The sequence below is a fragment of the Tenrec ecaudatus genome, chromosome 5 (genome assembly GCF_050624435.1).
Source record: "Tenrec ecaudatus isolate mTenEca1 chromosome 5, mTenEca1.hap1, whole genome shotgun sequence".
In the NCBI taxonomy this organism is placed as follows: domain Eukaryota; kingdom Metazoa; phylum Chordata; class Mammalia; order Afrosoricida; family Tenrecidae; genus Tenrec; species Tenrec ecaudatus.
In genome coordinates this window covers 119,245,305-119,389,483 of record NC_134534.1, presented here as the reverse complement: position 1 = coordinate 119,389,483, position 144,179 = coordinate 119,245,305, and positions in this window count along the sequence as shown.

Below are 144,179 nucleotides of genomic sequence, written 5' to 3'. Positions count from 1 at the left end.
AATTGGCCTTCTTCTATTCCATAAGTCCATCTACCCTAGGGTCCTTGTTGTTCCCTACAGTGGAGCATATTGTTCTTTAGGAGCCAGCTCAAATATTATCAGACCATCCAGTCTAAACCAGTCAGATATTCCAAAGGATATTCTCATTCTAATCCCTGTACCATGTTTACATTCTTCAAGTACTTGTCAACATTTGATATCACCGTAGTCATTTATGGATATATTTCTGTATTCTCCCACTAAGATACACATTCCAAGAGAGTAGGAATCTCGTTTGTCTTATTCACAAGTACTTGTATTCACACCTTCTAAAAGGGTGTTTCCAAACCAAAAACCAAACTCACTGCCACCTAGTCATTGCTGACTCACAGTGATCCTCCTTTAAGTTTCAGAGACTGCAACTGTTTACAGGAGTGGAAAGCCCAATCTACCCCCTCAGAGTGACTGGTGGTTTCAAATTGAGGGTCGTGAGGATCTATTTCACCCTGATCAGCATATTAAGAATCTTGTTTTCTGGAATCTTCTATTTTGATTAATTAAATAGTCTCAGTTATGGGGGTTATCATAGCTATTATGTGACAGACAATAGTTGTGATACTATAAAACAGTGATATGCTTGCTCTTCTAACCATAGTTTTTGTAACACCCACCAAATGACTTTTTGTCTGATGGGACTGGATAAGAGAAAGTGGGGGAATATGCTGATAGGATTATATGATTCACTTCTGAGTGAATGTTAACAATGTCAATTGTTTTTGTAAAATTTCAGAACCGTAATGAGGGAATGTTAGTTTGCTATCTGCTGAGTTTTAAATGAGCCATCTCACAAGCAGGAAAGGGGTGAGGGTATGTGACTACCATTAAGTAAAGAGATCCACAAGTGGAACACATCCTTTAGACACTGGGGTTCCTTCACATTGGACCTTCTCAATGCAGGAGACAGCTGTCAGTCCAGAGGAGCATCAATAGAGTCAGTAGGCAAAAGACATAGCTATGTGCTTCCTAGCCCTCCGGTGGAGTAAAGTTGAGTGTCTTTGTTCAGGAGGCTTGCTTGTAGACTGGGTGCCTCCAGACACTCTATCAAGGAAGCCAGGCTAGCTGATGCACAACACTAAAGTAAAACATCGTTGGGAAGAGACTCGTGGTAGAGTGTCCTTGTGGCATTGTTAAGCAGTGTTGAAAGAGCTCTGACACACTGGCTGAATGGCCAAGGATGAGGGAGGTGTGCCATAGGCACAGCTGAGAAGCTGTCCTGACTGGGAGAACTGGGTCTTCATCATTTCTTAGCCTAATGTGTATCCTGTTAACTTCCCTAATGACCCCTACCATTGTGATTAATAATCATGAGTTCTATGGGAAACATTGAATTTAACAAAAAAGAAAGTGCCTTGAGGCTGGGTGTGAAGTTGGTGTCAGAACTAGTAAGGAAAGTTGGAAGGTGGAGGCATATCTGACCTTAGCCTCATACAAATTGACCTTGAGATGGTGTTGAGTTTCTCTTTCCACATGTTAAGAGGAGATCAGATGTCACCCTTTCAACCATTTTAATGTTGTACCTTAAGGTACCCATTCATTCACCGATTCATTCATTTCACAGATGCTTGCTGATCCCTTCTATGCACTGTTGTCTTGAGTTGTTGTTGGGAATTACCTGGCTGGCAGTGGACTCTTTTCACTTGTTTTATTTTGTTCTTGGTGCTCCCACAGTTGAAGTCACTGCCTACTTCTTTCATTGAGTCAACATGTTTGCACAGGAAATAGGAGCCCCAGTTCTCCCACAGCATGAAATGTGAAGTTTCTTGCCTCCATGGATATTCAGAGTTACTTCTCTCCCAGAAGCTGCACCCATCTCACTGAATTCTATAGCCACAAAATGTGCTCATATCAGCAATGTGTCAAAAATCCCCGCATTCCAGTAAACTGTGACTTTGCGTCAATTGATGTATGCAGGTATTATGTTCACAGCCAAAGGTGTCCCTATCATCCAAGACTCAGGTGGAAGAAAAAGATGCGAATTATTCATATGTTACACATTGCCTGCCAAGTTACACATCTAACATATTTGGGGCACACAATTATGTTTTCTTTGAAGCATAGAATTTTTAGAAATGCAACATCCCAAAAATATGAGGACAATCACAAGGCAAAAACAAACAGTATTTTTGCTACCTGCTCACTTTTTGCCCTTCATAAGAACTAACCCCCTGGGAGCTGACAAATAAAGATAAATTACCAGTCCAGAGCCTTCGCACTAACCAAGACAATGAAGTCACTTAAATGAATCTCACGACCCAAATTTTGCTTTGCTAGCTAAAATTTCTAGTTCTTTCCCCTTCCATTGTTTTCTACTATGTGACCTCAAATTGCATAATATAGAGCAAGGTTATAAAAAGCCGAGTCGTTTATCATGTTGACCTTCCTTTGGGGCTTGATCATAACCCTTGACTAGGGAAGGAATGGCTTCCTGGCTAGGAGTTTGTGATGTAAATCATGCCTTTGATACCTTACAAATACAAACCCTGATTTTTCATATATTGAAAAAGATCCCAGATTTCAATTGATCCCAGACAACAGTATAACATGACCAAGCTAAATGACCTCCAAATTATTTTGACAAATACACATATTGTTTGATTCAAAAATTTATTTTTAATGAAAACAATTACAATGTAATCTAATTATGTGCTTGGGACTGTTCGATGTGCTTAATAGGCAAGATTCCATTTAATCTTCGCAGGAATCCTACAAGGTAGGTATTGTAATGCTTGGTGATAAAGAACAAAGAGATCTCCAGGCAGACCACCCTAATTGTGAGGCTTAGTAATTACTTACCCAGTAGGGTTTTTATGACAAGTAAATGAATATATATATATATATATATATATATATATATATATATATATATATATATAAAACCAAACTGTTCATAAGATTTTCAAGGCTATGACCCTTCAGAAGCAGATCACACAGCCCTTCTGTAGTCGCCCTGGGTGAGCTTGAACATCAATGTTTCAGTTAGCAGTTGAGTACAAGCTGTTTCTTCCACCTCAACAATGGTCAGCCTCACTGCAGAGAACATTAGTCCTGAATGTCTCCACCCCAGTCATTCTTATATCATGTGCAGGTGTTTGGCCATAAATCTGGATATAAATTTATTGCTAATTAATTAGCATTGCCACTACTTCATATTACCTTTAAAATAAATTCATTCCCCCACCCCTCAATAGTCTCACTGTAATCCACAGCACAGATAATCAAAGGGCTAGTCATATACTTTTTGATACACATTAAGATAAATGAATGACTTAAGATTTAAATGTGTACCTGAATGACAATCAAAATATTAGTCACCACTTAATTATTTAAAGATTTAAGTATGCTAAATGAATCATTTTCCAAGAAATCAATATCCTTTCATTGATTATATCTTAACTTCATTCTGTATAAGGTGAATCCTATATTGAAAACTATGAGGAACTGTCCGAATTACATTGTACCCTCCTCTCATTTTATAGATTAGGAAACTGAGACCCAGCACAATGACGTGATTTCTTGGAAGTCCACACAGTTCTAATTCAATTTCAGTCTTTTCCCTCCTTGATTACTTAGTAGACAATTTTTAGGGTTGCAGGAAATTGTGTTGAAAGTATAGCGCTCACATATACCTTCCTCTCCTGTCCATTGTGTCTCCTATCATTAAAACCTTGTGTTCCTGTGGTACATTAGTTAAAATGAATGAGCCAATATCGATACCTCATTATGGACTAAAGTGCATAGTAGATATCAGATTTCACTTTTTGTACTACTTAGTGCTATGGGTTCTGGCAAATATCTAATGGCATATGTCACCTTCAAAGTAGAGTGCAGGATGGTTTTGTTGTCCTAAAAATACCTTGAACCCTACCAATCACATTTTTAGCTTCTCTGTGGGCTTTTTCTACCACCTTCAACTGCTCCATCACTAGTACAGAACTACTGAGCCTCATGGATAACAACATCTTCAGAGGGGTGAATATAAGGGAGAGATTAAAGGAGACCAGACAAACTTCATTTTGTATTAAATGCCAATGACATAGTAAGAAAGGGTAAAACATGCAGTACTGAAAGGAGAAGTCAGGTTGACCAGTTTTCTGAACCTTGTAACCACACCAAATTTGTGGGTTGGGTATGTGGTTACCTGTGAATTTTCTGCCATCCTGACTGGATTCCTACTTCATCTCCGGTATGAAGTGGCCATTTTTGTGTGATATCTTCATCCCAGTCTGGAGGCTTGGAGAAATCTGTTTATTGCTCTGTTCATTGACTTCTATATTGTTATTAGGTGTTCTCAAGTCAACGCTGCCTTATAGCAAACCCACGCACAGGAAAAGGAAATATGGCATGGATCTACACCATCCTCGCAATTGTTATGCTTGAGCCGATTGTTGGAGCCATTGTGTCACTCTATCTCACTGAAGGTCTCCCTCTTTCTCACTGCCCATCGACTTTACTGAGCATGATGATCTTTCTCAGAAACAGGACTCTCCTGATAACATGTCTCAACATGTGAGACAAAGCCTCACCATGCTCACTTCTAAGGAGCATTCTGGCTGTCCATCTTCCAACTCTGATTTGTTTGTTCTTCCCACGGTCCACAGTATTTTCAGTACTCTTGATAACCCCATAATTTCAATGCTCAATTCTTGTTCAGTATTCCTTATTCAATGTTCAATCTTCACATGCATATAAAGGATTTTTTAAAAACATGGCTTGAGTCAATAGGAGTCTTGGGGAAAAACAATATGTGAGTCACTATGGAGATGGAACTGAAAAATAATTATCATTAAGGACTTGTACAAATAAAATGGACTAACTTCTTATCAACTTTTGTCAAGCTTGGAAAGCAATGCCACTCTGTATAGTTACGTGGTTTTATCATCTGCCTGATGTGAACGATAAAGTGAGGGCAGAGATGAGTGTCTATTTGTCAAAATTAAGCATTGATTTTTTTTGCCTCCCTTGTCTAAATATCCATACACAATTACAGCCAATGGTTTTTAAAATACATTTTAAGCTCCATATGCACATTAAACAGGCTAATGAACCTCTAATAAACATGCAGGGGTATAGATCTTTCCCTTTGACGAAGCTTTCTGCCACTGAAACAAAATGTGTTTTCGGAATCCATCACACATAATCTCTTGAACGTTTTTCCCCCTTTGGCAAATCCCTACCTCCCACAGTGTTCCTTCGCACAATCTCTCCATACCACCCGGCCTCACCTCTCCTTCTGCCAGCACACTAGAGCAGGCTGTCTTCATTTTTTTCTAGGATAACTGAAATGAATTCTGAGCCGGCTTACCCGAATCTGGCGTGTATTCTTCACAGAGCATGTTCTTTCCCAGCCTACTTCCACGAGGTCCTGTCCCTTGTGAGACATGGCAGTGTGTAAAACTCTGGTTCCTATGGTGAAGAGCCTAACTTTGGGTAAGTGAACTCACCTTTGTGAGCCACAGTCTGCTCCTCCATAAAAGGAAGATAAACTACACATCCCAAAGGATGGCTACGAGGATTAAACTATACAAACGATGTAAAATGCTTAGCACAGTGATTGTCATATTGTAAATAACCAACAAATTACCACAATAGGAATGTGTGTTATCCATTGGAGTTCCCTAACTGGGTTGCAGAGCCCGCTAAAATCTCTATCTAAGCAATACACCTTGCTTTTCAAGATTTGGACTACTTACTTCTTACACAATGTGACCAATGCATGACTCAGTCTAATCCTGGAAACCTTCAATCCCCAAGAACTGTGCCCCTATTGACAGATCCAGGCAATGCACTTTGATTCACCAATTTATTAATTTCCACCTAGTGGAAATTAGGGCAGGTAAAAACCTAATTACTGGGGAAAGGGTACCACCACTCATTACCCTAAATTAAGTTGCCTGTTAAACATCTTAGTAGAAGCATAGCCCCTATAGCTTAATCCCTGTTCCTACAATACAAAAGTAAACCCAAGTTTATCAGAGGTTTGAATTCTTGCCCTGACCAACTAGACCTTAAGCATGCTCAGTGGCCTGTGTTCCACTCTGTTGATCCTGTCTCCCAGGTTAACTGCGAGTACTTGAGAAAGCCTTTTGTACATTCATTTTCATCTGCAGGCACAAAATTCACTTTCCACAGGCTATAGCACTGTTGTTATTGCTCGTTCTGCTCTGTTTTGTTTTAAGGTCTGACACCATAGGCCAGGAATGGCTTCCTTCTCTAGTCATTTGAAAAAGTAAGTAGAAAGATATGGCTTCTTTCTTCTGCAGGGTGTTTTCCAATTGAAATGATAAGAATCTGATTCAATTGAATGGAAGCAAAAAAAAAGCGGGGAGGGTGCTCTGGTGCACTAATTACACTTTTGATAATGATGCTGAATCCAAGCAAGTCTAAATCTTAGTTGTCTAATGAAGCCATTACGGGTTGTTTCTGCCTATCCCCTTTATCTGATGTTCACTGTGTTGGTCTCATCTCCTTACTCGGTCTCTAGCAATTTTAATCTTACTTTCTATCCCATATGTGTTAGTCTTGGTAGAGTAGAGAAACAAATTCATAGACACTCATATATGTACATAACAAATATACAACAGCAATTGAATATTGAGAAACATACCAGCCCAGTCCAGATCAAGTCCATAAGTTCAATATTAGCCCATATGTCCAATGCCAATCTATAAATTCTTCTTCAGACTCATGCAACATGTGCGATGACACCGAATGCAGAAAGATCACAGGCCAGTGGGTGGAAAGTCTTGTGGATCCGGTGGCTGTGTAAGCATCCATGGCTCTAGCGTAGCTCCACGCATCTTCTTAACAGGAATGTCTGGCAGGGAGTGTGTGTGTGTGTCCTGACTCCAGTGAGCTATTTATCTCCTTAGCGCCTCCAAATGAGGTCCTCAAGCTGCAACCTGACTGACAGGATAAACTCCACCCCTTCACTCTCCAGTCTCAAATTGACAACAGATTATGTAACTACAAACGCCATACTCACTAGTAAAATAGGAGCTTCTTCTACCAAACTAATGCGCACTGGCTTTGATTGGCCTGACACCTGCAGTCCACAGTACTAATTGCTGTAGCCGGAGGAAGGAAGAATCCTTGATGAATCGTCTCCTCAAAACTGGATGTAGCAGGGTTAGAGGCGTGGAGCAGTTCTATTCTGTGCAGATGAGGTCTCCACGAGCCAGAATCAACTCGAAGACAGCCAACAGCTACTGCAACTGAGCAAAGACAACACTGATTCTCCACTAATCCACCTCAGATCTGCTGAGAATATGAACAAACAAAAACAAAATAAAACAGAATGACTGTCACAGGGTTGACAGAATAATACATATCTAGATACAGCATATAGAGCATTGATGTAGCAAAACCATATTTGTTCAGCTATTTCTTTACATTAAGTTATAACCTATATTGAAGGTTTCTACCTTGATCTTCATCAGTAAGCGCTTCAAGTCTTCCTCACTTTCAGCAAGCAAGATTTTGTCATCTGCTATACCAAAGGTTGTTAATAAGCCTTCCCCCAATCTTGCTGCCACATTCTTCTTCATATAATATTCTACTTTCTCAGCATGCAGATTGAATAAGTATAGGAAAAGGATGTAAGCCTGATGCATACCTTCCTTCATTTTAAACTAAGCAGTCTTCCCTTCCCTTGTCTGTCCCCACAACTGCCTCTTTGTAGATGTACAGTGTCCACATGAGCACAGTTAGGTGTCCTGGAAGTCCCTTTCTTCTCAAGGCTATCAAGAGTGTGTTATAATTCACACAAGCAACTTTGCATAGTCAATAAAACACAAGGAAACATCCTCCTGGTATCCTTTACTTGCAATCAAGATCCATCTATCCGCAGCAATGATATCGTCTGTTTCGTGTCCCCTTCTGAAGCAGACCTCAACTTTTCCCTGTCAAGGTTGTGCTGATCACTGTTCAATGATCAGTCAGCAAAATTTCACTTACTATTTTTGTTATTTAGAATTTAAGCATTCTGTTGTGTCACCTTTGGTACAAATATGGATTTCTTCCAGACAATTTGCCAGGTAAGTGTCTTCCAAATTTCTCGGCATAGATGTGTGATTTCAATGCTTTATCAACTTGTTGAAACATTTCAATTGGCATTCTATCAATTCCTGGAGCCTTGGTTTTTCAGTACACCTTGAACTTCTTCCTTCAATACTATTGACTCTTGATTACATGGAACCTGTTGCAATGTTGGATGTTAACTAGTACTTTTTGGTACAGTGGCTGTATATTCTTCCCAGCTTCTTTTTGATGCTTCCTACATCATTCAGTATTTTACCAATAGATTTTTAATAGTGAAACTAGATACTGATTTTTTTCTTGAGTTCTTTCAGTTTCACATATAATAAGCATATTCTTTTTATTTGGTTTTCTAACTACAAATCTTTTCACATTTCATTATAATATTTGACTTTGTAATCTTGAGCTTCCCTTTGAAATTTTCTGTTCAGTTGACTTCATTTCCTTCATTTGCCTTAGCTATCCTAAAATTAAAAGTAAGGTTCAGAATCTCTCCTGACATCCACTTTGAACTTCTCTTTCTTGGCTGTATTTTTAATAACTTTTTGCTTTCTTCATGCATGATATTCTTGATGTTCTCCCACAGGTTTTCATGTCACTAATGCCCAGTGCAGAAAATCTATTCTTAACGATATTCTTGAAATTCAAGTGGGATAGACTAAAGGTCACATTTTGGCTCTTGAGAATTTGTTTTAGTTTTCTTCAACTTCAACCTGAACTTACATATGAGCAATTGATGATCTGTTCCCCAGTCAGTCCCTGGCCTTGATTTAGCTGCTAATAGTGAGCTCCACTGTCTCTTCTCATACATGTAGTTGGTTTTATTTCTCTGTATTTCATCTTGAGCAGCCTCTTTATATAGTCACCACTTGCGTTGTTGACAGAAGTTATTTGTGACTGAAGTTCTTCATTTAAAAATTCTATTGTGTGATATTCAGATTTGTTCCTATCACCAGGTCACATTTCCCAAATACAATTCCTTCCTCTTTTCCCAATCATTAATTATTATCAATGCATCTTGATAAATTTCAGACTGAAGTCCTTAATAAAATTATTGAATTTCTTCATCACTAGCTTTTGTGGTTGCTGTATAAATTTGAGTAACAATTGTATTGACTGTATTTCTTTGTATTAGGATAGAGATTATCCCACCACAAAGAGCATTATATTTCAAAATCAATCTTGAAATATTCTTTTGGATGGTGAATGCGATGCCATTACTCTTAAATGGCATAGTAAGCCTTATACTGTCTGCTTCAAAATAACCAATATCAGTCCATTTCAGCTCAGCAATGCCTAGAATATTGTTCTTTATGCATTACATTTCATTGTTGACAACTTTAAATTATCCTAGATTCATACCTCATGCATTCCAAGTTACTATTATATGTGGAGTCAGGTTACAGTCTAATTAACACTATTCCTCTTTCGGTAAGATGATCTTCTCTACATTGCAAGGCTTCCCTCTAAGTCTCTGTAGCAGTTTTCTGTGCGTTCTCAGGTCTGTGAAGAGATGACCTATATAGGGTGTTTTCCACAAGATTCTGATTCTACGTGGTTTAGGGCCAATTGGAATTCTATGTGCACAGTACCTATTTTGGGTTTGATTTGTAGCACAGTCAAGTAAAAATGTTCTTTCCATATCTTAGTCAATCTGTGGATAGCCTCATCAATTGCCACGTATTAATTTTCTGTATGAGTCTGCTGTAGCACTAGGCACAGTTGTTGCAGAATTTGAAGTCTAACTTACGTTTGGGGGAAGCTTATTGTCTAGTGAGTTTGGTGATATGATAGTACATAATCAGCGCTATTCAGATGGCGAGTACAAGGTATCAGGAATGGAAGAAGAAGCATTGGTGCAGATGTGATGTAAACAATGCTTCTAAGAGAAAACAATAAGCTTTTCTAAGAGAAAAGAATAAGACAGAGTTGGGGAAAATATTGGTATTATATAGTGAGGGGGTTGAATGTGAAACCCTGGAACAGGATTGGCATGTTCTAAAATCTATACATGTTTTACTCTGGTGATAAAGACGGTGGACAGAATGCATGTGATAAGAGAAGAAGCTGGCGGGGAGAGGTGTGGTAGATGTGGAGATGGGCTGCCTAGGCCGTCTTCAAAAGTAGTGAGATTTACATGTTGCTTCCAGCTGTCAAAAATTTCAGGCTTATCTTCAGCTACAGAAATTGCTTTATCCAGTGCTTTGAGCTTCCTGGAGCAGCCTTTGGAGATTAGTGGAATCACTGGGTAGAGTGATCATTAATACCTCTAGCTGCTAGTCAAAAGATAAAAGGTTCAAGCTTAACCAGGGGCATCTCAAAATAAGGCCTAGTTATCTACTTTTAAAATTCAGCTACTTAAAAAAAAATCTATTGATCACAGTGATACCCTGACATACATGAGTTTACTGGGAGTCATACTTGTCTCAATAGAGTCAATCCTGGCACACAGTAGCTCGCTAGGAGAGGGTGGAACTGTTCCACATGATTTCTGAAATTATAAATCTTTATAGAAATAGACTGCCACATTATTCTCCTGCAGAATAGTTGATGACTTTATATCTAAGGCTTTTCAGCTTGTAGCTGATAGCTTTAACCATTGAGCCACCAGGCCTTCTGCAGGACATATTTGGCCCTATGGGAAATTCTGATGATCATCTTACCTCCAAGCTTCCTGAGAGACAGGATGACGTGAACTATCAGCCTGTAACACAGTTCTATAGCTTTTGTCACTACTGCTTCCTTCCCTTTCTTTTCACTAGTATTGGTTTCTAAACAGTATCTTGGACCACCGTTTCCACCTCACATCTGTTTCTGGAAAAGGCAACCTGAGAGCCCTCTGTGGCTCAAGCCAGAAGTGGCTTTGTAAGGAAGCCAAAGCATGTTTCCTCATCCAGGTCTCTCAAAGGGAAACCAACACATGAACAGTCGTCTGATAATCCTGCCCTTTCACTCAAACTCGGAAACAAATCTCCTGTCCTGCTCTGAAGCGAGGATATCTAGGCCCAGATCAGAAGGCAAAAGGAAAGCTAAGCAAAGAATACATGAGGCTCTAATGCATTCAGTGGACAAGTTTTCTCAGCAGCACTGGACCCTATCTGAGGCACTGTAGACATGAAGCTTAAGAAGATGTGGGGGAAGACCCTCAGGGAAAGCTCTTTCCACGAAGGAGGAACTGCATAGCACCCATTCAATTCTAGAATACTTTCTTCTTCCTTGTACTTGTTATTCATGTAATTATTTTTATCATGCAATTATTATTTTTGTTGCATTCAATTGTGGCAAAATATATACCAAAAATCTTCAGTTTAACCACTTCTACATGCATAGCTCAGTGCCACTGATTATCCTCTTCATGTTGTACAACCATTATTGATACGTTTTTCCCAATTACTCTACCACCTAATCTCAATGCCCCCTAAGCAACAGCTTTTCTCCTTCACCCCTGGTAACAATTGGTCAATCTTTCTTTGTTTCTATTTTTTCAGTGGATTTCTTGATATAGTATTCACATTTCATGCACTTAAAAAGAGCTGTATATATGTTATATATATATGTTATATATATGTTATATATATATGTTATCACAAACAGTTCTGATGCTCCCTCTCCCCTCATGCATTAATTGTTTACTCCGCAAATCTCCTCACCTTCCCGCCCCCTCTCCATCCCCGCCATCCTCTCCACATCCCTGAGAAACCACTGCATCAGTGATTATCTCTATGAATCCACTTCTCTGTGCTTCACAACTGGGAAGCCCCACAGAAACAATAAAAAAGGCTAGAAGAAAATAATAATAATATTAAGATGAAAATAAAAATAAAAAGAAAGAAAGGCCACCATCAATATTTTAAAGGCCAGAGAAAAAAAATTTCTGTCATAGAACACGGGAGAAATACTTGAATGTAAGGCAAATTCAGATTGGGTCAAGAGGGAGCACAACCATATATCTATATATACATATTTAAACTTTTTATTTATATTTTATTGGAAGTTCTTACAGATACTATAACAATCCATAGTTCAATTAGACCAAGCATAACTGTATGATTGCTGCCACCATCATTCTCAAAACATTTTCTTTCTACTTAAACTCTGATATCAACTCCCCTTTATCCACCCTACTGCCTAGAAACACTTATATAAATTATATTGTCATATTATGTTTATCATATCATATTATATATAGCCAGTCTATCTTACAGCATCCAATGCATCTGCTCACCTACCATTCTGTTATTCGTTCCCCTCACATAGGGTTATATAATCACTGTTGCTAGCAATTCCCCTTTGCCTCCCTTCCACCCACTCTTTTTCTATACTCTCTGGAAAACACTACTCCCAGTACTATTTCTGGATTTTATGCATTAAAAAATCTTATTTATACACATGAACATACACAAATGTAACAAGATTAATGGGGTAAAACTAAGACCATAATAGTAAGAGGAGGTAATATTAAAGAACTAGAAGATAATTATACGTTTTATCAGGGCTATACTGCACTCTAGATATATCATCCCTTCCACGTAGCCCTTCTGTCAGAGACTGTCCAATTATCTTACAACTGGGTTGTGGGTCTCCACTTTGCCTATACTCTTTCCCATTCATTTGATTGGCTGTTTTTGAATTTCTGATACCTATTGCCATGGACGCCTCAGGATCACACAGGCTATATAAGACCCCCCCCAAAAAACACTATGTCTTCTAATAGATGGGCACCATCAGTTTTCTTCACCACGTTTGCTTATAAGTAATAAGCATTTTATCTTCAGTGATCATGTCAGACAGGTGAGCATCACAAAATGCCAGGTTATTAAAGTAGAGTTATTGCATTGAGGGAGGCCTTGAGTAGAGTTCCAATGTCCACCTGTTACCTTAATACTTAATATGTAAATATATGTACACAGACCAATATCCCTATAAGTATATATTAATATATTTGCATAAATACATGCCTCTATAAATGTCTTTTGCTTATTATTATTTATGCATCCTTGTGTTTAGTCTGGCTCCTGCCACAATATCTGGTCCTCAGCCCAGGAAGGTGCGATATGTACATTTTCCTCTATGCCTATTCTGTTGTTTGAACTTATTTCAGGGGACTCATTGTACTTGTCCTTTTGTGCTTGGCTAACTTCATTCAGCAATATCCTCCCACTCTTTCCATGAGACAAGGTGCCTTATCATTTCATCACTGTTTTATAGGGATCCATCATGTGTATATACCAGAGTTTTTTAATCCATCCGTCTATTGATGTAAATTTGGGCTGTTTCCAACTCTTTGGGATTGTGAACAGCACAGCGATGAACACTGGAATGCAGTTGTCTGCTTGTGGCCTGTTTCTTATTTCTTCTGGGTATAATCGAGTTGCTGGCTCGTAAGGTAACTCGATTTCCATCTCTTTTAGGTATTGCCAAATCGCTTTCTATAAGACCACCAGCAGTGAATGAGAGTTCCTATCGCACCAACCCCCTCTGTCATGTGTTCTTTTCTGTTTTGCTTTTTAAAAATTTTGCTATCCTAGTGGCTGTTAGGTGGCATCTCATGGTTGTTTTGATTTGCCTTTCCCAGATGGATGGCTAATGATCAGGAACATTTTCTCATATGTTAATTAGCCATTTAGGTCTCCTCCTTTATGAATCTTCTGTTCAAGTCTTTTGCCCACCTCCTCAGTGGACTATGCATTTTATTCTTGTTGTACAGTTGCAGGGTTCTATAGATTTCAGCAATAAGACCTTTGTCTGGTATATCATTACTAAATAACTTTGCCCAATCTATGGGCTCTCCAATTACTCTCTTGACGCAGTCTTTTAATGCTCGCACGTGTGTTATCTTTCGCATGTCCACGGCTCTATTTCATCTTCCGCTGGGTGCGTATCCTTTATGATTACTGGTAGCCCGTTCATTCCTTGTGTCAAAGTTCTTGGCTTAGTCCCAATACTTTCATCAATGATCCTGAGAGTTTTGGTTTTCCCTTGAGGTCTGTGATGGATTGGAAACTTGTCCTGTGTCTGGGGCGAGATAAGGCTCTTGAGTCATTCTTCTGCAGGTTCATATCCAGTTTTTCCAGCACCACTTGTTAAAGAGGGCCTGTGCTTCCCGCTTGATTTTTTTTTGGGGGGGGGGCTGCTTTTCAGAGATCAGTTGTAGGTGTTCTGCTGTTTTTATTTCTGGATTTTCCGTTCTAATTCATTGGTCCAAGTATCTATCAATGTATCAGTACCATACTGTTTGACGTCTGTGGCTGTCTAACAGGTGTTAAAGTCAGGGATGGTAAGCCTACCCACTCATTCTTCTTGAGGCAGTCTTTGCCCATTCTGAGCTTCTGCCCTTTCCATTTTTCCATTTGTTTGAAAAATTATGCTGGTCTTTGTATTGGGATTGCATTGAACCTATATAGTGCCAAGTATACTATACCGTGGCTCCATCCATCACAATCCAGTTTACAGTCATCTCTGTTTGATAGTAATACTGTTGGCATCCCTTTCCTGTGGCAATAGGGGATCAGCCAGAACCATACTCTGACTGGACACTCTGCAGGTGGAATTTGGACTCCCGCTGCTCACTACAGCCATCTACAATTATCCATTCATCATATTTGAGTCACACAGGATGGCATGCTTCTTCTGGATGGACTTAGTTGACACCTCACTTGCATGGCTGCTTGTTGGAATATAAGTCTTTATTTAAGATCTTCAGTAACATTTCATGAAGGGAGTATCAAGCAGGGCCATGCTGCGAGAATTAACGTTCTTGCACTGGAGCTAGAATTCAGTGGGAGTGCAGAACCATCTGCTTGTCCGTGGGTTATGAACGACTCTGGTGGCCATATTATGACCAAAACAAAACCCCACAACAACAAATAAAAGACAAGGTAAAAAACCTCTAAAGAAATAAAAAAGGAAAACATTGCCTGCCATCCCTCTGAAGTATAAGGCGATTGCGTTTATAATACCAATAATTTTTCCACTGACAGAATTTTGAATATTGTCGATATAAGGAGTTTATGAGAGTATAATCCACGAACTTTATTCAGATTAATTTCTTAAGCAATTGATCTCTGTTTGCAGTGAGCATGGAAATGGTGCTAAGACAAAATCTCCTGTATCACTTCTTACAAGTGCAGGTCCTTTCCTATCAGATTAAATATGATATGTTATTTCAAGGGAAACATTCAGGTATTAAATAATGGTGGTTCTGGGTGCCTTGTCATTGAACTCCCACTAAGCCAGGGGTCCCACCAAAGGACCAATGACCACCACTTTCACAGTTTGGGGATGGCCCTCCTTTGCTCCCTCTTACATCAGAGTATTGCAGTCCTAAATCCAAGGGTAAACATTGTTCTGAGGTAGGGCTCAGTTCATTCACTCAGGGTTCTACGATGAGCTCCCATGGTATGGTCCTCAAGGGATGCTATGTTGCCTGTAAGGCCATCATGGTGCTTAGTCCTTGGTGTGATTCACTGAGGATTGGGTAGCTGCATATTCAAAGTGTTTACCCAAGAATGTAAGATTGGTGCATTGTCCCCTTAGGTTCCCTACAATTATTGTTTAGCATCACTTTCTGATGTGAGGTTGCTCCTCCCCATTTTCCCACCATACCCACCAACAGAAATATCATTGTCTCCTCTAAGATGTTGACGCTCCCCTCCCCTGGTCTTAATTAGATTTCCCAATAAGGTTCTCTTCTCATTCCCATGGAGGGCCCATTGACTTGTCCCCGCCTTGTCTCAGTGTTGAATAGCATCAAGAGGATGATCTCCCTTTCCCCCCTTTTTGAAGGAGTAGCCCCAGCCAATGTGTGGTCTCTTCTTTTGAAGTAGTTCTTATGAAGTGCACATCAGGGCTCATCAGGCCCCCTTCATCTGAGATGTCTCTAAATAGATTTGTACATTAACTAGCAATGGCACACATTGAAGATTTCACTATGCAGAAGCCATGTCTTTAGGGTTATTGGAGTTACACAGACAAATGTGAAAATGAAGTCCCAAAATGCAAGGTTTCAGCATGGACTCCAAGAAAAATGCCATTGTCTTAGGAAGACAATAATCATTTGTTCGAAGACTAATTTTGGAGTCAGATAGCGCAATACTGGGGTAGTGAGTTCCCACTGTGTGACACTGAACAAGATACTTAACCTCTCTAAGTGGACGTCTCCTCCTGCATAAAGTCAGAATGATGCAAGCATGAGTTCACTGAGATGCTCCACCCTCACCCCACGGCTATCACATTCCAGCAAAGTGAGTGTGTAGACACAGCAGAGAGGTAGCTAGCATCCAGCTCCTGGCTGTCTCCCTCACCAATGGCTATCCCTCAAGGCTTGTGTTGAGCTGACAGCAACCTGAGTGATAATGATGAGCAGAGGCTCTGTCTTTGAAAATGTGATGTGGTAAAGAAATACCTCTGGGGTGGGGGTGAGGCTATGGGGGGCTGTCCACTTAGTTGGTAGTGGGACCAGAGGACAGCACTGAAGCTATAGCTCAAGGAGAGGGATGTGTCTGAGCAGAGCACACAGGAACCAATGAGGGAGAAGGGAAAAAGAGTGAAGCACATCCTGGCCCACCAAGCCCTGGGGACAATATTTCTGCTCAGAGCAGCCAGTGCACAGAGAGGACCATGGGGCCAGCCCCACCATGAGACAAGACGTTCCTCATTGACCCATAGCACCGTGGGGGACAACACTGGAGATACACAGCGGGAATTATGCCAGCCCTGAGCCCACCACATGGAAGCGAGACACTGGGGTCTTGCAACGGGGCAGCAAAGGGAGCAGAACAATGAAGTCCCCAGGGAACACAGACCAACAATAGACTGTGGGGCCAGGAAGTGGTGCTCCATCAGACTCCACTGGAAAACACTTGTAAAGGACAACAAATAGACCTTGAACTATCTATAGGCTTTTTGTTTCTTTTGTTGTTGTTGTAGCTATTGTTTTATTTTCTATTGTTGCTTTGTTGTGCTTGGTCTTGTGTTTGTACATACTGTTGTCCCTGTGTGTCTATCTGGATGGGGTAGGCAAGAGAGAACAATGGGACAACAGTTCCTGGGGGACATGGGAGAGGTGGTGGCAGGGGAAAGGAAGTGGGTGTTAACAGACCCAGGGACAAGAGAACAAAAAGTGAACAAGGGTCCATGGTGAGGAGGATGGAGGTGGTATGGTGGGACTTGATCAAGGGCAATGTAACCAAGAGGAATTCCTGAAACCCAAATGAAGGCTGAACATGATAGTGGGACAAGAGAGAAATAAAAGGAAATAGAGGAAAGAACTAGGAGACAATGGGCATTTATAGAGATCTAAATACAGATATGTACATATATAACTATATTTATATATGATGGGGAGATAGATCTATGTATATATATTTATAGGTTTAGTATTAAGGAAGCAGATGAACATTGGGCTTCTACTCAAGTACTCCCTCAACACAAGAACATTTTGAGATGCTCACTCTGAGATGCTCACCTTCCCAACATGATCGCTAAAGACAAATGAGTGCATAAGCAAATGTGGTAAAGAAAGCTGATGGTGCCCAGATATCAAACGATGTGGTATCTGGGGTCTTAAAGGCTTGACGATAAACAAGAGGCCATCTAGGTGAGAAACAACAAAATGTACATGGAAGAAGTTCACCAGTCTGTGTGATCATGAGATATTGATGAGATCCAGTATTAGGCATCAAAAACCCAGAGCAAAATATCATAATGTATATGAGGGGGGTACTGTGGAGTGGAGACCCAAAGCCAATCTGTAAGCAATTGGACAGCACCTTACAGAAGGGTTTGGGGAGAAGATGGGCCAGAAAGGGTGCAGTGTAGCACCGATGACACATACAACTTTTCTGTTTTTTGGTGCTTCCGCCTTTCTCGTATCATGACCCTAATTCTACCTTACAGATCTGGCTAGACCAAAGCATGTACATGGGTACAGATAAGAACTGGAAACACAGGGAATATAGGACAGATGAACTCCTCAGGAGAGTAGTCATACCAGGAGGGGAAGGGGAAGGTGGGGGTGGGTGGGAAGGAGAACCAATGGTAATAACCTACCTATAACACCCTCCCAGGGTGATGGACAACAGACAAGGGGGTGGGGGGAGACATTGGACAGTGCAAGACATGAAAAAATAATAATTTGTAAATCATCAAGTGTTCATGAGGGAGGCAGGGGGAAATATGAGAAGCTGGTACCAAGGGCTCAAGTGGGGAGAAAATGGTTTGAAAACGATGATGACAACATATGTACAAGTGTACTTGAGACAATGGATGGATGCATGGATTGTGTTAAGAGTTGTACAAGCCCCAATTAAATGATTTTAAAAAAAGAAAAGAAATACCTCTGTTCCATTAAGCCCTTGAGATTTGGGGGGTGATATGTTAGTATAACAGACCCTACCCTATCCTGACTAAAAAGGAGACCTGATAGCACAAGGACTAAGTGTTCAGCTGCTAACTGAAAGATTGGTTGTTCAAATTACCAGCTACTTTGAGGTGATCTGCTCCCATAAAGATTAGAGCCTCGGAAACCCCACAGAGAAGGTCTACTCTGCCATCTAGGTTCGTGTTATTTAGACTTCACTTGACCCTACAGAACAGCATTCTGGCTGACTACACAGTGTTGAATATACAAGCCGGTCATGAGACATAATGAAAACAGCACATTGCATGCTCAGCCCAGGACTTCGCATACGCCTGCTGCCCCTGAGTCAGTTTGGATTCACTGCAGCCCTATGGGACAGAGGAGGGCGGCCACATAGTGTTTCTCAGGCTACAAATTTGCACAGAAGCAGACTGCCCTGTTCCAGGAACGATTGCAAGCACTCAACCGCTGTGCCACCAGGGTTCCTGGCCTGGCACAAAGGAGGCCTCAATAAATACTTTGCTGATCATGCTTACTGGAGCAGATTTGTTGTAGTATTTATATGGCGAAAATTCTGTAAAATCCATCCTTATTCTAAATCATTAGCAAACAAGACACACAGACAAACAAAATACACTTAAATTCTGTCCACATTAGTAGAACCAGTTGAATGTTGACTACAGATCGGGTATTTCTCTAGTTGTTCTACATGATATTCATTTAATCCTCACTATTAAGTAGAAGCATTAGTGGCGTAATGGGTTAATATGTTGGCCTACTAACCTCAAGGTCAGCAGTTTAAATCCACTAGCCACTCGCTCCCTGGGAGAACGATGACCTCATCTCCCCCCATAAAGATTTACAGTATCAGGAACCCTAGGGCACGGGTCTACTCTGTCATATGGGATCAGCGTGAGTGGAAATAGATTCCACAGCAGTGGGGTTTTTGGCCACTACCCTAGGGGCAAAGAGAGGTGAAGTAACTTATCCAAAGTCATGAAAGTCAAATGATGGCAAAGCCAGGACTAACCCCATGTCACCTGGCCCATCTTGACTCCCATTCTTACATAAACAAGTACACTCCACAGAACACACTTGAGAACTTTCCAGAATTATCTGGGAAGGGACACAGCAGAAGAGGGAGAAGCATCTTTCCCTGGAGAGGCTCTGGGGCCAAATTACCCATTATCCCAGGGGAGTGATAAAATGCTTTTAGGCCTCATCTGCTAAACTTAGACAGGATGAATATGAAACCTTTGTGAACTAGAAATGTGTTATAAGCACACATTTGGTGTTGGAGCCAGACATTTAGAAACAAGCGGGGCCTGAGGCTGAACACACACAGGAGTGACAGAGGCTGCCCACAGACGAGGCTGGACTGGCTCTCAAAGACTGCAGGGGCTGAGGAGGGGACTGAGTACTTCTCAGAAACCTTGAAGTGATCAGTTTATGACAGCTCTTCTCATATCGCTACCTGAGATGTGGGTTTGGCCCTTGTCTTCATTCTCCAAGAAAAGTCTTGTAATGGCCCGTAATGAAAGAACAAAGCCTTCTCCTGAGCCACATTTTATTTGAAGGAATTAGCCCAGGAGCTTGGAGTTAGTATGCCAGGTGTGTATTTTATGTTCAATGGTTTTTCAGAGAAAAAACACTTAGAATAATGGTCGAGTCATTATAGAAATTGTAAATCTCTAGCTTAAAAAAATCCACAACTTCTTAGGTAAGGGTCAGAATTCCAAATGGTCTAGATGGGATATTATTAGTCTTTACATTTAGCAGCTATGTTTTAAAGTTTCTTTTTTTGTCCCAGAAGTTCTCCTCCTCCAATAACTTAAAACTGAAAAATCAGACCCAGAGGTTTTGATTTCATCTCTGCTCATAGTAACTGTATAGAACAGTGTTCCTGCTAGATCGAGCTGCCAAGGCTGTCACCCTGTGGGAGCAGACTGTCACTTCTTTCTCCTGCAAAGCAGTTGGTAGAGTCCAACCCACGACTGAAGGGTTAGCAGCCTAAACCTTAGCCCACCACACCACCAGGGACCCTCATTCACACAAGGGCAAATGAGTGGAAAGGTCAAAGAATTTCATGAAGGTGTCTCTTTGATCTGAACCAAGAAATGATTGGCCTTCCTGAGCCAGTACCCGCGTATTTCTGAGCAGCACTTCACAGTTAGCATTCCCTTACCGATCAGTGAGCTCACTCTCTCTTCATACTAGGGCCCCTTTGAGGTAGCAAAGCTTGACATGCTGGCCTGCTAACAGAAGCTTGGTGGCTCTGGTCTAATCAGAGTGCGTCAGAAGATCGTTCTCACTCACGGTCTATTTCCAAAACAGAAACCACTGGAAACCCTATGGGGCACAGTTCTGCTCTGACACACAAAGTGCACTGTGAGACTGACTCAACTCCTCTGCAACGATGTCTTCCTACCAGTCCAGTGCAGGAGCAAGGACTCATATTCCAAGGCACTGAGCAGGAAGCTGGAGCTTTGGGAAAGTGAACTGCCAGAAATCACACGTTGCAATAGATGGTGTGGAAGTGGTCATCTCTGATCTTTCTGGCTAACCAAGTGCCAGATACACCATAATTCCTCATCCATATTTTCCAATTCGAACACCCACTGCTCCTCCCATGGCACTCTAGATCGATGCTGGGTTCCAGAAGGCATTGCAATGGCTTTGGTACCTACAATGAAAGGGGATTATTCAGAAAGTTAATAGCTTACCACAAGTCAAGATAGGCAAACCATAAGGACTTTTGGCAGTCCATTTTCTCTAAGCCCAAACTTCCTGGTATGAAAGTATCAGAATTCATTCATTGAAGTTCATTGTGAAGACATTTTAAGAAAATTGAAAACTATATTGGTGAAAGGCCATAAAAGTTTCACCACAGAAATGTTACCATCACAACGGTCCATTCTTCAAGGGTAGCAAAGACTGTTCTTGTCCATGTGAAAACTTACTCAAACCAGTCCCCTAATCCTGCCACTGTAGATTTCTCTTTGGTCCCCAAACTCAAAGAAGATTTAAAAGGAACACGCTTTGTGCCCTTCAAGTATTTCAAGACTTCTATTTTGACATGGTGTCATTTGAATAATGCAGAATTCTTGAGAGAGGAGGAGAGAGACAGGAGTGCTGCCTTCAGAAGTGCACAGGCCTAGATACAGGTTATGTTGAGAAACAATTGCTTCATTTTTGATACTTTTATTTAATAAATGTTTGTATGATTTTGTAGCAATACTCTTTTGGCTAATGAAGCATTGGAAACAAAATGTCTATACCGAGAAACTTCAAAGACAGCTACTTGGCCAACTGATTGGAAGAGATCCTTATGTGAACCAACATTGATATCACACGGAAGAAAAAGTTGGCTGAGGATCATTCAAAACGAATGCAGTGGTACGTTAATGGGGAGCCACCAAAGGGATAAGGTAGATTCAGAGAGGTGTGAAAGAAAAGATATCATTGCTAACAGCAGATGGATCTTGGCTATAAGAAGAGCATACCAGAAAGATGTTTCCTTGTTTTATTGATTATACCAAGACAGTTGATATTGTGGATCATAACAAACTATGGATATCCTTGAGAAGAATGGGAATTACAAAACATTTCATTGTGCTCCGGTGAAACCTGTACATAATCAAAAGGCAGTTGTAGTTTAAAATCAAGAAAGGTGTGCATCAGGGTTGTATCCTCTCACCGTACTTAGCCAATCTGCATGCTGAGCAAATAATCAGAGAAGATGGATTATATGATGGTGAATATGGCATCAGGATTGGAAGGTTTATTAGCAATCTACAATATGCAGATAATACCAACTTGCTAGCTGAAAGAGAGGAGGACTTGAAACACTTGCTGATGAAGGTCAAGGATTGCAGCCATCTGTATGATTACAAATCAATGTAAAGATGAAAAACCAACACAAGTGGACCAATAGGTGAGATCACGATAACTGGAGAAACCATGGAAATTGTCAAGGATTATATCTTGTCTGGATTCATAATCAGTGCTAAAGGAAGTTGTAGTCAAGAGATCAAACAACACATTGAATTGAAAAACAAGGCTGTTACTTTGAGGTCTAAGATTAGCCCGACCCAAGTAATGGTATTTTCAATTACTTCATATGCATGTGAAAATTGGACACTGAATAAGAAAGACTAAATAAGAATCAATACATTTGAATTGTGATGCTAGAGAAGAATATTGAAAGTCCCATGGACTGCCAAAAGAACAAATATATCTGTCTTGGAAGAAGTATAGCCAGTATGTTCCTAGAGTCAAGGATGGCATGACTTTGTCTCAAAGACTTTGGACAGGTTGGCAGGAGACGCCAGTCCCTGGAGAAGGCCATCATGTCTGGAAAAGTAGAGGGGCAGTGAAAAAGAGGAAGGCCTTCGACGAAATAGATGAACACAATGGCTGCAACAATGGGCTCAAACACAGCCACGCTGTGAGGATGATGTGGGACAGGGCAGCTTTGTTTTGTTCTACACAGGCTCACTATGAGTCAGAACCAAATTGATTGTACCTAACAACAAATGTGGGGGCTTAAGCTCTCATTAGCAAAGATTATACTAAAATAGAAACTCTGTATGGATTGTGATGAGTTGTATGAGCCCCCAATAAAATGATTTTTAAAAAAGAAACCGTGTGTTAATTTCCTAGGATTGCTATGACAAAGTGCCACAAAGTGGGCAGCTTTAATCACCAGAAATTTGTAGACTCAAATAATTTATTTTCTCAAATTATTGCTATGCCTAGCATTATTTCTGAGTGCTCTGTCATCTCTACTCGTTTCACAGTTAGGGGGTCTATGTCTTATTTGGGTGCCTTCAAAAATGTTGAAACAGTGGTTCCTGATGAGATCTGTTGGGCCAGTTAAATTCAAGGCAGAGATGCCAGATCAAAAGGTTGTGGTAACTATTTTGCGGGGACCCCAGAGTGTTTGGGGAATCCATGGGTCTGAATTTAGGATTTGCATAATGCCATATTTTCTCCTAAGGCTCTAGGGTAAAATATTTTGATATTTTTTAATTTCTAGTCATGCAAATCATTTTTAAAAACATTTTATTAGGGGCACATACAACTCTTATCACAATCAATACATATAGATACATCGATTGTATAAAGCACATCTGCACATTCCCTGCCCCAATCATTCTCAAAGCATTTGCTCTCCACTTAAGCCCTTTGCATCAGGTCCTTTTTTTTCCCCTCCCTCCCCGCTCTCCCCTCCCTCATGTGCCCTTGGTAATTTATACATTGTTATTTTGTCATATCTTGTGGATCCACATGTGACCTCCTCCCTGGGAGATGGACGGCAGAGAAGGGGGGAAGGGAGACTCCAGATAGGGCAAATCATTTCTTACGCAGAAGAATAATTCCACTCCTGCCTCTTTTTCTTCAGGTAAATTTTTCCACCATCATGTTTCTGAGTCTTGTCTCCTTTTAGAAGGACGTCACTCAGATTAGGTAAGAGCCCACCATACTTCAGCATGACCCCTTTATAACTTAAGTGGTAGCATATTGAAGTCATTTCTTTCCAAAAAAAAAAGTCACGTTCACATGTGCCAGGGGTTCATATTTTAAAGTATCCTTTTGGAGGCCATACTCAATGTATAACATTTTATGCATATATGAAGGGGCTTCAAAAATTCTATGGAAAATTCCATTAACTTTAAATTCTATTTTCCAAGAACTTTTCAAAGCCCCCTCATATATGCATTCATACTTATAAGAAAAATGTATACTCATAAGAATTAAAGTTTTTGATACACCGTGTAGTTGTCAGTCCATAACAATATTAGACAGAGCCTACAGAATTGGTGAGATGGCAATGAATTTTCCCATCAGAGGAGACTCAACTCACTGCTGTTGAGTTGATGCTGAACTCAGAGCAACCATATAGGACAGGGTCAACCGAACCTGGGTTTACAAGGCTGGAACTCTTTAAGGGATATGGAGGTCTTTTCCCTTTAGAGTGGCTAGTGGCTTTGTACTGCTGAGTTTGGAGTTAGCAGCCCAACTCATAACCACTCCGCTAAAATACAAAATAGATCATTTTGGTATTCTTTGGAATTCCACTTCTATACTTTTTTGAAGACATTCCTCCTCATTTCTGACAATTATCTAACATCAATGCTTGATATATGGCCTCTGAGTTAGTTAGTGAATAATTATTCTGCTAGCATTTGCACTAAACCTTAAAACAGGCAAAACAAAATAGAATTGATAAATGGAGGAAGTAGAATAAGAAACAAGTTTGAATGCGGCATAGAAGGACTCTCCTAAAGCTGAAGTGAATAAACCTTGGGGAAGTTAACTCCAATATTTACTGTCTGATGATGTAGGCAAATCACTTCTCTGTTTCTTTAGCTATAATATGAAGCTAAATTATAAGCAGACAAACAACAATATACTCATTCCTAATGCCCAGCATATACTAGGTGCTTAAAGAATGACCGCTAAGTGTTTGGTTTTTAGACATTGAAACACTAAATGGTGTAAGACGTAGTTAGCAAATATTTCAGTGTGTGAGCCATGATGGAGTTAATGAAAACATCAAGCAGCAAGCACTTCACAACTGTGCGCCTGTAAGGTATTTTTATTAGTCCAAAGGAACACATTGAGTTTTCCCCTTAGAAGACAGACACTTTCTAAACACTGCTTATCTTCCTGTCTGCTTCAATAAAATGGCAGTCATGGCAATTTCAGCACTGGGTTATGGGACTAGAGTTTGGGAACTAGGCTTCATGCCCAAAAGCCCAAAGTGGTAAGACAGGGAAGTGAATCCATGACTCAGCAAAGGGCAGTTGGATCAGCTATAATTGAGAAGACCAAGCTGTTCTGATTCTCAAAGGCAGCCCTGCAGGCAAACATGGCTACAGGAGACCCCCTCATTCCCCAGTCCCTGGGAAAGACAGTGTCAGGAAGACACAGGGGAAACATATGGTGGGAGAAACAGCATTCTGGCAGCTGGAGCCCGGTTTTATAATGATACATAAAAGTAACAGTTATGCTAGTTAAAACTGGAGTACTCTTAGAAAAAAAACCCCAAAACAGGAGTACTTTAAAAGATGCATACATATATATACACGCAGAGAGAGAGAGACATGCCTTGCAAACTTGGATGAAGAGGCTGTCTGAAGAAGCAGATGGGATCAGATGGAGAGTCAGGAGTTTGTAAGCTCTTGGCCACCATGCTGACTTCCAACAATGTAGAAAAATGGGAGGTGATCAAGGCTTACCCCTCCCCCTTCCTAGGGTCTTCGACCAGGGCGAATGAATGCAAAGAAGTGATGCAATATGCCAGCTGTACGCGTGGTTAGACAAACATCAATGGCCCCCCAATGCAAGACTTTGCTTGCCTTTTGGGTAAATGAGCATTTTTTTACAAGTTCTAATGGAGTAGTAGTTGAAATTTGGGCTGTTAGCAGTTCAAAACCACCAGTTTCTCCATGACAAAAAAAATATGAGGCTTTCTTTTATTCCCATCATCAGCTGCTATCTCAGAATCCTACAGATGCAAGTCTACCTGGTCTTACAAGTGCTGCCATGGGTCCACATTGATTCCATGGGTGAGTCTCTATTCTCAACGATATCATTTCTTAATTTCTCCGTGCACTTAGAGCTTGGGTTCAACCTCCCCAATGTTATTTGAATCTGCAGGTACTCTCATCCAGCTCGCTGAATGGAAAATGTAGGTCTGATGCACAAATCAGCCACAGTACGGTGCAGGCTACAAGCAGGAAGCAGATGGTCTGTGGCTGCCTTCTTCAGTCTGTCTTCCTGTCCCCTGGAGAATGTGGCTCAATGGATGCCACCAAAAAAAATTAATAATTTATCCCTCTATATCAGTCTCTACTAAATGACAGTGAGTTTGATTTTGGTTCATCAAAAGAAGGAGTAGGTCATTAGTAAGTGTGGAGGGTGGATGTAGACAGAAGTTCCCTTTCAATGGTGGATGAATTAGGAGGAACTTGACTCTTTTTCTGAAAAAAATATAATTTGCATGAAGTCTTTACTTGTTTTCTATCTAAATGATAGACTTAAAGGAGCCCCATGTAAATAATATATGAAAGTTGCTGGCTTGCAGCAACTTCATTAGGTATTTTGCATTTAGTGTGATCATAAAAGAAGTTGGCTAGTGCCTACATATAGGTGCGATGTCAAACAACTAGGTTCACAATAATAAACATAGTCCTGTGCCAAGGAGTACATTTGTCACTGTGGCACAAGAAAGGAAGATCATTTAACTGGGACCTCCTAGGCTTTGCTTCCGTGCACAAATTAACATACTCCTAATGTAGACTACCAGAAAGATGTTTTCTTGACTATACATAAGTATTATATGTGTGGGTAATAAAAAAACTATGGATGCATTGAGAAGAATTGGAAGCCCAGAACACTTCATTGTGCTCATGTAGAATACGGACATGAAAGAAGAGGCAGTTATAAAAACAAAACAAGGGTTGACTGCATGGTCTAAAATCAGGAAAGATGTGCAATCCAGCTGTATCCTTTCACCATACATATTCAACCTACATGTTGAACAAATAAGTCAACAATCTTGACAATAAGGAGAAGAGCACTACATCAGGATTGGAGGAAGGATTATTAACACTGTGATATACAGATGAAGCAGCCCTGCTTGCTGCAAGTGAGGACTTGAAGCACTTGCTGATGGAGACCAAAGACCACAACTTTCAGTTTGGGTAACATCTCAATGTCAACAAAACCCAAATCCTCACGGCTGTACCAAGGTATCACGATCAAAAGAGAAAAATTTGAAGAGCTCAAGGATATCATTTTACTTAGAACCATAGTCAATATTCATGGAAACTGTTGTGAAGAAAATAAAGTATCGCATCGAATGAAACTACTGCATAAGATTTCATTATTTTAAGAGTGAGGACATGGTATCGAGAGACCAGTCCCTGGAAAAGGATATCATGCTTGGTAAAATAGAAAAATGGAACAAAAGAAAACCCTAAAAATCACTGCTATCAAGTGGATTTCAACTCATAACAACCCTATATGACAGAGCTGCTCATGTTTGTTTCTAAGACTGTGATTCTTTTTTATAAATCATTTTATTGGGGGCTCATACAGCTCTTATCACAATCCATACATCCATCCATTGTGTCAAGCACATTTGTTCATATGTTGCCATCATCATGCTCAAACATTTGCTTTCTACTTGAGCCCTTGGCATCAGATCCTCATTCCCCCCCTGCCTCCCCGCTTCAAAAGAAAGCCTCAGTTTTCTCCCCTGATGAAACTGCCTGTTCCAGGCTGCTGAGCTTGTGGTGAACAGCCCGATGCATAAGCAGCACTATGTGTCCAGGGCTCCTTTGTGAAGTAGAAAGCCAGTGAAAAAGAGGGCGGGCATGAAAGAGATAGATTGACACAGTGACGGCAACGCCGGCTTCAAACTTAACAACTGTGAGGATGGCAAGGGCTCAGGCAGGGCTGTGCTATATTGTTCCTACGGTCACTATGGACCAAGATGAATGCGCCTACTGGAGGCTAACAACAATTCATACGCTCTGATATATGTTATTCATTGGGTTTTCCAAGCTAGAAGATCATGTTTAGAACAGAATCTTCCCAATATTAAGTTCAAGTAATAAATAAATCATTTTGGAGTATCTTTTAGAGCAGTCGCCAAAGAGAAATTAATAGCAAAACATGCCTAGCTTCAAAAAAGGAGAAAGATCTTAAATAGTCTAACTCTACAACATATGGAACTAGAAATCGAACAGCAAACTAAACCTAAAACTACTAGAAGAAAGAAATAACAAAGATTAGAGTAGAAATAGAGAATAGAAAGAAAATAGAATAAACAAAACAAAGCAGAAGATTATAAAAAGATTAATAGAGAACCATTAGGAATTGGAGAATAACTGAAGTACCAAATTCCATAAACTATCTAGAGCTTAGAGCCTAAGAAGCGTGTGTCCATTGAAAAAATACGATCGCCCCGTTTTCTAGATGAGAACATTGAGGCTCTGAGAAGTGAGAAGAGTCCCCAATGTTCCCCGGAAGCAGAACCAGGACCAGATCTTCCAATGAGACCGAGAACTTTTTCTCCTGCACAGTGGTATGACCTCTCCCTGGCTTCACTTATGGCACATTTTTCTTAGATATAAAATAAATCCTTAGATCTGTATTGAGGTGGTTAGTTTATTGTGCCAATCTGGCCATAAACACATGTGAGATTAATTGAAGGGCAGAGAGAGGAATGGCTCTACAAGCCTCGTCTTTCTTGTCTCTTGGTCTTTGTTCATCGGACCAGTGTGCAGCTACCTGGCTTGTTCTTTGCCTCAATCTGAGAGCTACACTACCTGTGGGACACCTAACCCATAGACTGTGTCGCTGTAATTTGAGGTTCAAGACCTGCTTCGCCACACAATTGGAATTTAAATCTCTTGAGCTGGGGACTGTTGGACCCTGTCATCTGGCTGACTGTTGGTGACCTGCCTTGCTGTTTGCTGCCTGTGCCAGGATAGCCTGAATTGCTCTACAGAGGACTATCCAGAAGCCATAAAGACTTGAAGGACTGCCAGTGTCTCACAACTGTCTCACGGGAGTGAGTTGCACTGAGCCATTTGTACTGCTTTATAATTTAATTAACTGTTTATGTCTTAATATTATATATCTCTCTGTATAAATATATATATAATTATTAGTACTCAGATTTTGTTTCTCTAGATAACCCTGTATAACCCAGTATTAAGCTGCATTCTACTGGCCTATATTTAATGACAAACTTTTTTGTGAAATTACATGTCTCACTAAGACTTATGAAATTCAGAGTTTCAGCAATGCCGGCTAGTCTTCCTTTGGCATTTAAGCTTATTGTTGATGTTGTTTTGTGTTGCTTCATTCTGTTACATTTGTTCTGTTTTTCTGCTAGAATATAATACTTCCTGAATAAATATTTTAAAGATAATGGCTCTTATTACTTATCACCAATCAATACCTCTGAGAGTTACAGACAGAATTTTCAGCTCTATGACATTTCAGAAGCACGTTGCCAGGTCTTTTTTATGAGGTATTCGCGGATGGGTTTGAACTGTGAACCTTTTCATGAGTAGTTCAGCATGCCACATCTGTGCCACCTAAGGACTCCTGATCTTACTATGACTTGTTTGTAAAATATTGGATTGTTCCGGAGAAAAGTCTATATTTGTTTAGAATCTCAGAAAAGAGTTTACACATGATCAATATGATCAGTGGTGCCTATCATGCCCACATCATATGGAACTTTAATGGGGAAAGAAGCGACATAAAGAAGACACATAATAACTTCATTTTGGGTAGCACATGCTAAATTGACTTATGTCGATTCATACTATCTGCCCACCAATAATCCGTTCTTGGAGATAGGAAGGGAAAGTTAGCCTTATATATAACAGAGGGTCCAGCTTGAACTTTTATCCCACTCTTTTCCAGATAGTCTGCTCCTGTGCTGTTACGTTGGTTACCTTGTTTCCCATCCACACTTTTCACTGTCTCTTTTATGTATGCCTAGAAATACATGTGTAGCAGAAAATCATTGTGTTTTTCTCAGAGCTCAGCAGTGCTTCTTACCTTATTTTTTTATTTACTCCAACCCTTTCTGTCTTTTTTAATGTATCTATCAGCTTTTTAATTTAGTAGCCCTATGACCAAAGGCAAATCAGTCTGATCATTTCACAACTCTGACCCTCATTTCCTGAGCAGTAACTGAAAGATCACATTAGTAAAAAGAGATGTAATTTTCCCATGCATCACAAAAATATGCAAGTGTTCACTTGGCACTGGCAAGTGATGGTCTATGATTCTATTTTTATTTCCACTAGAGATACTTCAATAACAGCAGGGGCAGTTCACCAGCACTATGTTAACTGGAACTATCATGTCTAAATCATTCAAGTAATGTTTTAAGGTCTCCTGTGGACCAATGCCTAAGGGAACTACCCTGTTGAACTGCCCTTTATTTAGCTCTGAGAATAGAACCAGAGGAAAGTTGTATGTTTCAATGGTGCTTTAGTGCACCCTAACTGGCTCATCTGCTCCTGCTGACCCTTTTGTAAGAGGATGTCCAGTGGCCTACAGATGGGCTTTGGGTCTCTACTCTGCTCTCCCCCTCATTCACAATGATATGATTTTTTATTTTTTAATGTCTGATACCTGATCCTTTCGACACCTCATGATCATACAAGCTGTTGTGCTTCTTCCATGTCGACCTAATTGCTTCTCAACTAGATGGCCGCTTGTTTATCTTTAAGCCTTTAAGACCGTAGATGCTATATCTTTTGATAGCTGAGCACCATCATCTGTCTTCACTGCATTTGCTATGCACCTGCTTTGTCTTCAGCTATCATGTCTAGAAGGTGTGCATCATGGAATGCCAGTTTAATAGAACGAAGTGTTCTTGCATTGAGGGAGTACTTGAGTAAAGGCCCAATGCCCATCTGCTACCTTAATACTAAAACTATAAATATATGCATATAGATCTATTTCTCCATCATCATATATAAATATATTTGCATATGTGCATTCCTGTATTTAGAGCTCTATAAATGTCCTTTGCCTCCTAGTTCGCTCCTCTATTTTCTTTTACTTTCCTTTTGTCCCACTGTCATGTTCAGCCTTCATTTGGGTTTCAGTAATTCCTCTTGGTTGCATTACCCTTGATCCAGTCCTACCAGGCCTCCTACACCCTCTGTGCCATTGAGTTTGAATTACTTGTTCCCTAGTCCCTAGGTTTAACACCCACTTCCTTTTCTCTTCGTTTCCCTCTCCCATTGGCCCCGTCAACTATCGGTCTAATTGTTTTCTTCCCCCGATTTTTTATCCCACCTATCCTATCTAGATAGACCTGCAAAGATATGCACAAAAAAACAAGACAGCAAATCAAAGCAACAAACAATAACAGCAAAAAACAAATCGACAAAAAATAAAAAAGAAAAGCCTGTAAATAGTTCAAGGTCTGTTTGTTGACCTTTGGGAGTATTTTTCCGGTCAAGACAATGGGGTGCCATGCCCTGAGCCCAATGTCTATTTTTGGTATTATCTGGGGACCTCTTTGCTCTGTTCCTCTTGCTATTGTGTTGCACAAACTTAGTGCTTCTCCTCAGTATGATGGGGTCAGATTGGGCCCAATTCCCACTCTGGGTCTCCATAGAGCCATGGGTCAGTGAGGGATGTCGTGTCTAGTAGTGGGGCTGGCACTATGGTCCTCTCTGTGCTTTGCTGCTCTGAGCAGGATAATCATCCTCAGGGCTTGGTGGACGAGGATGTGTTCCACTCTCCCTTTCTCTTGTTTCATTTGTTCTTGTGTGCTCTGATCAGACATGTCCCTCTCCCTCAGCTGTAAAGTCAGTACTGTCCTCAGAAGTAAATTCTTCTGGGGTGAGGGGCAGCTGTCCACTTAGTTGGGATTGGAGCTGACACCTTAGATCTTTTGACTGAGTCCCTGCTTCATGCTGGTATGTTGCATTCACGTCTTGGAGCACCAGGTTGAAGTCTGGTTCATCTTTCCCTGTGGAGTTATAAACCATACCCTCCCCTTGAGTGGGTTAGTGCCCAGTTTCCCTGCTATCCATGTCTTTCCCCCTTTCCTTGTTAGTTGGCTACCATATAAATCCCTGAATTTGGTCTGGCCCCTAACATACTACCTGGTTCTCACTCCAGGAATGTTTGTATACAGTAGCTTTTTCCCTATGCCTCTTTTGCATTTTTTTAACTTTACCTCAGTGGACTCATGTTTTACTTGTCCTTTTATGTTTGACTTACTTCAGTTAGCATAATTTCCTCCAGTTCTTCCCATGCGGTAATGTGGTTCATGTGTTCATCACTGTTTTTTAGGGATGCGTAGTACTGTATTGTATGTATGTACCAGTTTTTAATCCACTCATCTGTTGATAAACCATCTTCTTTATATTGTGTGCATTACTGATTTCTCAATGAAATGTAAATTTAATGACAATAAAATCACAGTTTATTTATCTATAGATGTTTAGATGACCACTAAGCTGAAATGTGGTCATGTTGTAGCAATTGATCAACATATTTCACTAAGCAAGGTGTTCACATGTTTAGGATTCCCTGGGTGAGGCAAAATTGGCTACTCACCTATAGATTGGAGGTTCAAATTCACCCCCAAGGTACCTCAGAAGGAAGGTAATATACTTCTGAATCCCGGATCACACATTGAAATCTCTGTAGCTCAGGCTACCCTGATGTACATGAGCCTGTCATGATTTGAGGTCAACTTGAGAGCACTTGATCCTTGTTACACATCCACTCAATACACGTTCTTGAATAGGGAAAGGGTGTTCATCACAAATTATCTATTTTTTTGCTTGGTGTGAGTTACTATTTTGAAAGACAAATATGATATAATATTTTCAGATAAATATATAAAACAATCCAAATATTTCCTCAAGTAGTTCTTTTAAGTCTAGAGGAGGGTTCCAGACCAAAATTCTTTTTCTTTTTCTTTTTTTTCCATTTCTTTTTTTATTATTTTTTAAACATTTTATTAGGAGCTCATACAACTCTTATCACAATCCATACATATACATACATCAATTGTATAAAGCACATCCATACATTCCCTGCCCCAATCATTCTCAAAGCATTTGCTCTCCACTTAAGCCCTTTGCATCAGGTCCTCCTTTTTTTCCCCTCGCTCCCCGATCCCTCCTCCCTCATGTGCCCTTGGTAATTTATACATCGTTATTTTGTCATATCTTGCCCTATCCGGAGTCTCCCTTCCCCCCCTTCCCTGCCGTCCCTCTCCCAGGAAGGAGGTCACATGTGGGGCCTTGTAATCAGTTCCCCCTTTCTAACCCACTCGCCCTCCACTCTCCCAGCATCGCCCCTCACACCCTTGGTCCTGAAGGTATCGTCCACCCTAGATTCCCTGTGCCTCCAGCCCTCATTTGTACCAGTGTACAACCTCTGCCCTATCCAGCCCTGCAAGGTAGAATTCGGATGATGGTAGTTGGGGGGAGGAAGCATCCAGGATCTGGGGGAAAGCTGTGTCCTTCATCGGTACTACCTCCCACCCTAATTGACCCATCTCCTCTCCTGAACCCCTCTATGAGGGGATCTCCATTGGCTGACACTTGGGCCTTGGGTCTCCACTCTGTACTTCCCCCTTCATTCAATATGGTATATATATATACACACATACATATACACATATATACATTATACGCACACACACATATATATATACATATACACATATATCTTTTTTTTTTTGCATGATGCCTTATAGCTGGTCCCTTTGGCACCGCGTGATCGCACTGGCCGGTATCCTTCTTCCATGTGGGCTTTTTTGCTTCTGAGCTAGATGGCTGCTTGTTCACCTTCAAGCCTTTAAGACCCCAGACACTATCTCTTTTGATAGCCGGGCACCATCAGCTTTCTTCACCACATCTGCTTATGCACCCATTTGTCTTCAGCGATCCTATCATGGAGGTGTGCAGTCAATGATATGATTTTTTTGTTCTTTGATGCCTGATAACGAATCCCTTCGGGACCACTCGATCACACAGGCTGGTGTGTTCTTCCATGTGGACTTTGTTGCTTCTGAGCTAGATGGCCGCTTGTTTATCTTCAAGCCTTTAAGACCCCAGTCACTATCTCTTTTGATAGCTGGGCACCATCAGCTTTCTTCACCACATTTACTTGTTCACCCACTTTGGCTCCAGCCGTTGTGTCGGGAGAGTGAGCATCATAGAGTTCCAATTTAATAAAAGAAGGTATTCATGCATTGAGGGAGTGTTTGAGTAGAGGCCCAAGGTCCTTCCGTCACCTTAATGCTTAACCTATAAATATAGACACATCTATCTATTTCCCCATCCTCCTATATATATTTGCATGTACATGTCTTTGTCTAGACCTTCATAAATGCCCTTTGACTCCTAGCTCTTTCCTCCATCTCCCTTGACTTTCCTCCTGCCCTACTACCATGCTTCGTCGCCACCTGGACTAGAGTATACCTCTTCTCTACGCAACCTTACCCATGATCATTCCCCACCAGGCCTGCCATTCCCCCCTCTCTACCATTTGGAGTCCCATGTTGTTCACTTGTCCCTGTGTTTGTTAACCCCACTTCCTTACCCCCCATACCCCCCCACCCAAAGTCCCCCCCAAACTGTCTGTCCCATTGTTTTTCCTCCAGATAGTTCATCCACCCTGTCCTATTCAGACAGCCCTGTGGAGACACTAACATGCACAAAAAGAAGACAGAGGATAACAAAGCAACAGTATATAACCAGACAACAAAACAACAAAAACAAACCACTGACAAATGACAAAACAGAACACTTCACAGGAGAAAATCTTGTAGTTTGTTCAGGGATTGTTTGCTGGCCCTTAGGAGAGTTTTCCAGTCCAGTCTGTTGGGGCACCACGCCCTGGCCCCAAAGTCCACTTTCAGCATTCCCTGGGAACCTAGCCGCTCCATTCCCTTGCTGTTCTGCTGCTCTCCCCCAGTGCTTCGCCTCAGTGTGGTGGGATCAGGTCTGGTGCAGTTCCCACACTGTGTCTCCAGTGCTGTCCTCTGTATCGCCCTTAATCACTGAGTGGCATCATTTCTCATAGTGGGGCCAGCCATGTTGTTCTCTCTGTGTACTGGCTGCTCTACTCAGGAACATCATCCTCACGGCCTGGTGGGCCAGGCTGTGCTCCACTCTCTCCTCCTGCCCCTTCATCTGCTCCTGTGTGCTCTGATCAGATATGTTCATCTCCCGGAGCTGCAGAGTCAATGTCGTCCTTTGGAACAAATTCTTTTGGGGGGACACTCGTTGAGGGCTCCCTTTGTTGATGGTAGCGTGCTCTTGAGTCAGCCACAGCATTCCAGATGGAGTTGACATGAGTCTCCCATCCAAATTCTGTGTAGAGGACCTCAGCTCAGAATACCCTTTTCTAAAAGGTGCCTCCAAAACAACATTCCTCCAAGGACTCAGGACTAGCTGCCATACAAAACCAAAATTTCATAATAAAGTCCACCTGCACCCTGCCTCTCGCTCACCTGGGACTCTGATACAGCTACATGGTCTCTTCTCTCAAGTCTTCTGGGTAGCAGACCCTGAGAGCATGCCTGCCATCAATCAGGAAGTGAAACTCTCTCATTTGTTGATAACTCCCAGAAACTCCCTCAGCTACCTTGAAGGATTGCTTCCAGAAGTTGTGCTTGTGAGGAAGGTCCCATGAATGGAGCCCCAGGTATTTAAACCCTTATAATGTTTGTCTTACTTTATCCTGTCTTGGCATATTGGTGGAATGGAAATGAGCCGGCTTGCATACAGCTGATATTTTCTTGTAGAACGTCACACTACTATCATCATTCCTATATTGTGACCACCAGTGGCCAACAGTTGTTTAGGTTGAAATGGGTTATTCTGTTTTGTTAGTGGCCCAGAGCTAACTAGTTCAAACTGTTTAGTTCAGTGGTTCTCAACCTTCCTAATGCTGTGACCCTTTAATATAGCTCCTCATGTTGGGTGACCCCCAACCATAAAATTATTTTTGCTGCTGCTTCATAACTGTAATTTTCATACTTTTATTAATTGGGTGACCCCTTGAAAGGGTTTTTTGACCCCCAAAGGGGTCGTGACCCAAAATTTGAGAACCACTGGATTACTTCATCATTCATTTTTTAGAAAATAACTTACTAAAGGTAACTACTGAGAGCTGAATATGGTGCCCAAGAATAGGGATAAGAGAATGAGCCAAAGAAACTTTATTCGTGCCTTCAGATGACACATTAGATACTCGAGGGCCTTCTTCCAGCTGGAAGTGGAGGGGGCTGGGAGGGAAGGTCTCTGAGTTCTTTTTGAATGACTCTTGTGTCAATTGCAGGCCAGAGTTTTGCTCACAGCAGATGCTCAATAAAGAGCTAATGAGTCACAAGCCTGGTGTTAGGGGCTGGCTTTGTTGCCTGTACAGCTTTTTATTTAAGGCTCCATCTGCTCGCCCTCTCTAACCTTCCACCCTGGGGCCACATGCTTATTCCGCTGCGTCTATTCCTCCATTTCATAGAGCACATAATGTTCTCATCTCTCCAAGGATCCCAACCAGCCCTGCCTGGGGAAGTTGGAAGAATTGGTGGAGGTTTCCTATTCTGCCCACACAAACTGCCAGACAGACCGACTGGGATGTTTCTCCCGAGGACACACAAAAGTTAAAACTGTTCCCTTGTCAAGAATGAAGCTGTTTATTATAAGGCATGCTAATGCAAGACAATATTCTAATTAAGAGAAATTAAGGATGCTAGCACCCATCATCAGTCATCCTGACCAATATAACACGAAGTCTATCGCTTCTGAAAGAGAACTATTTATACCTAGTGCTCTACTGAATATTTAAAAGTTGCAAGATCACTGTATGTCTAGGGGGAAATGGCTGTGGAAACATGCAGAAGCAAATCCAGAAAGATTTCTTATACGTTTTAATGTTTCTGACTTTACATAAAACAAGGAAAATGGACCATAGCAAATAAAAGTTAGATGCATTTCATAAAGCCATCCCCCTAATTAACTGTCATTGCTAGCTACTACTCAGCCCGTAGGATGATGACAAATGTCATAGTTAGTGAATGCTGTAAACATGGCGGTGAATTGAAATGTGAGGAATTATTTTCTCACAACACATGGGGCTTACACATTACTTTGATCAGTCGTTCTCCCCATGCTCAGCAGCCATTTATCTAGCACCCCAGCTCTTCACAACACTAGAGAAAGACTACCGAAATAGAGCTCTTATAAAGCCACTTCAAAACCCAGTGAGGCACTTAATTTTTAAAATATGTGTCTTATTGAAGAAAATTCCAAGTTATACAAAAGTCAAGAACATGGTACAATGATCACATTTACTCACCAACTCTGTGAATAAGAATCAACTCACAGCCAATTGGATTCCATCTTTCCCCATATTTCCCCACTGAACTTGATTATTTGGGGCCATATTTAAGATATAATATTTTATTACTAAATGTTTCAGTGTGTGCCTCTACGTGAAAAGGGCTCTCTATAAAAACCTATTATAGTAATGCCTAAAATATTGGTATTATGACCTTAGTGACAAATACCCTTATTTCAAAAGGGACAAAATTCTTGAACTTATTTATGTGCCTTTCTTTCATTCTATAGATATGGGACAGAAAATTAGAATGGGGCATTATATATATAGTGCTTCTTACATGCTGAAAATATTAGGCGTTGTGGATTGAATTTTGTCTCACATCCACCCACTCCTAACAAATGCTTTGCAAATCCTAACCTCTGTGCCTGTGCCTATCGTTCCATTTGGAAAGGGTTGTCCCTATTAGCTTAATGAGGAAGGATTAATGTGGGGTGTGTCTTGATTCAATCACTTTTGAAATATGGGAGTAAACAAGATTGAAATCAGCTAGGTAGCCTAGAACCAGAAGCCCAGAAGACACAAGGATCTTGCCCCAAAAATAACCCAGAGAGAAAGCCTTCCCCTGAGCCAGTGCCCCAACTTCAACTTCTAGCCTCTTAAACTGTGAGAGAATCTATTGATGTTCATTGAAGTCATCTACTGTGGCATTTCTATTATAGCAACACTGCATATATAAGACATTAGCAAAGTCATTTGCTTTCCCCAAGCTTCAGTTGTCTCAAAAAGTTAACGGTTTTATAATCTAGTGGTGTCAGAAGCTATTTAACTTTAGGAGTGGAAATAAGAATCAAGATAAACTCACAGCTGATTTCTAGGATGGAAGTCTGGCAGATCTCCAGTCTCCAACTATTTTACCAATTCTGACACCAACCATTCTCCCCATGGCACTACCTCATTCTCTGCCAAGTTCAGTGATTCATTGCAATGGTTCCACAGAACTCACAGATCATGCTAACAAGTCACAACTCAGGATCATGGTCATGATCAGGACCAACTTGGAAGTAAGAGGAACAAGTCAGGAGTCAGGAGACAGTTTTTCAATCAGTACAGCATCAACAAGAACATCTCTCAGTTTCCTGTCAGCCACATTTGCAGAAAGGCTTTGTTTTCACCCTGTCCCTCATTGTCGGGGCAATCTAGACCAGGCTAGCAGGCCTTTCTCTCAGCCTCTTCTCTGCTTGCGAAAGTGGTACATCTCATTAACTGTGCTGCCAAGTACCTGAAGACACCCTCCTTCCTTTTGCTTCATCTCTCAATTCGTGGACCAGCAAGCTTAGCATAGCCACCTTGCTTCATGGGCCAGGAAGCTCTCTACAGTTATCTCGTGTCGTGTTATTCTGGGTAGACTAAAGAAACAAGTCCATAGAAACTTATATGTGCATAAGAGAAAGTTTTATATAAAGGGTAATTGAACATTAAGAAAGCATCCCAATCCAGTTCATTACAAGCTCGGAAGTCCAATATTAGTCCATATGTCTAATACCAGTTTATAAAGTCCTCTTCAGACTCATGAAACACATTCAACGATGCCAAATGCAGGATGATCACAGACCAGTAGGTAGAAAATCTTTGGATCCTGTGGTGTTGTAAGCATTTTAGCGCTGCCAGGGGTCTCCATGTGGTGTCCCCAGTCCCCAAAGGTCTGGTTGCATCAGGGCAGGTCCATGTGCCTTCTCCAGTTCTCAGGGTGCAGCACCATGTGTCTTGTCAGCAGAACATCTCCAAGGGAGTGTGCCAAGAGAGAGAAGTGTCTCCGTCTGCAAGGAGGAAAAAAAACATGATTTCCCAGGATTCTCAGAAGAAGGTCATGCCCACACAGAGGCCTCGTTGGTTATATCTTTATTGACAGGACAGACTTTACCCCTTCACTTGTAATCCTCTCAAATTGACACCAGATTATGTCACAACCACACATGTCAATCTCCTGGTGCCTATTGTTCATGTTATTCCCAATGTACTCTCAGAACCCATCACCTTACTGCACTGTCTAGCACCATCTCCACTGTTACAGCTGTCTTTGTGTCCTGGTCCAGGTGCACCTTAGTGTAGGGACACTGGTTTCAATGGACAAAGGACACACTCTGATCCAGGTTCTTCTTCTTATGGTATTGGAGCTCCCCCCTTACCCTCCCTAGGATATATATGCCCTTTTTCAGTCTACTACTCCCACCAAGACCATGAAATGACCAATCCACATGGTAGGTCACAGGTACATACTTTGCTCAGTAATAGACCAATCCCCTAAAGGATTAGATGTGCCTCATTAGTATAGTAGACTAACCCTTGTCGAACTACAAACAAAGTGGTACAAAAGCAAAAATGGTGAAGAAAGCTGATGGTGCCTGGCTATCAAAAGACATAGAGTCTGGGTCTGAAAGGCTTGAAGATAAATGGGCTGCCATCTAGCCGAGAAGCAACAAAGCCCACATGGGAGAAGCACACCAGCCAGTGTGATCGTGAGATGTCGAAGGGATCAGGTACCAGGCATCAAAGAACAGAAAATCATATCACTGTGAATGAGGGGGAGTGCAGAGTGGGTACCCAAAGCCCATTTGTAGGCAACTGGACATCCCCTTGCAGAATGGCTGCTGGGAGAAGATGAGCCAGTCAGGCTGCAGTATAGCAATGATGAAATATATAACTTTCCTCTAGATCTTGAATGTTTCCTTCCCCCCACTATCATAATCCCAATTCTACCTTACAAATCTGGTTGGACCAGAGGATGTAAACTGGTACAGATAGGAACTGGAAACACAGGTAATCCAGGAAAGATGATCCCTCCAGGAGCAGTGGTGAGAGTGGCGATACCGGGAGGATGGAGGGAAGGTGGGGTAGAAACGGGGAAATGATTACAAGGATCTGCATATAACCACCTCCCTGGGGGACGGACAACAGAACAGTGGGTGAAGGGAGATGTCGGACATTGCAAGATATGACAAAATAATAATAATTTATAAATTTTCAAGGGTCCACGAGGGAGGAGAGAATGGGGAGTGAGGGGAAAAATGAGGAGTGGATGTCAGGGACTCACGTGTTTTGAGAATGATGAAGGAAACAGGTGTACAGGAGTGCTTGACAGAATGGATGTATGTGTGGATGGTGATAAGAGTGTACAAGGCCCCAATAAAATGATTTAATAAAAAATTACTTAAACCAGGGGCTCACAAACACAAAAGCTTTTTCCTGTAATATCTATAATCACCAGCATATGAAAACAATCTGAGGTAAATCAGTGATAAGTTAATAAAAATGTAATTACTTTGCATGAAATTTAACATTCTTCAGCTATCAAAAGAAATAAATTTCTGAACCATGCTGAAAAAACAAAAGAGAGCGTGAGAAACATTGCACAGGAGGCTGCTAACATTCCCTGCCGTCGCCTCAGTTCTGATTCACAGGGACCCTCTGGGCAGAGCAGGACTGCCCTTTGGGTTACAAGACTATACATTTTTACAGGGGCAGAAAGGCTCATCTTTCACTCATGGCGGCTTCTAGCTTCAAACTCATAGCCCACTAGCCGGCAAGGGTGCTAGAACGGTTAAACTGTTTCGATGTGGCCCTTACAACTCCTGGCAGCATCTGCTCCTGGGTCGAGCTGCTTCTCAGAGTTTTCTGTACAGATGCATAGCACCAGGTCTTTTCTTTGGCAGAACTGCTGCGGGGGTTTGAAATGCCAACCTTTCAGTTACCAGTTAAATGTAACCCATTGCACAACCCAAGGGCATTATTGTTAATTTATCAATTAGGTAATATATGAAGGGACTTCATATAATTTGTTGAAAAATACTTTTTTTTCCATTTCATTTGTCCACAAATATTCTGAATACCCCTCATAAATGATGACTCCAATATAATACCCTCTATGTTAAATGTGCAATGCCAGCTGCAATAAATACGAGAATGAAATCACTTATCCCACAATTCACTGAGCTGAATTATCAGCAATCATCATGCTTCTAAATCAATAAAGATCATTTTTGAACTCCTGTTACCTCTCAATAGCTTTTGATATTGCTATTGGCCATTACAGACTCAGAAATTGTCTCTTCTTTTGGTTTCCATGATACCAAGAAAATCTCTTGCACATTATCTCCAGTGAGGTCACCTCCTCATTCCATACCCATTTAATGCTCGATTCTTCAAAACCAGGTCCTCACTCCATGTTGCTTAAAATTTTTTTCACTGTAAATTAAAACTCAGTGGTTTTGTTCACTGTGTTAAATAGATCATTTATATGTTTATATATATTCTTACTACTATCATGTCAATACTAACTCATAACAACCCCCTGTGGGTTTCTGATACCGTAACTTTACCAGAGCGGAAAGGCCAATCTTTCTCCTGCCTTAAATATACTAGTCATTCCAAAATGTACAGCTCTAGCCCAGATCTCACTTCTGAGCTCTAAATATGGATAACCAATGACCTAACAGTCATCTAGACTTGAATTTTCCACAGCATCTCAGACTGTGCATGCCTGCGTTAGGCAGGGTTCTCTAACGAAACAAAACCAAGACACATACAGCGAGAACGAATATAACAGCTAATTAGTCCACATAACAGTAAAGAGGGTTCAGTCCAACTCGCTTTTGTGGAACAGGTAATAATACTGAAAGTCCTTCAACTCTTGGAGAGGGCTTTGGTCCAAGGTCAAGGAGGCAGTCAGGGGAGTCTTCCCTCAGGCAAAACAGGCAGTCTGCCTTCAGGCAGCAGACAGCAGGGTGGGTCAGCAATAGTCAGTAACACGGGAGCTTAGCAAATCAGGCCTGGATCAAATATCAAACTCAAGTAATGCAAGGGGACAGGATCTACCAGCCTCAAGTTCAAGCTATGTACACACCAGAAGCATGGTGAAGCAGGTATCAAAGAAACCTCAAGCTCTAGCAACATGATCCCAGGTTGGCTTGACCCACAGGTAGTGTAGCATGCAGGTTGAGGCAGAGAACTAGCTAAAGCTCACTGGTTTGTTCACCAGAGAGCAATAGAGGCAGGGGTGGATGGACCTTGCAGAGCCATTTATCTTTTTGCCCTCCAATCAAACTGCAACCTGATTAATCTTTGCCCATATGTTCCTGTTGTCCAGGTTGACACATGAACCTAACTATCACAAAAGCCCAAATTGAATTCCTAAAAATTTCTATCTTAGTTGTCTAATGCCACATAATAACCCCCATCCACACCCCAAACTTAGTGATTTGAAGCAAGCACCTATTTCTCATGATTCTATAGGTCATCTGGATTCTTCTACCTCGTGTGTAAAGCAGGGTGCTCAGATGGCTGGAAGCTGGTACTGACTTCAGCAGGAGATCTGCGGGGGCTGTCCCTAGTTATCCTCCAGGCATCTGTGTGGGCTTCTGCACAACAGCAAGGAACATTCCCAGAAATGTAGGAAGAAGCTGCAATTCTCTACAGTTCCTTTTTTCAGAGGTCACAGCACAGCATTTCCACCGTGATGTTCACAAAGCAGGTCAGAAGACCTGGTGCAAGAGAAGAAGAAATAAATCCTACCTCTTAAAGGGGGAGTAGGTAGGTCACCCTTACACTTGCAAGTGTACAAGAAAGAAGATGTTATAGCAATCTTTAGAAACACATTGATTGTGATGAGTTGTATGAGTCCCTAATAAAATGTTTTAAAAAAAGAAACACAAATTCATGTTTTCTTTCATTGTGTGCCTCCTACAAAGCTCCCTTTCACATTAATGTCATTGTCATCGGCCCAGATGTCCCTATCCTGATTATGCTCAGCCCCTTTCCTTTATTCTCTACACCCCTACAATCACTGGATGTTTACTGCCTAAATCTGCTATGGATCTTTCTCTTTCTCTCATCATCCACTGTCACAACCTGACCCAAGCAATTGAACCTGCTTTTAGTGCTGTAACAAACTCTAACAGCATCCCATAGTGATGTGCTTGTCTTTAATGCATTCTTAATAGAGCAGAAGAAATTAAGAAGCCCTCCAGGTAATCTTATCTTTTCATTCTCTTCCAACAACACTCAAATCTTTCACCCAGACCATTGGTCTCACCTAACTCTCCCCAGTCCACCTCCTTAGATCCATTTTTTCACCTCTCTCCCCACTACGTGTGACCTCCTGTCACAGTGGCCTTTTGATCACTACTCAAGTTAACCCCACTGTTTTATTTTGTATCAGGATCTTGTCCACATTGTTCCCTCTATCTGACACACTCTTCTCCCCACTCACAACCTCACTAATTACTGTATCACCCTTGGGTCACAGCTAAATCCTCACTACCATGAGGAAGTTTTCACAAGCCTCTTGGTGCTTTCAGGTATTGTCAAGTAGGTCCCAACTCCCCGTGAGCCCAACAGGACAAGGTCGCCCCTCCCATGGGGTTTTCTTGGCTGTGCTTTTCACAGAAGTCGATTTGCCAGGTATTTCTCTTGAAGATCCAGTGGGTAAGTTTGAACCACTAAACTTTTCGTTAGCAGGAAATTTAACTTTTATGCCACCCAAACAAAACAAACCCATTGCCATCAATTAGATGCTGACTCCTAGGACAAAGCAGAACTGTGCCTCTGTGTTTCTGAAACTTTATGGAAGCAGACAGCCTTATATGGTGGATCTGAACCCCTACCTTGTGGTTAGCAGCTCAGTGCTCAATCCACTGCACCAACAGGGATCCTTCAAATTAGGTGAATTCTCCTTATCATACAGTTTCATAGTAGGGCTGCTATTAATTTGTAGTACTTCTCATACTGTCCCTGGAGACGGAAATCACGGTGGACAGGGGGGAAGGGAAGAGGAAGAAATCCCTCAAAGAGAGAGACTGACACAGCAGCTACAGCAATGGGCAGTAGCATAGGGAGAATTGTAAGGATGGCGCAGGACCAGGTGGTATCTCATTTTATTGGGCATACGGTGGCTATCGGTTGGAACTGACTTGATGACACCTAGCAACAATAAAAACTTATAAGCAATTATGGAGTCATTAATTTAATTTCTAGTTTAATGAATTATTTATTTGCTTCTTTAGAGTAGGAAGCTCATCTTATTCAATGGGAAGATATCAAAATGTGAGAGAACTTAGCTCCAGGGTAGAATTGAGTGTGGTATCTGACAATTCGAAATGCAGGTCCAAAAGGCAAAATCAGTCTTGAAATTGTTCCAGGCAGGGAATAGGTCTCATGAAAGGTTAAGGGATTAAGTGAATAAATGATTTGATCAGTAAAAGTATAACTGGCTAAGGAAGCAGACACAGACATGATCAAATTTAATTAGTTAGATACAATGGCACTGACCAATGTGGCAGGTAAGTCTTAAAAGCTAGTAGTGGGTGGCAGTATAAAACCAGTGGCCATTCAATTCTGACTCATGGTGACCCAATATGTGTAAAGCTCTGTGCTCCACAGAATTTTTAGTACCTGATTCATTGAAAGTAGATTTCTAGGTCTTTTTTTCTGAGGTGCCTCTCGGTAGATTCCCACCTCCAACCTTCGGAACACACTTGATAACACATTTCTTAACCTTCCTAACCATTTGCACTGTCTAAGGGTGCTTGATAACAGATGAGAAACACATTCAGGTGTTAGTCTGGGTAGACTAGAGAAACAAATCCAGGGAGACTCATATGTGTATAAGAAAGAGGTTTATATACAAGAGCAATTGAATATTGAGAAAACATCCCAGCTCAGCCCAGTTCAAGTCCATAAGTCTGATGTTATCCCATATGTCTGCTACCAATCTACACATGCAATGACACCAAATACAGGAAAATCCCAGGCAGGTGGGTGGAACGTCTTGTGGATCCAGTGGCAGTGGAAGCATCTCAGTGCTAGCAGGGGTCCCCACGCAGCTGCTTCAGCTCCAGGGCTATCACGTAGCTCCCTGTGTCGTCTCAACAGGAATGTCTCACAGGGCGTGTGTCAGCGTCTCACCTCCAGTGAACTATTTATTTCCTTAGCGCCTCCAAATGAGGTCATCAAGCTGAGACTTGATTGGCAGGCAAAACTCCACCCCTACACGCTTAGTTTCAAATTGACTACAATTGTTGTGTAACTACAACAATTAATAACAGAAATACAGAGCGTGTTCTTTGTGAGTTATTTGTGTATGACTAAGGCCCTGGGAAAAGATGCTGGCAAGAATTAAAGAAAGTTCAAAGCCTCAACTGAATATAATAAGCAAATGGGGGCTCATTAAAGGAGAGGCTGGAAAGCAATGTCATAGTTGTACATCCTGTGTATGGGAGGGGTATGCTAGGCTTAGTGGATATACACCCAGTGGTGTCACGAAAGTTGGTGTCAACCAGTACTGTCATGGTGTTACTCTCCCTTCCCATAGTTCTCCTCTAGTTCCAGGTCATACATGTTCCTTTCCCTCCAAACTCCAAACTTACTGCCATAGAGTCCACTGTGACTTACAGGGACCCTGAGACGGCAACTCCTTACACCAGTTGAAGGTCTCATCTCTCTCCCTCAGTACACGGTGGTAGTTTTGAATTGCTGACCTTGTGGTTAACAGCCCACGCATAACCAATATGGCTCCTTCCACACAGTTTCCTTAATAATGTTTATTATAAATTTTAATCGTAGACTAGTAAACATCAAATATAGCTATAAATTACATAATGTAATAATTGTTACATATATGAACAATAACACCAAAATGTTTTTATAAAACCTTTCTATATTGAATTGCATTATTAGCTATAATATTATTAGTAATTGAGTGGAATCCTTTGCTAATTTTTCCCCATTTCCTTGCATTATTGCTTCATTCCCCCAAAATGTATTGGTAAAATAGTATGGAGAATTAATCTAATAGATACAGTAGAGATTTTGTCAAGGCCTAGGTAGGCTCAGCCTGCTGTGGGACTCATGGGACCCTGCAGGTAAATGGGCTGATAGACCAACAGCCTATTTTGATATATTCCAGTTAGGGTCTTGAATATTCTTCAAATCTTGCTAGTTCCTTCTCCCAGGGGCTGAAATGGAGGATTAATAGGATAGATTACTAAAAGATTGACTTTGAAAGGTTTAAAATATGCATTCATTTAACCCAGGATTGACTGAGCATCCATTAAGTGCAAAGAATAGGGGATGTGGAATCAAAGAAGACCATTGCAAGATGCACATGTCCTTCCTACACAAAGTTATCTTCCTAAGAAGATCCTATCTAGGTGAATGGCAACAGGGATCTTCAATGATGAGAAGCAGCCATCTAAGATGCAGTGATTGGTCTCTCTCCAACAAGAGTTAAGAAGAGTGATGAAAATTGAAAGTCATATGGAAATAATTAGTCCAACAACTAGGACTAATGGACTATACAAACATCAGCTTCTACAGCTCTGAAACTGGAAGAATTGACTTAGTTACCCTTCATGTTTGGAATTAACCCACATCTGCGGAGATATATATATATATATAATATATATTATATATTACATACACACAAACAGAATCTGAACAAGGTCAAAATTCAGAGGGTTAGGAAAGAAGGAAGTATAGAAACAGACAAAGCAGAGTGAGGGATGGGTTGAAAGAAAATGAGTTGTTTAATGTAAAACTAATGATCTGCACTGTAAAGTTTGAACTAATTCAAAATAAAATGTTTTTTAAAATGTAGATGTCCTTAATTTAGAATGTGAAACTGAGGCCTAGGACAGGGGTGGGAGCGGGTAGGGCACAATTCATTCCATGACAACATTCACAGGTCTACAGCACATAATGCCATTTTAAGGGACCTTAATGGTCTTTGAGAATTAAGAAACAAATGGGCAAACACACAAATGAAAATGTCTTGGATTTGGGCTTAATCAATATAAGATACTTTTCCTTTATAAAATGCTTCCTGGAGTTCCATTTGCAGGCATATGCACAATACAATCTGCACATGTCATGAACTAGGTTACATAGGTAAGCATCGCATAACTGTAATGTTTGCCAGCACCAACACCTAGGCAGTCTCAAAGACGATCACTGAAGACACCATGCTTATGCTAATTTTCTCTCTCTTATATCAGTCTGAAAGTCTGGCCTCACACATGCTGATTTTCTCCTTAAAATAACTCTCCCTTGCAGGTCCTGGGAGGCGCTAACAAGATTGAAGAAGATTCAAGGCCCCAACTAGTATACAGGCCATTGATCTCTTTCTTATTAAAGAGAAAACTCAGATCACAGAAAAGTCTGTGCATTATGTTCAACATAATAAGCTGAACTCTTTCAGGAGTTCTTTTGTTCCTTCATTAAAATAATACCATTTACTTGTCTGTCATTTTGTCACATTGCGGTGGCTTGTGTGCTGCTGTAATGTTGGAAGCTATGTCACTGGTTTTTCAAATGTCAGCAGGATCGCCCAAGGGAGCAAGCTTCAGTGAAGCCTCCAGACTAAGATCAAGCAGCTGAGGACTAAGCTCCCACTTCAAAGTAGGGAGGTAATGGAAATCGTATGTGTGGCTGGGAAACATTGTCAGATACTGAAGGCTAATGAATGGAAGCAGAACATTGTGAAAGGTACTGTCGGAGGATATTCCCTTCAGGTCTGAGGGCACTGGAAATGTGGTTAGGGAGGAGTGAGTTTCCTGGAGTAGAATCTACTATGGTGCTATGAGCCAGTGAAAGCCTATAGTAGGGGATCCTTTGGGCTCTTCATTTGCTGATGGGACATGGCTCAAAGTAAGGAGAAATAGCTGGAAAATCTGCTAATGATCAGAACTCGTGATGTGTAAGAATGAATCTAGGAAAATTGGATGTCATCAAAAATTAATAGGAACACATACAGATCCACATCCTAAGCAAATGGACTGGTATTGGCCTGTGAATCAGAAAATCATATGCTTTACTATGCTGGGAGTAACACATCAAGAGGAATGTCTTGCCATTTATTATCACAAAGGACATTTCAGGATCTATTCTGAAGTTCAGTGCTGTCTTTCATAGGATTAAATTTATGGTATCTTCCTTCAAGGAAATTCAATAAATACAGCTATAATTCAAATTTATGCACCAACCAAAAAAAGTTAGTAGTAAAGAATTTTTACAACGACTTCAGTTTAAGATTGTTCAAGCATGTTATCATGATGTATTGATGTTATTGAAGATTGGAATGCAAAAGTTGGAAACAAAGAGGAAGGAACTGTAGTTGGAAAGTATGGCCTTGAAGAAAGGAACAAAGCTAGAGATCACATGGTAAATTTTTCAAAACCAACAACTTGTTCATAGCAAATACCTTTTTTAACAAAATAAAGGCAATTATACACATGTACTTTTCCAGATGGATTACACAAAAATCAAATTGATTACATCTGTGGGGAAAGACCACAGGAAAACTTAATATAAGCATTTAAAACCAGGCCAAGGGCTGACCGTGGAACAAACCATTAATTGCTCATATGTAAGTTCAGGAGAAAGCTGAAAGAAGTGGAAATAAGTCCACAAAAGCCAAAATATGACCTGAGTCGATCCCACCTGAATTTCAAGACCATTTCAAGAATATATTTGACACCCTGAACACTAATGACAGAAGTCTTGGTGAGCTGTGGGAAGACACTGAGAAAAACGGTCTTAGAGAATGCAAAAGGACACTAGAAGTCAGGAAAGAAAGAAAAGAACGAAGTGAATGTCAGAAGAGACCTCTAAAGCATGCTGTTAACCATGAAGCAGCTAGAGCAAAGGGAAGAAAGGAAGACGTGAAGAAGCTGAATAGAAATTTTCAAAGGGCAGCTAGAGAAGACAAAGCTAAATATTATAGCAAAATGTGCAAGAACCTAGAATTAGAAAACCAAAAGTGAAGAACACGCTCGGCATATGTGAAACTGAAAGAATTCAAGAAAGAAAAAAATCCAAGCCTTGAATTGCAATTTTGAAAGATTCGATAGGTAAAATATTGAATGATGTTGGAAGCATCAAGAGAAGATGGGAAGAATACCAGAATCACTGCTCCAAAAAGAACTAGTCGACTATTTCAGGACGTATGTCTGAGCAAGAACCAATGGTGCTGAAGGAAGAGGTTCAAGCTGCACTGAATGTGTTATCCCAAAGCAAGATTCCAGGAATTGATGAAATACAAATGGAAATCTTTCGACAAGCTGATGGGGTATTGGAAACACTTACTGGTCTATGCAAGGAAAATTGGGAGACAGCTACTTGGCTAACAGACAGGACAAGATCCATATTTGTACCCCTTCCAAAGAAAGGTGACTCCACAAAATTCTTAAAGTATAGAATCATATCACTGATATCACATGCTAGGAAAATTTTTCTAACAACCATTGCAGTAGTACCCTGACAGGGAACTGCCAGAGGTTCAGACTGGATTCAGAAGAGGAAGTGGGAAAGAGGATATCATCGCTGATGTAGCTCAAAGTAGAGAATACCAGAAAGATGTTTACTTGTGTTTTATTGACTATGCTGAGGCATTCAACTGTATTGATCACAACAAGCTATGCATAACCTTGAGAAGAATGGGAATTCCAAGACACTTCATTGTGCCCATGGACATGGATCAAGAGGTAGTTATGCTAACAGAACAGGGAAAACTACCTGGTTTAAAATAGAAGTATGTGTCAGTGTTGCATCTTCTCACCATACTTATTCGATCTGTATTCTGAGGAAATCATCAAAGAGCAAGAATGCTGCTAAGGTGCACCTGGCCGAACCCATGGTATTCTCCATTGCCTCAAATGCATGTAAAAGTTGGACACTGAATACAGAAGACCAAAGAAGAATCGATGCATTTGAATTGAAGTACCATGGAATGCAAAATAAGACAAACCGATCATTGGAGGAAAGGATGGTGAGACTTGATCTTACATAGTTTAGACATGTTGTCCAGAGAGACAAGTCCCTGGAGAAGGAAATTATGTTTAGGAAGGCACTCAAGAAGCTGGATTGACACAGTAACTGCAATAATGAGCTCAAGTCCGGGAAAAATTTTGAGGATGACACAGGACCATGCAATGCTTTGTACATAAGGTTGCTATGAGTGAGAACTGACTAGAAGACGCTCAGCAACAATTTACTTGGAGCCCTTTGGTATTTGGAGACAAGTTATGGCTACCAAAAAATCATATCATTGTGTGCTCACCTCCCTGACATGATCGCTGAAGACAAACGTGTGCATAAGCAAATGTGGCGAAGAAAGCTGATGGTGCCCGACTACCAAAAGATTTAGCGTCTGGAGTTTTAAAGGCTTGAAGATAAACAAGCGGCCATCTAACTCAGAAGCAACAAAGCCACATGGAAGTAGCACATCAGCCTGTGTGATCACGGGGTGTTGAAGGGATGAGGTATCAGGCATCATCAAACAAAAAATGTACCATAGTGAATGAGGGGGGAGTGCAGAGTGGAGACCCAAAGCCCATTTGTAGGCCACTGGACATCCCCTTACAGAAGGGTCTCGGGGAAGGGATGAACCAGTCAGGGTGTGATGTAGCAATGATGAAACATACAACTTTCCTCTAGTTCCTAAATGCTACCTCCCCCCACCCCCACTATCATGATCCAAATTCTACCTTGCAAGTCTGGCTAAACCAGAGGATGTACACTGGTACAGATAGGAACTGAAAACAGGGAATCCAGGGTGGATAATCCCTTCAAGACCAGTGGTGTGAGTGATGATACTGGGAGCATAGAGGGTGGGTAGGTTGGAAAGGGGGAACCGATTACAAGGATCTACATGTGACCTCCTCCCTGGGGAACGGGCAACAGAAAAGTGGATGAAGGGAGACATCAGACAGGGCAAGATATGACAAAATAATAATTTAAAATTTTTCAAGTGTTCATGAGGGAGGGGGAGCAGTAAGGGAGGGGGAAGCGGTGAGGGAGGGGAAAATGAGGACTTGATGCCAGGGGCTTAAGTAAAGAGCAAATGTTTTGAGTGATAAGGGCAATGAATGTACAAATGTGCTTTCCACAACTGATGTATGTATGAATTGTGATAAGTGTTGTATAAGCCCCTTATAGAATGATTAAAAAAAAAGAAAAGAAATTTGAACCGTAGTGTTCAAGGACAAGAAAAAGTATTATGGCTTCATTAAGGTCTTATGCCTAATGTAAAACCTAAACAAAACCCAAACACACAATGCAAAGCCCCCTTGCTCATACACTGTCGTCTGCCTCTACAAAGATTTACGGCCTTGGAAGCCCCTTGGCGAAGTTCTACCATGTCCTTTGGGCTCATTATGAGTTGTAGTTGACTTGGGAAATGTTTGTTATTTTATGGTAGTAACCTCTATCAATGGCTGACAGAAACTGGTGTATAAATAACCCTTGCTCTTCGGAAAGCATAACTCTGAAATGTGTAGCACTTTCCAAACAGAAACAACTTCCAGTTTATGAAGGGGCAGCCGCTAAGCTGCCTCTTCACTGTCTCACATTTCCAACTCTTACTGGGTTTTTTGGGTTTTTGTTGTGTTTTTTTGGCGTCGGGGGAGGGGGTCACTTTACAGATTTCTTTCTTTTTTTTAAAATCATTTTACTGGGGGCTCATACAGCTCATCACAAACTAAACATCCAACCATGTGTCCAGCACATTTGTTGCCATTATCATTCTCAAAACATTTCCATTCTACTTGAGCACTTGGTATCAGCTCCTCATTTCCCCCCCTCCCTCCCTCCCCGCTTCCCCTCCCTCATGAACCCTTGATAATTTATAAATTATTATTTTGTCATATCTTACACTATCCGACATCTCCCTTGAACTACTGTTTTGTTGTCCATCCCCCCAGGAAGGGGGTTATATGCAGATCCTTGTAATCGTTTCCCCCTTCATACCCCACCTTCCCTCCACCCTCCCGGTATTGCCACTCTCATCACTGGTCCTGAAGGGATCATCTGCCCTGGATTCCCTGTGTTTCCAGTTCCTAAATATACCAGTGTACATCCTCTGGTCTAGCTGGATTTGTAAGGTAGAATTGGGATCATGATAGTGGGGAGGGGGGGGACATTTAAGAACTAGAGAAAAGTTGTATGTTTCATCATTGCTACCCTTCACCCTGATTGGCTTGTCTCCTCCATGAGACCCTTCTGTAGGGGGGTGTCCAGTTAAACCACAAACCATCTACTTTTGTCAAAACCTTATGCTTCTGGGCAAACACAAACTAAGGCAGTAGGTCCCATCAGCAACGTGTACTGGTAGCACGCACCAAATGTGGCACTGTCAGGTCTGTTCTAGCAAGGCAGGAACATCGAAGAATCAATATAGAGTGTTCAATGACAGTGATGCTCCAAAGATGCAAGGGAAAAATGCCAGTGGGAGAGCAGGGTTCCATCACAGGAAATTAGAGAGCAGGAAAGGAAAGAGTGGTAAAGGGAAGTCACAAGGCTGCTGAGAATGAGAAATGTTCAGCATAAGTCTTGTAAAATACCATAATATTAAATTATCAAATCCTCAGAGCACTTGAAAAATAAAATTTTCAGAAAGAACAAACATGGAGTTCAAGTTTAGAAAGGGCAAGAAGATCTATTGAAAAGTTATAATTAGCATTTTTCCCTAGGTGGCATTATAGAGGAAAAATTAAGTTGTAAATTTGAGTGAAATGTATGCCAATGTTGATTAATCCCCACATACGTTTACTCACCTCGAATAATACTACTGTCTTATTAAATGGGCCACCATTCTGTTACTGGTAATTAGGTTCAGAGTTTGTATCACAGTTGTAATGGGTTATTGATTACTTCTTAAAGAACTTCATAGCTCCTCTGGCTGAGAATCCATTAATGAATGCTAGAGCTGATAAATTTGAGTTTAATTGCATGCTGTGTATCATATTAGACATTAAACTTGCATTTATTTTATTAATTTTACTATACTTTTCCTGTTTTACTCAGCAAATATTTTATTTTACACCTTTACAAAATAAATATCCTTCTTAGCCACACTTGATTCTTCAGAAAGCCATGAACATCAATGAGAACTTAATTTGGAAAAAAAAAACTTAGCCCATTCTTCTTTATGATTTATTATGCTAATCAGTAGTCTACGTACCTGACTTGGGATTTTGTAAGGAGATCTGTAACCTAATCAGCAATTTCCATCATGAGATAGGTTTCATCTTTATTCTCCATATACTCTGTCCCACATCTAGGCTGATGGCTTTCTTTAGTGTATCCTCCTGGCCAGAGACTGACCTCTGAATGGCACAGTGGCCAGGCCAGTGCACAGAGGTGGACTTGGCTTTGGCGGAAATGGAAGAGCAAAGCCTTTCTTGCCAGGTTACTACTTTTAACCAATCTTAGGCTGGGATATTCCTGCGTGAAGGATATTCGGGATGCCTCCTTTAGGGTGGGCTCCAGGTGAGACCTCAAGTAGTTGCTGAGGACACGTTTGAGAAGGAAAACAACACCATGCCTTATTACTATTACTTATCCCTTAAGTGAAAAAGCAGAGTCAAGAAAGTCTGAACTGTTTACCACGGAATCAGTTCATATGGTCCCACATGCGTCAAGAGTAGAACGGTGCTACCCAGAACATTTCAATGGCTACTTCTTCAGGAGTAGAATTTCAGAGCTTTCTTCCAAGGAACTCATGGGCTTCTGGATGAAGTCAAACTGCAAACCTTCCCATTAGCAGACACTGCACCACTCGAGCACTTTCATCCTGATGATAACAAGTTTACAAGGAAAAATGTCTCTACTGTGAGCTTCTAAATTTCAAAACTCGCACCACCAAGTCTCTGTCACTATTAAGCATTGCTGTACCACATGAAAATCTCACCCCGGAAGTGAAAATGTATGGTTAGCTTCCTTATCTCTCGCTTATATATTTGGAAATGAACATTGTATTATGGCACATACTGCAAGTCTTGTACCACTTCTAAAGCCTTCAGCTTTGCTTGTTTCTTAGTATTTCCCCAGTAAAAAAATTGCAGGAGCCCTAGCACTGAAGTGTGTTACAAGTTGGGCTGCTCACTACAAGATCAATTGTTCAAACCCACCAGCCCCTTCCCAGGTGAAAGATGTGACTTTCTCCACCTGTAAAGGTGTCAAACCTTGGAGATCGACCGGAGCAATTCTATACTGTCCTGCAGGGGTGCTATGAATTGAGATTAACTCCATTACAGTGAGAAATGGACTGCAAGCTTCTTAGAGACTAGAATGCCTTTGATTTCTAAGCTTATCACTGGGTTTGGCTCATTGTTCTGTATTAGCACTTAGATTCTGAGCGTTAGGTTTTCTGAGAGCTAAAGTGTCATGGGGGTGCTAAATCCATCTTTGAGACTCCATATTGAGTCCTTGCTGATGGCCTTTGCCTTCAGGTAGAGCGTATTTAAAGGTAGCTGATTACCACACCCCCAGACAGCTCAGGGACTTTCCTGGGTGTACCCTTGATGTAAATTGGGGTAACCGGGTTTATAGTGATGAATCCTACTCTATCTGTCTTGGTTGGAGGGCTCGGAACCAATATTATTTATTTATTTTTTATTTTATTTTATTGGGGGCTCATACAACTCTTATCACAGTCCATGCATCCATCCATTGCATCAAGCACATCTGTACATTCGTACCTTTCTCTGTGGGAGTGGATGCATCCCAACTTAGTCCTTTTCCTGCTGCTATAAATCCACCTGGAACTAGAATGAACTTAGATATACCAGTCACAGTATTGCCACTGTTTTCTTTGTTCTCCATATTCTATTTAAGTGGCTTCATTTTTGTGAACCCTTGGATACCATTATGGATTATGCTCATGTTCTCCCTCATCCAGATGATTCGCCTTTGTCTTTGTCCTGTTAAAAACTTATTAAATCAATCTCTCTCTCTCTCTCTCTCTCTCTCTCTCTCTCTCTCTCTATATATATATATATATATATATATATATATATATATATATATATATATATATATATATATATATATATATATATATATAAATTACAGGTCCCTTTTCTTCCCAAGATAGTTCGATACAGGTATTTGTATCCTTCTAAGGGATCTTCACTGTATTCTGAAGGTCTAGGGAGGCACTGAAATTTTAATTTATTTGGAGCAAAGCAGACAGTGCAGGGAGGGGAGAAACACTTTTAAAGAGAGCTTAGTCTAAAGCCCAGGGGAATCTCACAACTTCTGGTTTAAGATTCTTCTAGAAACCAACTCTTGTTGCAGGCTATTTGCCAGAACACACACACACACACACAGGGGTGTGGGGGTGTGTGAAATCTAATCGAAGATCAACTACAAAAGAAAACTGGAGCTTAATCAATGGTATTAGCATATCTGAAGAAAGAACTGTCAATAGAAATGGGGGATAATGCCCATGCAATGTGAAAGAGGGAAGTTGAAAGAGAAAGACTGCAGTATTCATCCAGCCCTGGGGAGATGCATTGCCCTTCATCATTCTGTTCTGATAGAGGCTGCTGAAGTCAGGCAGGTCAGCCTGTAAGATTATTTCATCTTCTTAAGCAAGGTAAGATAATAATCATGTGTCCCAATTTCACAGAGAGAAAAATAAATGTGTGCAATGGTTAAGACCATGCGAAAGAAATTAGAACTATATGAAATCAGATATGTAAATGTAATATGTAAATTATCAAGTTTCTACTTGAAGTTCAAAAGAAGAAAATTTTCAAAAATTATAATTAAAAGCAAGTAAACAAAGCCATTTTGATCATCACAGTGGATATACAGTTCTAGGAAATATCATGTCTATACATTATGATCAACCTCATGTCTCCGTATTTGGAGTTTGGGTCAAAAGCAATTTAGGCATTGCAAATTGTCTCCTGGACTTGAGCATCCTTGTAGATGTAGCATATTTAAGGTGCTTCTCCTAGCTCTTCAGACTTCATGAAATTTAAATTCTTCCAGTAGCCACGCTTCCCGTGATTACTAACTATATTGGTCCTTACCACACTCAGTGTACAAGATCACACATTTATAGTCTTGCCTATCCCATAATCTTTATGATCAGGGATACTTTGTAAGGTGCCCAACCACCCTTTGCTGAGGCTAAGGGTACTGCAAGGACCCTGGCCATTCAGTGCTACATCCAGGAAAGTTCTGGCAAAACAGAGACAAAATAGTTCACCTTATTGCGCAATGCTGTTTTAAGACCCTTATCACAATTCCCGGAGAACACATTTGAGAATGTGTTTTATCGCCAAAGGATGAATGAATAAAGGTGGGGTGAAGGGCAATATATCATTATTTTCTCATTATAACACTAAACTATATAACCCAAGTTTAAAGTGCGTACAACAATAGTTACTATGGTTTCATGGTAGAGTCATGTTTTTTAATTGAGGGAGGAGGGATGCATAGAAATTATTTTTATGATCATTAAGTTGATTTAATGTTTCTTTGGAATTTCAATGCATATTTGCTTCCTTCCTGAAACCTTCCTGGAACTTTCTAGAACGAAATATTGTGCCCTCTCTGAATTTCTTTACAATCATTGCCCATGGCACTCATCTATCATACCCCATTAGGATGACTTTTAGTTCTTTATCCCTGTGCCTTTTCACTAACTGCCTTTGAAGGATAGACTCAACATTGCTGGAAAAAAGATATTGTGTTTCTAGTACTTAGGGGACTCTTTTGATACCTTAAAACTTCCCTCCAAAGTTGCCCCTGCCCACTTCCTGCCACAGCTGACTGGGGACCTCTGCGCTCCTTTATCCTAGAAGGTGTGATCCTGTCATCCTGTGAAACTCGACCCTCTCTGGCGTACAGCCAATACTCATGGAAATAGCAAGGCAATTTCTTCTCCTAAATCCTCTCCTTTAAAAACCTGTATTGGCCCCGGGACAGCCATCCAGAGCAGAGACTGTAAATCAGTCAGCAGAGAGGGCCTGCTACAGAGGTTGAACACCAGCCTACCGCAGTTCACTTAAGCTGTGCTGCCAAGAAGCAACAAGCACTTTGCCTTTCCAGGCCCGGAGGGAGACAAACAGGATGCAGTCTGAGAAAAAGCAGCAGGTGTTTTCTGAGGTGAGAGGAAATCAGCTTGAAGAAACATACTGCCATGTCTAAGTTAACATCACTTATAAGATTAGACTGATAATGTTCTAGAATTTAACCGGAGGCTTCAAAAGATGGAACCAAAGATGTTTCAAGGAACTTTGAGAGCATCTGTTTTCCATGATGACATGTAAATTTTATAGATAGGAAATACTGGCTTCAAGAAGGATGTCTCCTCTGCCTGCTACACAATAGTGTCTCTTCCTCTGGGAAGCATAATGTCTTTAGAAACCAGGATGTTAGATTTAGTGACAAAGGGGGGTAATCTTCCTTCTAATAATGTGCATACTTCAAGTCACAGGGAAAAGAGTCCAGGGAGGAACCCCAGGGCTGCAGTGGCTTACACACTGGGCTGCTAATCTCACTGTCAGCAGTTTGAATCTAGAAGCCCTTCCTCAGGATAAAGGTAGGGCCTTCTGCTCCAGTAAACATTTGACACCTGGAAAACCCAAAGGAGCAGTTAAGTTTTGCCTTGTAAGATTGTTATGAGTCATAATGGAATCAGTAGCAGTGGTGTGTGTGTGTGTGTGTGTGTGTGTGTGTGTGTGTGTGTGTGTGTGGTGTCACTAGGGGTGTGTGGCTTCCATGTATGGCACCAGGTATTGCTCATAGAGGACTGTTGTGGTCGTTATAGAATTGTCAATTTAAGGATTAAGCGTGTAGGGGTAGAGTCTAGGCTGTCAATCAGGTCATAGCCAATGAGGCTTCTGTGTGGGCAAAGCCTTCCCCTAAGGATTCTGGGAATTCTGAGATCTCCTCCTTGGAGGTGGGGGACTCTCTGCTCACACCCTGAGTGACACAGCAGCTGACAAGACACGTGGACCCACCCTGATGCATCCCTGGGTGCTGGAGAAGCCATGCAGGGACCCCTGCCAGCAATGAGATATTTCCAATGCCACTGGATCCAAAGACTTTCTACCCACTGGCCTGTGATTTACATTCAGCATCATTTCATGTGTTTCATGAGTCTGAAGATGAATTTATAGATTGGTATCAGACATGTGGACTAATATCAGACTTACGGACTTGATCTGGACTAGGCTGGGGTGTTTTCTCAATGAGCAAATGCTCTTGTATATAAATCTCTTTCTTATATACATATATGTGTCCATGGACTTCTTTCTCTAGCCTACCCAGACTAACACAGGTGTCAACTAAATCATGGTCTATACACTTTCTGCACAGTTTTTCAGCAGCATACATTTATGATAGAAATATGTCCTTGTAGTTAGTTACAATAACAAAAATATATGCTGCAAGTCCAGCTCAATTAAACCACCATAGCCACAAGGCTAAAACTCTAGGGTAATTTGCTCTTTGAACATTCTAATCCCGTCCAATGTGTAGCCCATAGGTTCACCAAAGGTCCAATTTAACTTGATGGCAGTGCGTGTGTGTGTGTTGTGCGTGCGGGGTTTTGGTTTATTTCAATCACAGAGAGTCTTGGTGATAAATGTAGGACTCCTAACTATGAAACTGTCAGTTCAAACCTAGTAGCTATTCCTTGGGAGAAAGATGTAGTTACCTGCTCCTGTAAAGATTTATAGACTTGGGGATTCTATATAGGGTCACTATAAATTGAGAATTCAGTCAGAGGTGCCATTATTACCCAATTAAAATGATAACTTCTGATCATGAGGCTGAGCTGCTAATCAGGAGGTCGGCAATATGAATCCACCAGCCAATGCCCTGCAGAAGGATGAGGCTGTCTGCCCTATATTTGCAGTCTCAGAAACCCAGCGTCTTAAAATTGACTCATTGGCAATAGGTTCAATTTGATTTGATGTTTCATAGACACAGATTTTCTCTAATTTTTTTGACATTTTAGCTATAAGACTGGGGTAATTCATATTTGTGAACCTCCATCAACACCTTGGTAAGGAATTAACTAACAAATGAAAAGGAGACACATTTTAAAAAGATGTCCAGAGTTACCAATAATGCTATAACTAATCATGTAATTCACTCTCTAAAATCTTACAATTCGTTGTTAATATTCATATGATCTAAGGAGCTCTGGTTGCGCTGCGGGATGGGCACTGAGCAATTAACTGCAAGATCAGCAGTTCTAAACCTCAAGGGGAAGATAAGGCTGTCTGCTCCAGTAAAGAATTGCAGTCTGAGAAATTTTATATAAAGTTGTTAAGTCAAAATCAATTAGATGGCAATGGATTTGGTTTTCAATTCATATAATCTAAGAACTATTACATTTAAGCAACACATTAAATCACATAGAATCTATGATAAATGTTGATAGTAAACATTACTAAGCATCTCTACTGTTTGGTACAAGAAGTACACAGAACAGGTGACACCAATCCTTTGAGACATCATTGAGGGAGCCTAGGACAGACTAAGGTGAAGCTTTTTAACCCCAAAGCAGAGATACATTTAATGGTGGTACCTAGAGAGAACTCGCACAAGGTCTGCCTTTTGCTCGTTCTGAGCCCAAAGAGGGAAAGTCCCTCCTTCAAACTAGTCAACACAGTGCTGTACTCATGTCCACTTCGGGGGAATCAAAGCATGAGCCCAGGGGGTCCTGTGCAAAACACTTTGCAGAAAACCCTTTGGAAATGGACAGATATGGTGGCTTTACAACACTGTGATTGCCACCGATCTACTAACTTTCAAATCGTTTTATGTTCTGGAAATTTCACCTTGATAAATTTCATTTTTCCCCCAAATAGAATGTTACACACTTTAACCTCTCCTTCTCTCTTTTATTTATTTTTACATTTCTTTTCTTTCTTAATGCCTAAATATGCTCTCTTGTTCTTTGCCAAAACTCACCCCAGCACTACAAAATCCATTTATCACACTGGAGACTGAGAACAAATCGAGTATATTGACTCTGCGGCCTGGACAACGCTCTTCATTTGCTCGGTCATCTCACCCTTCATTCTGACACCCTTCATTCTGTACAACTGTTCCATTCCTAACCCTCATGACCCTACATCACTACTTCACAACACTACGTAATTGATACTCTAAACCTGGTCTCTCTTCACTACCCTGCTTTGTAATTTACTAAAAAGCTTCTAGTTTATTCTCCAAATTGCACTGAATTAATATCATCTAAGAGCAAAGCCACAGAGGGAAGACAAAAACAATGAATGATAATGTACTCATGTATAAGAGGGAAGGGAATTATGTCCTATGATATTACTGGATGCTATTCCTAAAGAGACAACATTAATGTCGTGCTAAAAACCCGAACCCAAATCTTTTATAACACTGCATAAGCAATGCAATTTAGTACTCTCCGTAAATTAAATTGTGCTTTATTCCAACATGGTTGAGATATTTAGCATCTATATCTTGATTTTCCTGGTAATGGAAGATAATAAGTAAGATACAGTAGTCAGAGCACGTCCTATGTGGAATGGCCATGAAACCTTGCAGGATCAATATCCCACAGTTAACTCTCTCGAAACTATCTTTAGTGCTCTTAAAAACAACTACTGTTCTCCTAAAGGTAATGGAGGTAAATACGGTTATACTCACAATCCTGCGATTACAGAGATCTAAGAGTAGGTGCATGGGTAGACATGCACACTGAACAGGTATGTGAGGGAGATTGGGAGGAATCCCACAATTACATGCAAGTTTGATTGAAGAGATTTACTCACGGGTATTTACCTTAAATAAAAATATAGTTATGAATCTGGCAGAGTAGACAGTGGCCAAAGTTATTAAAGTTTCTTAGGTATAGCCAGACACCTTGTGGGAGTGAATCACTGGGCCTAGAGACTCAGTGTCACATTCTCAGGGGACATCAAGGTCAACTGGCATAAAATAATCCACAAAGGCAATGTTCTGTGTCCTAATTTGGTGAGTAGTGACTCATGCCCTAAAAGCTTGGGATTGGCTGTAACTGTCCAATGGACTAATAGACTACTCCAATATCAGTCTTCGTGACCATGAGCCCCAAAACTAGATGATGCCCAGCTACCACTGCCTGTGCTCTGAAACAAACAAACAAAAACATTAGAAGGTCCTGAATCGAGTTGGTGAAAACTGTGGAACAAAATTGGAAATAATAATAATAAACCAGGTTTATTGGTTTAATGGTAGAACTCTTTGGACTATGCTTTTTAGTAACCTTGATTTTTAGCCAAACAATATACATACCTACATCTTAGAAAAATCAACTACTTAAGATAAAAATAGTTGCGTTTATCTGAGGACAATTTTCAGAAGTATTAGAAAAGGAAGGGACACGGGAAGTCAGAGAAGAGTGATAAGTGAGGTTACGTTGTGGGGATGTTAATAATGACATGAAACAAAATGTATATATTAATTTTATTGAATGAAAAACATATCTGGTCTATAAGACTTCACCTAATTCATATTACAAAATTTAAACAGTCAAGCAAAACATCAAACATTATCCATCAAGTCTAGATGTATGTCAGAGTAGAACTGTGCTCCATACAGCTTCCAAGTGGCTATATTTTCAGAAGTAGATCACTTCAGTGGGACCTAAAAATGTAAACCCTAACCACCAAACTTTCATTTAGCTGCCAAAAGAATACATCATTTGAACAGCCCAGGGACTCCTTCCTAGAACTGCAAGAGACTGACTGATTTTGTGTATCATTTATTTAATCCGTGCTGTATTAGACTGGGTTCTACAGATATATAAAATCAGTGGCTATATCTTTATATAAAAAATTATATAAAAAAATACCTCAAGTCTGGTTCAAGTGTGTGAGTCAGATGTTAAACTGGAAGCTAGTCCTGAGTTGTGTAGCTGCTGGGGTGGATGAACTAGGAAGCAGCAAGACAAAACTAGAAGGAGAAAGGTCGTAGACTGGTGGAAGCAAAGGCAAATGAATCCAAAGTCATCCAATCAGGCCTGTGAATGAATCCAAAGTCAGAACCATTAACTTGAGTTCAAAGAATTGGAAGAAAAAGAGATAGATATAGGATCCAGGTCAGCAAGAACAGAAAAGGGCTTCCCACAAAGCGTGCTTAACTAGGAGTAGTCTACAACCTCTGCCTTTCAATTGCAGGAGGTGAGTATCCTAAGAGAGGTTTCACTCTTCCCTAATCCTCTTACAATTGCTTTGCTGCTCACAGAAGATTCTATCATTGAGTTGGTTACACCACATTTGGTCACACCATGGGGGACACCTCAACTGCTAAACTACTGCAAATCCTGGCTCAGCCAATTGACACAAAACCTAGCTATCACACATGCCTTGTAATTATTTTACATAATTATTTTGTAATATTACCATGTCATGTCTCTGAGTTCATACCATATATTGCCTCATGCTTTCACAAACAGGAATTCAAGGATCCAATAACAAATTGTTGGAATTATTCTTCCATTTGGTTTCCATGGGTCTTTATTATTTCTATTACCCACTTCCCTCCCCACAAAAATTGACAGTTTCTCATCTTTCCTTGGGTAAATCCTACACATAATATAATATTCATGCTAAGTACACCTTCTTACCCAATAACCAAATCTAAATTCCTAAAATCTCAAGTGCACCTACATTTGGTGTCTGCCACATTTCCTATCTCCTATTTGTACATCTCTCTTCTTTCTCCATCCAAACTGCACATTCCTTGGGAACAGAGATAGTAACCTGTTCATATATCTTCTCATGTATCATTTATTTAATTTATGTTGAGCTGGATTGAACTTTGGAATCGGTAATGTTTCTGCTGTATAACACATGACCCCCCCCCCCCGCAATTCAGTACTTCAAACAGCAATCATGTAGGTAGCTCATAATGGTAGGCTCAGCCCTGTGAGCTAGGAGCAGCAGAGCGCGTCTGTAGAGCCTTCAGGTCTCACACAAGCACCTGGGGTTGACTGCAGTCAGGTAAGCAGCAGTGCCTCTAGAGGTGGCATCCTGTTAGTGAAGCACTGTGGGCCACAAGGCCATGTTTTCACTCTTTTTCTAGAAAGCGAACTAGAAAGGGTTAATGACATGCCAGCTGGCACAAGTGTCAGACAGAAAGTGGAAGTGGGCAAGGCCTGTGGAAGCCTAAGCTTAGATTTCCATACCATCATTCGCTTAACCAAAGAGAGCCAAAAGGTCAGCCCAGATTCATCAACTAGGGAAGGAAACCTCAATTGCAAAGCCAAATTGCTGCCGTGCGTAGAGCGAGGTATGGGAAATTATAACCCCTTTTGAAGTTGCGGATATCTGCTCTTGTAAAGACTTACAGTCTTGGAAAGCCTACATAGGGGTTCTATTGGTCAAATCAACAGAACAGCAGTGTTGTTCTGTAGTCTTCTGCAGTCTATCACTAACCACCAAGCCTCTCCCTTTCCCAAGTCCAAAATAACTGAAAATATACATTTGCCTCTCTCAAGCACCACCTTCATGGTCTCTTCTTTCATGATGCACCAGGTCATACACGTTTACCAAAGACAGAGCTGAGAATCAGTATGTGTACCAGTATTTGAGGACACGCGAGAAGGAGGGAGTCATTGTAGTCAAATACAGACTACAGCATAGGCTTGACACATCTAATTCACCTCTCTCTTTGTTTTGTTCCATAATTGTGGACTTAAATCAGGGAATAATAAACATTCAAGTCTAGGGGAAAACTTGAAGGTCATCTAGTGCTGGGTTCGTAAACAAAAAAGACTACAATAATCAGACATGTCAGAAAAATGAGTGGGAAGCCATTTTAAGCCAAGGTGGAGGGAAGAGGCTGAGATCTGAAGGAAAATGTCAAACTGAAGAAATAAAAAAAAAACTAGCTTTAAAAAGAAAGGGACGCTGCCCTGAATAAAATATCAACCCCCCAAGGCCAAACACACGGCCCTGGAGTCAATTTTGACTCAAAGCGGCCCTACAGAACCGAGTAGAACTTGTTCCCTAGAGTTTCCAAGGCCGTAAGCTTCAGCGAGCGGGCCCTGATGACCCAGGAGGCTAAGCAGCTTTGGGGGCTAACAGCAGGGTGGTGGCCCAAATCTATCAGCCACTCAGGAAAGGTGAGCCTAACAGTTCCCATAAAGATTTCCAGTGTTGGAAACCCTGTGGAGAAGTTGCTGATTGACTTGATAGCAGTATGCTTGTTTATTTATTTGTTTGTCTATTGGTTACCTTTAACAGAAGCAGATTGCTGTGCCTTTCTCCTGAGAATCAGGTGGTGAGTTCAAGTAACTGACCGTTAGTTAGCTTCCCACCACTTAACCCATGGTGGCTTTAGGGAGCTCCTTCAGATCCAAAGTCTCTATCCAGTCATTTCTGATTCGAAACCAACTCTCACTTCACAGTTGGGAAAAAAGCAACGTCCAAAGAAGTTAGGGCATTTTCGTCAAGCTGGCCCAGCAGGCCGGTGGCAGAGGAGCTGGCCTCCACGTACCCTGCTGTGAGAATCATCTTGAACATGTTCTTCCACGCGAGAAGGCTAGATTCCATCTAGCCTCTTCACAGATGTTTTCTCATGGGTTTTGTCAAAATAGCAAAATCTCTCCTGGAATATGGCCATCTCTGACAGGGACTACTTGGGTCACGTTTATGAAGGCAATGACGACTTGATTTGTGGCAGTCACCAGTGAGAGGGGTAGGTAGATGGAGATGACGGCGTCAGGGCTCTGTGGATAGAATCCTGCCTGGGCACCATTGTGTTTGCAGAAGGCCCAGGAGACCAGGCCAGGTGGAAGAGGAAATGGCAGAGCAGGGCAAAGACGGGGAATGATCTAATAAGGCTCCAATCAGATGGGACTAGAAATGGGACGGGGGGGTGGGCACCTGTCCTTCCCTAGTGGTCTGCTTATTGTCCGGTTTTTAAAATGTCCTGGTTTTCTCATTTCTGGGCCCAATGGTACAGTACTGTTTGGTTTAGGGAAGAAGAAAAGAAGGCCGTGTATAAAGAATCAAGAAGGATTTCAAAATCAAAAGGAAATGTTTAAGACACAAAACCACAGCCCATGTTTATCTAGAAGTGTAAGCAACCACTTTGCCTGCTCCCTGGCTTCACAAAAACCTATGGTTTTGCTGTCACCCTCCTGGGAGGACTGCCCCAGGGATTTGTCTGTCGGCTCACAGCACAGATGCCCTTGGTGTGATCGTGATCATCCCTGAAAGCCGGCATCTCACTGCTCTTACCCATGCAGGGCTCTCAAGGGAATTTTGATAATAGAACTGGTGGATGAATTAAGAAAGTGCTTGATTCCTAACTGTTGTCTAGCTTTAATAATAAAAAAATTGGCTGAACTACATGGAAGTAGTCATCAAAAAATTGGACAGTGGGTGTGTAAAAGTAAAGAAATGGGAACTGTAAGTGAGTCCATTGAAAGCTTATTTTTACACGTGTCGAACTGTTTTTAAAAATCGAAGTAAACGTGTGCTTTATGAAAAGAAGAATAAAAACAAAGATATGTTTTGAGAGGTTGCAGCCTTGCTAAACCCACATGTTAAGGCAAAGATTTGGAAGCCAAAACCAGAAGTAGAGGAAGCTTCTGAGTCTCACTGAATTATATCACATTGATAACCCATATACACTAGTTGAAACTAATATGATCAATGGTTTCTTTCCCTTGCATACAGTACAAGGGAATTCAATGAACCATTGGCTTAACACCTACCCTGATACTGTATCATTATTTGCTAGGAAGTTTAAAAACATCACAATGTGACTTAAGGGCATCTTTCCCAGGGCGCTAAGGGGGAGCCAGTTCCTTGTAACAAGCCTTCAACAGTCCAGTATCTTTGTTCCAACCTCAATAAAGAAATAGGTATTATCCCCAATGATCAAGGTGTAGATTTCAAATTCTTGGATCACATTTTTTTTCAGTGACTTTTAAAAGTTCAACTTCCATTGCAGTCCAGATAAATGGTCAACTTCTTTTAGCTCAGACCAATACAACCAGGCTGCTTGATGGAATTTCCAAGCCTGTTCATTCTAATAAAGCTCTATAATCATTTTCAATAATAATTAAAGCACTTGTTTGAGATGTCTTTCGTCCATCTGATCTGAAAGATTAAAAAGACCCTAAGAGGAGCTATGCTGACCCCCTCCCCAGAAGAATATAATACAGAGGACAGCACTGAAGATACAGCCTGGGGAGAGGGGCCGATCTGTCCAGACTATACCAGTGCGAACTAAGAGGGAAAGAGATAGAGAGAGTGGACCTCATCATGGCCCACCAAGCCCTGGGGACAACCTCCCTGCCAGGAGCAGTCAATGCACAGAGAGGGCCGTAGTGTCAGCTCCACTACGAGACACAACATTCCCTCACTGAACCATAGTGGACTAGCACTGGAGACACTGTGTGGCAGTATGTCGGGTTTGACCCACGCACAATGGGGTGAAGAGTGAAGGGAGTGCAACAGGGCAGCAAGGGGAACAAAGTAACAAAGTGCCCAAGGAATCTTGAATTTAGACTTCTGACTTGGGGGGCAGTGCTTGGCACTTCATCGGACCAGATTGGAAAACACTCACACAGGTTAGAAGACAGACTTGGAACTAGCTATCAGTTTTGTTTTGTTTTGTTTTTCTTTCATCCTATGTCTATTTATATAAGATAGCAGGACAAACAATTCCACGGAGACAATAAGGGCACCAATGGTCTTAGAGGACATGCGAGAGGAGGGCTAAGGGAAGGGGAGTGGAACCCGACAAACTCAAGGATAAGGGAAAAAACACAAGATCTAAAACTGATGGTGAGGAGGGGGGTATAATGCCTGGTGGGGGTTGATCAAGTGCAACATATCCAAGAGGAATTACTGAGAGCAGAATGGTGGGTGAGCATGATAGTGGGACAGGAAGAAGGTGAAAGGGAAATAGAGGAAAGAAGTAGTAGGCAAAAGCTATTTATAGAAGGTTAGCTATAGGCAGTATATATGTAAATATATTAATTTAAAATGAAAGGGATGGAGTCCAATGTACATATATTTATATGTTAAGTATTAAGAGAGCAGACAGACTTTGGGCCTCTACTGAAGGCTTCCTAAACAAAAGAACACTATGTTCTAATAACCTGAAACTCTTTGATACTTACCTTCCTGACATGATTGCAGAAGACAAAATGGGTGTACAAGCAATTGTGGTGAAGAAAGTGGATGGTTCCCAGCTATCAAAAGATATCATTTCTGGGATCTTAAAGGCTCAAGGTTAAACAAGCAGTGATTTAGCAGGGAAGACAATCAGCCCACATGGAAAAGCAGACCAGCCTGTGTGATCATGAAGTGTTGACTGAATCAGCTTCTTTTTTTTTTTTTTAAACAGGATCAGCTTTTAGGCATCAAAAGATCCAAAACAAACAATTATATTGATGAGAAAGAGCGGGGTTGGAGTGGAGACCCAAAGCCCATCTGAAGACAATTGGACATCCCCCCACAGAAGGATTACAAGATAAACACATATCATTCCTCTAGTTTCTGAATGCTCCCCTGCCCCCCACTACCATGACCCAGTTCTCCCTTATAAATCCAACTAGACTAGAGTACACACACACCTTGGTACAGATAAGAGCTTTTGGCACATGGAATACAGGATAGATAAAACCCTCAGGAACAGTAGTAGGAGTACTGATATCATGAGTTTAGAGGGATGGTGGGGGGCAGGAAAGGAAGAAAGGGGGAACAAGGTTGGATATATGGCCCACCCTCCAGGGAGACAAATAACAGAAATGTGGGTGAAGGGAGACACCAGACAGTGTAAGACACAAAATAACAACAATAATATATCATTTGTCAAGGATTCATGAAGGTGGAGGAGAACCAGAGGGAGGGGAAAAAAGAGGAGCTGATACCAAGGGCTCAAGTAGAAAGAAAATGTTTTGGAAATGTTGATGCCAACATATACACAAATGTCCTTAATACAATTGAATGATGGATTTTGATAAGATATATAAGAGCCCCCAATAAGATGATTAACAAATTTAAGAAACAAATAAAGAAAAGAAAAATAAATAAATGGAGAATTTCTCAAAAAAAAATAAGGCAATTCATTTTAGGTATTGCCTCTAGGGACTTTCAGAAGTATAGACACCTAGTGTATTATTAGTTCCAACTACTACCCTGTGGTTACACATCATCAAAGTGCTTCGTGTTAAAATGTGACATTTTCATGCACATCAAATGAAAAACAGCAATGTGCTTACAGGTGATCAGAAAGTTCATACTCTCTTTTGGAAGTGTGAAGAACTGAATATATGAACTCTGAGGTTTTGGGTTTCCTCATCAGTAAACTAAGAGATGTGATTTTTTTAAATAAAAATATGAAAATCCCCTCTAGCTTCACAGATACTTTCTTTGATTTTGACACTGTGTTCATTAAGTCACTCATCCATTCATTCAACAAATTGTATTAAGCTGTATGCCCAGTGTTTGTTATCGTTGTTAGCTACTAAGGAGTCTGTTCCTGAGCCAGGACAATCCCATACACACGGACTAAGCACTCTCTGATCCTGCACCATCCCCAGGAGCAGCTGAGGATCAGGCCATTGTGAGCCACAGAGTTTTCATTGGCTGCTTTTCAAAAATAGTTTTGCAAGTCTTTCTTCCCAATCTATCTTGGTTTTGAAGCCCGATTGTAGCAAGCCTCTGCTGGCAAATGGGTAATGGTAGTGCATGAAGTATATCACCTGGGGTATCAAAATTAGTCTTCCATTCACATGAAATGTGAGAATTCTGCTACTGACCACTATTGCTTCCTATTTTACTGGTAACTAAGTATAAAGGCGTGAGCAAGAGAAACAGGCCAGCATGTATGGCCTACCCATCCTAGACCATTTGATAGATGATAAGACACCAAATAAGGAAGAGAGCTAATAGATTTTCTTGAATGGGCAGGGATAATAGGGCAGGGAATAAAGAGGATGATGTGTTAGAGAGTAGTTGGAAATTGGGATGGGTGGGCACTATCAAAAGACCCTAAATCCAAAAAGTCCCTGCCATCACATTGATTCTGACTCGTTGAGACACTATAGGACAGAATATAATGGCCCACTTTGTATTTCCAAGACTGTAAATCTTTATAGGAGCATATAGTCTCATCTTTCTCCTGCAGAACAACTGCTGGGTTTGAACTGTTGACCTTGCAGTTAGTAATCCAACACATAACCCAATATGCTACAAGAGCTCTTCAACAGATCTCATCTGAACCAAATAATAAATATGTGACTTTTGCCTGTTCTATTTCCCTCTCTGTGTTTAAATCCCACTCCTTTTCTGCTATAATAAATTTTCCCAAATTTAGTAACATAAAACAACTTGTACAGTGCTTTGTTTTATAGTGCTTTGGATCAAAAATATAACTCAGACCTCCTTGTACTAAAATCAAGGTGTCAGTGACTGATTCTTCATGGAAGCTCTAGAAACTAATCCATTTCTTTGCTCATTCAGATTGTTGGCCGAATTCAATCCCCTGCCATTATTGGGTCAAGATTCCTGTGTTTTACATGTCACTGTCTCCTTTGCCTTGTGGCTCCTTCCATCTTAAAATCCAACAAAGTAGGCCCTGGGTTCTTCTCCTATTGCATCTCTTTGACCTACTCATTTGCTTTCCACTTCTATTTTTAAAAATCCATGTGATTGCATCAGGCCTACTCAGACGATCCAGGATTGTCTCTCCATATCAGAGACCTAAAATTAGTCCCATTGAAAAGTTGCTTTTGCTTTGTAAGGCACCATATCCACAGACTCTAAGGATTAGGGTCTGGACATCTTGGAACCCATTTTTTTCTGCCTATCACTGTATTCCAGTTTCCTTTTCTGAAAATTAAGGCACTAGATGTAAGCTCTTCCCAATGCCCAACAAGAAGCAGGACTTCATTTCCATAATCATTTACGAATGCATTTGCTGACAGAGAAAAACAGAAACTCTTATATTCTCTTCATCAAGGACCAATGATAGAGAATAAGCGACAAAGTTGTGGCTATATAATATTTAGGCACACTCAGAGATGAAGCTAGCCTGACCACTAAAGCTAGATGTTATTGGGGACTTCCTGAATGTGAGTCTCATGTAGCCAATCAAATCAGAGTAATTTCTGTCACACTCCATTTTTTCCCAAACAAGGAAATCCATGTGGTGTACTATTTCAAGATATAGCTTCAGAAGAAATACGTAACAAGCTTCCCCAAATATTCGTCTGAGCAGGTATCCCAAGCGTGGGAAGCCATTCCCATCTTCCCATGTCCTGAGGTGTGAAGAAACATCACAGACTTTCCACACACACACACACACACACACACACACACACACACACTGAGGTAAACACAATTCCACACTATGTTTCAAGGCTCTGGCCCAAGAAGTCTTAACTGCTTAAAAAACAAACAAACTCACTGCCATGAAGTAGATATAGACACACAGCAGCTTTATGTGGCAGGATAGAACTGCCCCTGTGAGTTTCCCAGACTGTAATTGTTTATGGGAATTGAAAGCCCGTCTTTCTCCTGTGGAAATGGGCTCCTGCGGAGTGTACTGCAACCTTGCTGCTTGCAGCCCAAGGCTTAAGCCTTTCAAATACTTTCTACCATTTTTGTTTGGTTTTGTTTTCTTGTCTTTGAACACTGAAATTGGTGATGAGGTGATTCCAACAGGAACTCTGGTACACAGATTAGAACATGAAGAAGCTAGCAAAGACTACATCAGTCAAAAAACCTTACTAATGTTGTATTTCAGCCTTGTGCCTGACCTGGGCTTTCAGTACGTTTTCCCAGGAGCAGAGAGGAATCTTGAAAAACAGGGCAATTATCTCAGCAGCCATCCTTGATATCCACAACTGTCCTCTGGGGCTGAGATTAGGGCCGTGGCCTGAGGTTGAAGGACTGAGTAAAATCAACTGGTCTGCCCAGGGATGGAAGGATAGTGCATGAACACAAAAGTAAGATCCTAATGCAAGTCCTTTTCAAAGCTTCTAGAACACTTTGACAGTTTCTTTTTTTATTTTATTCTTTTAAACATTTTGTATATTATTAGAAAGAATATAGAGCCTGAAGTCCTTTAATGAGATTACTAAATGTCCCTAAGCTAACAATTTAACTTTTCACGTTCTTCACCAGAATTTACAATACCAATTTGTCACCACCATTATGAACTTCAAATAAAACAGTGGAAGTACAAGAACTCAGAAGGAGGCAAACAACTTATAAATAGTAGTTGCTAATATGATTATCCTTCACATGTCTTAGAGAAAGGGTAAAATGAGGGAGTTCATTAGTTTTGGTTGCTGTCACAGTTCATAATTAAATATTGATGTAACTGTTGGGTAACTGTTTGCCTCTTTCCCAACATTCTGCGAGCTTCCTGAGAGCTGGGACTGCGTCTCTTTTGATCGTTACTGTCTTCTCTACTCTGGCACTGAGTTCATAGACCAAATATTCAAAGAGTGAGTGAGTTAAAGAAAGAAAGGGAATTTCCGTGGAAGGGGAAGAAAGGTACGGAGGAGGAAAGGAAAACAGAGGAAAAGCAATGGAGGGAATTTTGGTAAAAAGTGACTAAATAATAGAGTTAACAGTAGCCTGATGTTACTTATAGCCTAATGCTATATGTTCTAAAAGAGTTTTGAAAATGATAATAAGTATTGTGTACTTATTATTTTTGTGCGCCATCTACTTGATCTCAACTCAAAATGAGCCTCCAGAATAGAACTGCCTCCCAAGGGTTCCTAGGCTGTCATCTTTCCAGAAGCAAACCACCAGGGATTTCTTCCTGCAGTGCAGCTGCTGCCCTTGTGGTTCATGGCCAAGCACTTAAGCCATTGCACCAACAGAACTCTTATGGTGGCCTTACTATGCACCATTAATTGTAATAATTAATTCTTGAAACAGTGGAAACTGAGTGTTGTTGAGTGAAAATCTCACTTAGATGCCATCGTATTCCATGCTAAATTTCATTATTTATATTTTGCCCCAAAACTACCCAGAGAAAATCCACAATAAAGAAAAAGTACTATTTTGTGGGTAATTATATTGACTTTCTAGATTGCTTTGATAGTATTGATGCCAACTCAAAATGAAAGAAAGAAAAAATTACTGGAGACTACAGTATAAAGAAATATAAGGAGATGTATGTAAAACAATGGAAATTGATCTAGTATGGATATTTTTTTAAAAGGACGCATATGGAATTCTTCCTAAGGAGCACATCTCAGGAAATAAAATAGCAAGAAGTAAAGTGTAAGGTCAATGGACAGGAACTATTGTAATATGCACCAGGCTGTTTTCATATAAATTCTATAAATAAATTATTTTGTAAATATTCGATAAAAAAGCAGGTGCTATTTAAAAACATGGCCAGGTAATATGATAAATGGCACACTATTTCAACTGCTCTCAGACATGCAAGTTTTAGCTGAATAAACATAAAGCAAATCAGTCCACATGGTGCAGAGGTGGAAAGAATGAAATAAATAAATGCCTACGATCTATGTCAGCAATAACAAAAGGCATCTACTGGTCTGAAACAGCCAGCTCATTGAAAAGGGATACCCAGACCAGAGAGAAGTGCATGATGGGATTAGCAGGAGTCTCCTCCAGTTAGTTCTGAGCCATCAACATTCGACCAAGGGTTTGTTCTCTGGGGGAGGAAGGGGGTGGCAAGGGGAATGGTTCATAAAAATGAAGGCATAAGATAAAGTGAAAACAGAATCCCTGAAAAAATTAACTCTTTGGTTTTGCTCTTTTGTCATCAGCCCCAATTCCATATTCCAGCACGTTTTCAAATATCACTTATCTCTCTACAATTCCAGGGAGCAACATTTACATCTTAGTGTTAATGCATTGGAGACCGTCACTACAAATTTCATAAGTAAAAATTGATAGACACATTTGGAGGATAATCAGGGGTCATTCCAGAAGTAATCAAATTGATAATTTCAAACTTTTCTCCATCATCTCCAACATTTCCTAATCATAGTTTGGGCATGTGGCAAAAACAGTGAATGCTAGTATCTTGAAGAACGTCTAGTTTAAAGGTTACAAAATTATAACCAATGGCCCAAACCTGTTCAAAAAGTAGACTTGCTTGAGTTGTATGGTAGGCTTTTAAAATTAGTGTATTTTGAGTTAGTTGCTCAATTTAAAAACTGAAAATTTCCAAAACATGGAAAACTAGATTCTTCAGAAATATGTGAAAGAGTAGGTTATAGCAGATGGCATCCTTGCATGGAAATGATCTTCCAGAGCTGTGAAGAATAGGTCCTATCATGTAGGTACTGATCTCTTAGATTGGCACAATTCTATCAACTTTTATTAGGGTACATCCATTCTACTTCATCCATCTACATTACCTGTCTGATTCCTGCCAGTTAGCCATTCCATTTTACAAATGAAACTTGAAGAACCTAAATGGTTTGATCAGGGTCATAGAAATAGTTAATGTTAGGGTTGAATGTAGAACCCAAGGAATTTGAGCTCAGTGTGTTAGCATCAACTTGGTGGACTTTTGTGATGACTCAAAGCATCCGATCTGGCATTGTTTTACATATCTCACTTTGTATTAGAGCTATGTATATATGCTCTTTCAGTTCCATATTCATTTATTTACTTGGTACTTATTTATCAGATGCTGTCCATATGCAAGACATTGTGCAAGGACCTTTGAATAGAGCAATGAACAAAGTAGACATAATTTTACACTCTGATGGAAATATGCCTTTGTATAGACACAGAGAGAAATAAATAATTAGCTCCTGTTGCCTAAAAGACTTGAAGAGAAAGACTCAATCCAATTTACTTTTGAGCTAACACTCAACACAACAGTAGTCATATAAATGTGTCCAATAAATTGTATATAATGGTATTTTTCCCATTTGTTCTTTACAGCAACTCTTGAAAAGGAAGGTTTGTTGAAATTGTCCTCACTTGCTGTTACGGTTGGGGTCCGTCATGTCATAGCGACCCTGTGCATAGCAGAAGGAAACACTGCAGACACTGTAGCAATCCATGTCCTTGAGGGCCATCCTGTTTTTCACTGACCCTCCACTGCACTGAGCATGGTGTCCTTTTTCAGGGTCTGGTCTCTTCCGATATTGTGTCCAGCGTACTCCTGACAGTCCACGGTCCTTGCAATATTCCTCGAGAGCACTATCATTCTAATGCATCTATTTTTCTTTGATCTTCCTTATTCATCATCCAGCTCTGCTCTCGTGTTCGTATGGGCCAACTGAAAACACCATGGCTTGATAAAGCACACCTTAGTCCTCAAAGTGATATCTTGTCTCTTAAAACTGTAAAGAAGTCTTGTGCAGTACAACACGTCACATGATTTCTTGACAGCTGCTTCTATGAGCTTGACTGCAGATCCAAGTAAAATTAAATCCTTGAAATTTCAAATGTTCTCCATTTATGATGATGTTGTCTATTGGTCCAATGTGATGACTTTGGTTTCCTTAACATTGACTTGCTATCCATATCCAAAGTCTTTGCTCTTCATCAGCAAGTGCCTCAAAGCCATTGAGCAAGGAAGGTTGTGTCATCTGCATAACAGCTTGATGCAAAATTTTTCTTCTTCTTATAACCTAGCTTCATATACGTGCTCAGTGTGCACAGCAAACAAGTGTGGTCAAAGGATACTAACACTGGCAAACACCTTTCTTGGTATTCAAGCATCTGTTTTTCCTTTTACTGTTTCAATAGTTGCCTTTTGCTCTGTATCCAGGTTCCACAAAAGCACAATCAGTGTTCAGAAATTTCCATTCTTCACAATTTTACTCATAGTTGCTTATGATACACAAAGTCAAATGCCTTTGCACAGTTCATAAAACACAAGTAACATCATCCTGATGGTCTCTGCTTTCATTCAAGATCTATCTGATGTCGGCAATGATATCCCTCATCCCAAGTCCTCTTCTGAATCAGGCTTGATTTTCTGGCAACTCTCTCTGGATGTGTTCCTGCAATCATTGTTGAATTCCCTGCAGCAATGCTTCATTTGCCTGTGTTACTAATGATATTGCTTTCTGATTTTCTCATTGTGTTGGGTCACCTTTCCTTGCACTGGGCACAAGTATAGATCTCTTCCAGTCAATTAGTTGTCCAGGTAGCTGTCTTCCAAATTTCTTGGCATAGACTAGTGGGTGTTTCCAGCATTGCATCAGCTTGTCGAATCATTTCAATTGGTATTTTACTAATTCCTAAAGCTTGGTTCTTTTTGCTAATTCCTTCAACGTGGCAAGGGCTTCTTCCTTCCATGCCACTGTCATCAGTTCTTGATCATATACTACCTTTTGAAATGGTCAGCATATTATTTTAAATACAGTGTCTCTGTGTATAGCATCCATCTTCTTGCACCATAGATTATTCAATAGTTTTCCCAAAGAATCCTTCAATATCGTGAATAAAATTATATATCTTCATTTATCAACTATAAAACTATGGCACTCATGTGTATCAACTTGGCATAGCTGGCAAAGGGAAGCACTTGTCCATTCACCCCTAATTAAAACAAAGAGCACACATTCCAAAAAGAAGTCCCCTCTGCAAGTCAAACAGCAGCAGTACTTTGTGAAGAACATTATTCTCCGCTATCGATCATCACTTTTAGTCCCAGGTCACATGCTACTTAGATGTGTGATCTTGGATATATCATTTAACTTACTGATGTTCAATTTTATCAAAAGTTTGAGCAAACTGAAAGAGTGTTTCGCTTGAGTAAATGCTGTAATCTTTTGGATACAAAGACAGAACTTGCTCTATTTATCACATTTTATTTCTTTCTCATTCCATTTATGTTCTCAATCAGATTTTTCTAGAAATTAGTTAAGCTGTGCCCTGACAGCCTAAATGAACTAGCTAATGTGGCTTTATAATCAGATGATGATACATTTTGACAAAAACACTCAAGACTATTTCATTTTTTTCAAGGACTAATGATGAATCCAATGTGGTGACCCACTTCATAAGAACATCTTTGAAATGAAGATAGCAGTGTCTGATAGTACTGATTTAACTATCTTAATTACACTGACTTATAACTAAAATGAGAAACCATACATTACCAAGTTCTTTTTCAATTAGTTTAATGTGTATATAACATAACTTGGAGCTCTTCGATGGATTTGTTTGATATGATGCCAGTTTATTGAATCCCAGTTCTGTCGTTCTAATAACCGCCCAGCTCCTTTGATATATGGAATGCATTATATGCTCCTTGTTAAAAATTCATTCCATTTCCCTATTTCTATAGGAATTTACATTTTGGGATTTGACCAGGGGGATTTCATTCAAAACAAACATTCGTGAAAGTTCCCAGTCCCACCACCACTGCCCCAGTTACAACTAGGTATCTAGCATAGTAGATTGGCACTGTGATTACTTGTCTTTTCCCCTCAGCTCATACTCAGCCAGAAACAAAGAGTCAACTAATTACCTGCCCATGCTTGGAAACTTTGAAGAGTATGCTTTTCTGGAGGGCGGTGGGGGGAAGAAAACTAGACTAGGAAAAAAAAACAAACCTAGACTAGGAAATGGGAGGAGGAATAGGGAAGATCATAAACAGCAGAAAGAATGGGGAAACTGGTATACTTGAAGCGAGGGGGATGAAAAATTACAAAGGACACCCTAGAAAGAAAACTGACTGGGGGCGGACTGCGTGAGGACACGATGGCCCGGCCTATTGACATTGGGTAGGCAGTCTCTGAATGCAACTAGCTAAACACAAATGCATTTTGAACCCCACATTTCAGGGTATACCCATACTGTATTGTGTGACCTCACTGCAGTCTCAGTGAACTTATAACATGTGCTTGTAGACAAAAAGCTATCCCCAGAATTAGATGGTGTGCTCTGCAATACGATCAAAATCATTAACTTCTTTAAAATTCATGTTTGATTTGTATACTTGGGTCTTTTATATACCTATGCACCTGAGACCGCAGGAAAATGTCAGGGTAAAAAATGCCCTGCTTATGGATCAGAATTGACTTAAGAGGAAATGCAGGTGGAAATGAAAATTAGTGATTTATATCTAAAGCGTAGAGTTTGGGACTGAGTTTCTGACAGAAAAAGGTGTGGTGACTGTGAGCACGTGCTGTACATTCAGAAGCAGGGCTGAAGCGAGCCACTCTATGAAACGCTTGAAAGTACAGCTGGGGACACTTCCAATTATTCATGCGCGTGATTCTGAGTTATGTTTTGGTCCTTCCGTGCTCAGAAATGTTTTCCTGTTGCCAAACCTGTCACTACACCCCCATTCACTGAAGCTCTGGACTAGACAACAACTGATTTTCAGATTACTGCACTAAAGGACTTTTGGTCTTTCTTAACTGTTATACTTTATTGAGACTTGATTTTACCTCCCAGCATAATTTGGTATCTAAGCAGAGCAATAGGGTAATTTTTTTCCAATGATTTAGTCATTTCCCAATTAAAAGTTCTCCTATAGAATGAGCTTAACCGAACCCCCAAATCAAAGTAATTACAAATGGGGCAGTTTCTAAAAAGGAATAATCTTTTTTGAAAATTTGGTTAATATATAGAATAATTTCCAGCTTTTATATCATATAAATGTAGCTATTTGTTCATGAACAAAAGTGGACTCACTAATGGAAGCTCTCAGGGGCTTATTCTTGTACAAAAATTGGATATTCAGTAATAACTAGGAGCTAGATCTAGTGCCACGGAATAGCCCAATTCCGTCTCATCTCCGTGCTGACGTTATAGTGTAAGCATGACTTTCAAAATTAAGGCAACTCAGGTAAAATATGGGACTGATTCTGTGCTCAGTGACTGTTAGCAAAACCATCCTCAGCAATTACTCACTCAAAAGCCACTCTTTCAGGCTCAGTCCCTTGCTGTGCTGAGTTCCTAGTCCTTGGAATGGCATAATAGCTCCCAAGAGGGGGGTCTAAATTCCAGTGATTGAAATTCCACTACACCATTCTGCCTCTCTGCCACTTCATAAAACAGATATTAAAAATGGCAGGCAACGGTAAATGGGCACATTATCCCATTTTAGTGGGCCTAAATGATTTTATGTGCCTTTCAAACAAGCAGCTAATGTGCCCCATAAATAAAACAGTCAAAGTGTGCTGCCTCCGGCTTATTCTGTCACCACACCATTCACTCAAACTTCACAGCCAGGCTAGAAGTCTGACATCAGATGTCCTGATTAATCCCACAGAACCCATGATGCTGTTCTTCACCATCTTGCAGAGTGATGAGAATTCAGAGCTACTACAGATTTTGTCTGGAAATCACTCAAAAATATTTGAAACACAGTACCTCAGATTTAAATCTTGATATTACTTATCTAGGTGAAAAAAAATGTATACCCTGAAACAATGGCCTTCACCAGGGGCAATTCTGGCTTATAGGGGACAGTTGGGAAATCTGCACACACTTTTAATTATCACTAAGAGGAGAGATAAGGTGGAACTGCTATCGGTATCCACAGGGGATGCTACTAAACACCACATGCCCCAAAATTGATTTGAGATTCAAGACTGATGACACCACCCATATACCAAGTGGGCAAGAAAAGGTTTATTGCTTACATAATGAAGCTTTCTTCATCATGAGCTACAGGCATGGAAATCCTTTGAAGAAAGGAAGTTCAGTGATTTGATTTGAAGTGAGGTTTCCCTCCTGTGTACCTGGATTTGACTGACTTGAACTTCACTGCAGGAGCCAATTGAATCCCTAAATAGTGCAATGGTCAATATACTTGACTGCTAACTGAAAGACAGCAGGTTCAAAGGCTATCCAGAGATACCTCAGAAGAAAGGACTGGAAATCTACTCCCAAAATATTAGTCCTTGAAAATTCCCTGGATCATGGGTTTGACACACTGTGGATCACCACAAGTAGAAAGCAACTCACTGGATGTTAGTTGGTTTACTAGAGCTAAAGTTGGGGGGCTTCCCTATATTTCTTACATACTTGCTTATAGGGGTCAACTAGAAAGAAGGAATGGTAGCCTTGAAAACTGTCAGCAAACAACAAAGTAACTTACCCAACCTGAATATCAACTGAGGCACCTAATGTACCAAAAAAAAAAAAACTCCATTAAAAATGTGCTGAAAGACTTGGTTTATACACGAGTATATATGGTAATTCTTAATTACAGGCTGAGGTCCAGGCACTCCGGCAGAGAGAGGTCAGACCAAACCCAAGCATACATATATGATCCCAATAAAAAAGGAAAATAAATAAAGATACCACTGGGGCTTAAAGGCATCCTTCCCACGTCTCTCATGCCTTTAAAAACCACAGAGGGGGAGGGAAGGAGAAAAAAAAAACATTACGGCATTGGGGCCATGGGTAATATTGTTTATGTTTCCTAAGCAAAGAGAGCAGACCTCATTCTGGTGTGCCAAACTTTTAGGGCAACATACCTGCACAGAGTAGCTTATTAACAGAGAGGGCAGTGGGGCTGGTCCCAATCTGAGCTATGCTGACCCTCTCCCTAGAAGAATGTGCTACAGGGGACAGCACTGAAGTTACAGGCTGGGGAGAGTAGCCAGGCTGCTCCATCCACATGGGAACAAACTAACAGGAGACAAAGACAGAGGGGGGGGGGGGGAGAGAGAGAGAGAGAGAGAGAGAGAGAGAGAGAGAGAGAGAGAGACTAGACCTCACCCTGGAACATCAAGCCTTGAGGGCAACATTCCTGCTTTGAAGCAGGCAATGCACTGAGAGGATTGTAGTGCTGACCCCAACTCAAGACATGACATCCCCTCACTGGATCACAGCGCTATAGAGGACCACACTGGAGACAGAATGTGGGGAGTGAGTCTGGTCTGACCCACCCACATTGGGGCAAATCAGGAAAGCTGCATAAACGATCAGCAACAGGAGCAAAGTCAAAAAATGCCTGATTCCCAAAAATAGACTTCTGACTGGGGGGGGGGGCAATACTCTTGGCACCCCACCAAATCTGGTTGGGGATATTCATAAATGTCAGAAGATTGACCTGGAAATATTTATAGACTGTTTTTTCAATGTTTTTGTTTTGTTATGTCTATCTATACAAGATACACGTGATAAACAATCCTGAGAGGAATGTAACGAGACTGACAGGGGGTGGGGCAGTGAGGGGCCATGGGAGAGGAAGTGGTGGGAAGGGAGTGATGAGTCAATAATATCAAGGACAGGGGAACAACAATTGATCTAAAATCGACAGTGAAAAGGGTGTAGAGTTCCTGGTGGTGTTTGATCAGTTGGAACCTAGCCAAGAGGAATTATGGAGAGACAAATGAGGGGTGAGCATGACAGTGGGGCAGGAGGAAGGTTAAAAGAGATAGAGGAAAGAATTAGGGAGTAAAACCTGTACATAAAGGTATAAATATGTATATGTAAATGTACTGATACATAAAACTAGGGGTATCAACCTATGTACATATATTAATAAATATACCACATATATTTATGATAATAAATTAAGATGGCAGATGGACTTTGGGCCTCTACTTAACTCTTTCCTCAACACAAGAACACTTTGTTCTAATAATGTGGCACTGGGCAATGCCTACCTTCCTGACACAATCCCTGAAGACAACCTGGGTAGAAAAAGTGATGATGAAAGTTTATGGTGCCACGCTATTAAAATATATAGTGTCTGGGATCTTCAAGATTTGAAATCAAACAAGCGACTCTGTAGCATGGGAACAACTAAGATCAGATGGAGGAAGCACCTCAGCCTGTGTGATCATGAGGTGTCAATGGGAACAGGTATCAGAAGTTGAAAAACAAACAAAAAAATCACATGGATTTGCAGGAGAGGGGTGAGATGGAGACTCAAAGCTGATCTGTTGAAAATTGGACATTCCCTCACAGAAGGGCCAAACTGAAGGGACAATTCATCCAGGGTGCAGTACAACACTGATGAAACACACTACATTCCTCAAGTACTTTAATCCTTTCTCCTCCCACTATTATTACCTAATTGCTACCTCACAAATCCTGCTAGACTAGTGTATGTACATTGGTGCAGATAAGAGCCTTCCATACAGAAAATCCAGGATAGACAAGCCCCTTAGAAACAGTAACGAGAATAATGATTCCATGAGGGTGTGGGACGAAAGGGTGGGGAGGAGGAACTGATAGCAATGGTGGCGGTATAAACCACCTCCCCCACATTGAAGGGAATGAAAATCAGAATTGTAAGTGAAGGGTTATATCAGATGGTGTAAAATATGTAAAATAATAATATATAATATATTAAGGGTTCACAAGGGTGGTAGGGTGGTGAGGGAGGGAATAAAGAGGAGCTGATATTAAAGGGCTCAAGAAGAAAAAAAGTGTTTTGAAATTGATTTATGGGTTGCTATAATATATCTAAGAGTTCCCAATAAAATGATTTATTATTAACTTAAAAAATGGAGTTAGACTTTTTATTACAACCTTCAACAAATAGATCAGCCCAACCTCCACACATCAATGAATATGTATGCAGTTCAAAAGTGTAATAAAGCCAAGATTGAGAACCCCTGTCCTGGAAAAAAGCAAGCCAGACATGGCTAACTAGTGGTGGTGCAGCTGCTGCGGTGGGGATTGGGTGGGGGGTTCCCCAGCTATCAGCTCAGCACTTGGTCTTTAGCCTAGAAGGCTGCTGTCAATGTAACATCTCTCTGCTGAAAGACCTGTCCCATGAAGAAAGCTCATTACCTAGGCTACTTTCATCACAGCAGGTATCTGCTTGGGGAAGTACAGATACCCTGCCCTTTTGGCTCAATTTAGGAGTCTGAAGTTCCACCCCAGGCCCCAGATTCCCACAGGGATACACGGAGGTGTTTTGTTTGTTTGGCTTTTTGCTGCCATTCCAAAGCAAATCACCTTCTTCTTCTAACCAGTCCAGCTCCACCTGCCTTTTCCAGGTGCTGGTCCTTTACTGCCCTTCTCATAAAACAGCTGTATAAAAATGCCCCTCCCAAAATCTATGAGTACTTCTCAGGAAATCTGACATTTTCTGGACAAGAGTTATTGTTCGGTGTCATCAGGTTGATTTTTTTACTCATAGTCACATCATGTAACAAAACTGTCCCATTGAGTCTCCTAGGCTATAACTTTTATAAGAGCAGATCACTAGCTCTTCCTCCTAACACGAGGTAAGTTCAAACTACCTCTCCTTTGGTTAGCCACTGAGTTCTTAACCATGTGTCTTCAGTGCTACTTGGAACAGACTTAAGGGGAGAAAACACTTTACATTGTGTCTAGGTACACATATACAGACATATGTGTCCTCTTTATGTAAACAAGTTTCCACAAACCAACACTAACACTTTTTCTCATATATTCTGATATTATCTATGTTAGTCTATTTTATGCAAGCAAGCAAACAAAACTACTTTGTTATTATCCAATGCATAGGTCTCACTGTCTGAAAATGGGCCTAGATTTATAGATGAAAAGGTGTTTCCTTAGATGTACAGGCTGATTAATTATTTTGACAGACTATATATGTAAAAATATAACTAATTGCATTTTCCCTCTTGACTCAATTTGATATTTCAACTCGTATCCAAAGACCTGCAGAAAAACATTGAATAGTAGGGCTTCTGACACAACTAAAATGCCTAGTGAAAACCTGGACCAAATATCTTATTATCATAAGCAACTCCAATTTGAGTCTTTCAAGACAGCTTCTATTACACAGTGCAGCATAACACCTCTGTAAAAAATTTTTTTCATTATACCTTTGACTTAGATACAAGCAGTACTACAGAAATATATGGTGTTGCCACCTTGTTTCAAGTTTGTGATTAGCGATGAAATTAAGAAATTACTCAACGTGTACATGTTTTAGACATGGTGTCGAACATGTGATGTTAATAACTAAGTTATTCATTTAGACACCCCTAAAGAAATACCTCTCTAATGACTTCCTTTTCCCCAATACGCTACACATTGGAATAAATGCATTCTACAATGTTCTGGAGAATTCAGATTTCACCATATTTTATCACCTACCCCCTTTTTCACAAAAGAGGTCAACTCCTATGAAACGAATTTACCAAGCTCTTGCTACCCACAATTTTATAGTTGTTAACCTCTCAGAAAGACTGAAACTGAATCCCCTTACTTATATTTTTACTCTGTATTTCTGTAGCTACTTTTAGCACCTGGTCACGAATTTCTTGATTCTGTTTCCCCATTTATAAAATGACTTTTAGTCATTAATAAAACTTTTTTTAATCTTACAAAGACATATTTCTTTCTGTATTGAAATTTTAGGGTTAGAAGTCGGACTAATATGTGACTTCCTCTACTAGTTAATGGAGAACAAAGAAATAGAGCTCTGTCGTGTCATTGTGAGTGAGGGGGAGTGCGTGCAGAGTAGGGTCCCAAAGCCCATCTGTAGGCAACTGGACATCCCCTTACAGAAGGGTCAGGGGGCGGAAAGCAGCCAGTCAGGATGCAGTATAGCAGCGATGAAACATACAACTTTCCTCTAGTTCCAAAATGTTTCCATCCCCCACCCAAGGTAGAATGATCCCAATTCTACCTTACAAATCTAGCTAGACCGGAGGATGTACACTGCTACAGATGGGAACTGGAAACACAGGGAATCCAGGACAGATGACTCCTTCAGGACCAGTGGTGAGAGTGCAGATACTGGGAGGGTGGAAGAAAGGTGGGGTAGAAAACAGAGAACCTATCACAAGGATCTACAGATAACTCTCTCCCTGGGGGATGGACAACAGAAAAGTTGGTGAAGGGAGATGTCAGACAGTGTAATACATAACAAAATAATAATTTATAAATGATCAAGGGTTCATGAGGGAGGGGCAGTGGGGAGGGAGGGAGAAAATGAGGAGCTGATACCAAGGGCTCAAGTAGAAAGCACATGTTTTGAGAATGATGAGGGCAGCAAATGTATAAAAGTGCTTGACACATGGATGGATGGATTGTGATATGAGTTGTAGGAGCCCCAAATAAAATGGCTTAAAACAACCACAAAAGAACTAGCGCCCTGGATTCAGCTAAGTGAATTGAGCTCTTTACTCTACACAGGCTGTGGGAAGCTGTCTCAACAAGTACCTTGCAGATTTCTGAAGCCCACTTTGCTTATCCAACTTTGGGCCAAGTTTTATTACTATCCAGTTTTCATTATGAGTATCTTAATTTATTCTAAATTTATTTTCTCTTTTCTCACTGATTTGAATTCTATCAGAAGTAATTCTTTGTCTCAGGTCTCCATGTAGACATTTTAGACACAAAGTAGTGCTCCATCAAAGCCCTTGTTTTTAAGCCTTGAGCACTCTCTACTAAAATACTATTAAAGTAAATGGTCCTTAATATTTTCCACTTGTGAATTCAAATGAAAACTTCCCACTTGCCATCTTAGAGTAAAAATTGAGACTCTGGTAAAAACAGACCCTCCAGTCATTTTGTAAATTGGTCCCATGAATAGCATTCAATCGAGTCCATGTGAGCATTTGATCTAACAGAGGAAGGGGCAGTAAAACAAAATTGAAAACAGAATCTTTGGGGAACAATTATGAATAAGTACTATGGCCCTACTACTCATTCATGTGTAAACCAATAACACAATCCGACCAAAGAAAATTTAAAAAGCAGGTAAAGTCTTGTGACCTTTCCAAATTAATTTTTTTACACAGGGAATTAGAACAAAAATGATCCAGACTTAAATAGATCTGGTGTTTTAATTAGTACTTTGGAGATTCTAAAATAAATAAGGAAGGTGAAGTTGCCATCTGAAGGATACGGTCTCAAAATGAACAACGTGAAGCCTTTTAAAACTGGTAATTCCTCCAACATTGGTGACCCCTGCTCACTCCTCTTCGGTCCCAAACCAAGCTCACTTCCATCAAGCCGAGTCTGACATGTGAAAACCCTACAGGACAGGTTTGAGACGGTAACTCATGGGAGCAGAAGCCTCATCTTTCTCTCATGGAGTGGCTACTGATTTCAAACTGCCGACCTCATGGATTCCAGTCCAACGCATTAGCACACCACCACCAGAGATGATAATGTGCACAAAGTCTCTTAGTTTTCAAAGGACACTTCATGTTCTTTATTTTCTTCATCCCTTCTCTTTATCTGAACTCTCTTATCCTTTGGACAAGAAAGGCACTGTCTGTAAATCTGTACCTGAAATGCTATCGGAAATGGAATCAGCAAAGGAAATGGAACGGGCTCCTCAATAAGTACCTGAGACTCCTTTGGAAGTTAAGTTGCCAGAGGAGTTTTCCTGCTTGGCCCACACCAGAACTCAAGCCTGGTAAAGGACTCCTATACCATGTAAAGACCCAGCTACACAAATTTACTAAAGACTTCAGAATTTCAGTTAATACTTATGAACCAGGAATTCATAATTTATATCAACTTATATAAATGCTGAGAGGACCAAAGAAGGCTAATTTATAGACAGAAAAATCCAATTTTAAAAACGCTAAAAATACTCAACCACAACCATATTGCCTATAAAACTAAGTTCTTTAATAAGTTAAGAGAAAGGCAAGTCCACTTTAAATGTCCTTAAGAGAAATTGCACCACAAAATGGATTAGTCTAAAGTTAAAAACTACAAATAAAATAAAGACAAAATATTTCACAATTATGAGAACCTATTGACTAGAATTTTTGGAGAACTCAGATAAAATTTAGAAGATTATGAGACAAAAACTAATTTTAATTCCATGTTCTTGAATGACTTGTACTCAGAATTATGCAAACTAGCCAAATATAAGACATAATTAAGAAATTATTTCTATTTCAAAGCTTTTAAGTTAACTTAAACAAAACCCCACAAAAATTAAAAACAAAACAAATTAATAACTTTTTATAATTACAATACACTAAATATGCAGGTGGGTTTAATCAAACAGCATCTCAATCTCTACATAATAGTAATATAAAAAAAGCATACCCTTACTGCAAGAAGCCAAGACATATAAAAAGTGAATGTTTAAATCTTAAGAATAAATAAGGGACACCCTAATATAAGCCTTTCAAACAAAATGTCACATGAAAGGGCTCTAAAGGTTTATAGAGACTTCCCATAGTAGTGATGGACTTTCAAGGTAAAACTGCAACAACTGCTAACAGAAAGTCCAGGAATATTTTAATTAATTCAGAAAAGGCTCCAGGAAATATATAGCCAGTCTTCCTGTACTAATCATGGACTCTCAAGGTCAAGTTGTTGCAACTGTTAACAGAAAGTCCCATATATTTTTAGTGAATGCTTCATCTACAATTAACTTCAAATCTTTACGAAAAAAGCTTCTACCCCAGAGCACAGAAACTATAGCTCTTCTTTTGTTGTTAGGTGCCATTGAGTTTGTTATGACTCACGGTGACTCTAGGTTCAACAGACTGAAGCATCACCCTATCTTGTGTTGCAGGGCTTCCAATAAACCACATATATTTCACAACCAATGTCTAATATTAATATCCCTAGGGCTTATTAAAATTGTATGCCCTTTCTTTCTAAGCCTTGATACTCTGAACATTTATTAGGGAAACACTTTTTACCTAAATGAAACTTTATGATCTGAAGACAACGAACAAATTCAGAAATAATGAGAAAAAACATTTGTCACATATAACCACCAATTAAGCCTCCACCCGAAGGTGAACTTTCATCAGTTCCCAACATGTTAGGAGCCACTACATCCCTAGATGTAGACATGGTTTTTTCTACTGAACCAATTAAAATGCAAGCTGATCTGTCCAAATCAACAAAAATTCAACCTACTCACTGCTCTTCAGTCAATTGTGACTCCTAGTGACCACATGGGACAGAGCAGAATTGCTCCCTAGGGTTTCTGAGGCTGAAAGACCTCTGCAGAAGCAGACTGACTCATCTTTCTTCTGTGGAGTGCCTGGTGAATTCGAGCCACTAACCTTACGATTACCCATCCAACTCTTAAACCACCGCCTTGCCAGCACGGCCCATTGCAACATGAAGCTAAAGAGGTTTTGCACCCATAGGACTTGAGTCCAATGGCCTTATCAATCCATCTATTAGGTTTGTAACACCTTACTCCTCCATGTTAGGAACCTAGTAATAAAAATTAGCAGTTTGTTCAGGAATGCCATGCAATTAATTGGATAGTCATTCCAAAATTGGCAATGATTCCAAGCTCCATTTATTATTGTCTAATGTTCTACCTAGAACCACACATTTCAATATAATAAACATTTTCAGTGCCTTCTTCCATAGTCCTATAAATGCAGAAAACCAATACTTATTGTTTTTATTTGAGAATATCCAAATTTCATCTAGACTGTGATACCTCAAGGGAAAATCCCCTACCTATTTTCCCAAATTTCACACAGTGACTTAGAATCTCTAAAATGTACTAATTGTTCCACACTTTTTCACATGATGGATCATCTTTTAATTTATTCTTCTGGGGAAGCACATTTAGAAAATAGCTTAATTTTACTTAAACATGTGGCCAATAAATACAAACAGAAATTACAGTTTACTCAATTCATGATCACATATCTGGGACATTTAGAAATTGTCTAGCTTTACCAACTAGCAATAAATAAATACATGAATAACTTCGGGAGTTTCTTGATGTACTGTCAAACCCAGACTTCCAATTTTTCTTTACTGACTGAGCTATTAATATAAGCTTAATTTTAAAAAACAAATTAGCTCTAAGTCAACATTTTTTAGAAGATCATCAAACAATATTTTTTCAAAGTGATTTAACTTCTGTTCCACCTCTAACTTTGCCAAACACCATTTGCATTTTTCATTATTTCTACATGAAATAAGTGGAAATGAATTAAGTCTAATGGCTCAAAGGAAGGGTAGTCAATATACTTGTACATTATTGCAGCCCCCAGCTTAATTCCTCTAAATAGCTTTAAAGCTGTAGCTGCCACAACAAAATTTGTGGAATCTACTATATACAATGAACAAATTCAGAAGTGTTTATGTAACACATGCTGTGTCAGATTTACTAAATTCCCCATCACATAGAATTGTCTGCCAGTAAACTCACCTCCTATAAAACCATGTTTCAAAGCACCAAACCTGTTGCCATTTGGCCTAGTAGAACTGCCCCTGTAGGCTTCTGAGGCTGCACCTCTGGCCAGAAGCAGAAAGTCTCGTCATTCCTCTAGCTTCAGCTAATGTTGGGGTCCACATCGAAGGCCATGTAAATCCTACCACCCTCTCCTGCACCTTTTGAAGAATGCCCGAAACATGATTATTAAAACCAAATTGAACAATTGATAACTCCATGAAAAGATCTTACCTCTTGAAGTACACTAAGTATAATATATATTTAACACTTTTGCCAAAGTGCTGGACAGTGTCTCTTCTTCCTCAGGCAAGGAGGCAATATGGGCTTTAACCAAAGCCTGTATAATTATATCAGGTAAGTCTATGAATCATTTCACAGATTCTTATTAGACATTTGGAACAGCTCAGGATTATTTTTTGATGTTTTGAAAATGAAGAGGATAGCTGATCTTATCGAGATCTACTATTGAAAATAAGACATTAATAGCAGCTACTACTGGGCATTATTATTCTTTCTGAAGTTACAGTAGCAAAAGTCTCAACGCACCAGCCTAATGGAGAACCTCCAAGCAAAGAAATCAAATAATAATGTGGCCACCAGTGCAGCTGCTAAACAATCTACCTCTCCAATCCCTGGTCCCACAGTGCTCTATGCTTTTCATCTTTTTATTGCCAACTCCTATCACTACACTGCTTTAAAAACACTTTTTTTTTCATCAACAAGCAGCTCCTTTAAATATGAAAAAAGTAAAACTCTAAAAGTTAGCAGCTCAGACAGCTAGCGCAGTACCCGCAGCCAAGCTGCCCCAAAGGAAGGTCAGCTCAGCCCACAGGGCAGTGCAGGAAGAGCCCAAGAGAGCTGTGAGGCTGGCAGAGGTGATTGGCGAGCTTGTGAGGGAAACCTGGGCCTGCACAAGTGCAGAATAAGCAAAAAACAGGCAGCAGGGAAGGATGTCAATTTAGTATGAAGAGTGAAGGGGTGGAGTTTAGCCTGTCAATCAGGTCCCAGCTTGATGACCTTATTTGGAGAGTAGATAAACAGCTCCCTGAAGGAGGGACAAGGGCTCACTCTCTGAGAGACATTATAGCTGATGAGACCCATGGAGCTACGTTAGTGCCTTGAGCCGGAGGAGCCACGTGGAGACCCCTGCCAGCAGTGAGATGTTTACACCACTGGATCCACAAAACTTCCCAACCACTGGCCTGTGATCTTTCTGCATTTGGCAACATTTCATGTGTTTCCTGAGTCTGAATAGGACTTTATAGATTGGTACTGGACATATAGGCTAATATCGAACTTATGGACTTGATCTGGACTGGGATGGGATATTTTCTCAATATTCAATTGCTCTTGTATATAAAGCTCTTTCCTATACACATATGAATCTTCCTGAATTTGTGTCTCTAGTCTACCTGGACTAACACAATAATCCTATGCCCCTTGATAAACTCTATCAATATTGTCCCTCTAGTAGACAACAAAAAGAAATCAAAGGAATTGAAATGGGCAAAAAGAGGAGAAAGTCACTCTATTAGCAGATGACATGATTTTATACAATTGTAAATGGCTCCTCGGGACTCTCTCGGCTGTAAGGTTGACCTTACAGGATTCAATTGACTTCTGGTTATTAACTTCGTATCCTGATACCTTGCAGAATACCTAGGAACACATCACTCACTCAACCGAGTGCAGACAGATATTGTTGAGTGTTTTGAACAAAAATCGGTGTTAAATATTGTCAAATGCCTTTTCTGTATTTATTGATATGATAATGTGGTTTCTATTTCCTGCCTTATTTATGTGGTGGATTACATTGATTGTTTTTAGAATATTAAACCATCCCTACATACCTCGAATGAATCCATTAGGTCATGGTGAATTATTTTTTTGATATGATGCTATAGTCAATTGGCCAGGATTTTGATGAGGATTTTAGTATCTATGTTCATGAGGAATACTGGTTTATACTTTTCAATCTTTGTGGTGTCTAAGCCCAGTTTGGGTATCAGTGTTATGTTGGCTACATAGACTGAACTTGGGAGTTTGTGGTTGTACTAGTCAGGGTTGACTAGAGAAACAAATCTGGAGACACTTATGTATGGGTTTAAGAAAGAGCTTTATCGTAGTGGGCTCAGGGTGGGCGTAATTCCTGCCGTGTGTTGTCCCCCATGGTGCTATGGGTCAGTGAGGAACAGTGTCTCGTGGTGAAGCCAGCCCCGTGGTGGTCTCCGTGCATTGCTGCTCTGAGCAGAAACATTGTCCTCGGGGTTTGGTAAGCCAGGTTATGCTTCACTTCCCCCACCCCACCCCATCCCTCCTCATTGGCTCATGTGTGCTCTGATCAAACAAGTCCCTTTCATTGAGCTGTGACTTCAGTGCTGTCCTCTGAAGTGAATTCTTCTGGTAGGGAGAGTGGTGCTGTTCACTTAGTTGATAATGGGGCCAGCCCCTCAGACTTCTCTATCGGTTCCTTGCTTCATGTCAGTGTGTTGCGTTCTTGTCTTGGAGCACCGGCTTGAAGTCTGGTACCTCTTTCCCTGTGGAGACACAATCAGCACCCTGCCCCTGTGTGGGCTAGTGCCCTGGTCCCCCGGCTGCCCGTGTTCTCCCACCTCCCCTCCTTTTTAGTGGGTTACCATATATATCCCATATGTATTCCTGAGTTTAGTCTGGCCCCTGCCATATTACTTGGACTTTACTCCAGGGACATATGTATCCAGTAGCTTTGTCCCTATGCCTCTTTTGAATTTTTTCAGCTTACCTCAGCAGACTCATGTTGTACTTGTTCTTTTGCACTTGGCTTACTTCACTTAGCATAATCTCCTCCAGTTCTTCCCATGTGGTGATGTGATTCATACGTTCATCACTGCTTTTAGGCATGCAGCAGAGCAGTTGGGGGAGCAGAATAATGAAGTCCCCAGGGAGATATGTGGGGCCAGGGCATGACACTTCATCAGACTCAACTGAAAAGCACTTGTAAAGGACAACAAACAGACCCTGAACTAGTTATAGGGGTTTAGTTGTTGCTGCTGTTGTTGTAGCTATTGTTTTATTTTCTATTGTAGCTTCATTGTACTCGATCTTGTGATGGTGCATATTGTTGTCGCTGCATGTCTACCTAGAAGGGATAGGTGGGATAAATAAGCTGGAAAAGAGAACAACGGGATGATAGTTCTGGGGGACATGCGAAAGGGGGAGGCGGGGAAAGGAAGTGGGTGTTAACAAACCCAGGGACAAGGGTACAACATGTGATCCAAAATCAGTGGCAAGGAGGGTGTAAGAGGTTGGACAGGGCTGGATCAAGGACAATGTAATCGAGAGGAATCCCTGAAATCCAAATGAAGGCTGAACATGATAGTGGGACAAGAGTAAAGTACAAAGAAATAGAAGGAAGAACTAGGAGGCAAAGGGAAGTTATAAAAATCTAAATCCAGGCATATATAGATGTAAATATATTTATATCTGACAAGGGTGAAATAGATCTATGTACATATATTTATAGGTTTAGTATTAAGGAAACAGATGGATGGTGGGTCTCTATTCAAGTACTCCCTCAACACATAAACACTTTGTTCTAACAATTCGACAGTCTGAGATGCTCACCTTCCTGGCATGATTGCTGAAGACAACATGTGCACAAGTAAATGTGGTGAAGAAAGCTGATGGTGGCCACCTATCAAAAGATATAGCATCTAAGGTCTTAAAGGTCTGAAGATAAACAAGCAGCCATCTAACTGATACAAAAACCACGTGTAAGAAGCACACCAGCCTGTCCCAACTCTATCGCTGAAGACAAAGTGGGTGCAAAAGCAAATGTGGTGACAAAAACTGATGGTGCCCGGCTATCAAAAGATATAGAGTCTGGGGTCCTATCAGCTGGAAGATAAACAAGTGGTCATCTAACTGAGAAACAACAAAGCCTACATGGAAGAAGCACAGCAGCCAGTGATATCACAAGACATTGAAGGTATCAGGTATCAGGCATCAAAGACAAAAAATAATCATAGAATTGTGAATGAGGGGGACTGCGGAGTGGGGCCCCAGGGCCCATCTGTGGGAAATTGGACATCTCCTTGCAGAAGGACTGCAGGGAGGAAACAAGCCACTCAGGGTGCAGTGTAGCAACAATGAAACATACAATTTTCCTCTAGTTCTTGAATGCTTCACATACACCCCCGCCACTATCATGATCCCAATTTTACCTTGCAAATCTGGCTGGACTAGAGGATGTACACTGGTACAAGTGGGAGCTGGAAACACTGGGAATCCACGACAGATGAACCCCTCAGGACCAGTGGTGATAGTGGCGATATAGGGAGGGTGGAGGGAAGGTGATTGAGAAAGGGGGAACAGATGATAAGGATCTACATATAACCTCCTCCCTGGGGGATGGACAGGGGAGAAGTGGGTGAAGGGTGACATCAGACAGTGCAAGATATGACAAAATAATAATAATTGATAAATTTTCAAGGGTTCATGGGGTAGCGGGGAGCAGGGAGAGAGGGGGAAAATGAGGAGCTGATACCAAGGGCTCAAGTAGAAAGCAAATGTTTTGAGAATGATGAGGGAAACAAATATACAAAAATGCTTGACACAATAGACATAGGTATGGCTTGTGATAAGAGCTGTATGGGCCCCCAATAAAATAATTTTTTAAAAAGAAAGAAAATAAAAAGAAAGAGCTTTATATACAAGAGAAATTTTATATTGAGAAAACATCCCAGCCCACCAGATCAAGTCCATAAGTCTGATATTAGCCCATATGTCTGATACTAGTCAATATATTCCTTTTTAGACTCACACAGCACATGCAAAGGATTCAAATGAAGGAAGATAATAGGCCAGTGGGTAGAAGGTCTTGTGGATCCAGTGGCAGTGGAAGTCTCTCAGAGCTGGTGTCAGTCTCCATGTGTCTCCTCCAGCTCTTTGAGTGTCTCAACAGCAGGGAAAGGAAAGCAGAGAGAGTGGGTCTGGCCTCCAGTGAGCTATTCATCTCCATAGTGCATTTAAATGAGGTCCTCAAGATGCAATCTGATTGACAAGCAAGACTCCACCCCTTCACTCAATCGTGATAGGGGATCATGTAACTGACACAGTTGTTTTTCTCTATGTTCTGGAGTAGTTTGTGTAGTATTTGTGTCAGATCTTTTTGCATATTCGGTGGAATTCCCATGTGAAACCATTTTGTCCTGGACTTTTCTAGGTTGGTGGTTTCTTAGTTACTTGCTCTACTTCTTATTTTGTAATGGTCTGTTGAGTTTTCCAATATCTCTCTGCATTAATTTGAGTGACTGATGAATTTCTAGGTATCTGTCCATTTCTTCAAGAGAGCCAAATTTGTTTGAGTACCGTTTTTAATTTCATTTATTTTGTGTATTTGTATCTTTTCTTTTCCCCCTTTTTGTTAAATTTGCCAGTGGTTTGTCCATATTGTTAATCTTTTCCAAAATACAGCTTCTTGTTTTATGAACTTTTATACTTTTTTTGGTTTTCCATATAATTTATTTCTGCTTTGATCCTTATGATTTTTCTGTCATTTATTGGAGGGATTGTGTTGTTGTCCTTGTTCCAGGGTGTTGATTTGGGGTGTTTCCTCTTTTTGCAGGTGTGTGCTGATGGGTATAAATTGTTTCTGATTACTATTTCCCTGTGTCCCAAAGGTTTTGATATGTTGTGTTATCATTCTCATTTGTCTCAAGGAATTTTTAAGTGTCCTCCTTTATTTGCTTTTACACCCAGTACACTTTTTAGTATTATATTATTCAATCTCCATGTGTTTTTCTTTATGTTTCTGTTCATTTTATTGTTGATTTATAATTTTAAAGCTTCGTGGCCTGAGAAGATTGAGCATAGAATATCAATTTTTTTTTAAATTGTTGAGGCATGATTTATGTCCTACTATGTGGTCTACTCTTCAGAATGTTCCATATGTGTTGGAGAAGAGCATATACTGCTGTTTTGTTGCATGAAGTGTTCTGTATATGTCTATGAGTTTATTTTTATTGATTGTGTTATTGATCTTGTTTGTGTCTTTGTTGAGATTTTTCCTTGGTGGTCTGTCTTTCCTTGAGAGTGGTGTAGTAAATATCCTGTTATTATTGCTGATGTGTCTATATCCCTTTTCAGTTCTGTGAGGATTTGATTGATTGGTTTCAAGGGTGTTTCATTGGGTGCATATATGCGTGTTATAGTTATGGGTTCCTGAACTATTTTTCCTTTATCATTATACAGTAACCGTTCTTCTTTTACTATTTTATTTTCCTTAAAGTCTATCTTTTTGGAGATTAATATTGCTACCCCTGCTTTCTTTTGGCTGCTATTTGCTTGTCACTTTTTGGGTACAGCCTCTGATTTTAATCTGTTCATGTCTTTGTCTGTGTTTCTTGTAGGCAGAATAATGATGGATTTTCTTTTCCATTCTGCTGCTCTCTGTCTCTTTACTGGTGTATTTAGTTTATTAACATTCAGTGAGAGTATTGCTATGTGTGTACTTGTTACAGTCATTTTGCTTTATATAAGTGTGTGTGTTTGTTTATATATGTATTGTGTTTTTGCTTTGTATTTCACCACAGATAGAGGAGTGACATTTTAGGACAAGTGCTTCTCTCTCTCAGACAACGTATTCATACACACACACAAAATTACCTACAATGATGAAAACTATGCTGCTCCCTCTCAGACAACATGTACTGTTTATGTTAGTGTGTTAAAATATTAATCACTATGGGTTGTTTGGTGAGTATAAAATATTGTAATCATGCTCAAAGAAAGTTAGTGATGCCAGTAGTAAATTTAAGTAGAAAACTATGAGAACCTTTATAGAGTTAAAGAAATCATTGTGAAATTTGAATTAGGTCACCTCTTATCTGATTTGTTGGCTGAATATGGCCATATTGATAGTGTTGACATTATCAACATTTTTCAGAGGAAAAAATGATTAAATCAGCTAATGTAATGAAAGATGTGAAATTGTTAAGCATGAAATAAAGAATCCAGACCAGTGAAGACTTTGAAAAGCTGCTGTTAATTTGTAAAACTCATAAATAACTTAATGGTGATAGTGTATCTGAGACAGTGATATGTGAGAAGGCCAAAAGCATCTATAGTGAATTTATAAGTATAATTTTGGGGCCTCAGAACCAATTTATTTGTTTTTCCATAATTTCTTATTGGAAAAATATTCTCCATTCCTGTATTTTTGCTGTTTGCACATGAATTTGGAACAAATTGAGTTAGGCAACAGAGGTATCACTGTATTTTGAAATGCTCCAAGTCATTGTGAGGCATATCTTATAATCTAAACTCCATCTTTTCAAAGGTCAACTTTTTAAAGTTAATTAATTAAGATACTGCCACCTACAACTTTATCATTATCAATCATTTATAAATCTCCCACTGTACCCCATTTACATTTTTTTGGTCTTAATCAACTTCTGTAATACTATATGTGTTAGTCTGGGTGACTAGAGAAACATATCCAGAGACACTCATATTCATATAAGAGAGAGTTTTATATCTAAGAGTAATTGTATATTAAGTAAATATCTTGACCCAGTTCTGATCAAGTCCATAAGTTCAATATTATCCCATAAGTCTGATATTAGTCATATGTCTGATACTAGTCCATACATTCTTCTACAGACTCACACAGCATATGCAATGATGCCAAAAGCAGGAAGGTCATAGGCCAGTAGGTGAAAAGTCTTACGGAAGCATCTCAGCACTGGCAGGGCTCTCTATGTGGCTCCTCCAGCTCCCAGGGGTCTGGCTGCCATCAGCATGACTTCATGTAGCTTGTCAACAGAATGTGAAACAGAAAGAATGTGTCCCATCCCTAGGGAGGAAGAAAAGAATTCTTAGTCAACTTTTTTGACAAACACTTTTACACAACTCTTTAGCCATATCTAATTTAAAAATAAAACCATAATAAAATCATATCTGTACCTAACAGGATAAAACTAAAATTCATACAATTCAATATGTGGCAGCCTCCTTTAAACATAATATTCTATTAGTGAACAAAACAAAAATATCCTATGCCTAACAATTTTAGTTAACAAATACACCACAGTCCTATAAACCTAAAAATATATTCCCTAACCTATGAAAGTTTGTAAGCCAGTCACTTCATTACTTTATCCTCCCCAATTTAGGTATCCAATTTCTATACTGCCCACTTACATCAACTAGTGCTCTGAGGAGACAAACATGTTTTTTTGATGTGAAGAATCTTCATTCCAGTTGGAACCTTGAGAATCCACATCCACAAGCAAAGTCAAATCAGGACAGGCTGTCCATAAAATTAGAAGCAATGTGCATCAATTCACAGGTTCAAAAAATCTCTTTATACAGTTGGTTCTGGTCAACTCAATGTGGGCTGCCTTGCTTAGATTTACCAAGGTTCCTGTAGGCTGCTGTGTCTTTTGTCCACATGGCCCTTCACAAATTGTCAATGACTCTATCCCCCTTGTGCTAAGTCATAAACTTCAGACCAGTTAAAGTGCTCTCATCTTCTCTAAACCCTGTGAGCCAAGTCCACAGGTGTCCATAGCCAGGTTCAACCCATATCTTTATTACTGCACTTCTCCCACTTCCACTCAACAAGTGGATCCAGGTGGTCACCTAGCAAGTATTCCAGCCTGCCCACAGGCTACCTTTAACAGTTCAGTCCTAGAGCAGAGAGTTACTTCCATGGCTCCAAAATTTTCCAGCCTCAAGCACAAACACTAAGTCAAAATTTAAAAAGCTAAAGAGTTCCCCCTAGGCAACTCTCTTCAAACACAAATGTCTGAGTACTTCAAAACACTAGTGGGGATCATCTTTTAAGAGACTTCTTTGCATATGTGTCCTAATCCATTTAAAAATTCAAACTGATGGCTGAAGGTAAGTGGACTTTCAAGCTCCCTATTTTTGCTTCCCAATCATCATTTCTATCAATCATTTTATCAGTAACAATAATCAGAAAACAACAGTTTAAACCTAGTACAACCAGCTCCTAAACTCAATTCTTAAAATACTCAAGCTCAATTCTTATCTTAATCATTATCTTAATTATAAAATTGATAGAAAATATGGATTAGGTCTCTGACTGCATCAAGCCAAAGCCTTCTGTCAGCCATGCTGGCCTTCTGTCAGCAATGTTGGCCTTCTGTTAGCTATTTCCACTAAGCTTCTAGGTCTCTGAGAAATATAAGGGGCAATTTCTCTCCTTGAGCTCAAAACATACATTTTTTAAACAATTTATTAGGGGCTCATACAACTCTTATCACAGTCCATACATATACATACATCAATTGTATAAAGCACATCCATACATTCCCTGCCCCAATCATTCTCAAAGCATTTGCTCTCCACTTACGCCCTTTGCATCAGGTCCTCTTTTATTTTCCCCTCCCTCCTCTTTCCCCCCTCCCTCATGTGCCCTTGGTAATTTATACATCGTTATTTTGTCATATCTTTCCCTATCCGGAGTCTCCCTTCCCCCCTTCTCTGCTGTCCCTCTCCCAGAGAGGAGGTCACATGTGGATCCTTGTAATCAGTTCCCCCCACCTCCAACCCACTTACCCTCCACTCTCCCAACATCGCCCCTCACACCCTTGGTCCTGAAGGCACCATCCACCCTGGATTCCCTATGCCTCCAGCCCTCATATGTTCCAGTGTACAACCTCTGCCCTATCCAGCCCTGCAAGGTAGAATTCGGATGATGGTAGTTGGGGGGAGGAAGCATCCAGGATCTGGGGGAAAGCTGCGTTCTTCATCGGTACTACCTCGCACCCTAATTAACCCATCTCCTCCCCTAAACCCCTCTATGAGGGGATCTCCATTGGCCGACACTTGGGCCTTGGGTCTCCACTCTGCACTTCCCCCTTCATTCAATATGGTACATACATATATACATACACACATACATATATATATACATATACACACATATATCTTTTTATTTTGCATGATGCCTTATACCTGGTCCCTTTGGCACCTCGTGATCGCACTGGCCGATGTGCTTCTTCCATGTGGGCTTTTTTGCTTCTGAGCTAGATGGCTGCTTCAAAACATACATTAATCACATTCATTTTCACTATTTCAAACAGGAATAACCAAAGACAACAACCAAAGAATATAATCAAATCTTTAACTTCCCATATCCTCTCCATAAAACAATTCTGTAAACTGAATGGCCATATGGGATCTCTGGCTGGCCAAAGAAGAAAAAATACCATGAGGCAGAGATCGAACAAGTATCCACTCTCTATCAGAGCTCAAATGAGCATCCATTCTCTATCATCCTGATTTCATTCTCTAGTACCCCACTCCCAAGGTACCAATTGTGTAGGCAGAGTTCTCTAGAGAAACAAAACCAGTGTACTTATGATTTATATAGGTTCATACAGTAAGAAGAAATATAATAGCTAATTAGTACACAAGGAGCCTGAAGTGCTAAGGAGTCTGGTGACATTGTGCCTTACACATTAGACTGCTGAACTCAGAATAAGTAATTCAGAGCTATCTCCAATCCTTGGGAGAAAGATGAAACTTTCTGCTACCATAAAAATTTACAGCCTCAGACACTATCTCTTTTGATAGCCGGGCACCATCAGTTTTCTTCACCACATTTGCTTATGCACCCATTTGTCTTCAGCGATCCTATCATGGAGATGTGCAGTCAATGATATGATTTTTGTTCTTTGATGCCTGGTCTTAAAGGCTTGAAGGTGAACAAGTGGCCATCTAGCTCAGAAGCAAATAAGCCCACATGGAAGAAGCACACCGGCCAGTGCGATCACGAGGTGCCCAAGGGACCAGGTATAAGGCATCATGCAAAAAGATATAAGTGTGTGTATGTATGTGTATATATGTGTATATGTATATATGTATGTATGTATATGTATATATATATCATATTAAATGAAGGGGGAAGTGCAGAGTGGAGACCCAAGGCCCAAGTGTCGGCCAATGGAGATCCCCTCAAAGAGGGGTTTAGGAGAGGAAATGGGTTAATTAGGGTGCGAGGTAGTACCGATGAAGAACACAGCTTTCCCCCAGATCCTGGATGCTTCCTCCCCCCAACTACCATGATCCGAATTCTACCTTGCAGGACTGGATAGGGCAGAGGCTGTACACTGGTACATATGAGGGCTGGAGGTACAGGGAATCCAGGGTGGATGATACCTTCAGGACCAAGGGTGTGAGGGACGATGCTGGGAGAGTGGAGGGTGAGTGGGTTGGAAAGGGGGAACTGATTACAAGGATCACATGTGACCTCTTCCCTGGGAGAGGGACAGCAGAGAAGGGGGGAAGGGAGACTCCGGATAGGGCAAGATATGACAAAACGACGATGTATAAATTACCAAGGGCCTATGAGGGAGGGGGGATCGGGGAGGGAGGGGAAAAAAAAAAAGAGGACCTGATGCAAGGGGCTTAAGTGGAGAGCAAATGCCTTGAGAATGATTGGGGCAGGGAATGTATGGATGTGCTTTATACAATTGATGTATGTATATGTATGGATTGTGGTAAGAGTTATATGAGTCCCTAATAAAATGTAAAAGAAGAAAAGAGGAAAAAATGGTTAGGGCAAAGACTGTACAGATGTGCTTTATACAATCGATGTATGTATATGTATGAACTGTGAAAAGAATTGTATGAGCCCCAATAAATTGTTAAAATAAAAAGTAAAAAAAAAAAAAAGAAAAAAAAATTTACAGCCCCAGAAACACAAAAGCAATTCTACTCTGTCCTATAAGATATAACTGACTCAATGTCAGTGGTTTTTTTTGTTTTTTTTTATGTCCTAGAAAATATCTAGGAGCCGTGGTGGTATAACTACAAAGTCAGTGATTCAAAACCACTCCTCAGGAAAAAGATGGGGTTTTCTATACCCATATTTAGTCTCAGAAACTCACAGGAGTAGTTCTACCCTGTCCTAAAGGGTTACTAATAATCAGCATCAATTTGATAGTATGAGGTTTTTGTTTCATTTTATTTTTGAGAAAATGTCCACATATATGAGGATCACCTTCAAGAAAACAGATTTTTTTTCAAAGCTATGTATTTATTTATTTATTATGAAACAACCTCATCACCTTCAGAGTATTCTCCATTATACTTAATACATTTGTCAAATCAGTGATTCCATTCTTGGAAGCATTTTTCAAACTCATCTATTTGGATGGCTGACATCATCATCTCTTCTATGTTGTTGTCAAATCACTGTCCTTTCATGACCATCTTCATGCATATAAACAAAAAAAAGTCTCATGGAGCAAGGGCAGGGGTGAAAGGTGTATGGAGCAATCGATATTTCACTTTTCAAAACAAGAAAACCACACATATAGTTGAGTATTTCCCATAGTGTTGTCCTTGTAAGCTGTGTTCAACATCACAATAGTTTCTGTGACATTTTTCCTGAGCAGGAAACAAAATTTCACAGCTGCACACATCAACCATCATAAACAATGAGGTTTGAGCAAAACTGTTTTACAATTCATTGTTACCAGAGAGAACCTTCCCAGGCGACGCCACTGGGTGCACTAATTCAAAGCAAGTTGCCTGATACCTGCCTATTTGGAAAAAAATGTGTACTACAAAAACTCTGCCTAGCAGAGCTTTTTTCTGGTGTTTGTGTGTGTGTGTGTGTGGGGGGTACCCCCTCATATCCACTTGCCTTCAACTTGGTTTTAAATCCAGGGCCCATGTGTTACAAAGTAGAACTGTTCCACAGTGTTTTTTGAAGGAGCAAGGTCAGGGGTTTGAACTCACCAGTGATCCACAGCAGAAAGATGAGGTATTCTACTTCCTAAAGATTTATAGCCTCAGAAATCATAAGGAGCAGATCTACTCTGGCCTGTAGGGTTTCTATGAGTTGGAATTGACTCAATGAAATGGGTTTGTTCTTTGGATAGGATAGAGCATTTTCTTTATTGTAATCTTTACCATTGCCAGGTCTTCCTTCCAGAGAGCTACCATTGGATGGGTTTAGATCACCAACTTTCAGGTTAATTGCTGACCACAAATGTTTTATGTCACTCAGGGGCCTTCCAAATGGTTTGATGCTCCCCTCTATGAAGGAGGAAACCAAGGCCCAGGCAGGCTGAGGGCTGGCTGGTCCATGAGTTTGAAAAAGAACCTCAGATGCCTGATACCTTGTCCTCATTCTCTGTGTTGTGGTGCTTCCAGCAGTGCCACGCCTCCTTTATCATCAAGCCCTTGTCCCTATGCGTCCCCAGGAGAGTTACTCAAAATAAGTTTAAAGGAACCCATGGAGTTGTTTTCCACTAAACTCTACATACAGAAAGACTTGCTTCCAAGATTTAGGATATTTTGACTTCTACAAAATCACCTCTAATTGCTGCAGAAGGATACTTTCTCAATAAGAGTTACATTTGATGTCTTTTAAATGTTGTAGGTGCGCATTTTTTCAGGAATGCTCTTATCAAGATTTTTTTCTTCTTTTTTCTTTTCTTGTGAGACTATCAGAATGGAGTCTGATATGTCTTATATGTTTGAGTATTATTTCCTATTCAGGTGTAGATATGCACAATTTTATTCAGTGTGAAATTTTATTCAGTATTCCTCAAGAATAGCCTGGCCTCTGGATCTCACTGCAGTGTCCTCCAGCTGAGTGAACCTGGGCAAGTCAGTATGCCACCCTGCAGCCTAAGACGAGAAGGGGTTAGTCTAACTAAGCCTTCGGAAAGAGCATTTCTAGTCTGATTGACAGGGTTCCTCTACCCCTGAAATGTGTGCCAATTCTCTGGGAGAAATCAATATAAATCTCTCATTGTTCATGGTTGATCAGACTAAGATGATATACAATTTAACAACACAAAGATAAACCCCACTCAAAACAAAGCTTATTGTCCCATTTCTTACTTTTGCATATTTAAAATTCTAGTTAACATAGAATATCTATAGAGTGTATGGTTAGAGGAGGTAATGGAACCAAACCCTAGTTCCTTCCCCATAAGATGTGTAACATTGGAGAAAGGGTCTAAGTTCTGACTTCCTATTTTCTCATTTGTTAATGAGATGCCCTGGTTGCAGAGTGGACACATGCTGGGCTGCTGGCCATAAGATCTGTATTTCAAACTACCGGCTGCCCCACAGGTGGAGCGTGAGGCTTTCTGCTCCTATAGAGAATTCCTATATAAAACCCACAAGGGCAGTTCTTCTCTGTCCTATAGGGTTGGTATAAGCAGGAATCCATTGGGTGGCAGTGAGAGTGGGAGAGCCGCTGTTAATTGGGAATAATAACACCAGCATGTTGATACTGCCATGGACACTAAATGAGATCAGAAATGTAAAATCTCTGGACCATAGTAAGCATTCAAGGATTTTATTATTTTTAATCTTTACATATTTATCCAGCTCATTAAAGAACTGAAAATAAATATTTAGCTTCCGAAGGAATGTAGAAATAGAGAGGGCAGTTATAAAAAAACTCACTGCCAATGGAATTGATTCCAAGAGACCCTATAGAACAGGGTAGAACTGCCCCTGTGCGTTTCTGAGACTAAATCTTTACAGGAGTACAAGGGGAGTGGCTGGTGATTTCAAACTGTTGACCTTGCAGTGAGTCACCATGCATCATGTCACCAGGGCTCCTACGTAAGTTGAAATGGGCTGAAAGCTATTGAGAATGATGATGCTCATTCTAGAAGAGGAGATGTTTCTGGAACTAAGAGGACTACATAAATGAGGTGACAGCAGTATTGTGTGGTTCAGAAAAACGCTTGTTATAGCAGGATGAATTAGCTTTGGAAGGATCCAATTTGACTTGGAGAGTGAAATTATACATCTTCTGTAAAGTCTCAGGAAATCCACAATTGCTGAATATTGGCCTTCTATGAAATGATAGAACGGATGATCCATGCACTCCTGAGAATGAGATTTACTTTTTTAAATGAGAATCCACTGTATAGCTATTTTGTTACATGACTGAAGCACCTGTGATGTGCCTGAATACTTTGATAACTGTTTTTGGAATACTTTCATTTACCCTGACAGATGCACTCCAGCCTCTTCTAAAAGTGTCTAGGCATTCTGAAACCCAAAGCCACATTCCTCACTTTTATGAACAGATGCAGAAACTAAAGCCTGCATCCCTATACCTTCTGCCTAATCCCCCTGGAGCCACCTAGTACCAGACAAATTCATTTTACACATGTTATCTCTTCAAATGACAGCTAACAAATACCCCCTATCATCTCCAGATTAATTATCCCCTCTACATAGCAACTCTTAAGTCTTTTTATTTTTAACTCTTGTTCAACATGATATCCTTACTACCTAGAATAGTATCTGGCATGTAAGAAGAATTCACAAATATTTTTTTCTGAATGTAAAACTTTAGTAGCATACCTTACATACTCTACAGTTCATTTATACTTTACCCAGAAGATAAAAATAAGAATTAAACGCAGTCTTCCACATGTAATTTGATCAATCTGAATTTAGAGGGTCCATTTCCACCCCCTTGAATACAATCTAGTGGTGCACTATTTTTTCTGAAAAGATAGTCATCCTTTTAACTGCAACTGAAGTTAACCCAAGGCTTGGAAATTTCTCATAGGAATGCATTTTCAGGCAGAAATCATGAGTGCCTCATTTGTTCATTTATTTATTATTTTTTCCTTAAGCATAGATCTTTACATTTATACTTATAAATAAATTTGACCCACTTTGTATACCTGACAGTTTTTCTTTAAATTTCCATGTATATTCTAACATGATTTCTATCTTCTCCCAACTTCAGGTCCTCCAAAGACCTGATTGATAAATCTTACCTCCAGCTTATCTTAATCATTACAAAATTACTGATAAGATTTACAGCTGCCAACTAAAAAGGAAATGGGGTGGGGGAGAAATGGGTAACAGGGAAACAAGACACTAACCTACTCAAGGGGAGGGTATTGTTTATATCTCCACAGGGAAAGAGGGACCAGACTTCAACCCAGTGCTCCAAGATGTGAATGCAACCTACCAGTGTGAAGCAGAGAACCATCAGAGAGATCTTATGGGCCAGCCCCAATCCCAAATCCATGGACAGCCACCCCTCCACGCACCCCTCCCCCAAAGAATTTACTTCAGAAGACAGCACTGAAGCTACAGTTCAGGGAGAGGGACATGTCTGATCAGAGCACACCGGAGCAAATGAAAGGGGAGGAAGAGAGAGTGGAGTACATCCTGGTTCACCAAGCCTTGAGGATGATATCCCTGCTCAGGGCAACCAATGCACAGAAAGGACAATATGGCCAGCCCCAATATGAGACATGACATGCCTCACTGACCCATAGCCCTACAGGAGACAACACTGGAGACACAGTGTAGGAATTGCACTCAATCTGATCCAACCACACCAAGACAAAATACTAAGGGCCTGCAACAGACCAAAAGGAGAGCAAAGCAAGGAAGTCCCGAGGGAGTACCAAAAAATATTTGGGGGCCAGAGCATGGTACCCCAACAGACTCTACCAGAAAACACTCCTAAAGGTCAACAAACAGACATTGAACTATTTACAGGCTTTTCCTTTTTTTTCTGTCATTGGTTTTGTTGTTGTCCTTGTTCTTTCTTTTGTTGCTTTGTTTTGCTCTGTCTTGTTTTTGTGCATGTTATTATCTCTGCAGGTCTATCTAGAGAGGATAGACTGGATAAAGTATCTGAAGGAGACAACAGTGGGACCTATGGTTCTGGGGTGACCTGTGAGAGGGGGATGTGGGGGAAAGAAAGGAGTGTTAACAAACCCAGGGACAAAGGAACAACGAGTGATCCAAAGTTGGTGGCAAGGAGGGTGTAAGAGACCTGGTAGGGCTTGATCAAGGGCAGTGTAACCGAGAGGAATTACTGAAACCCAAATAAAGGCTGAGCATCATAGTGGAACAAGAGGAAAGTAAAAAGAAATAGAAGAAAGAACTAGGAGACAAAGTACATTTATAGAGGTCTAAATACAGGCATGTACATATGTAAATATATTTATATATGATGATGGGGAAATAGATCTATGTGCATATATTTATAGGTTTAGTATTAAGGTAGCAGATGGACATTGGACCTCCACTGAAGTACTCCCTCAATGCAAGAACACTTCATCTATTAAACTGGCACTCCATAATGCTCACCTTCCCAATATGATCACTGAAGACAAAGGGGTGCATAAGCAAATGTGAAGAAAGCTGACAGTGCCCGACTATCAAAAGATATAGCATCTGGGGTCTTAAAGGCTTGAAGATAAACAAGCAGCCATCTAGCTCAGAAGAAACAAAACACACATGGAAGAAGTATACCTGCCTGTGTGATCACAGGTGCTGATGGTATCAGGTATCAGGCATCAAAGAACAAAAAAATAATATCATTGCGAATGAGGGGCAGTGTGGATTGGAGACCCAAAGCCCATCTGTTGGCAACTGGACATACCCTTACAGAAGGGTCATGGGGAGGAGACATGCCAGTCAGGGTGCAGTGTAGCAATGATGAAACAATACAGCATTCCTCTAGTTCTTAAATGATTCCTCCCCCCTGCTATCATGATCCTAATTCTACCTTACAAATCCACTTAGACCAGAGGATGTACACTGGTACAGATAGGAACTGGAAACACAAGGAATCTAGGACAGATGAATCCCTCAGGACCAGTGGTGAGAGTGGTGATACTGGGAGGGTGGAAGAAAGGTGGGGTAGACAAGCAGGAACAGATTGCAAGGATCTACATATAACCCCCTCCCTGGAGGACCGACAACAGAAAAGTGGGTGAAGGGAGACATCGGACAGCGTAAGACATGACAAAATAATAACAATTTATAAATTATCAAGGGTTCGTGAGGGAGGGGGTGGTGGGGAAGGAGAAGAAAATGAGGAGGTGATACCAAGGGCTCAAGTAGAAAGCAAATGTTTTGAGAATGATTAGGTCAACAAATGTACAAATGTGCTTGACACATGGATGGATGGATGGATTGAGATAAGAGTTGTAGGAGCCCCCAATAAAATGATTTTAAAAAATTTGTGGCCACACAGAGCTGTTAGAAAATGCCACAGAAGTACTAGGACCAATAGTCATGGAGCCACCAATAATCTGGTTCCAAATTGATAATTACATATGAATCAACTTTTGAATCCTTCCAAGACTCTACCATTTGCAGACATTTTCCACTGGGGTGTCACGTACATTGTCAATGCTTTCCTCAAATTTAGTTACCCTCAGTATGTTGTAGCTATCCTAACATAAAACTACATATGCAGGGTTGTTATTTGTGTTGTTAGTTGCTGTTGAGTCAGTTTCAGTGCATAGGGACCTATGTACACCAGAGGTAGTAAGCATTGCTATATTTGAACCTATTTTTGCAGCTACTGTCAATGCATCAAGTTGAGGGTGTTCCTTTTTATTAGCAACCCTCATACCCAAAGGAGAATAGATCTATTCAAATTATAGGTTTCATTATTCATTGTCTGGCTTTTAAGTGCAAATGAGGTGATTGAAAAAGACCATGACATGGTTTAGGCACACCTTGGTTTTTCAAAGTGACACTTTTGTTGTTTAACACTTTAAAGAGATCTTTTACAGAAGGTCTGCCCAATAAAATACACAGTTCATTATACTGAATGCTGCTTCCATGGGTGTTGCTGTGGATCCAAGTAAAATCAAATCCTTGGCAATGTCATTTTTCTCCATCTATCATAATGTTGCTTATTGGGCCAAGTGTTAAAGTTTTGGTTTTCTTTATGTTGAGGGTGTAATCCACACTGAAGGCTGTAATCTTTTATCTTAAATTCTTCAAATTCTCTTCAGTTTCAGCAAGCAAGGTTTGATCATCTTCATATCTAAGGTTACTAGTGAGCTATATTATTCATTTGGTCCAGTGTAGCTTCATTACTTCTATGCTTATTTGATCATACAGTTACAGATTGCATATATAGCATTGCTCACTATACAGATTGAATAAGTATGGTGAAAGAGTCCCCCTGACACCATGACACTGGGTGGCATTCCCTTGTTCATGACTGCCTTGGGATCTATGCAGTGACTCTGTATAAGTGTAATGTACTGTTCTGGAATTCTTTACATTCTGTACATAGTTTATTATAACCCACACAGTCAAATGGTTTTGCATAGTCAACAAAACACACATATACATCATTAAAGTATCCTATTTTCAATCAAGATCCATCTCATATCAGTAATAATATGCCTTATTCCACATACTTTTCTCAATCCAGCTGGAATTTTGGCTACTTCTTTGTAAATATACTATTGCTATTTCTCAATTATTTTCATGAAAACTTTAATGGCATGTGATATTAATTATATTGTTGGATAATTTCTGCATTCTGCTGGATCATCTTTTTTTTGGAATGGGCAGGAATATGGATCTCATCCAGTCTATGAACCAGATAGTTGTCTTCTAAATCTCTTGGCATATATGAATGAGAAATTCCAGCATTGCGTGCACTTAATGAAACATTCAAGTTGTGTCTCTCAATTGGTGAATCTTTCTTTCTTTGGTCAATGCCTTCAATATAGCTTGGATTTCTTTGCTTATCAGTTCTTGATGATATGCGACTTCCTTAAATAGTTGAACATGGATCAGTTACTTTTTGTACTGAGACTCTTATAATTTTTCTTACAATGTTTTTCAATAGAATTCTTCAAGATTGCATTTGCGGTTTACATTTTTCCTTTTTTTTCAGTGTCAGAATTGCCCGTTTTGTTTTTCCCTGCTGTGTTTCTAACTCCCTTCTTTGCACATTTCATTATAGTGCTTGTCTTCTTGAGTCATCCACTGAGATATTTTGCACAACTTCATTACTTCAATATTCCTTTTCTTTTTACTCCTTTATGTATAAAATTGTGTCAGAGTCTCTTCCTACATTCTTTTGGTCCTTTTATATCTTGCCTGTTTTGGTTTTTCGTTTCTTTTAATGGCCATTTGTTTTCTTTTGTGTGTTGTTTTCCATGGCCTCCCACAAACCATCTAGACTTTGGTCACTAGTGTTCAGTGTATCAAATTTGTTCCTGAAATGCTCACTAAATTCAGGAGAAATATACTTAGTGCTGTACTTTGGCTCTTATGTACTTGTTTTAAGTTTCTTCAGCTTCAACTAGAACTTGTATATGACCTATTGATGGTCGGTTTCATAGTTGGTCCCTGACTTTGATGTGATTGACAAACACGAGCTTCTTCAACACCTCTTCCCACACATATAGTCTATTTGAGTCCCACGTGTATTACCACTGCTTATATTGCTGAAGTGTTTTCAATAAAATTTTGATTTTGCAAAATTCTGTCAAGTGATCTATAGTAGGTGGAGTGAGGTATTTTGCTTAATAAAATAAGTGAGGTTAAAAAGCTCATAAGCTACCTGTAGTTGATTTCCTAGTTTTTAACGGAATTTTACTTCATTAAAATTCCTGCACAATTACAATAACTGCTTTAGGACTTACTTTAACAATTTACAATGCCGCGTGGACAGTATTTTACCATTGAACTTATAATCTATAAATATTTTTGGGCGTTTGGTGTCAGTCTGTATCTGGCACACAGACTTCCTACTGTCCCTTTTTTGGCTCCAATCTGTGACACTTCCAGAGTTAAGATGGTATGACTAGAAACTCTGGAGGTTCTTGGCTGAAAGCACTCCCAGGGATCACCAATTTAGCCCAGATTCCTCTCTTTCATACTTGGAAAAAGAGTAACTCAAAACAAACATAAAAAGAAAGATAGAAAATTTAGATGGTTGAAATAAGTGCTTTGTGGCATATATTTTATCACAGTAAAGCTAAAAAAAGAAGGAAGAAATAAAGTAAAAGCATACTGGTTTTTGGATGACGACCTATATAAACATCCTCACATACTGGGCAAGAGTCCCTGGCTAGTGCAAAGAGCTCAGTGCTCCATTGGTCACTTAAAGGTTGGCAGTTGAAATCTACACAGAGACACTGCAGGCAAAGTCCTAGAGATGTGCTGTAGATCACAGCGACTGGGGATCCTAGGGAGCATAGTTCTATTCTGAAACCCATGGGATTGGCATGAGTGGGGATTGATTTGACAGCAGCTGGTTCTGGTTGACTTAATGAACAAAGCATGCAGCTCTGGGATCGGGCACCTTGATTTGAATGCCAGTTCTACCACTTACAATCTATGAAATATTGCGCAAGTTATTTTACTTCCTGATGCCTCTATTTTCCATTAATGAAGTGTAGAAAATATTAAATACATTGTCTTACTCATAGGAAGACTCTCAAAGAGAGGGACTGAGAGTGACTGCAAACCTGGGTTCAAACATAGCAAGGATTGTGAGCATGGGATCAGACTGATCAGTGTTTCATGTGGTTGTTCATGGAATTACTATGAGTCAACTCAAAGATACCTACAACAATAATAACCTCATAGGATAAAATTAGTGAATACCGCTTAATGGAAAGGAAATGTCTAGAAAAGAATGATGGAGTATATGTATGAATATGTCTGATACAATTGATGTATGGTTTTTAACAAGAGTTATAAGAGCTCCCAATAAAATGATTAAAAAAATTAATGAATAGCTGTGTGAGGCCCTAGTAGTCATTATTATCATCAAAGTCCTGATATCTCTGGGGTATTCAGATCCTTGTGAGAATGACACTGGTCTTGCACAGTCCAAGCAAATGAAGTCATACCACCTAACATCCGTTTTAAACTTCAGTCGCACAAAGAGGCATCTTTTCCTCTCACCAAAAACCACCGTGTGGAAAATGGACCTTGCACTACAGCATTTCTCTGGCACTGGTGGGAAGCAGGACGAACCAACCCCACACAGAATGCTTATCAGAGTCCCAGCCAGGCAAGAACATCCAGTAAACCCACAAGCACAGCAGGAGGCTTGGGCACCTTCCAAAGCCTGCTGCCAGTCAGATTGCTTCTGGCTGCTGGTCGCTTCATATTGGTGGTGTGTCCTTAGCGCACACTTCACCTCCATATGTCTCAGTCCTCTTCACCTTTCCCTCCGACTGTGACAATGAGAATATTGAAATCAATAATTTCACTCTCCTTGCTCCAAATACTGGAGTACTTAAAAATGAAAAAAAAATAGTTCCAGAGGAAGAAGCCAAGAAAGAGGCAGGGTGGAAGATAGAATTGGCAAGTGACTAAAGTCAAAGGGAACAAATACAGAGAACATCGGATTGGGGTACAAGACTCAGGGTCTTACTCCAATTTGGTCCTTAGTCTTGGAGACTGGCAATTCTAAGCACTGGACCTTTCAACTTCCCATGTGTAAAATACAGGCATTGGACCACATAACCAGGTATTTTCTCCTTCTGGTTCAAAGACTTCTAAAAATATTGATAACGATGTCAGCTGGCTGGCCTTAAGAGCTTTATTGGTCTCTCTTCGAAGTGCCCCCCAGTTTGCTGTACCATTACAACATGCTCTTGTATGTCCGATTCCTAATTGGAAGCCATTTCATCTTAACTCTGCCTTATTTCCTAGACAAGGCAGTGTCAAACGGCAGCTTTGTTTTAATCCTGATTTATCCACAGTACTAAGAACCATTCCTGGCATCTAATGATGTTCAATAGATGTTTTCGGACCTGGCCAACATTAGTCTCCTAACTTGTTGCACTAGTCAGGGTTTGGGCTGGAAACAAATGGTCTATTCACACAGGGAAACTGAGGAGTGTTTACTGAAGGGCCTATTACGAGGCCTAAGCAGCGCTAGAGGAATCCGCGAGAGATGAGGAGCCATCGGAGGCCTACGAAACAGCAAAGAAGGACTACATCCTCCAGCCCTAAATACGTAAGAGGGAAGACTTATTACAGGAACTCTGAGAAGGCAGTCACCGCTATCAGTGTGAGGAAACGGCTGCATGACAAAGCCAGAGAGAGAAGCGACCAGTGTGCATCACTGCAGGGACAGAGTAGGGGATGCACTCCCCTTTCTTAACATCCCTTCTATTACCAAGCACCCCATCCTCCTGCCAGTGTCTCCCATTGGCTAAATACAACAACAAACTGGAGGGAAGGGGATCATATGGATGCAGTTCATAAAAGTCAGTATTCCAGGGCATTAGAATGCAGTAAAATGTTCAGCAGGGCTTTTAGACTAAGACAGAATGGGAATAAAAATCTGAAAATCTACTTCTTAAAAAAAAAATCAGCCAATGGAAACCACAATCATTTGACTCACAAGCAATCCTGGGGATGATACAAGACCTAGTGTTTCATCCTGTTGTGCGCAGGGTTACTGTGAGCTGGGGACTGACTGCACAGTAGCTAACATGAGCTGGAGGGCAGTGGAAAGGGTGAGTAAGTGCTGCAGAGCAAAGAGAAGCCCAGCACACCCCTCTTCACAGCATTGTTGGCGCCTTCTAAAAGTTCTTGGAAAGGCTATTCTTTCAAGGAACTCACCTGCTCCACAAATGTGTTGACATTATTTCAGAACATCTGTCTGTATAAGTATGTCCTTTTTGCTTATATAGAAAAGATAACTTTTCTTTCTCTCCACTGAAAGCCGAGCTATTCCAGGACCAAGATGAGGGCTTCAACTGGTACAGGTGACTCTAGCACGCGTTTGCTAACCACACCAAAGGCACTTGGTACTTGTAACTTAAATGATTGCTCCTAATTAGCTTCATATATTAAAGTATGAGTATATAATTATATACCTACCTTGCCACCCTGTCCCTAAATATCCAGAAAAAAAGCCTCCAAAATGAACAGTGTGGATAACTTTCTAGTACAATGCTTCTGCTGACTGAGGATCTTTGTAACAGGCATGACCTCTTTCCCCATAGAAAGACTGGGTTTGATTTTCTGGAATTATTCATTCAATATATCCTCTTTTCCCCCCATTCAATATACCTTTAATATTCACTGGGGGGAAAGTCAAGGAGCCCTTGGAGTTCCATGATTAAACACATGGCTAGTGTATTACAACTTAAATTCTGAGCACTAGGTTTTCAGGAAGGCTACAATTACAGTTAAAATCCCAAATTCATATTGAGGTCTCCAAGTGGATTCCACCTACACCGAATTCTTTCTGAGCATTTTACCAATGATATGAATGGTCTTGCCCTCAGACATAGAGTGTATTGCTATCACTCTCTATCCAGTGCAGGGAGTAGAGGCAAGGCCCTTAAGAATATATGGTGTGAACTAAATGGAAATTGGGGAGTTAGTGTAGACTGGTCACCAGTCACATCCTGACTCCCTTGGTCAGAGGGTCCTGGGCCAATCTTGCAAGCTCTCTGTCTAGTACAATGTGAATGTGCCAATTTTGGTCTCATTCCTGCTTCTGAGATCTTGCTTACAACTGTCATGTATTGATCTGCTGCCAGTCATGCTTTTGTGACAGTATTCTTTGAATACTGTAAACTCTTGGACAACATTCAAATCTCCAACTTCAGTGCTCCTTCATACAATGAGTTGTTTTTATCTTTTCTTAAGCTTTAATAAATGGTATCCTTAAATTGCTCTTGAGATTTGGAGTCTCTTTTGAACATTAAAACAGTCCTAACCAAATATGTTCTTTTTCCTTTTAAAATCATTTTATTGGAGGCTCATACAGCTTTTATCACACCCATACACACATCTATTGTGTCAAGCACATTTGTACATATGTTGCCATCATGATTTTCAAAACATTTTCTTTCTACTTGAGCCCTTGACAGCAGCTCATTTCTCCACACATCCCCATTCCCTTATGAAACCTTGATAAATTATTATTTTGTTTCATGTCTTACACCAACCACTGCCTCCCTTCACCAGTGTTTTTTTGTCCGTCCCCCTGGGTGGGAGTTATATGTAGCTCATTGCAACTGGTTCCCCACCACCTTACCCTTACCCTCCTGGTATGACTACCGTCATTATTGATCCTTAGGGGTTTGTCTGTCCTGGATTCCCTGTGTTTCCAGCTCTTATCTATACCAGTGTACATACTCTGGTGTAGCCAGATTTGTAAGGTAGAATTGGGGTCATGATAGTGGGGTGAGGAGGGGGTGTAGGAAGCATTAGAGAACTAGAAGAAAGTTGTATGTTTCATTGGTGTTATACTGCACCCTGACTGGCTCATCTCTTCCTTGCGGCTCCTCTGTAAGGGGATGTCCAATTGGCTACAAATCAACTTTGGGTCTCCACTCTGCACTCCCTCTCATTCACCCTGATATGATTTTTTTGTTCTGGGTCTTAGATGCCTGATACATGATCCCATTACCACATCATGATAACACAGACTTGAATGCTTCTTCTATGTGGATTTTATTGCTTCTCAGCTAGATGGCCGCTTGTTTATCCTCAATGTTTTATATAATGATAGGGAAATAGATCTATGTGCATATATTTATATGTTAAGTATTAAGGCAGCAAATGGACATTGAACCCTCTACTCAAGTACACCCTCAACACAAGAACACTTGTTCTAATAACCTAGCATTCTGTGATGCTCACCTTCCTAACTCGATCACTGAAGACATAATGGATGCATAAGCAAATGTGGCGAAAAAAGCTGATGGTGTCCGGCTATCAAGGGATATAGTGTCTGGGGTCTTAAAAACTTGAGGATAACCTGGGGATGTGTTCAAGTAAAGATTACAACCTAGTAAACCTAGGGAAGTTTTATCTCTTCTCTATAAGGTTCCTAAGAGTCAAAATCAACTAGCTAGCAACTAATGGCCAATAACAACAGGGGTGAAGAACTTTAAAGAACACTTTGTTCTAATAGCCCAGAATTCTGTCATGCTCACCCATCATATTTCAAAATATATCTCACTTGGATTAGGTATTGAAGAGCCTATGTTCTTTGGCTGTGAAAAGATAGTAGAAAGAACCACTACATATTTTTGCCTGATAGCTTTAGAGAAGAGCAAATCTGTTTATTTCTATATATACATTAAGGGATGGTGTTAAAGGGATTTATGAATGGGTCGGGGGGCTTCAGGAATCAGATGAAGGCCTTTGAATGACTGAAGCTAATCACTTGAATTAAAGTCATGGGAGTCACTGATTTTGAACAGGTAAAGAGAGCTGGAGCTTCAAGGGAAAATGTAGCAGGTGGCGTTCATGGAAAGCTTTTTTCCCTAAACACTCCTCTTAATATTACTCTCTAGTGGGATCTTACAAACTTGCAAGCAGTCATCCATGGCGCTACAATTGGTCTATATTTGCCTGGAGCAACAGAATAAAAAGTCAGGAGTAGACGAAGGGAATAGGATGTAAGACAAATTGCCTCCATGAGCAACTTTCTCCTTTGGAGACCAAACAAACTTGGTACTTCTACAGAATAGATGTCTCTATAGAAGATTCTACAGTGGAATCCTGATCAAAAGGGGGAGAATGTGGAATCGAATTTCAAATTTTCATAAACTCCAGACTTTTCAGAGCCCTGAATGAACCCTGAAACTATTTTCCTAAGCAAATTTCTAAACCTTAAACCAAGAGTATCTCCCAAACCCTTCTTAAAACAAAACAGTAATTTAGTTTAATTAGTTAATAAAGACCTGCTTTATGCATTATGATTCTTTAAGAACTCTCTACATGAACTCACCTTAGAACAGCAATTTGAAAGATCAGATACACAACCTGAGGGGATGATGTACTTAAAGGGGAGGAACAACTCAGGAAAAGGAGAAAGGAATGACTGCACAGCTCACAGAATGTAGCAAGTGCCATAAATTGTATGTGCAGAAACTGGTGTAAGCCTGCTGTGGACACTATCAGCAACCATCTTAAAAGTAATTTAAAAAAATTTTGATGCACATATTTTGTATGTATACTCTAGGTTATGTATCATTAAATTTTCTTGCATATAATTAATAAAATATGGGCATAAGTGCATTAATTTATTTTAATGCAATATGAGACACCATCAATGGATATCTATAGAGCCTGACAGGCACACCTGACCAAAGCACCTAAGATGCGTGTGCAATTTGGATAAGAATACGAAAACCAAGGAAGAATCAATGCATTTGAATTGTGGTGCTGGAGCAACACATTGAAAGCACCACGGACTTACCAAAGAACCAACAATCTGTCATGGAAGAAGTACAGCCAGAATGCTCCCTAGAGACAAGGACAGTGAGACTTTGTCTCATGTGCTTTGGACATGTTATCAGGAGACACCAATCCCTGGAGAAAGATAGCATGGTTAGTAAAATAGAGGGGCAGGGTATAAGAGGAAGGCCTTCAATTAAATAGAACGTCATAATGCCTTCAACAATGGGCTCAACTCAAAGAACAATTATGGGGATGGCTCAGGGTGAGGGAGTGTTACATTCTGTTGTACACAGGGTCACTAAGGGGCAGAACCGACTCGAGGCATTACAAAAAAACAGGGTATTGTTAAAAATTAAATTTCCACATCATTAAAGAAAAATATAGTATTGCTTCCCAGCGGTTGTCTCAAGGATTAGACTGAAACAATTAGTTTGTGATACGATTTAGAATGGCAGGGACACGCTGGATAATCAAAAGGATGCAGATTTTAGTTGCTTTCCTTATTCTTCTCTAAACTTTCTACAAACAGTGCATTCTTTATCCTTTCTGTTTGCATCTATGGCAAGTAACTATACACATAGTAACTCATTTAATCTCCAAGCTATCCTTATGAGGTAGAAACTTTAATTATTGCCAGAGAAGCACAGAAAAGTAAAATGATTTTCCCAAGCTAATGAAACTTACAAATGGCAGAGCCAGAATTCAAAAGCCGAAGTCTGTCTGGTTCCTAATAACTACTTCAAACTACCTGACTAAATGGTTATAACTTCTCTGAAATCGGGGCGATGCCTATTAACTTGTGCAAAAACAAAACACTTGCTTTTGAGTTGATTCTGATGCATAGTTTGCTATTTATCAAAGCAAGCTGCCACATTTTTCTCTGGCAGAACTGCAGATGGGTTCTTTCAGCTACCAGCCAAGAGCTCAACCGCTGCAGCACCAGCGCTCCTTAAAGCTAAGACCCTTTGCTATGGAGTTGAGTCTGACTTATAGGGACCCAACAGGACAGAATAGGGCTGCCTGGTAGCGATTCCGAAGCTGTAAATCTTTATGGAGGCAGATTGCCTTATCTTTCTCCCAAAGAGCAGATGGTGAGTTTAAATTGCCAATCGTTCAGTTCACAGCTGTGTCACCAGGTAAATAGACGCTTAAAATGGTTCTTTTGTGATGACTCCAGACTAAACTAATGGTTCATTTTTCTATCCACATGCTCTTATATGACTATCCCTTGATTGTTTTATGTTAGTTCTATTTTTAATCCCCCAAGAGACATATATCAGTGTCTTTACTCAGAACCCAGATAGATGGGACAGCAAGCAAATGACTGATTGTCTAATGGAGGCTTGTGGAGATAGCCATGCACAAGCAGGGGTGGTGGTGAACACTCTCAATGCTTACGTGAAATCATGCCTTGCCTTTTCACTAGACAGTGCGTGTACAAGATTCCTGTAGCTCTTTTCACGTGGTCCTCACACTACTCACTCACTGCTCAAATGGTTGTTCTTATAACTGCACCACTCACTGTTCTAAATGCCAAGGGCAAACACTCTGTGTCAGACCACGGTCCAAGCATGACGGCATCATAGGAGACATTATGTTGCACATTGGATAAAACACCCTTTTGCTTGGTGTGTTCAGTAATCACACTTTCAAATACACGATGCTTCCAGATTCTAAGTACCTTCCCAGCCCCACGTTTTGTACCTTGATTTCTCCTGCCTCTTCTCACTCTTGAACTCCACTTCTCTTCCAAGATCACCACCGTAGTCCCCAGTAATGGTGATTAGTATACAGTGAGTCCCTCTAGCCAAAATACTGGAGGGTTGAACACACTCAGACGTGCCTCAGAAGAAAGGCTGAGAAATATCCTTCCAGAAAGTCACAGCCTTGGCAACCCAATGGATAGCTCTACTCTGCATCCATGGAGGTACCACTTAGGGCAACTAGTAACAACAAGCACTAAATAGGTGGTTAAAGCTGTAATCGCATTAGCGCTTGTTATTATTTTATTCTGGAGGACTGACCCAAGTTTAGGGCCTCATATACCTTTAATCACTGTGGCAAGAATCTTTACTAGGGACTCGGGGATACAAATGATTTAGTGCTCAACTACTAACCCACAAGATGATGATTCAAACACACCAGAGGTCCCTCAGAAGAAAGACTGATTAATCTGATTCCCAACGGTCACAGCAGGAAACACTGTGAAGTGCACTTCTTCTCTTCAAGACGTGAGTTGCCAAGAACTAGAGTCAGCTTGAAAGGCAGCTGGTACTGTATCTAGCTAAATGTGCTACATGCACTCCATGCTTTCATTGGATCCCAGAAATAGCCCTAATCATTAGGAACAACTGGTCTTCCATGTTCTATTTAAGGAATCAAAGCAATTCAGTGAAACGCTCAAGTCTCTGCCATCATAAATAGGATTGTGTGGCTTCATAGGAGTCCAGGGTGACGTCAGATCCTCCTAGCACACCCGCCCTCACAAGGGTTTTTTCCTGCCTGGATAAATACAGGAAAGAAAGAAATAGCTGGTTTTAAAAGAGGGAAACCTGAGAAGGGCAGTTGTTTGCAACCATTTCAATAAGAAAGGTGAATGTGGTCAGCATGGATCTGCCATTGTGAATGAAATTTACTGGAAGTTTTGCTTTAGCATGAACTCCCATTGTTTATGTAATGTCTAGTCACTTAAAAGTTTAATCTGTACAAGTCCATCATTTATGTATTGAGGCTTGCAGCTGGCCCACAGTTTTAAATTCTACACTGTTGGCTATATCAATGATACCATCACCAGAATTACCTTAAACCAGAGAAAGATGATCAATCATGTGCTTTAACACATCATGACAATGATGTGAACCAGAGACAATTTGATTTGGGGTTTAAATTTAATTCTAGCCACAATCTGAGAACTATTAGTTCTTATGACATGACCCTGGTTGATGCTCACTCTCGTGACAAGATCACTGAAGACACGGGGGCTATAGCAAAGTATGGTGAAGAAACTGGAAGGTGCATACCTATTAGAAAGGAGAGCATCTGAGGTCTCAAAGACCAAGCAGGTAATTGAGTGTGATGTCCACTGCGTCCAACAGCCTCTATGACTTAAGGATTGTGAATGATAAAATCCAAACCAGTAGGATGGAAGAGTATCAGAGCTTAAGTTGTGAGCACTCAGTTTCTGGAAAGCTATGAACGATAACAGGAGCCCCAGATCGATTTGCAGCACCCACACATGGAATAGCCAGCAGTGAACCCCTCTGCCCACACATCAGAGGTGTGATTAGCCTCGCCGTCATTCAAAGTGCAGTGGGGCTTTGTTTCCTGTATTTTTCCATAGATGAAATCCGGGATGGATTTAGAGCTACACAGACAGTTGATGATTGGGGGGTGTGATAGGGGAGGTTGGTGGCATCTGAAAAGCTGGTGGCAATGAGCACAAGAAAGAAGGAAATGTTCTAAAATAGATTGTGGAGATGATTATACACTTCTCTTTAACGTGAGTGAATGTTGAATTGTATGTGATATGTGAAACATGAGGGGGTACCCTGCCCCAAAAGGGAATCTTTTTCCCAAAGCTATGTATTTTTTTTTACACATAAACCTTATCACCTTCAAAGTCCTTTCCATTATATTTAATACATTTGTCTAATCTGAGATTCTATTCTTGGAAACATTTTTCAAACTTACCTGTTCAGGTGGCTGACAGCATCTCCCTCATTTTTCTTCACCTCTTCTATGTTGTCAAATTGCTGTCCTTTCCTGTCCCTCCTCATTCACAGAAAGAAAAATAAGTCTCATGGAGTGAGGTCAGATAAAGAAAGTGCACAGGGCAAGAGAGCCATGCTGGTTTTTCCCAAAACTGGCACAATGAGATGGCTCCATGAGCAGGTGCATTATTGTGGTGGCAAAATCAGTCCCTCATCTGCCACAAATCAGGCCTTTTTTGTCACACAGTGTTAGGCAATCTTTTCAGACCCTCTAAATAGAAAGTTTGATGAACAGTCTGACCTAGTGGAAAAACTCCAAATACACTATTCCTGTCACATTAAAAAAAAAAAAGCAGCTTCAGTTTGGGGGGAACCCCCTCCTTTGTGCCAATAAACAATTTAAAACCAAATAAAATACAAAGGTTCTGTGGAAGTTTTCTCTTTGGGTAGATGGATGGGATAAAATCAAATCTTCAAAGAATATGTTGGACCTGGATACTGAGCCTCAATAATTTTTCTAAACTTTTTCCATTTTTCTCTGTAAATAAAAACAATTCTAAGAAAATGAATTATTTTTCCCAAAATATGAGAAAACCAGATCTCTGCCCCTCACTAAAAAGAATTTGGAGTATATGTTTTGAGCACAAAATCCCCTGGCTTGAATTAGCAAAAGAAAGTATTTTTTTAAAGTAAATTGTCCAGGACAGATGATCCCTTCAGGACCAGTGGTGAGAGTGGTGATACCGGGAAGATAGAAGGAAGGTGGGGGAGAAAGGGTGCACCGATTACAAGGATCTACATATAAGCTCCTCCCTGGGGGACAGACAACAGAAAAGTGGGTGAAGGGAGATGTTGGACGGTGTAAGATATGTCAAAGTAATAATAATCTATAAATTATCAAGGGTTCATGAGGGAAGGGGGAATGGAAGAAATGAGGAGCTGATACCAAGGACTCAAGTAGAAAGCAAATGTTTTGAGAATAATGAGGGCAACAAATATACAAATGTGCTTGACTTAATGGATGGATGTATGGATTGTGATAAGAGTTGTTTGAACCCCCAATAAAATGATTAAAAACAAAGTAGATTTCCTGGCAATATGATTATTGAAGCTCTTCAAATTAAACTCATTCTTTTATCATTATAATGGGGGCTCATACAGTTCTTATCACAATCCATACATACATTGTGTCAAGAACATATGTACGTTTGTTGCCATCATCATTCTCAAAACATTTGCCTTCTACTTGAGCCCTTAATATCTGCTGCTCACTTTCCCCCTCCCTCCCCACTCCCTCCTAACTCATGAACCCTTCATCATTCATAAATTATTATTATTATGTCAAATATTACACTGTCCAACATCTCCCTCTGCCCCCCGCCTTCTCTGCTATCCATGGAGGAGGCTATACGTAGATTTTTATAATCAGCTCCCCCTTTCCAGCCCACATTCGCTCCACCCTCCAAGCATCACCACTCTCACTACTGGTTCTGAAGGGGTCATCTGTCCTCTGCTCCCTGTGTTTCCAGTTGCTCTCTGTACCAATGTACATCCTCTGGTCTAGCCAGATTAGCAAGGTAGAATTGGGATCATGATAGTGAGGCGGGGGGAGGAAGCATTTAAGAACTCGAGGAGATTTATATGTTCCATCGTTGTTACCCTACACCCTCATCTCCTCCCCATAACCCTTCAGTAAGGGGGCATCCGGTTGGCTACCCATGGACTTTGAGTCTCCACTCTGCTCTCAACCACATTTACAGTGATGTGATTCTTTGTTCCTTGATTCTTGATACCTGATCCCTTCAACTGCTCTAGGTCACACGGGCTGGTGTTTTTCCATGTGGGCTTTGTTGCTTCTGAGCTAGATGGCTACTTGTTTAGTTCTTTTTTTTTTTTTTTTTTTAGATTTTTAGTTCTTTGATGTCTGATAACTGGTCCCTTCTACACCTTATAGTCAGAGAGGCTGGTGTGCTTCTTCCATGTGGGCCTTGATGGTTCTCAGCTAGATGGCCACTTGTTTATCTTTGAGCCTTTAAGACCCCAAATGCTCTATCTTTTGGTAGCCAGCCACCATCACCTTTCTTCACCACATTTGCTTAAGCACACGTTTGTCTTCATTGATCGTATCAGGAAGGTGGGCACCCATTGAAACGATTTTTAGTTCTTTGATGTCTAATAACTGGTCCCTTCTACACCTAATGGTCAGACAGGCTTGTATGGTTCTTCCATGTGGGCTCATTCTTTAAGGTAATTGAACACTGACTTTTTTTGCTTATGTACGAACACTTCATTCCACCCACTTTTTATTTTAGCATATCAGATATTCGCTAACATACCGTTAATGCAGGGGTGCTTCACCTACTCCACTATTCTCCAAGTCACTGTGTCTTCATGAGCAAAGAAAGAGAAGACTAAATTTCCCTTGACAGCAACCAAATCTGTAGGTTGTGTTGGAATGGCAAACGAGTTCTCAAGTCACAGTAAATGTGCTTCATTATCCCATGTTTGCTTCATGTTAATCCCTGTAGAAAAGTTTAGCTATGGCTGGATTTAAATCGTGCGGAATGTGTTCAGAGTGTCCACAGAGTCTTTTTCATGGATATGAACTCTGCTATCTGCCTCCTCAGATAGCCTGTCCCAGGGGATGAAGATGTTTAATCAGCAAGAGCATTCACTTAATAGTTACTCTCCCAGATAACCAATATGGTAGATGGATATTTCCACGCACAGTGATCCTCAGTAATTGTCACAGGCTGCTCAGAATGTTGGATGATAGTGTAATCAACCTCAGCCATCTTCTGCTTGTATTTAGACTTGGTTTTCCATTAGCCAACTTCATTATATCTCTCAGCTCCTCCTTATTGGTTCCCCTACCCACTTTCCCTGAGTGTCTTTTGAGTACTCTTTTTCTCCCCAGGAATTGGAGTAATGGATACAGTGTATGATTTTAAAATACCTCTCTAAATGACAATTTGATCAGTCATCTTAAATGCATCATCATTCCCACAACCACTACTCTCATGTAAGGTATCCTTCCTTTCTCGCTTGATTGAAAGGAAAAACCTCATAATCAAACCCCACGACTCACTCTTGGCCCTAAAATTCTGCTCTTTACTAGTGAGAAAGAAACCTTTTCAATATACAAATCTGATCATACTGAACATAGCTCAAAATAATGTCCAGATTATTCATTTATTTCTGTGGCAATATATACAACCAGGCACGCATCCATTCACAATTCGTATTTGAACAGTGCAATGACATTGGCTATATGCTCTCCACTGTGTAGCCATTCTCATGATCTCTGTCTCCATGGCTTCGCCATCATTCATTCAGTACCTTTCTTCCTGAAAGTTCCTATCTGTGCTTACATTATCTAGTGTCTGTTTAAATTTATATAGAAAAATTCTTCATATAAGCTCAGTGCTCAAGACAAGTGATCTGCAGTAACTGGGCTAACCTGTGGCTTAGTTTAACAACATCTTCACAGAAGGATTCAGGTTCAGGGTTCAAGGACGGTTTTCAAGTTCAGACTACTTAATCAGGACTTAAGTAAGTCCCCACCAGTTGTCTATTTGTTGCACTGTTGTGGCGTGTGTGTTGCTGTAATGGTGAAAGGTAGATTTCAAATACCAGCAGGGCCACTCAAAACGAATAGGATTCAGCAGAGCTTCTAGACTAAAACAGAGCACGAAGATGGAATAAGCTGTCAACTTCAGAGGAATCAGCAACTGAAAACTTTGTGAATAGCGCTGAAACATTTTCAGATACCATTACCTCATGAATAGAAGCAGAAAACGGTTAGAGATGGTTCCAGAAGATGAGCCCTTCAGATAGGAAGGCACATAGAATATGACTTAGGAAGAGCCAGCTGCCTGATCAACGTGGAATCCGCCATAATGACATGGAAGGAATAAAGCCTGCAAGAGTCAAGCCTTCGGGACTTTCCTTTGCTGATGGGGCGTGACTCAAATGAGACGAAACCGCTTCAATGGTAAATGAATAATTGGACCTTGGAACTATGAAATATGAATCTAGGAAAATGGGAATTAGAACACACAAAAAATCAATATTCAAGGTACTAGAGAACTAAAATAGACTGATATTAGACAATTTGAATCAGAAAATCATATGGTTTCTATCCGGACTGCATTTATCATCAAAAAAGACATTTTAAAAGATCTCTTGAAATACAAATTTGTCTGTGATAGGATACTACCTACCTGAATAAAAAGAAATCCAGTCAATACAGATATTATTCAAATGTGTGCACAAACCTAAAGCTAGTGATGCATAAGTTGAACATCCACCAATGTCTTTAGTCTGAAACTGATCAAGATGCATTGATAATTATTGGCGATTGGAATGCACAAGTTAGAAACAAAGAAGGAACAGTAATTGGAAAATAAGTTTATGATAATAGAAAAGAATGCTGGGGATCCATGGTAGAATTTTGAAAGACCACATTGCTTCATAGCAAATGCCTCTGTTCAAGAACACAAGTATTGACTGTACACATGGACTTCTTCAGAATGAAGATACAGAAATCAAATTGACTACATCTGTGGCAAGGTATGAGCGAGAAGCTCAATAGAAGCAGCAAAAATCAGGTTAGAGACCCACTGTGGAACAGACTGTCAATTGCTTTTATGTAAGTTTAGACTGAAGATGAAGAAAATTTAACCAAACCCACAAGAGCCAAAGTATGACCTTGAGTAGGTCCCCTACATTTTGAGAAGATCTGCAGAACAAATGTGTTGCATTGAACACTAATGACTGGAGACCTGCGGGACTGTGGGAGGACATCAATAACTTCATCCACGAAGAAAGAAAAGGTCATTAAAAAGACGTGAAAGAAAGAAAATAACAAAGTGGATGTCAGAAGAGACTCTGAAACTTGCTCTTGATCTTAGAGTAGCTAAGGCAAATGGAAGAAATGGTGAAATCAAAGAGCTTAATAGGAAATTTCAGAGAGCAGCTCAAGAAAACAGTCAACTTTTTTTTTACATTTATTAGGGGCTCATACAACTCTTATCACAATCCATACATATACATACATCAATTGTATAAAGCACATCCATCCATTCTTTGCCCTAATCATTTTCAAAGCATTTGCTCTCCCCTTAAGCCCTTTGCATCAGGTCCTCTTTTTTTTCCCCTCCCTCCCCGCTCCCCCCTCCCTCATGAGCCCTTGATAATCCACAGATTGTTATTTTGTCATATCTTGCCCTATCTGGAGTCTCCCTTCCCCTGCTTCTCTGCTGTCCATCTCCCAAGGAGGAGGTCACATGTGGATCCTTGTAATCAGTTCCCCCCCCACCAACCCACTTACCCTCCACTCTCCCAACATCGCCCCTCACACCCCTGGTCCTGAAGGCACCATCCACCCTGGATTCCCTATGCCTCCAGCTCCCATATGTACCAGTGAACAATCTCTGTCCTATCCAGTCCTGCAAGGTAGAATTCAGATCATGGGAGTTGTGGGGAAGGAAGCATCCAGGATCTGGGGGAAAGCTGTGTTCTTCATCGATACTACATTGCACCCTGACTGACCCATCTCCTCTCCTAAACCCCTCTGTGAGGGGATCTCCAGTGGCCGACAAATGGGCCTTGAGTCTCCACTCTGCACTTCCCCCTTCATTCACTATGGCATATACACACACACACACACACATATATATACATACGCACACACATATATATACATATGTACACATATTCTTTTTTTTTTGCATGATGCCTTATACCTGGTCCCTTTGGCACCTCATGATCGCACAAACTGGTGTGCTTCTTCCATGTGGGCTTTATTGCTTCAGCGATCATATCATGGAGGTGTGCAGCCAATGATATAATTTTTTGTTCTTTGATGCCTGATAACTGATCCCTTCGGGACCACCCGATCACAGAGGCTGGTGTGTTCTTCCATGCGGACTTTGTTGATTCTGAGCTAGATGGCCGCTTGTTTATCTTCAAGCCTTTAAGACCCTAAACATAATCTCTTTTGATAGCCGGGCACCATCAGCTTTCTTCCCCACATTTACTTGTTCACCGCTTTGGCTTCAGCAGTTGTGTCGGGAGGATGAGCATCGTAGAGTGCCAATTTAATAAAAGAAAGTATTCATGCATTGAGGGAGTACTTGAGTAGAGGCCCAAGGTCCTTCTGCCACCTTAATACTAAACCTATAAATGTAGACACATAGATCTATTTGCCCATCCTCATATATATATTTGCATGTACATGTCTTTGTCTAGACCTCCATAAATGCCCCTTGACTCCAGGAGGAAAGTCAAGGGAGATGGAGGAAAGAGCTAGGAGTCAAGGGAAAATAGTCAACTTTTATAATGAAATATGTAAACACCAAGAGTTGGAAAACTTTAAGACAATGCTCAGTGTCTCCTAATCTGAAATAACTATAGAAAAATTTCAAGCCTTGAGTTGCTTGAAAGATTCTGTGGGAAAAATATGTAGGAAGCACTAAAGCATGCAAAGAATACACAAGTCACTGTACCAAAAAGAACGAGTGGGCAGTCAACCATTTCAAGAGCAAGAACCAATCATATTGAAGGAAGAAGTTCAAGCTGCATTAGCCAAAAACAAAGTGGAGAAACTGAAGGAATCCCAATGGAAATGTCTCAACAGGCTGATGAATGTTTCCACTTACTCGTCTCTGCCAAGCAATTTGGAAGAGAGTTCCTTGACCAATTGACTGAAAGGGATCCATATTAGAACCCATTCCAAAGAAAGGTGACCTAACAGACATGTAAATTATAGAACATTATATATCAGTGATATCATATGCAAGTCAAATTTTGCTGAAGATCATGCCCAAAGAGTTCTAGCAGTACACTGGCAGGAACCTGCCAGAGTCCAGGCTGGATTCAGAAGAGTGTATAGAACAAGCTATAACTATGCTCATGTCAGATGGATCTTGACTGGAAACAGAGACCATGAGAAAGATGTCTGCTTTATGGTTTCTACAAGGCATTTGACTGTAGATAACAACAAAACGTGGCTAGCCTTAAGAAGAACGGGATTCCCATTTAATAACAATTTTTTAAATAAAAGAAAGAAAATGCTCTGTAAAAAAGATCACTCAGAATCACTCTTAATTTTTTTAAACAAAATGAAATTAAGTTTGTTTGTTTTAACCAAAAAAGAAAGGAAAACAAAAAGAATGATAATTCAAGAACACTTCATTGTGCTCCTGGGGAACCTGTATATGGCTCAAAGGGGAGTTGTGTGAACAGATAAGGGACTATTGAATGGTTTAAAAATCAAGAAACGTGTGCATCAGGTTGTATTCTCTCACCATACTTACTCAATTTGTATACTGAGAAAATAATCAGAGACAATGGATTATATGAAGAAGAATGCTGCAGCAAGACAGGAAGAAGCCTTATCAACAACCTGCACTACACAGATGACATAACCTATCTTGCTGAAAATGAGGACTTGAAATACGTGTTGAAGATCAGGCATTGCAGCCTTCAATAATGGATTACAAGTCAATGTTAAGAAGATCCAAATCTCCACAATTGAACGAATATGTAACATCATGATAAATGGAGAGAAGATTAAAGTTGTCAAAGATTCTGACTTTCTTAGATCCATAATCGGTGCTCCAGGAAGCAGCAGTCACGAGATCAAAAGGTTGTGTTGCACTGAGCAAGTCTCTGGCTGTACAGGCCTCTTAAGAGTGCACTTCTAGGTGCAGCTGATCCAAGCCGTGGTATTTTCAACTCCCTCATGTGCATGTGGAAGTTGGATATTGAATAAAGAAGTCCAAGGAAGAATTGGTGCATTTGAATTATGATGCTGACAAGGAAAACTGAAAGCACAATGAACTGTCAAAGGAACCGACAAATTTGTCTTGGAGTAAGTACAGCCAGAATGCACCTTAGAGGCAAAGATGGTAAGACTTTGTCTCATACTATGGATATGCTATCAGGAGACAGCAGTCCCTGGAGTAAGACATCATGCTTGGTAAAGTAGGGGGCAGAGGGAAAGGGAAACGTCTTCAACAAGATGCACTGAAATAATGGCTATGTCAATGGGTTCAAACATACGAACAACTGTGAATGTGGGGCAGGACTGGGCAGAGCTTTTTTCTATTGTACATAGGGACTCTGTGAGTTGCAACTGAGTTGATGACATCAACTAACAACTACAACAGAACAAGCCCTGCATAGCCTAAGTCCTCTTTCCAGCTTTACCTTCTCTCTTATTCTTCCTAACTCTTATGGAGCTCCAGTCACACTGGTCTTCCCGTTGCATAAACATGCCCTGCTGTTTCCCATCACAAACCTTTGTGCATGTTGCTTTCTTTGCTGTCCTAGCTACTCCTCCCCTCCCTTCTCTTCCCTTCCCTTCCTTTGCATACCAGCTATGAATCTCACTTGGTCATGACGTGTTATTTATTTGATATGGTAAGGGATTCTATTGGCTAAGATGTCATAGAGAAGTTTTGCATCTAGGTTCAATGAGAGATATTGGTATGTGATTTTAATTTTAGTAATATCTTTGTTGCTTTTGCCATTGTGGTTATGCTTACTTTATAAAATGAATTAGGGGGTATTCCATTCTTTTCTATGTTCTAGGATACTTTGAGATTTGAACAATTATTTTATTGGGGGCTCGTACAATTCTTATCACAATCCCTACATTGTATCAAGCACATTTTTACATTTGCTGCCATCATCATTCTCAAAACATTTGCTTTCTTCTTGAGCCCTTAATATCAGCTCCTCATTTCCCCCCCTCACTACCCACTCCCCATTCTCTCATGAACCCTTCATAATTCATAAATGTTTATTATTTTGTCATATCTTACACTGTCTGATGTCTCCCTTCACCCACTTTTCTGTTGTCCATCCTCCAAAGAGGAGGTTATATATAGATGCTTGTAATCATTTCCCCCTTTCCACCCCACCTTCCCTCTACCCTCCCGGTATCGCTACTCTCACCACTGAAGTGATCCCGAAGTGATCATCTGTCCTGCATTCCCTGTGAGATTTTACGTCAACTCTTCTCTGAAAGTTTGGTAGATTTTAGCAGAGAATCCAACTGAACCAGGAATTTTCTTGTCATTGGGAGATTTAAGATGAATTTCTTCTTTTGTTATAGGTCTGCTCCTCTCCTCTTCCCTCCCTTCCTCCTTTCCCTTTCCATCCCTGTTCACTTACCTCCCCAGTCAACTCACTCTAAACTTGTCACCTCATTCAGCCCAGTTATCTTTCCTCTAATAAACCTTTCCTATAGTAAGCACATAAAACTGGCAACCTAACCAGCAAACTTTCGATAGCTATAGTACTATCCAGAATTAAGTTGGGACCCCTGGCGATAATCCTTTTCTCTCTTTCCAAAATCCACATTGATATATTCATAGCAACTTAATCCTAAATGGTGGAAAGTAATGGTGGGGAGGGGGTGTAGATGTTCCCATGGTTATTAAAGCTAAGTCACTTTACCCACCCCTAATCCCTTAATGATGAAATTTTATTCAAATTGTGGCCACCTTAAGTATTCAAAAGGAAAGAAGTGGATTCATCTCCAAATTTCCATATGTGAGAGTCAGAATGGAAAAGAGGTTATATTCACCACGTGGCATGGTGCCTAGGAACAAATACCACATACACTCAAGTATAAGCTGACCTGAATATCATCTGAAGCACCTAATTGTACCACAAAAACTGCATTAAAAATGTGCCGAAAACTTGGCTAATACTCGAGTATGTAAGATGCATACTAATGATATGGCTGTCTTAGTTTTATTTTTTAAATACAAGTATTTATTTGCATTTTGGTCATAAAAAAATACAATGCTATTTGAGCTATAATACCAAGCACAACAGAAAAGCAAAGGGTAAAAAAAAGAAAAAACCTTCCATGATCTGTTCCCCTTTAGCAGAGTGACCAAGCCAGTCATTTGGTCAAGACGACTCTAGGTGTGTCAGAGTAGAACAGTATTCCACAGGGTTATTGATGGCTGTGATCTTTTGAAAATAATTCACCAGGTGTTTCTTTTGAGGCACCTGTAAGTGAGTTTAAACCTCGTCATATTTAGTTGGAAGCTACCCAGGGCACATTGTTGACGAAGAATACATTCTCCCAAGCCCTGTTCTAAGTATAAATGGACTTTTTTTGACAGGATGAAAATGAGGTCAAATCAAAGTACTTTCTGTGCAGTAGAAAGGCAAACCAAAAACCAAACTCACTGCCATCAAATTAATGCTGACTCATATTGAACCGCTAATGGTTTCCAAGACTATAACTATTTATGGGAGTGGAAAGTCCAGTCTTTCTCTTACGGAGCTACTAGAAGTTTCAAACTGCCAACTCTGTGGATCGAGGCCCAACTGGTTACCACTACACCACCAGGACTAAAGTACAATACATTGCACTTAGTATGCTAATACGAGATTTCCTTGGATAAAAAGTAAAGCAGAGGTGGCATCTAAGAGGGAGCTAGTACTACCTGATGGGCCACGGGGATACTAAGAAATCAACCTGGCATTCAAAGCTAGGCATTGCTGTTCTCTTAAATTCCATAGAATATCAATATCAAATAAGCCACTCTGTGATCATGATATTCAAGATTTTTAAAAATCTACTTCATAATCATGTCTGAGCACAGACAAAATATTGTGTAAGCCAACACAAAATTAACCAAGCATGACTCATCCTGATTAATATGATGGTTATTGCTTCTTTGCCAGTTATAGCTTTTGGATTGATCTAGTCCTCTCTCCCAAATAAACTGTATGAAGATACCCATTCAAAGGATTACCCCACTTCTTGGCAGCATTCAATTCAGAACCAAACACTCTTTCCTTAAATTCTCCCTCAAGCCCCTTCAAAAAGACCAAATTTCATACAAGTTTGGGGTTCCCTTCACCTTACTAAGTATTCAGCCTAAAGCAAGTTCTTTGTGGTTAGAAGAGGAACTGATACCTTAGATGCCAATATACACAGATTAATTCAATGTTTGTTTTATTATGTTTGTTATGTGTACCATATTTTGTTTAAGTAAATATCTCCTGATAAAAAATTAGCTTCTTGATCATGAATTGCCAAAGGGATCAATTATCAGGCATCAAAGAACAATCATATCATTGTGTGCTCACCTCCCTGATACAATCGCTGAAGACAAATGAGTGCATAAGCAAATGTGGTGAAGAAAGCTGATGGTGCCCGGCTATCAAAAGATATAGCGTCTGGGGTCTTAAAGGCTTGAAGGTAAACAAGTGGCCATCTAGCTCAGAAGCAACAAAGGCCACATGGAAGAAGCACACCAGCCTGTGTGATCATGAGGTGCTGAAGCGATCAGTTATCAGACATCATCAGAACAAAAAAATTTTATCATTGTGAGTAAGGGGGAGGAAGGGTGGAGATCCAAAGCCCATCTGTAGGCAACTATACAACCCCTATGGAAAGGTTGCAGGGAGGAAATGAGCGAGTCAGGTGCAGTGTAGCAAAGATGCAACATACAACTTTCCTCTAGTTCCTAAATTCTTCCTCCCCACCCACTATCATGATCCCAATTCTACCTTACAAACTGGCTAGACCAGAGGATGTACACTGGCACAGATAGGGACTGGAAGCACAGGGAATCCAGGTCAGATGATCTCTTCAGGACCAGTGGTGAAAGAGGCAAAATCAGGAGGGTGGAGAAAGGGTGGGGTAGAAAGGGGGAACTGATTACAAGAATCTACATATAACTTCCTCCCGGGTTGCAGACAATAGAAAAGTGGGTGAAGGGAGATATCAGGCAGTGTAAGACATGACAAAATTATAATTTAAATTATCAAGGGTTCATAAGGGAGGAGGGAACAGGGTGGGAGGTGAAGAAATGAGGTGCTGATGCCAGCGGGTTAAGTGGAAAGCAAATGTTTTGAGAATGATGAGGGCAATGAATATACAAATGTGCTTTACACAGTTGATGTATGTATGGATTGTGATAAGAGTTGCATGAGCCCTTAATAAAATGATTTTTAAAAAATTAGGTTGTTTATAAAGTGACTACAATTAATCCTCTTTCGTCCTGATGGCACAGGACCAGACAATGTTTGCACATGGGGTTTCCATGAGTCAGAACCGACTGGATGGGTGCCCAACAACAATATATGTTTTTGTATAATTGCCTTGAATAAATTCCCAAGGATATAATTACTGAGTCAAAAATTATGTTCACTTTCATTGAATTTTAGTCTTTTATAATGTAAATGTATTGTCTTGGCAAAAGATGATACATTTTTAGATGAATATAGAATTATAAGGAGGAGCCTTCTCTACTAATGCTTCAATCTCATTCTTTATGTGAGTCACCAGTAATTTGATATGTTGAGTCAGAAATAAATACTAAAAAAGGAGGATATATATTTGCACACACACTCGCACAATTGCATTTATATCTGTTTTTATTTGGGGCAAAATTATGGAAGAGCACACAAATTACTGATGATAATTCAACTGTCACTAACAGTATATGACAACTAGGTGGTTAGGAACAGACCTATCCTTGCTTACATAAAAACCTGTCTGTTTTTATCTTTAAAATAGAAATATTTAATTGCTTTTTTGATCATATAAATAATGCATGCTCAGTGGGGAAAAGCACAAAACACAAAAAGGAAGCAGAAAGTAAAAACTTAAAAATCTCCCATAACCTATCCTTCTTAAGTAGCCTTATTGTTGCTACCAAACCAGTTTCCGTTGAATCAATTCCAACCTATTCTAAAGGATCTTCCTTAGAAACAAGGATGGCAAGACTTCAGCTTCTGACTTTGGGCATGTTATCAGGATAGACCAATTGCTAGACCATTACTTTGGACATGTTATCAGGATAGACCATTGCTAGAAATTACATCATGGCGGTAAATTAGAGAGCCAGTGGAAACAAGCAATCCCCCAATGGGATGAACCGGCATAAGAGCTGACACACTGAGCACAAACATGCCGGCAACTCTCCAGATGGCAGAATCAGAGCCAACTCCATGTCAGCTAGCACCGCAGCAGCTTCAACACATACGTGTAAGGTGCAAAGGCAAAGCCCGTGGTGCTGGTGCTCTCATTTTTTTAATTTAGCTAGTAATATGTATTTTGCAAGGATGTCTTTGGACATTAAATGGGATGATACAAAGAAAAAAATTCCTTGCATTTATCCTGGTCACAAAATAGGCATGACTAGATGATAATAATTTATATGGTTGGTAATAGTAGTATTTCATTTTTCTGCCACATTAAGTTAACTCTATTAATCCTAGTTCTGTCTTTTGTAACTTAACTAATAAATTAAATTATGTCTTCTAAGCTTAACAATATAAGTTACTATTGTCATATTAAAGGGCAAGAAATTTTAAATAATATGTGCCCAGGTAGCTAGTCTAGGAAAGAAAATATCTTCCATACTATACTCTGCCACAGGAGGTCACTAAGAGTCAAAATTGATCTGGCTGCATTTTCTATTGATCCATGCCTTGGAGAATTTGAGAACATTCTAATACTGCAAAGCTTACCCAGAACTTTGGCACACAGACATTTGATAAAAGCCTCCAGATTCTATTATAAAGAACAACAATGCAATTTGGGTGAAAATAAAGAGGTGGCAGAGGGAAGCTCTGAAGGGTGAGCAGGCAGATTCCATGGACCAATCTCCACATTATAAAAAGAGATATTTATTGCCTGCAGCTCAGCTGAGGGAGTGCATTTGAAATGCCACAGAAAGTAGTCTGTGGCTGAGGTCCTGGGACTCAGTCCGGATAAGGCATTTGGCACTGTCAGCCCTAGAATGGCAAGAAGCCTGCTTTCCAAACAGCAGCTGCAAAAGAGGCCCAGTTTGTTAAAACTTATTTGGCCTCCCTGTCAGCACTCCCCCAGGCATAGTGCCCCCTTTGTTAATCCCAGAAGGGGGAAGGGAAGGAGATAGGGGTAGTGGCAGGCTGTGGGGAGGGGGTGGGGGAGAAACAGCTAGCATGGAAGGAGGGGAAGGGATGGTGGGAGAGAGAAAGAAAAGGAGGGAAAGAAATTTGGAAGAATGAAATGGAAGAAACTTGGAGAGAAAATTAGATTTATTTTTTGAATCAATGAAGAATCTTGCTCAAGATAACACTAACATAGATATCATTCACAAATCAAACCTAGGTCCTTTCTTCATAGATAATGGTGTTTTACGAAGAATCTATAGGTGTATTATTATTGTTATTTTTTTCCTTTCTCAAAGCTCTTGATATTATTTTAGCATTAAAGTAGATAACTAAAATTTTTAAAAATTTCCCCCCGCATTTTAAGCAACCACATTCTAGTTTAAAGAACATACAACATAACAAAAATTAAGTAATTGTCTTAAGATCACCTAAGAAATTGATGACTGAGAGGATAAAGACTGAGCTCCAGAACCCCAGCCCAATGCACTGTGAATTACAGCGGTTCTCAACCTGTGGGTCGTGACCCCTTTGGGGGTAAAACGACCCTTTCACAGGGGTCACCAGATTCATAGCAGTAGCAAAATGACAGTGATGAAGCAGCAACAAAGATCATTTTATTCATGGGGGGTCACCACCACATGAGCAGCTGTATGAAAGGGTCGTGGCATTAGGAAGGTTGAGAACCACTGGTCTCTTAGACCAGGTTACTGAAAATTATTTCTGTTTTCTAATTTCTTTGGTAGTTTAAGAATACTGCTATTATAAGAGTTAATTGCTAGGAACAGTTTGGTGACCTAGAACTCAAGTTAACAGGGTATGAATTGAATGTCATCACACATGAGCTATATGTGATTTTTAAAAAGGCCTTAAGCTCCCTGCCTTAGATCTGATATCCATCTTGGCAATATCAGAAATGAGGACAATAACACCTACTCAATAGATTTATTGTGAAGATTAAACAAGACAATGATTCCAACATGCTTACCATGGTGCCTGACATGTAGTAAAAGTGCTGCTTGCCATTCAGTCAACTCTGATTCATCATGTCCCACATGGTCAGGGTAGAACTGTGCTCAATAGGGTTGCCAACGACTTATTTTCAGAAGTATAGTACGAGGTAGGTACCCATAAAAACCTGAAAAAGGCTCCAGTGGGTGGAGATCTTATAGCATGCATTTTTTTCTGCAGGATGAGCATCAAGCAACTAGCTCCCAGTTAGTACACCTAGAGGCATCACCTGGGAAGGTTCTCTCTGGTCAGAGTGCATTTCTTTTTAAGAAGCAGTTTTGCTTGAACCTGGGTTCTTTGATGACTGATTTAAGAAAACAGAATTTGGCTGTGAAATTATGTCTCCTGCTCAGGAAAAATGCCACAGAAACTGGTGTGATGTTGAACACAGCTTACAAGAACAGCGCTAATGAAAAACTTCAAGCATACAAATGGGTTTCTCATTTCTAACAAACCTTGTTCTGAATGTACACCAACTCCCAGCATGGACGAAAATGTTGGCACTATCTGAGCACTTGTGACGGGCCATGGAAGAGACAGGGAAGTGATCTGGACTATCTTGGAACTCGGGTCAGCTCATTTTAATGGCAGATTGGGAATGAGAAGGGCTGCAGCAACACTTGTGCCTCAGGTTCTGACTGAGCAAGAAAGAGTGTTGACTGGAAACATGCCATGCTTTGAAAGAAGAGCAACCCAGACTTCTTTCCAAGGTCATTACTGGTGAGGAGACAGGGTGCTATTCTTAAGAGCAGGAAAGCCAACATTAATCAAGCCAGTGGAAGACTCCATTATCACCTTACCCAAAATATGGTAGTCAAGTGAAATCAAAGCTCGAGACGATGCTCACTTGTTTGTTTCTTTGTTCGATGTGAGGGGCACAGAGCATTTGGAGTTTCTATTTAGAGGTTCTGAAAAGGATGCATCACAGTGTGCAACAAAAAAGTCCTGATTTGTGGCAGACGGGACTGGTTTTGATACCACAACAAAGAACCTGCTCATGTTCCAGGTTTTGGCAAAAAACAAACAGCATTCCTCTCTTGCCCCATGAACCTTACTCCCCTGATAACGCCTCTCTAGGCAAGCTCTGTGTTTTCTCCAATGAAGCAAGCCAAGGAGGACTGATCTGATGATGTAGAAGAGGGAAGGAAAAAGGAGCTATCCAAACAGATGAGTTAGAAAAATGTTTCCAAAAATGGAACCGCAGTAATACAAAGGTTTGAAAAAGAATTCTGGTGTTTTTTGGGGTACTCCCTTGTGTATTGCCAACTTTTTCTTCCCTGGTATTTCTGTGTGAACTCAAACTTTTAACTTTTCGTTTAACAGCTGTGCCTCACTACACCACGGAGGGACACAGAGACACAGTAAGAACGCAGTAATTGTTTTTTGGAAACCATGGCAATAGCTAGTCAATTGCTAGCAGATTATGTAGACATTAAGGAGCCAGGCTGGCTTAGTGGGTTTACTTAGTGAGTTGCTAACTGAAAGGTCAGCAGTTCAAACCCATCAGCAGATTAATGGAATTAAAATTAGGCTTTCTGCCCTGGTAAAGATTTACAGTCTTGGAAACCAAAGAAACAGTTTTACTCTGTCCTACGGGATTGTTATGAGTCAGAATTGACTTGACGGCATTGAATTGGAGAGTTTATTTAGATAAGTTTTTCCAACCGCCTAGTGAAGACTTAAGGAGTATCCTCATGATTTCTATGAAATGTTTGGTGGGGAGGAGGGTGAAGTGGGAAACAATTCAAGTTACTCCAAGGAAGCACGTGGAAAGAAGCAAATGCTGTTTAACAAGGTGCTGAGAGGCGCCCTGCACACTGCTTCTCAGTCACTCAATTCCATGGTACATTCTATCTCTGTCAAAGGAAATCTATCTCCAGTGGTGAGAGTAGCGATACTGGGAGGGTGGAGGGAGGGTGGGGTAGAAAGGGGGAACCGATTACAATGATCTACATATAACCTCCTCCCTGGGGTACGGACAACAGAAAAGTGGGTGAAGGGAAACATCAGACAGGGCAAGATATGACAAAATAATAATTTATAAATTATCAAGGGCTCATGAGAAAGGGGAGAGCGGGGAGGTAGGGGGAAAATGAGGAGCTGATGCCAGGGGCTTAAGTGGAGAAGAAATGTTTTGAGAATAATGAGGCTTTACACAATTGATGTATGTATGGATTGTGACAAGAGCTGTCTGAGCCCCTAATAAAATGATTTTTAAGATGTATCTTTTTAAGAAGACTGATGAAATGTATGAGGGGGAAAAATTGTACAAACTTGAAAACTGTTGCATCCAGCATACTTTGGAAGATAACGCAAAGATAAGCAGTCTTGCTTTCCTACAGTTAAGATTTGCAGAGAAGTGAGGTTTGGATCTTAAATTACTCTTCCTGCTGACTTGCTGCTTTGAGTGTCAGCATCTTCCCTATCCTATTTAGCTTGGAAGGGTGCAAATATATACCAGGTAAGAAGTGCAGAAATAGGACAGAAGTCGGCAGGAAGGGGCAGCAAATGTGTAGGCAAGAGCCTAGAGCCCCTCATTGGGTCTCCCTCAAATTTCTCACAAGAAATGGCTAAAAGAGTCTGGATGGATTAATAGGAGCTAAAGTCCATCCCAGCTCTGAGATCATGTACTGGGAAAATTTAATCACCTCCTCATTTTCCATGAGGCATCAGTTGTTCTGTATAATTCTTAAAGCAGCAGAATTATTATAAGTACTATGGTAAGATACTAAACCACAGGTCTTAGGAATTTTTTGCTGCTCAAATTTATATATAGGTACCAGTAGATTAGGCAAAGTTCTATAATTCACCATTAAAACACACACCAAAAAATGGAAAAAATAGGTCCAAAATAGATCTGAAGTTGCCAGGGGTAGGTAAGACATTCTTTCTGAAATGGCATTTAACTTCAGAACATAGTTTCTTTCTCCCTGCCCCTTCAGCTAAAGCAGCCATTCTTCAACCCTGGATGATCCAAAACCAAACCCGCTGCCTTTAAATAGATGCCAACTCATAGTGACCTCTGTTAAATTGGCAAACTGTAATCCATTAAGTATATGGACAACAACAACAAATGGTAGCCACTGAGGTTGCTATGTACAAACACTTCCTGTGTTTTGGTTCCTTAGTTTGGAGGCTTAAGGTCATGATTCATGGGACATCCCAGATAATAGGCATAACAAAGCGTTCAGTGCTTCTGTTCTATCTGCATAGTGCTCAAGGTATCAAAGGCTGGCAAGTCACAACATAGAAGTCACAACTGCTACCTAGAACAGTAGAGGAACAGAGCAACAAGGAGAGAGTCAGGAGCAAAAGAGAAAAATCAAATGAGTAACTCATTGCCTCCATGAACAACTGCCATGTTTGTCTTGAGACCAGAGAACTGGACAGTCCCAGGCTACCACTACTGAACATTTGAATTAAAGACTCTATGGTGGAATCATGACCAAAAGGAGGAAAAGGCAGAATATAATTTTAGATTCCCATGAACTCTAGATTTCCTGGAGCCAAAGAGGACCAATGAAACTCTGAAAGTATTGCTCTGAAATAATCTTTAAACCCTAAAGCAAATTATATACATATATTGTTAGCTAGTAGCAAGGGTCTGCCTTGAGTATCCTGTTCTTCTCAGAGCTATCTGTAGGGTAAACTTGCTCACAGCACTGGGAAGACTAGCTAGGAGCCTGGAGGGCAGTGCGTTTGTGTTGCCACAGACCTCTGATCTTTCAGATTATTCTGTCCTATCCCTTTAGACCATTTCAATGTACCCCCAGGAAACTGTTCACCATGCACAACAGGGTTTCCTTGTAAAAATGGTGTGGGGATGCTATGTGAAAGTCAAATGGATTCCTTTTCATAGGATATGTTGTTATTTTACCAGTGAAATATGGTGTGAATCTCAAAAAGAAAAAAGTGTGTGTGGGGTAGGGGGTGGGGACAGGTGGAGTATGCAGGAATATTTAAAATGCAATGTTTAAAATGTCAATTACTAGAAAGAATTCTGTCCTATGTTTTTAAAAATAGATTTTTAAGTCATTTTATTGGGGGCTCTTACAGCTCTTACAACATTCCATACATCAATTTTATCAAGCATATTTTTACATATGTTGCCAACATCATTTCCAAAGCATTTTCTACTTGAGCCCTTGGTATAAGTTCTTATTTTTTCCCTTCCCTCCACCACCCTCCCACCCTCATGAATCCTTGATCAGTTATATATTGTTATTATTATTTTGTATCTTACATTGTCCATTGTCTCCCTTCACCCACATTTCTGTTGTTCGCCCCCTTCAGGGAAGGAGGGTATATATACAATCTTGTGATGGGTTCCCCCTTTCTCACCCTTACCCATCCCAGACCATCCCCCTACCTTCATGATATTGATACTCCCACTACTGTTCCTGAGGGGGTTATCTATCCTGAATTCCATGTGTCAAGAGCTCTTATCTGTATCAATGTGCGTTCTCCAGTCTAATCAGATTTTTAAGGTAGAAGTGGTCATGGTAGTGGGGGGAGGAAGTATTCAGGAATTAAATAAATGATGTGTGATTCATCAGTGCTATACTATACTTTGGTTAAATCATTCCTTCCTTTTAACCCTCAGGGGGATGGGGATATCCAATTGTCCAATTGTCTACAGGTAGGCTTTGCGTCTCTACTCCAAACCCCCTTGTTCACTTTGATATAGTTGTTTTACACAGTGTCTGGTGTCTTAAAGGCTTGAAGTCAAAGAAGCAGCCATCTAGCAAAGAAGCAAATAAGCCCACACAGAAGAAGCATACCAGCCTGGGTGATCATGAGATGTCACCGGGATCAGGTATCAGGCATCAAAAGATTGAAAAACAGATTTTTATATGGAATAGTTCTCATCCTTCAGTAAACTGGGTTCCAAAGGTTCGTTCAAATTGCCTAACCTACCAAACCCAAAACTCATTACTATTGAGTCAATTCTGGTACACAGAGACCCTATGGAACAGAGTAACTGCCCTTGTGGATTTTAGAGGCCATAATTCTTTACAGGAACAGAAAATCTTTCTCCTGTGGAGTGGCTGGTGGGTTTGAACTGCTGACATAATGGTTAGCAGTCCAACACTACACCACCAGGTCTCCTTACAGAGCCCTTTGATGGTTCAAACCTCTTAATATTTTTTTCTCCCATAAACAACTCACTATTCCTTTGGCCCACTTTAAATCTTTAGAGATTTTCCAGACATGTTAGTTATCTTTTGTTCCTCCCATTTCCATTTGGTCATTTCCTACAAACTTCTCTTTAAATGTCACCTTCTGAGAAGCCTTCCCTTCCATCTTCTATTCCTCCACATTCACTGTCTCCCCAGTTTTATTTTCTTGGTCCATAATACTTGTCCAGATGTATAGAATATCAAGCGCACCAGTCTGCAGCACTGGTGTGCAAATCCCTCGGGATATAGTATGCATTTTTTCACTTTGTCCTCTCAGGGACTAACACAGCGCTAGCAATACAGGAGATGACTCAACGCATTATCTGAAGGAATAAATGAATAGAATTGCTACTAAGATGTATTGTTTTAATAACTATAAAGCACAGAATAGGATAAGTATAAAGTACATAACTTCACCAGTAGCTTCAGTTGGTAGAAAAAAATATTTTTAGAAAGAAGAAATTCAAGAGGTTTTTACAGGAAGAAAGAATAATGAGTACACTTTAAATATTGCTTCAGAATCTCACATGGTTATTATAAGATGAAAATCATATCCTATTCTACTTTACATGAAGCTTTTATTTCTCGTGAGTCTGCTATATTCCCACATTAGGATATTCCATTCAGGTTCTTTAGAGAAACAGAAAGGAAGTCCTGGTTGCTACCTGAAGAGAAGGTCAGTAATTTGAAACTATCAGCTGCCCATGTGGTGTCCAATAGGGCCACTATGAGTCAGAGTTGAGTTGATGGCAGTGAAATAAGATGTGTGTGTGTGTGTGTGTGTGTTTACAAGCTGCCTTACGAGAGGCATTGGAAATGGAATTAATGATGATGGCAACATATGTACAAATATGCTTGATACAATTGATGTAATTGATGTATGGAATATTATAAGAGGCGTAAGAGCCCCCAATGAAATGATTTTAAAAAGATAAAGAAAATGCAATTCCACACACTTTTGAAGCTCACTTATGTAGAAAAGGGAATACAAGGATTTTATGTTAAAAAAATATTAGTTAGAGAGAGCTAGATTTAATTGTAAGGAACGGATTCATACAATTATGGGGCTGGCAAGTCTAAAAATCATAAACCCAGACAAGGTAACAGGTTGGAAACTCCAGAAGGATGTGTATGTTTTAATCTTGAGGTAGAAACCTTCTGATTCTGGAAACCTCAGGTTTGGCTCTTATGGTTTTCAACTGGATTGGAAGTGACCCACTCACACTGTGGAGCTGTCTTACTTAAACTCGGCTGATTTAAATATTAATCACATTGAAATACCTTCACTGCAACATTTAGACCAGTATTGGCCAATAAACTGAACATGACAGCCTAGACAAGTAGACACATAAAGTAACCATCACAGATGTAAAACATTGACTTGCTTCTATGTCAACCAAAGTATGTGAATATTTATTCCTCCAGGTAATGTATTTAAATCAGTGGTCTCAGATTTCAAGTTAGGAATGACCTAGAAACATTGTGATCCAAGTTCCATCACTACAGAATCTGATTACATGAATCTGGGACAAAGGCTAGAAATGTGCAAGTTATTGTCACATTGGTGGATCACAGACAGTTTATCTAGAACACTGATTTAAATATGAAGATGCTGTGCTCTCCCCTGACTTTTACCAAAAGTACCACTGAGTGTGGCACAGACAAGATAATATTTCCTTCCACTGTCCATGATGCTGCCATGAGTCAGGATTGACCCAATGGCAACTCAGAAGAACAATAACAGGTTTGGAAACAAAGGAAAGCCCTGTGCATGTGATGAAATACTAGCTCCTAAAAATTAACCATTATTTTGATGGTAAAGCAACGCTAGCTGCGCAACATGCCACGTCCAAAATTGTAGACCAGAGCGACTAGTCAGCCAAATGACAATGCCCTAGACTAGAATGAACAATGGAAATCCTGACAGACCCTTACCTGTCCCCAAACGAGCAGGGGTTACGACAGTGCAAAAGCAATTGCTGCAGTAGCACATCCCTGTCGTCTAGGGTTCACTTTGAATGCTTTGGCGTGCTCGTTTGTTCACAGACAACTGCAGCCCACCTCACAGGGAAGCGGTGGGAAGTGTAGGAGTCCATCTGGAGCTGCAGCACTTTGAGACGTTCCTGACCTGGAAGGTGGAGCATTAAGTTCTCCACCTTAACTCATTCAGCTGAGCAGAAGAGTACACATATGAAAACCAGGTTAAGGCAAGTCTGGGGAAAACTAGACTCACTGGTCTCTGGACCTGATCTCAGTATTGTCTGATGAGCTAATGCTTTCATTAAATCCTCGGGAAAACCACAAGATTTGGAGTCTAGGACTCACCTTAGCCAAGCCTTCAACAAGTCACACAAGTATGTGCGTCTGGGTCCACATTATTTAACTTCCCTGAAGTTCAGCAGCTCCACACAATGAAAATAACTCCTACCTCTGAACCTCCCTGGTGGTCTAATTATGTCAGTAATTTTGTACCCAAGGGGGTACTTTGTTTTGCATAACATTTGTTGTTTTATAGTGTAGGCCTGTAATTCTGAAGAAATTACTCACTATAATCTCTCTAGTAGACATTCCAGGTATGATAAACTTTAATACACAGTTAACATTTACCTGAGCCACACTCGGGATTACCACCAGGGAGGTTAAGGGTTGTTTGTAGACTGAACAATTCAGTGTAAGAAAAATTGTTTATAAAATGTCAGCTAATGCAGTAGATGATGGTTGTATATGGTTAATGTAGTTAATATTATTGAATTGCACATTTGAAGATTGTGCATGTTGGCAAATGCTGTTAAACATTTTGTTAGTCTGAGCAGACTAGAGAAACAAATTCATAGAGACACTCATAGGTGTATAAGATCTTTATACACAAGAGCAATTGAATATTGAGACAACATCCCAGCCCAGTCCAGATCAAGTACATAAGTAAGATATTAGCCCATATGTCTGATACCAAACTATAAAGTCCTCTTCAGACTCACAAAACACAAGCAATGATGCCAAGTGAAGGAAGGGCACAGGCCCATGGGGGGAAAGTCTTTTGAATCCAGTAGCATTGGAAACATCTTAATGCTGACAGGGGTCTCAATGCTGGCTCCTCCAGCTCAGGGTACTAGTGTAGCTCCATGTGTCTTGTCAGCTACAATGTCTCCCAAGGGGTATCCTGCCTCCAACAAGCAATTTATATCCTTAGCACCTCCAAATGAGGTCATTAAGCTGTGACCTGATTGACAGACTAAATACCACTCCTTCATTCCTAAGTCTCAAGTTGACTACAGATTATGTAATTACTATACACACACACACACACACACACACGCAAGGGGGTACCCAACCCCTGAAAAACAGAATTGTGCTGGGCAGAGTGGAGCTTTTTTTTTTTCATTGGGGAACATCAAACAAATGCACTCTGAGTTAGTGCACCCAGTAGCATCTCCTGGGAAGGTTCTCTGTGGTCACAGTTAATTTTTTCATGAAAGTAGTTTCGCTCAAGCCTCATTTTTTGTGATGGTCGATTTAAGAGAACAACGTAAGGCTGTGAAATTTTGTTTCCTGCCCGGGGAAAAATGCTACAGGAACTGTCATGATGCTGTACACAGCACTACAAGGACAGCACTATGGAAAAACGCAAGTGTATGTTCCAAAAAAACTGAAATGTAGATGGGTAAGTAACCTCATTCTGAATGTCTGTTAACTTCCCGAATGGAGGAAAATGCCAACTCACAGTGCATATAAAGTTCATTCTACTCAGACAGACTGTTAATCAAGCTTTCTATTCAGTGGTTCTAAAAAGATTGCTTAACAGTGTGGGACAAAAGCCGTCTGATTAAAAAAAAAAAGCGGTCTGATTTGTGGCAGACAGGGGACTGGTTTTGAAACCAAGACAATGAACCTGCTCATGCAGCCATCTCATTGTGATGGTTTTTGGCAAAAACAGCATGCCTCTCTTGTCCTACACACCTTCCTCCCATGACTCCACTCCATGTGACTTCTTTTTGTTTCTGAGAATGAAGAAGGACATGAATGGACAGAAATTTGATGACATAGAAGAAGTGAAGGAAAAAATGAGGGAGGTGCTCTCAGCTATCCAAACAGATGAGTTCCAAAATGTTCCAAGAAATGTTTCCAGGAATTACAGATTTGACAAACGTTTTAAGTGTAATGGAGAGTACTTTGAAGGTGATAAGTATGTTTGGTAAAAAAATTTAAATACATAGCTTTGAAAAAAATTCCAGTTTTGAGGGGGTACCCCTGAATACTTAAAATAATTTAAATTATATTTATAATTATATAGTATAGGTACATATTCACACATATTTTCTTTGGCCACTTACTGCACTGTGTTAATTTTGAATACCTGCTTCATAGTATGAGGTCACAGGAGAGCAGTTGTGGTAGTTACATAATTTCATGTCAACTTAAAGATATATAAAAGTGCAGTGGTGATATGCAACCTGTCAGTCAGGTTGCAGCCTGATGGTGTCTCCTCGTGGCCATAGCCTTCTCATAAGAAGGACCTTGGGAACTTCCCCTTTCTCTATGCCTTCACCTTCCTTCTGGTAAGCCACTCTGGAACCTTCTACCACCATTGGATCCACAAGACTTTGCATCCACCAGACTGTGCTCTTCTGCATTTTGCATCATTGCATGTGACTGCATAGTCTGAAGAGAGAGTTATGGACTAGTATCAGAGTTATGGACTTGAGTTGGACTGGGCTGAGATGTTTTCCTGACATATAAAATTTCTTGATATAAAGCTCTCTTACACATATGTGAGTGTTACTGAATTTGTTTCTGAGGTCAATCTGGTTAACAAACCAGGCAAGGGAATGCAAATCTTTCTGTACAACCCCTTGTCAGATTGGCTGTTCCTTAAATAGCCTATGTTGCTGATAATGGATATAAGAGGTTTCATGGTAGCTACCTTGAGTAATTAAAACTTTCTTTTCTCATTAAGTGTGACTGGATGTAGTCAGTTTTTTTAAAAGGTAAAATTGAGAAAATATTAAAAACAGTAGGAAGATGCCTTAAATGCTCATTGAAATTTGCGATGTATAAACTGCATCCACTCTGTTTTTTTTTAATGCAAAGTCAAGTTATTTTTGCTGTGGACTTTATGTGCCCACTTTTCAGAGTCCATACACAGAAAATGTATTCTCGAGGAAACAAGTGGAAGAAGGCGTCATCTAGTAGAATATCAAGTTTTAATTTCCTTAAAGTAAAGTAAGACTGTAAGGAACTATG